General features: G+C 44.2%; 3 protein-coding genes across 7 annotated transcripts; all 3 read left to right on the top strand.

Moving 5' to 3' along the window:
• Nucleotides 1-3671: 3671 nt before the first annotated feature.
• LOC135514036 (RNA-binding protein EWS-like) lies at nt 3672-14722 on the top strand. Of its 2 annotated transcripts, none has more exons than XM_064937177.1 (16): nt 3672-3736; nt 4483-4519; nt 4675-4726; nt 4914-5046; nt 5670-5865; nt 6733-7001; nt 7113-7278; nt 9889-9926; nt 11311-11343; nt 11536-11651; nt 12645-12774; nt 12945-13064; nt 13182-13314; nt 13411-13496; nt 14004-14256; nt 14354-14722. In XM_064937177.1, the coding sequence occupies exons 1-16, from the start codon at nt 3721-3723 to the stop codon at nt 14388-14390; spliced, it is 1815 nt and encodes a 604-aa protein (XP_064793249.1). In that variant the 5' UTR covers nt 3672-3720; the 3' UTR covers nt 14391-14722. The 2 variants fall into 2 exon arrangements, with proteins under 2 accessions (XP_064793249.1, XP_064793250.1); XM_064937178.1 differs by having other exon boundaries at nt 6739-7001.
• A 4334-nt stretch (nt 14723-19056) lies between these two features.
• Nucleotides 19057-68346, top strand: LOC135514037 (GAS2-like protein 1). 2 transcript variants are annotated; one of them, XM_064937179.1, is made up of 6 exons: nt 19057-19372; nt 20343-21311; nt 49599-49706; nt 52889-52985; nt 60405-60711; nt 62561-68346. In XM_064937179.1, the coding sequence occupies exons 2-6, from the start codon at nt 20628-20630 to the stop codon at nt 64698-64700; spliced, it is 3336 nt and encodes a 1111-aa protein (XP_064793251.1). In that variant the 5' UTR covers nt 19057-19372; nt 20343-20627; the 3' UTR covers nt 64701-68346. The 2 variants fall into 2 exon arrangements, with proteins under 2 accessions (XP_064793251.1, XP_064793252.1); XM_064937180.1 differs by lacking the exon at nt 19057-19372 and having other exon boundaries at nt 20020-21311.
• A 3974-nt stretch (nt 68347-72320) lies between these two features.
• Nucleotides 72321-115927, top strand: LOC135514038 (AP-1 complex subunit beta-1-like). Of its 3 annotated transcripts, none has more exons than XM_064937182.1 (22): nt 72321-72389; nt 74697-74757; nt 78772-78877; nt 79048-79183; nt 79329-79574; nt 79813-80003; nt 80177-80398; nt 80688-80808; nt 80979-81074; nt 81354-81469; nt 87664-87829; nt 88564-88662; nt 89572-89831; nt 90683-90893; nt 92112-92141; nt 92252-92386; nt 92581-92726; nt 92859-92988; nt 99831-99915; nt 100506-100592; nt 109748-109902; nt 113954-115927. In XM_064937182.1, the coding sequence occupies exons 2-22, from the start codon at nt 74721-74723 to the stop codon at nt 114026-114028; spliced, it is 2850 nt and encodes a 949-aa protein (XP_064793254.1). In that variant the 5' UTR covers nt 72321-72389; nt 74697-74720; the 3' UTR covers nt 114029-115927. The 3 variants fall into 3 exon arrangements, with proteins under 3 accessions (XP_064793254.1, XP_064793256.1, XP_064793253.1); XM_064937184.1 differs by lacking the exon at nt 72321-72389 and adding an exon at nt 72418-72548; XM_064937181.1 differs by lacking the exon at nt 72321-72389 and adding an exon at nt 72566-72647.
• The last annotated feature ends 3929 nt before the right edge of the window (nt 115928-119856 follow it).

The raw sequence follows: 119856 nt of genomic DNA on the forward strand, positions 1-119856 counted from the left end.
ATTTTTTAATACATCAATTAAGTTTATCAGTTGTTTTGAGCGCAGCATTATGCAGAAAAGTGTAGTTTTATTGTCTTTTACTTTTTGTTTTGTACACCAGCTTCAAACAACTGAAAATACAATTTTTTTGAATATGGAAAATATATTTAACTTTGGTTTAGATTTATAGAGGCTGCTGAGGGGAGGATAGCTTTTAATAATGTCTGGAACAGAGTGAATGTAATGGCATCAAACCTTGTGTTTGATGTATTAGATACCATTCCGCCGATTCCGCTCCAGCCATTACCACTAGCCCGTCCTCCCAAAATAAGGTGCCACAAACTTCCTGTGATTTAGATGGTACAATGATTCTCTACACTACCCTTGCTTATTTTCACACATAAACTGACATTTGTATTGGTCACATGCGCCAAATACAACAGGTGTAGTAGACCTTACTGTGAAATGCTTACTGACAAGCCCTTAACCAACAATAAGTTTTTAAGAAAAACAAGAGTTAAGAAAATATTTACTAAATAAACTGAAGTAAACATTTTTTAAAGGTAAATATAAAATAACAATAACGAGGCTATATACAGGGGGCCCCGAATCAATGTGCGGGGGTACACATTAGTCAGGAGCCATAGATTACAGGCAACATCCTCACTGAGCTAAAGGGTAGAGCTGCCACTTTCAAGGAGCGGGACTCTAACCCTGAAGCTTATAAGAAATCCTGCTATGCTCTCCAATGAACCATCAAACAGGCAAAGCATCAAAATAGGACTAAGATTAAATTGTACTACACCAGCTCCGACGATCTTCGGATGTGGCAAGGCTTGCAAACTATTACAGACTACAAAGGGATGCACAGCTGCGAGCTGCCCAGTGACATGAGCCTACCAGACGAGCTAAATTACTTATATGCTCGCTTCGAGGCAAGTAACCCTGAAACATGCATGAGAGCATCAGCTGTTCCAGATGAGTGTGTGATCACGCTCTCCGTAGCCGATGTGAGTAAGACCTTTAAACAGGTCAACATTCACAAGGCCGCAAGGCCAGACGGATTACCAGGACGTGTACTCCGAGCATGCGCTGACCAACTGGGAAGTGTCTTCACTGACAATTTAAACCTCTCCCTGACTCAGTCTGTAATACCATGATGTTTCAAGCAGACCACCATAGTCCCTGTGCCCAAGAACACAAAGGTAACCTGCCTAAATGACTACCGACCCGTAGCCCTCACGTCTCTAGCCATGAAGTGCTTTGAAAGGCTGGTCATGGCTCACATCAACACCATTATCCCAGAAACCCTAGACTCATTCCAATGTGCATACCACCCCAACAGATCCACAGATGATGCAATCTTTATTGCACTCAAAACGGCCCTTTCCCACATGGACAAAAGAAAACTTATGTGAGAATGCTATTCATTGACTACAGCTCAACGTTCAACACCATAGTGCCCTCAAAGCTCATCACTCAGTTAAGGACCCTGGAACTAAACACATCCCTCTGCAACAGGATCCTGGACTTCCTGACGGGCCACCTTCAGGTGGTAAGGGTAGGTAACAACACATCCACCACGCTGATCCTCAACACGGGGGCCCCTCAGGGGTGCATGCTCAGTCCTCTCCTGTACTCTCTGTTCATTCATGACTGCACGGCCAGGCACCACCCCAACACCCTCATCAAGTTTGCCGATGATACAACAGTGGTAGGCCTGATCACCAACAACGATGAGACAGCCTATATGGAGGAGGTCAAAGACCTGGCCGTGTGGTGCAAGGACAACAACCCCTTGCTCAACGTGATCAAGACAAAAGAGATAATTGTGGACTACGGGAAAAGGAGGACCAAGCACGCCCCCATTCTCATCAACAGGGCTGAAATGGAGCAGGTTGAGAGCTTCAAGTTCCTTGGTGTCCACATCACCATCAAACTGTCATCGTCCAAACACCCTATGACAGTCGTGAAGAGGGCAGGACAAAGCCTATTCCCCCTCGGGAGACTGAAAATATTTGGCATGGGTCCTCAGATCCTGAAAAGGTTCTACAGCTGCACCATTGGGAGCATTGTGACTGGTTGCATCACTGCCTGGTATGGCAACTGCTCGGCCTCCGACCGGAAGGCACTACAGAGGGTAGTGCATACGGCCCAGTACATCACTGGGGCCAAGCTTCCTGCCATCAAAGACCTCGATACCAGGGGGTTTCAGAGGAAGGCCCTAAAAATTACCCAAGATTCCAGTCACCCTAGTCATGGACTGCTGCCTCTGCTACCGCACGGCAAGTGGTACCAGAGTTTAGGTCCAAAAGGCTTCTTACAGCTTCTACCCCGAGCCATAAGACTCCTGAACAGCTAATCAAAGGGCTACCCAGACCCCTCTTTTATGCTGCTGCTACTCTCTGTTTATTATCTGTGCATAGTCACTTTAACTTTACCTACATGTTACCTCAATTACCTTGACTAACCGGTGCCCCCGGACATTGACTCTGTACCTGTACCCCATTTATATAGCCTTGCTATTGTTATTTTACTGCTGCTGTTTAATTATTTGTTACTTTTATTTTCCATTTTTTTTTACTTAACTTAACTTTTACTTATTTAAAGTCGATCTTTTTAAGTTTTAATTTAAATTTGACCTTTATTTAAACTAGGCAAGTCAATTAAGAAAAGGTTCTACAGCTGCACCATTGGGAGCATTGTGACTGGTTGCATCACTGCCTGGTATGGCAACTGCTCGGCCTCCGACCGGAAGGCACTACAGAGGGTAGTGCATACGGCCCAGTACATCACTGGGGCCAAGCTTCCTGCCATCAAAGACCTCGATACCAGGGGGTTTCAGAGGAAGGCCCTAAAAATTACCCAAGATTCCAGTCACCCTAGTCATGGACTGCTGCCTCTGCTACCGCACGGCAAGTGGTACCAGAGTTTAGGTCCAAAAGGCTTCTTACAGCTTCTACCCCGAGCCATAAGACTCCTGAACAGCTAATCAAAGGGCTACCCAGACCCCTCTTTTATGCTGCTGCTACTCTCTGTTTATTATCTGTGCATAGTCACTTTAACTTTACCTACATGTTACCTCAATTACCTTGACTAACCGGTGCCCCCGGACATTGACTCTGTACCTGTACCCCATTTATATAGCCTTGCTATTGTTATTTTACTGCTGCTGTTTAATTATTTGTTACTTTTATTTTCCATTTTTTTTTACTTAACTTAACTTTTACTTATTTAAAGTCGATCTTTTTAAGTTTTAATTTAAATTTGACCTTTATTTAAACTAGGCAAGTCAATTAAGAACAAATTCTTATTTACAATGAAGGCCTACCCCGGCCATTGTGCATCGCCCTATACGACACCCAATCACGGCCATATGTGATGCAGCCTAAATTCGAACCAAGGACGACATTGACCCCTCTTGCACTGAGATGCAGTGCCTTAGACAGCTGTGCCACTCAGGAGCCCTTTTCATGTAGTCCACGATTATCTCCTTTGTCTTGATCACGTTGAGCGCGAACTAATAGAATTTTATCAACCAGGAAATGCCGGAGCGGTTACTACATAGTGCGTTTTTAATGTAACGGTTAAGGTTAGGGCTAGGTAACGGTTATTGTTAAGGTTAGGGTTTAGGGTATGGACATCCCTAGTATCCAGGATAGCGCTTACCGAACATCTTTGCCAGAGGCTCGTCTACTTTTACGCGCATGCGCCATTCTCTGACTAAACGAAGAAACGAAGATGGCGTCAGCTCCTGGTGGGTTTCGTTAACGATCTTTTATTATCTGATTTTGCACGAATACATTACTTATTGTTGCATATCAAAATAAAGTTATATGTAATTCTGCATAGTTACATACATTTTATTATCCAACATTCAAATCTAATGCGAACGTTTAAATCTGTACAGTAGTCGGTAGCTAGCTATTAAGCTAGCTAACGTTGGTAGTTAGCCAGCCGAATTGACCAGTTTGGTGAATTGACCAGTTTACTACTGTAGCTAGCTTAGCTAGAATCATGGGCAGTGGGTCCTAACTAGCCACGATGCCGGGCGAAGGGTACAAATTCACCACACACGTTTATCTGCTTTGTTAATTCGTGCCTTTGCGTATGCAATTCCGTTGGTCATGCGGCCTTGCTAATCTAGCCGCACGTCGTTTCTTTGTCTGCAAATTGAAACGTGTGGCTAGTTAAAAAAAAAAAAAAAAACGTTAGCTACGGTAGTTATGCAAGCAAAGGCGGGATGTCCTCCACTACACAACGCCGGAAAACGGCCTCTAGTCGGACCTTGCTTAGAGGGAATTGCAGTTGTGCTTTGTCTATTGTCAAGGTCTGTTGAACTTGAAATACTTTACATTGTGTGCCGTTGTTGGCAATGCAAAATGTTTACACGGTATTATTGTCGAGCAGTTCCATCTCACGAGTCCCAAACGGAATTTGATACTAGGACTGTTGCTGAAAGTTAAGCCTAGGCTAGTAAATGTATTTTCTTTTCTTTTAAAGATTACAGTTCCTACAACCAGGCCAGTGCCCAGCAGGGGTAAGTCTTTGTACATGGGTATTGTGCTACCAGACTATTCAAATCAATGCAGTGGGATGGGTGTTTTGTGTAATTAGGTAAATTCATTATGATTTACTAAGACGCCAACATCAGAGATGGGTACTGTATGCTTGAATGCTCTTGTGTCCCTGCAGGTATGGATCCTATGCTGCTCAGCCCTCACAGGCATATGGACAATCTGCCCAGGTGAGTTTTATTAGAAGTAATTTATAAATTATTCAAAATGGAATAATGGTCAGTGACCCACATTATGCCCAGATCTCATGACATGTTTGCATACAGCTTGAACTAAAGCACAGGAAAGCTTGTACCTTGGGAAAGCAGACTTATTCTTCTATAGACTAATAGCTTCTGGCTTTTTGTATTTCAACAGGGTTATAGCCAGCAAGCATATGGGTCCTATGCCCAACCAGCTGCAGCTGAGACCGGTTACCCTCAGGCAGCACCCTCTGCTGGTGGCTATACACAGCAGCAGTATGGTTCCTCCTATGGGCAACCAGCATCAGGTCAGTTCCAGAGAGACCCAAATGTTTGGTCAACTGTATTTTGGTGGGGGGGTGGGAGTGAGAATTGTCCATCAAATGACTAACTATTGACCTCATGTAATGTGAACATTTTCTCCTCTATTGCTATCACGTTCCAGCAGGGAGTAAAACAGGTTTGACACAGATTCCCTTTCATGCATCTCCATCCATTTCAATGCCTTGATGGAGTGATCCATATAATGTACTGTATTTAGAATCATATGTAGTAGACTATAGTATTGTTAGTAGACTAGATGAACCCTGGACATGCTAGAATTCTTTGACATTGTATATACTCATCCTGAATCACAATTGTAACAGACATGTTAGTGATACAAGACGATAGTCCCTTCATAATATTATTTATCTAACACTTATTCTAATACTCTTAATCACATAATGGTATTCTGTGCCATAATATTCTTCATCAGTTCTCCTCATGGGCACTTTTGTTTTTGAAATCCTGGGTATAGAGTGATCCAAATAAGCAACAGATTGCTTCATTCATTTGGGTAGTTCAGCCTCTGGTCTAAAATCCCAACAGTGTGTGCCTGGAATTATCCATCTAAAGCGTTTTAGTTAAACCATCTCCTCTTTGTCCACAGCTGGGTACCCTGCTGCCCAGCCCAGTGCCCATGCCTACTCCCAGCCTGCCGCGGGTTATGGAGCCAGTGGATATGAGAGCGCTGCTGCTGCTGCCCCCGCTGCCTCTCAGCCAACCTATGCATCCCAGCCAGGCTATGCAGCCCAGTCTGCCTACGCTGGCTACAGTCAGCAGCCTGCCTCCACTGCACCTCAGAGGTAGGCTAACTAGTGTTACATTAAGACCTAATGGTATATTACAAAGCAGGGTCAAGGAGTTGGCCGTCTAACTTGCCAAAATATTCATACCTTTTTTATTTTATATAAAGTTGTTTGCAATGGACATGTTCTAATTGATTGAACAATTGAATAAACTAATAGACATCTAAGTTTAGCTATTTTAATTAATCATAAAATCAGTAGTTATTTCTGGTTGCTGAACTAATTGATTCTGCTTTGTAGTAAATCCATCTGGGTGTAATGGAGGTCGTTGTGCAGTTAGTTACACAATATTTTGTTAATGATTGTTCACATTAGAAGACAAGTTGCAGCTGGCAACTTTTAAGAACCATCTACTGTATAGAGCGTTTTTTTTCTCCCCAATTTTGTGGTATCCAATTGGTAGTAGTTACAGTCTTGTCTCATCGCTGCAACTCCAGTACAGACTCGGGAGAGGCATAGGTCAAGAGCCATGCGTCCTCTGAAACACAACCCAACCTAGCCGCACTGCTTCTTGACACAACGGACATCCAACCCTGAAGCCAGCCGCACCAATGTGTCGGAGGAAACACCGTACACCTGGCGACCTGGTCAGCGTGCACTGCGTCCGTCCCGCCACAGGAGTCGCTAGTGCGCGATGAGACAAGGATATACGTGCCTAACCTCCCTAACCTAGACGACGCTAGGCCAATTGTGCGTCGCCCCATGGGCCTCCCGGTTGCGGCCGGCTGCGACAGAGCCTGAGCTCGAACCCAGAATCTTTTGTGGCACAGCTAGCACTGCCTTAGACCACTGCGCCACCCGGGAGAGATAGTTATGTAGCGCTCTTTGACCTGTTCAATCCCTGCCTGTCCCTAATCACTTTAGTTACAGTGCCAGCAGCCAGCCCGCTGGCTACAGCCAGAGCAGCTACTCTCAGCCAGGGGGATATGCCGCACCGCAGAGTGGCTACCAGGCCCAGCAGGGAGGCTATGGGCAGCAGCAGAGTGGATACCAGCAGCAGCCCCCACCGCAGCAACAGGCTCCTGCTGCGGGCTATCCCCCTCAGGCCTCGGGCTCCTATGGGCAGCCTGCAGCCAGCCAGTATGGACAACAGAGCGGACCTCAAAGTGGTTACAACCAGTCAAGCCATTATAGTAAGAGCATCAGTCTCCTGCTATTTCAACACCCATGCCTACCTGCTATTTGTCATAGTCATGTGATTTTCCCTCCTTTTCCCCTAACCTTGTTGTTATGCTATTCTGTAGATAACTATGGGCAGGAGGGCAGAGGCAGCTCTGGCTACTCTGGCTCTGAGCCTGCTGGGTTCCCAGGGTCAGGGGAGAGCCGTGGGCCTCCCAGGGATGGATATGACAGGGGCGGCATGATGCACGGTGGCCGGGGCCGTGGGGGCATGGGCCGTGGAGGCATGGGGTAAGTGAGACTCCTTATTGCTTAACTTAACCTCCATCCACTTACAAGTGCTTCGTCAAGGCAGAGCAGGGCTGAGTCTGAAGTTTCCCTAAAACGTAAGTGGGCCCCCAAGATATAACCCTATAAAAGGATGACAGACAACAAATTTATTAGTGGGGGAAGTCAAACTGTTCACTTTTGTGTAAAATTAAAGATCTAATGCCTACAGAACGTTAGATGAAGGGACCCTCCATAAATGAGTACTAACTCTCAGCCCTGCCATAGTGGCCAAAGGTAAGAAGGGAATTTGTTTTCATGAATCAAAGAGTTGGGACTGACGTGTGAACAGAGAGCTGGACTCGTAAACTATTCAATCGGATATCCTTTGTTGCTGTACCGCAGCATATCATCCATAGCATTGATTATTATGGTAAATCTATTCACAACGCTTCACAGGGTCACTGGTGTGGGCACACCTCACCTTCTAAAAGTATTGCTTTGATGTTAAATACATTTTAAGATGGTTTAAGAACGTATCATTTTCATGGGTATTTATTCCATCCTCTGGTTTTCCTTTTAAAAAGCTGATCCAGAAGGTACAGCATTTGAGAGTATGCACTATGGAAGTTTAGTTAAATTAACTGATAATTTTAGGTTTTGGCTTGTGTTGACTATTGTTTATATAAAGGTATTATTTCACATTAATATATGACTTGCTTCTTCAAACCACAAAGTTCTTATCTTTAAGCTAGCAAACCTTTGCAATAAAATGCAATATTTTTTCACATTGGTGTTGGGAGGTGTGCCCCTTTCTGTCCAATGAGGTAATTTCTGGACAACATTTCTGGCCATTTAAGGGACCATTTTTGGCTCATGACGCGTGAGGAAGGTCTTTTTAAAATAACTTTTTGTTTAATAAGCAAGATGCATTGATTACTCATTCTAATACATTTTTTTGCATATTAAGTTGAGGTCAATGCACATTTGAGGTTTTTTGTTTGTTGGGAAAACCGATAAAATACATTTCTTCAGGGCACATCCATGCAGAACCAAAGTTATCCCCATTATAGGTTGTTGGTACTGTACTTGCCACCTGTAGCCTTACATGTTTAGTTAAAGCTTTCTCGGCATTATGATAGGACCTCGAGAGTTTGAGTCGATGTTGATTCCATTGAGTATCAGGCGGCTCAAGGTAATATTCCTGTAATAAGAAAAAACGGATCACATGTTCACTCGGTCACACCAGACTCCTATCGTGTTCAATTGTGTTTTGCCCTAGGCTTATATTACAGTAATAGGTTATTCAGTACATGGCTGTGTGTGTGCCCTAAAAGGATCATCAAAGTGAATAATACTGCTCTGCCAACAGCACAATATTTGATTAATTACATGTCACATTTTTTTAACCTCAATTAGATAATGTTATTGAATTAGCCCTGTTATAAAGTTGAAAGTATATATCACAACCCTAGCTCTCAGCTGACATTGGTTAAAGTAGTCTAGAAATGTAGCTTCTCATCCATATGTTACTCATTCATTTACTTTCATACAGGATAGTTTTTTGTTCCAAATGTTTTGGGTCCGGTTTCCCAGACTCAGATTCAGCCTAGTCTCCTGAAAAGAATGCTGAGAATGTTTTTTAGCCTTTGGACTAGGCTTAATCTGTCTGGAAAACCACCCCCTTATGTGTGTTTTTGAAATGTGTTTTGGATTACAAATGTTTTGTTTAATCAAATGAACACCTTTTTTAACATGCTTTGTCACATTTACGCTACAGGTAACACAGTGAGAGCCATGTAAACCCAGCTTTATTCTATAAAGTGCCTGTACTCACTAAAGAGCCAGCATCTTAAACAACAAAGGGGTTAAACAACAGAGATTTGGGTTCTGCCTTAAATCCAAGAGATGAGGATGGTGCTGTCTAAAGCGTGCTGGGAAACTCAAATTATACTATACAAATGTAACTTATTACTTTTACAGCTTAACATTGTAACTTGGTCAAATTAAATTCTGTATTAGAATTGTGTAACTTCAAATCATCTTTGTAAAATGTACATGGATTTATTTTGTTTTTTTCCTCCCCAAGGTGGCTATCACCTGTTTGTAATATTTCAGATCCATTGCATTTGACCACTTAAATAAATGTTTTTTTAGCTGGTTGCTTCAACTGTAAAGTGGACATAATGAATAATCAAATTACATTTACAGTTGCATATGTGATCTTCTAAGCATTGTATTATCTCCAGGCTAGACATTTAGCCTTTACTTTTCTACATATGGAATGCATCTGAAATCGTTTTTCTTTGTAACAAATACCTGGGATTCTGTCCCATATTTCCCAAACGTAACAGATTTAGCACCCCTTGGCTACCTCCAAACTATCCAGTATCTGCTATTGAATGCTATCATTAAGGAGCCATTTAGTAAAGGAGTCATGCCACGTAGTTGCTGTTAATATCTTAATTCCCAATTAACTGGATTGCATAGACTGTATAGGCATGTTGGGGGGTTGTTAAATGAGATAGTCAGAACTGTGTCCGTCAACCTCCCCAAACGAGCCACGAGGCTCCAGACATGGAAGTGGCTGATAAAAGGGAAATCGCCTTCATATCTCCATTTATTCCCCCATAGCGTCGCCGGAGACAGAGGTGGCTTCAATAAGCCTGGTGGTAAGTTAACGAGTATTACACTGGCTAGTCCACTCCAGACCTTTACCTACTAGAGCATGTACGCTCTGAGCATTTACCTAAGCCCTTACATTACGTGTGTGTGTGTGTGTGTGCAGCGTTTTTTGGGTAGCCAAATATCTTTATAGGTGGCTTATTAGGATGGATGGAAATAGAGGGGGATCCAGTTTAAAATGTCTGAGACATCTGTTTGGAAAGGGGTACTTTTAACTCATTTTGGTTTATCACTCACTGCTTAAGGAAACCTTGAAAAGCAAGGTACTTATTTTACAATGACAAGTTAATGACAAATGCCTGCTGCTAAGAAACGTGTCGGGTTTAGAAAAATGGTTTTGCATTTACAATTTCATGGAGCAAACTCCTGGTATTTTTTTGGGACTGTGGTGGCATAAGAACTTTTCTTATGGCACACATTTTTATACGGAAGGGTCTGAGGTTTTATTTTACATCATTATTAATATACACTCAGTTGCCAGTTTATTAGGTACGCCCCTTTGCCTCCAGAAATGCCTGTGTTCTTCGGGCCAGGGAAACGTTGCTCAGTATCAAGGGACCTAATGTGTGCCAGGAAAACATTCACGACAACTGGCACAAGCATGTACTCTTGACGGCAGGCAGGCTGGGGCCATGGACTCATGTTGATTTACACAAAATCCTGACTGCCATTAGCATGATTCAACAGGAACTGGGTTTGGTCAGACCTGGCAATGTGTGGTCGTCTCCTGCTATAGCCCAGCCGTGACAAGGACTCACTAGTTGTGTGTTCCAAGATGCTGTTCTGCAAAGCACTGTTGTACTGGGTTATTTGCCTGTTTGTGGCATGCCTGTCAGCTTGCATGATTCTTGCCATTCTTCTTCGACGAGCTGTTTTTGCTCACGTGACTGCCGCCAATGTTTGTTTAGTTGTCATACCAATTTTGGTAAACCCTAGACACTCGTGCGTGAAAAGCCCAATATGCCGGCCGTTTCTGGGGTACCGGAGCCGGTGCACCTGACACCTATGATCATACCACACGGTCAGTCTCTTAAGTCACTCGTTTTGCACATTTCTAACCTTCAACCGAGCAGTAACTGAATTCCTCTTTGCTTTATATAGCAAGCTACGGCCACGTGACTCACTGTCTTGTAGGAGCAAACCATTTTTGTGAATGGGGTGGACTCCTAATATACTGGTTACTGAGTCTTCCACTTAAGAGGGGAACATGGTTTACCACAGTACCATTTTCAATTTTCCCCAATGTCTGACACCTGTGTTTTTGGAGGAGTGTGTCTGGGTTGTCACTTCAAATTCTCTTCAGCAGTGGGCTTGATTGGCACAAACTGACTTTTCTTTGCCCTTTTCTCTACCTTGCCTGGTGGACAACAGGACCCATGAACAACGGGGCAGAGCGTGACATGGGTAAGTAGACACCAACTGACCATCAAACTTTCAGTGTTTATCTTACTGATTTGGCAGTATTGCATCCACCGTCTTTGTTGTGTTCATCTCGAAGTGGCTTTGCCTAATGGCGTATGCTATGAATCTGACATGAAGGACAGTATAGTGGCAGTGTGTTCAGGCTTGTTTTAAACAGTAGTTCTGTCTGTTCAGGGCGCCCTGAGGAGCAGGATGACTCTGAGAACAGCACCATCTACATCACAGGACTCACGGAAAGTGCAACTCTGGAGGAGATGGCTGTTTTCTTCAAACACCCTGGACCTATAAGGGTGAGGATATGCTCTGAAACGAAATAATTTCAATTTAAACCTGTATTAGGTCTCATACATTCCATTTGTCCCCCTGTATTCATCTAGCATCGGTATACCTCAACTGCTAAATTGTTGCCACAAAAATGTCTCTTTAAAACTCAAAATTGTTCGCATAGTCAACTTACACACACACACTTACCCCACCAGACATGTCACCAGGGGTCTTTTCACAGTCCCCAGGTCCGGAACAAATTCAATGAAACGTATAGTATTATAGAGCCATGAGTGCATGCAACTCCCTACTATCATATAACACAAGTGAACAGGGAACCTGGTTTCAAAAAACAAATAGAGGAACACCTCACAGCACAATGCCTCTCTCCCATACTTGTTGTGTGTATGTACACACACACTACATGTTAATGTCTTTAAATGGATGTAAATTCTTCTAACGTCTTTTCGTTATGTGTTTAGACCCCAGTAAGACTAGATGTCGCAAATGGATCCTAATTAATTAAAACCACTTTTTTTGTTTTTTGGGGGGGGGGGGTGGAAAAACAGTGTAGATTACGATTACTGATGCAAGGTACATGCCCGGGGTCCCCGTTGGATGTTTAATAATATTTAAGTAAAATGCGTAGAATTGTAGAAAATTATCTTTCACACTACAGAATTCTCAGCTCCATGGAGAAATGTATAGAACTGCAGGAGATTGTCTAAGAAAATGCACATTTTGCTCTCGGCTGCCAATTCCGGACAGATTCAAGTTGTGCCCTCCCCCTTTCACAACCGTTGCTGCCACGGCATTAATAAATAGGGGAAACACAGCATTCCTTTAGTCTTTCCCAAAGAATGCTTTTATAAATGGCCACTGCTAATCTCTTGTATTGTTTTTATTTTAATTGGAGGATTGAACAGTTTTAGAAATGCTATAAAAAAAATACAACTGCAGATAGTTGTCAATGGTGTGGTAGTTTGACTTGAGTGATTTATTCCTCTGTTAATGTTCAGATGAACCGGAGGTTGGGCAAGCCTGCCATCAACATCTACACAGACAATGATTCAGGGAAGCCTAAGGGAGACGCCACTCTGTCCTACGAGGAGCCCCTCTGTGCCAAAGCAGCTGTGGAGTACTTCGATGGTTGGTCTCACTGGCCCTGTTAAACCTACATCAGCCTATTCTCTGATGTTACCCTTGAACTGTCCAGATTAATGCATAAATGTACTGTAGAACACAAGAAATGACCAGTAACCCAAGCCTCTCTCCATTTTCTATTTATTCCTGTTTCCTTCTGTTCATGATCTCCACAGGGAAAGAGTACCAGGGAAAGAGGCTGAAGGTGTCCATGGCTCGCCGTAAGCCCATGATGGGTGGGATGAGAGGGGGCATGCCCATGAGGGGTGACATGATGGGCCGTGGAGGACCTGGAGGTAAATGTCCAACTTTCTTTTGTGGGACTTAAATTTTCAGTTTTGAACAAGGTATTGTCCCACGTTGCCATGACCATTAAGTGAAATACTGAAACGACCTCTGGTGTGTGGTGTTAGGCATGATGGGCCGTGGAGGGGAGCGTGGAGGTTTTGTCCCACGAGGAGGACCACGTGGCATGGGCAGAGGTGGGCCAGGGGGCCCGGGTGGCAACATACAGCAGAGAGCTGGAGACTGGGAGTGTCCCAGCCAGTAAGTACCTCAAGAAAAATGTATTTTCCCTTTCCCCTTTTTTTTAATGTACAGTTTTTGTGTATAACGTGTACTGACTGAGTGGTTGTCTCTCAGGGGCTGTGGCAACCAGAACTTTTCCTGGAGGATGGAGTGTAACCAGTGCAAAGCTCCCAAACCAGAGGGCTTTGGGCCCCCTTCAGGTACGGCTTTCACCGGCACAGCAGCACTATTGTCAGGGCCTGATTCATAACTCTAGACAGGAATCATTAAGTGTTATTTGAGCAACATGGGAGGATTCCTATTTCATATATCTTAATGCTTGAAATGTAAACAGACAAATCAAACCGGTTTATCACCTTGACTTCGGGGTCCATGCTTAGCAGTTGTACTTGATTCGTGTCAACTCTGGGGAAACATGAAATCATCTATGTGCAGCAGTCAGCTCACTGTAATGAAACTCTTTGGCAATGGAGGGCTTGTTCTGTGTTCACTTGGAATGCCACTTATGTTTAGTAGTCATTTTTCCCCTCCCTGTGAAGTACTCCATGATATGAAGTTCAGTTGTCTTTGGACGTTTGAAATTTCCTGGTACTATCATTACCAGCAGCCCAAATTATATCAACAGCGATCTACACTGTGTAGCATACAATATGTCTACAATAGTCTGTGGTGGCAAGCTAAACTGGGCCTTGTGTGGTTTTGTTCAGGTGGTGAGCGAGGCAGGGGTGGCATGGGGATGCGTGGGGGCAGAGGGATGGACCGTGGCGGACCAGGAGGGCCCGGTGGTCCTGGCGGCTTCCGTGGAGGATGGGGAGGTGACCGTGGCGGTGGCTTCAGAGGGCGTGGTGGAATGGACCGAGGGGGATTCCGAGGGGGTAGCAGGGGAGGACCACCGATGGACAGAGGAAGGGGAATGGGGAGAGGAGGAATGGGGGGGCCCCCAGGCAAGATGGATATGAGGTAAAGGGATATGTTGGACTGCTTTCATCATACTCAAATATTATTTGCTTACTTAATGCATGTTTGTTAGACACTAAATAGTTTTTTCCTCTCATAGGGACCATCGCCAGGAACGCAGAGACCGACCCTACTAAAAGAAAGCAATTAAAATGTTCCATCTGACGCAGGATTAGATTTTTAAAATGAAAATTTTAATTTATGATTCCATATTATAAATGGTTATATAACTGCTTTTGAAATACTCTGAAGTTTCATTCAACTCCTAGTTAAATGTTTTTAGTTTTGTTTACCCTTGGTTCAGTTATTTTGACTTGTGCACGTTTATTTTTGCATTTCTTAGATGTACAGACTGATTTTTTTTGGACAGTGTATTGTAAAACATGACACGTTTCTTTTTTAATTGTAATTGCTTTTCCTTCCCACAGTTGTGTAATGAACAATTTTGAAAATAAAATTTCCACTCCTATTTGATGCTAAGAGAAGTTCAGATCCATTGCTGTTATGAGGCATCGTGATTGGTTGACTGTTTGCATTTACATTTTCAACTGTTCTAGAGTGGTAGGAATTATACAGTATTTGACAGCTCTGCTCCTTCAGCAGGTTTCTCTTAGTGCCTCCTTGTGGACAATTCATTATGTAGTCTGCAGCTTTGCAACAATACCAGCATGATAGATGCATCCATTTTCCCAAGAACTTTGATAAAGATATAGTGGCTGTCAGAGAACTTCTCTAAGCCACAAAGGATATATAACTGACACTTCATGTTGCATTTGTAATCTTATACAGTGCATTCAAAGTATTTGGACCCCTGTCCTTTCTCCATATTTTGATGACATTACAGCCTTATTCTAAAATGGATTAAATAAATAAAAATATCTACACAGAATACCAATACCCCATAATGACAAAGCGAAAAAAGATTTGTAGAAAATGTTAGTATTACAAATAAACAAAGCCTTATTTAGATAAGTACTCTGACCCGTTGGTATGGGACTTGAAATTGGGATCAGGTTTGTCCTGTTTCGATTGATTATCCTTGGTGTTTCTACACCTGTCTTAAGGTCCCACCTTTGACAGCTTGTCAGAGCAAAAACCAAGCCGTTAGGGCAAAGGAATTGTCCGTAGACCTCAGACAGGATTTTGTCGAGGCACAGGTCTGGAAGGGTACCAAAAAATGTCTGCAGCATTGAAGGTCCCCAAGAACACAGTGGCCTCCATCATTCTTAAATGGAAGAAATTTGGAACCACAAAAAGAGCTGGCAACCCGGCCAAACTGAGCAATCGGGGGAGATGGGCCTTGGTCAGGGATGTGACCAAGAACCTGATGGTCAATGACAGAGCACCAGAGTTCTTCTGTGGAGATGATTGTCCTTCTGGAAGGTTCTCCCATCTCTGCAGCACTCCACCAATCAGGCCTTTATGGTAGAGTGGCCAGATGCAAGCCACTCCTCAGTAAAAGGCACATGACAGCCCGCTTGGAGTTTGCCAAAAGCCACCTAAAGGAATCAGACCATGAGAAACATGATTCTCTGGTCTGATGAAACCAAGATTGAACTCTGGCCTGAATGCCAAGCGTTACATCTGGAGGAAACCTGGCACCATCCCTACGGTGAAGGCAGCATTCTGTGGGGATGTTTTTCAGAGGCAGGGACTGGGTGACTAGCCAGGATCGAGGGAAAGATGAACGGGGAAAAGTACAGAGACATCTTTGATTAAAACCTGCTCCAGAGTGCTCAGGACCTTAGACTGGACAACGCAGGAGTGGCTTCGGGACAAGTCTCAATGTCCTTGAGTGGGCCAGCCTGAGTCCGGACTTGAACCTGATCGAACATCTCTGGAGACCTGAAAATAGAAGTGCAGCGACGCTCCCCATCCAACCTGACTGCTTGAGGATTTACAGAGAAGAATGGGAGAAACTCCCCAAATACAGGGGACTCGAGGCTGTAATCACTGCCAAAGGTGTTTCAACAAAGTACTGAGTAAAGGGTCTGAATACTTATGACATTTCAAATAAAAAATTAAAAAATGTATACATTCCCAAACATTTCTAAATATTTTTGCTTTGTTTTTATGGGGTATTGTGTGTAGATTGAGGAAAAACTATTTACACATTGTTACATTAGCCTCATTTTTAACAATGTGGTAAAAGTCGAGGTCTGACTACTTCCCGAATTAACTGTATAATGGCTAGTGAATGAAGAGGTACTTTGTCAAAAATGACTGAACTAAATTGTACATTTGCTGGTGAGAATAGACATCGACTGCCTTCAGGCGTTTGCTTTTTTACAGAATTGCGATGACGTCTTTGCAAGTTATTTTCTTTGTTTGGGAAACCTCTCAATCATATCAAGAGGCAATGGATGTTATTAACCAGATGTCAGCCTCCCCTGGCTGTGACTTATACCACATTTCTTAATGCATCTGTTCAGCATATGTCCAGACATTCTCAGAGCAATTTTGATAATCACTCTTCACTTCCCAATGAGAATGAATTGAGCTTTGTTTAAATTTAACAGTTGGGTCTGCTTTTATAATCCAGTCTGTTTGTATACCTGTAATCACTTTTGACATCACAGACGGGGTGCAATCATTGTACTTTGTTGTACGGTGTCCTGGTTATCAAATGAAATATGAATGCTCTAAATGCTCCAGCCCTAACTTCTCAAATGTCTAATTTCCAGTTAAAGAGCAAAGCCCAGTGTTTTGTGTGCGGGTGAAGTCCGGTCACAGCTGATGACTGGGAGCCAGTTGCTCATGCTGGGGAACTGAGCATGGTGTGTGAGTTGTCTGTGTCACAGAAAAGCTGATTCATCCCGGCCCAGAAAATGATCTCATCCCACCAGTCTCTTTCTCCCTCCCTCCACCACCCTCTCTCTCTTAAAGAAACAACTGTATTTTTCAAATCAAAACAAGGCCCTCCTCTTTCCATACTGAAATTCAAATCATCACATAACAGCAGAGCAGCATGTGCAGAGACGAGAATGGTGCAGCTGTTGTTTCAGACGGTGCTTGTCTGGCTCTGGCTGTGAACTGGAATAGCAGTGGGAATCCAAAATGAAGTTTGAATATAAACAGGCTAGGTATCAAAGTGTAACTACTAGGCTTATTTCATATTGACACAGAGCGACCAATACTATAGGTCTTCTATATTGAGATGCAACTTGGGAAGGAACTTTTTTCCCCCTGCCCTGACACTTCGTCTGATGGATGTGTATGTGGATACCTGCTCGAAAAACATCTCATTCCAAAATTATGGGCATTATTATGGAGTTTACTTACTGCTATAACAGCCTCAGCTCTTCTGGGAAGGCTTGCCACTAGATGTTGGAACATTGCTGCAGGAACTTGCTTCCATTCAGCCACAAGCATTAATCGAGGTCGGGCACTGATGTTGGTTGATTAGGCCTGGTTCGCAGTCGGCGTTCCAATTCATCCCAAAAGTGCTCAATGGGGTTGAGGTCAAGGCTCTGTGCAGGCCAGTCAAGTTATTCCACACCAATCTCGATAAACCATTTATGTATGGATTTCGCTTTGTGCACAGGGGCATTGTCAAACTATTGCCACAAAGTTGGAAGCACATAATTATCTAGAATGTCATTGTATGCTGTAGTGTTGATTTCCCTTCACTGGAACTAAGGGGCCTAGACCAAACCATGAAAAACAGCCCCATACCATTATTCCTCCTCCACCAAACTTTACAGTTGGCACTATGCATTGGGGCAGGTAGTGGTGTTCTCGCATCTCCCAAACACAAATTACTCCGTCGGACTCCGAGATGGTGAAACGTGATTCATCACTCCAGAGAATGAGTTTCCACTGCTCCGGAGTCCAATGACGACGAGCTTTACACCACTTCAGCCAATGCTTGGCATTGCGCATGGTGATCGTAGGCTTGTGTGTGGCTGCTTGGCCATGGAAACCCATTTCATGAAGCTCCCGCTCCCGACGAACAGTTAATGTGCTGATGTTGCTTCCAGAGGCAGTTTTGAACTCTGTAGTGAGTGTTGTAACCGAGGACAGACGATTTTTACGCACTCGGCGGCCCAGTTCTGTGAACTTATGTGGCCTACCACTTCGAGGCTGAGCTGTTATTTCTCCTAGAGGTTTCAACTTCACAATAAAACCACTTACAGTTGACAGGGGGAGCTCTAGCATGGCAGAAATTTGAGGACCTGACTTGATGGAAAGGTGACATCTTATGACTGTGCCACGTTGAAAGTCACCGAGCTCTTCAGTAAGGCCATTCAACTGCCAATGTTTGTCTATAGAGATTTCATGGCTGTGTGCTCGATTTTGTACACTTGTCAGCAACGGGTGTGTTTAAAATAGCTGAATCCACTCATTTGAATGGGTGTCCGTGTGTGTATGTATGTATGTGTGTGTGTGTAATAGATATACATCTCACTGATTTCCCCAGAATGCTTAATACACATGCTCGTCTGAGGGACGGATTACATCACTGGTAGAGATGACTTCCCTTATACTGCTTTCTCCTCCTCACCCGGTTTTACATTCAGCTTTCAATTCTACATAATGAACCACAGCTAAAATAATTAGCCCAACACAATCTGCCTAAATATAATTACTTTCGCCGCCCACCAAAGATCTCTAAGGCACAGCAAAACTAAAGTGGAGTTGGTGTGTTGATAATCTTTGAAGGCTACACTGTAGACTTTTCTTGGTCGTTACATTGTAATATTAATTTCTGCTTCCTTTGGAGTAATCTGGATACTAATTTGGACCAATTTGTCCTGTAGTAAAATGGGCATGCCTGAATTTGATGCAGTCTTCGGACGTAGGCTGCCTGATGACCTGCTAATGTTTCCTTGGCAGGTTTTGTCTGCCTTTTCAAGCCGGAGGAAATAGACTCGCCTCCCTCTCTTTTTTTTCTTGCCCCGTGTCCTGGTGTTGAAAGTGATTTGGTGTTTTAGCAATGACATAAACAAGTGTAAGGACAGATGGTGTCTTTTTTAAAACGACTAGGGTGTCATTAATTCTACACTTTTGAACTCGTTCAAAGTGTGGGCAGTATTACAGCTCTTGTTCTGGGGGATGGTTTCGATTTGTTTCTTTCGACAAACGTCGTCTTTGACAGAAAATGTAGACAGGTCAAAAGGTATGTAAAGAATGAACATGTTTTTTATGAGAATGAAGTTGTATAATTTAGTAAATCTGGGTCATGTACATTAACCACACAGTGAGGTCATCGCGTCATTTGAAATATTGTCAAGATTGTATAATGATGGTATTTTCATTGACGGCTTATGATGTGCATTTAAAGACGGTGGTCGCTTACCCGTGGTCCGTTAATTCTCGATGTCATGTTTTTTTCTCACCATGTGAACACTTATGTTCTTTATCTTCTTACGATAGCTGGAGCCTAATGTAAACATGCGTTCCACCCTTTTATCAGTACACTGACTTCACGAGCTGATATTACATTATTATAGGCTACTGCAGGTAATAATGTAGGCCTTTGTAGCCTAACAACCTACTTGATCTTAAATGCCCACAGCTCATGTGCCATATCCAACGTATTAATGCGCATCTGCATGGTACAGTGTGACAGGTTGTCAATTGTCAACTCTGCAATCGAAGGCTATATCCTACGCAATAGGTGTGTTTCATTCAAAAATAATGGCTACCGTTTTTCAGTGGTATAAACCCTAGGCTATGCTATATTATTGTCAAGCGGTGGATACAGGGTTAAGTTTTTTTCCCCTTCTACCGGCGCTTATCCCTCATAATGGGATATGCCACTGAATCGCTCTGCCTGTCTCTTGTCTAAGCTAGAGCCGGTCAGCATGCTTATAGTAGGAGGCGGTGCAATATGGGCCGAGCAATTAATGAGCGGGGGACGATGTTACTCGGCAAGGGAACTGTGAAGCCTGCCACTGGTCAGTGTGGAGTCTTTATATTGAGGGAGACTGCGAAGAAGTGATTTGGACCATCCAGGCAAACCAGCAACATGACTATCGCAACGCATTGTATATTCACCGGGGTAGGATCTAGGGCACCGGGAAGCTTTATGCATTGGGTGTGTATCCATCTGTAGCTAACCATACCGGTTTCTCTCTCTCCCGCAGTTGGAGTTCGGTGAGAAATAGCGATGCTATCATTATAGGAAACTGATATCACGCAGACATCCGGAAACGCATCCACGCACCACGGTTTTCTAGCATGATGTCAATATGCTTTAACAATACAAAGGATTCATTCAAGGACCTCGATTGAGATGCCGTATATGTGCGTTTGTCATGGGTGCGTCGACGCGGTTAATTTGCTCTGCTCCATACGGTTTTGGACTGTGTTTATGGAATGATCCAATCTGGAATGATTAAATAGCCTGCATTGATACATATTCCGACAATATGGCTGATCAGAGTAACATCCAGTCTGCTGCTTCCAAAAGCATCCGGCCATTCAAGTCCAGCGAGGAATACCTGTATGCCATGAAAGAGGACTTGGCCGAGTGGTTTAACACGCTGTATGAACTGGATATAACGGCGGACACCTTTATGGAAGGGCTGGAGACTGGCTGTGCCCTCTGTCGGCATGCCAACAACGTGAATCGCGCAGCGCTGGACTTTCAACTGGAGTACCCAGAGGCTGCACAGTCATTGAGGATGCCAACCAAGGATGTGGTCTTTCAGTCAAGAAACGTGGTTCCTGGCTCGTTTTTGGCTCGGGACAACGTGTCCAATTTCATCGGCTGGTGTCGTCAGGAACTGTGGATCAAGGATGTTCTCATGTTCGAGACCAACGACATAGTGGAGAAATGCAACGAGAAGAACTTTGTGCTGTGCCTGCTGGAGGTGGCGAGGCGTGGCGCCAAGTTCGGCATGCTGGCCCCGATGCTGATCCAGCTGGAGGAGGAGATCGAGGAGGAGATCCGGGACCAGGAGAACCTGGGGGAGCCCAGCCCAAGCCTGCTTCCAATAAGCAGGGCTTTCGTTCGGAAAGAGAGTGTGGTGGATGAACCCGAGCCTGCCCCCTATGCACATTGGCAACAGAAACAGAGGGTGCTGTGTGACATGAGAAACTTAGATGAGTTGGTAAGTAACACCTCTCAGGTGTATTGTTTCACTGATATACCTACAATTGAGTTTGGGAAAAGGAAAGGAAAAATGACTGCACAGAATGCCCTCCTATTACATTTCCATACGCGTTTAGTATGCCTAGCTGTTAAGAACATTGGGCCAGTAACCGAAAGGTCGCTGGTTCAAATCCCTGAGCTGACTAGGGGAACAATCTGACGTGCACTTGAGCAAGGCACTTAACCCTAATTGATCCTTTAAGTCACTCTTGATAAGTGTCTGCTAAATGACAAAAATTTCAAATGTAGGATGCAGACCGTTCTTAAATACACTGCTCAAAAAAATAAAGGGAACTCTTAAAACAACACAATGTAACTCCAAGTCAATCAGACTTCTGTGAAATCAAACTGTCCACTTAGGAAGCAACACTGATTGACAATAAATGTCACATGCTGTTGTGCAAATGGAATAGACAACAGGTGGAAATTATAGGCAATTAGCAAGACACCCCCAAAAAAGGAGTGGCTCTGCAGGTGGTGACCACAGACCACTTCTCAGTTCCTATGCTTCCTGGCTGATGCTTTGGTCACTTTTGAATGCTGGCGGTGCTTTCACTCTAGTGGTAGCATGAGACGGAGTCTACAACCCACACAAGTGGCTCAGGTAGTGCAGCTCGTCCAGGATGGCACATCAATGCGAGCTGTGACAAGAAGGTTTTCTGTGTCTGTCAGTGTAGTCCAGAGCATGGAGGCGCTACCAGAAGACAGATACATCAGGAGACGTGGAGGAGGCCGTAGGAGGGCAACAACCCAGCAGCAGGACCGCTACCTCCGACTTTGTGCAAGGAGGAGCAGGAGGAGCACTGCCAGAGCCCTGCAAAATGACCTCCAGCAGGCCACAAATGTGCATGTGTGTGCTCAAACGGTCAGACAGACTCCATGAGGGTGGTGTGAGGGCCCGACATCCACAGGTGGGGGTTGTGCTTACAGCCCAACACCGTGCAGGACGTTTGGCATTTGCCAGAGAACACCAAGATTGGCAAATTCACCACTGGCGCCCTGTGCTCTTCACAGATGAAAGCAGGTTCACACTGAGCACATGTGACAGAGTCTGGAGATGCCGTGGAGAACGTTCTGCTGCCTGCAACATCCTCCAGCATGACCGGTTTGGCGGTGGGTCAGTCATGGTGTGGGGTAGCATTTCTTTGGTGGGCAGCACCACCCTCCATGTGCTCGCCAGAGGTAGCCTGACTGACATTAGGTACCAAGATGAGATCCTCAGACCCCTTGTGAGACCATATGCTGGTGCGGTTGGCCCTGGGTTTATCCTAATGCAAGACAATGCTAGACCTCATGTGGCTGGAGTGTGTCAGCAGTTCCTGCAAGAGGAAGGCATTGATGCTATGGACTGGCCCGCCCGTTCCCCAGACCTGAATCCAATTGAGCACATCTGTGACATCATGTCTCGAGGTCTGGGAGGAGATCCCTCAGGAGACCATCCGCCACCTCATCAGGAGCATGCCCAGGCATTGTAGGGAGGTCATGCAGGCACGTGGAGGCCACACACACTACTGAGCCTCATTTTGACTTGTTTTAAGGACATTACATCAAAGTTGGATCAGCCTGTAGTGTGGTTTTCCACTTTAATTTTGAGTGTGACTCCAAATCCAGACCTCCATGGGTTGATAAATTTGATTTCCATTGATCATTTTTGTGTGCTTTTGTTGTCAGCACATTCAACTATGTTAAGAAAAAAGTACTTAATAAGAATATTTCATTCATTCAGATCTAGGATGTGTTATTTTAGTGTTCCCTTTATTTTTTTGATTAGTGTACATTCTCCCATATTGAACAAAAATAACAATTTATCAAATTTCCTAAAACAACACATCCCCAGCCCTTGTCCAAGAGAAAAACACATTCAATGTTGTTTCATGGTGCAAAAGCAACCCATGGAACAGTTGAATGCAGTCCTGACCTATCGGAATGCTCTCCCAGAGTTAAAAACATTACTGTGCCAGAAGTGAGGTCCCTTTCGTAAAAACGAATCTCCCTGATATGTTGACTCCCTGCTCTCCTGTGTGTGTTTAGAGTGCATGCTGCCTTACTGTGTGTTTGCCTCCTAATCCACACATTCTCTCACACACAGGCTCTAAAAGGCTGTGTAGGTAGGGTAGATGGTGACATTTTAAGGATTCCTCTAGGGAAATGTCACTTCAGCCCTGCCCCTACGAGGTGGTTAGCAATCAGGGGAGCTACTGCTCCTTCTTATTTGTTCATGTGCTTCTTATTTGTTCATGTGGAACAGTGCAGCTGTATGGTAAGTGTTATGGTAGCTGAACACATTCTGACATCAGTGTTATACACAATCTATTATCCCTTTATAACTTGATGCTTCCATTTGCATGCAGATGGGGTGTAGTGTGTTCCCCCTGGGCTGTCTTAAAGCAGTCTTATACACCTCAACATCCAGTCCCACTGTGTGTGTGAGCATGAGAGAGGCATTGTTAGAGACAGAGAAACTAACAGGCAGACAGGGGTTAGCTGCTGGAACGCGTGTTTAGTTTACGAGTGGAAAAATTCATATTTTGGTGCAGATGAGCAGAGTGAGGACAATGCCATCCTTTCACACCACAGATAGGAGGGGGAGGTAGACAGAGAGAGGGAGAGCCAGTCAGCAGTCAATACTCATGCCCACTTGGCCCTCTGTAGTCCTTCTCACATGGCCAAGCACTAACTGCTTGATCACAACCATGAACACTTGCTTCTGAGGGCGTACAGAGAGAGGTACTATGCACCCAACCCCTGACCTCGTATTAGTGCCCACATACACTCACTACCATAACTGGATACGCTGATATTACTATTCCAAACTTTAATCTTGGTTGACTGCTGATGTTCCTATGAGAATGTGTGAGGGCAAGGGGGTGAGACATGGTGTCTTACCTCATCACCCACCCACACCACTAAGGGATAGTGAGGGGACACAGCAAGTCAAGTGCATGTCCTTTTTCTAAGGGGCAGTATGACTCACCGTGCACGCTGAGTGAACTTCCTACGATTCAGCTACCCTTAAAGCCTCTCTCTGTCTACCTGAATAAAGTGCCTGGATGCTGGAGGAAAACTGCCTGCATCAGCAACATGAGGCTCTCACAGTAAGAAACCAGGAGGGCACAGAAAGGGGAACACAACAAAGCAGCATTATTAGTTACAGTCCTGCATAGTACAATAATATAGCATTACTATACTGCACTGTGTTCCTGTAAATGTGCTAAAGCATCCTGTTCCAGTTAATGCAGCTCTTTGAAATCCCTTTGTCTATAGATCTGCTCATACAGTATTTGATTTATCATTTGGAACTGACCTTGTCTGGATCATAGTGGCATTGAGGCAGGACGAAATGGACCAGCAGTAAATTAACTTAAATCCTACTTTTGTACAACTGGAGGGGTTTTGATCCAATAACAGTCAACAAAGCCAGCCACTGAATATCCACTAACCCGCAAGGCATTATGGGTCATCCACAACCTTAGTCACCGGTATTCTCTGCATTGCAATTGCCTCGGCCTTCCCATACTCTTGTATTTCCAATATAGATGCTTCCCAGGAGATTGGTCTCTGTGTAATTACTGGAAACGTCATGAGAGCTAGATGGGGAGAGAGAGAAAGTAAGTTGAAGGGCTTAGTGATATTATCATTGGTCCACAGCTGTGTCACCAGCCGTGTTTCCAGTGAGCAGAGCAGTCAGTCATGCAGCCACGGCTGTTTTCTTGCATTGTGCTGGCCTTGTGGCGTGTCAGGTTGGCCCTCTCTCTCGCTCTCTCGTAAGTCTTTTATTTTGAATAAAGGGAATTTTCATTTAAAGCTCTAAGCCCCTGGATTTGAATAGTGTCTTTTGGCAAATCAGTGATAATCAAAACTCTATTTTTGAACGTTTGTCACTAGCTACCACAGCCACAAAATCAAATGTCTATTGTAAAAATTCATTAAAACAAAAATGATAATTTTAGAAAAACAAGGTTAGGGTTAGGCATAATGATAGGTGTGGTTAGGTTTAAAATCAGATTAAGATATTGTAGAAATAGGTGGGTTTAGCCATAATTATCGCTGTGGTAACTAATGACAACCGATAGCCTCCTTCACACTAACTTTATTGGCAAAATGTCTGTCTTGATGACAATGATTCAAAGGGTTATCATATGAGCAATTATCAATCAATGACACTACACTCAATTTGCTCTATTAATTAACCACCAGACGGCTAAGGACAGAAGTTCACTAACCTGGTGATCAGCTTTGCTCTATGGGTTAACTGACTTAGGCCTAAACTGTTGAAGTGCCAGCAGGAGTCTGGCTCAGGGATAGTTTTCTGATCTCTCCTATGATGCCATTCTGTCAAATTGTGGATAACAGAATGTTCTTACTGTCATCCATTACATTAAACTATTTATCAATCCAAGCAACCTCTCTTCTAAAATATATTACACTCTTGAATAACGCAACAATTCACCAGCATGTGCAGACAATTAAAGGGTTTATTGTCTTGTACGTACACATTAAATTAGCAGACAATTTTAAATGTTTTTATTTAACAAGGAAAAGCCCATTGAGACCTGGTCAAGAAGGCAGCAACAATCAATATATTACAGAATCAAAACATACAACATGATCCAGCCTAAAAAAAAGCATTTACACTCCTCTGTTAGTCTCCCATCAATATTTTAAATTCATTCAGTGGCACTAATATATCTAAATGAAGCGGAGATTGTAGACTATTCCATGCCTCTTGTGCACAAGACGAGAAGGCAGTCTTGTCTAATACTGTACATTTCCTAGCAATCACCTAGCAGACCGGGTATGGTAACTGCTGGTGGTGAAGGAGACCAGACTAGAGAGGTAAAAGAGGGAGTTTAACCAAAAGGGCTTTGTAGGTGAATCAAATCGTATTGGTCACATGCGCCAAATACAACAGGAAAATAAAAGTAATTAATAATTAAACCGCAGCATTAAAATACTAAGTAAGTCTATATACAAGGGGGTACCGGTACAGTCAATGTGCGGGGGCACCGGTTAATTAAGGTAATATATAGAGTTAGTGACTATGCATAGATTATAAACAGAGTAGCAGCAGTGTAAAAGAGGGTTCTGGGTAGCCCTTTGATTAGCTTTTCAGAAGTCTTATGGCTGGGGGTAGAAGCTGTTTAGAAGCTTTTTGGACCTAGACTTAGCGCTCCGGTACCGCTTGCTGTGCAGTAGCAGAGAGAACAGTCCATGATTAGGGTGACTGGAGTCTTGACAATTTTTAGGGCCTTCCTCTGACACTGCCTGGTATAGAGGTCCTGGATGGCAGGAAGCTTGGCCCCAGTGATGTTTTGGGCCATACGCACTACCCTCTGTAGTGCCTTGCGGTCGGAGGCCGAGCAGTTGCCATTACCAGGCAGTGATGCAGCCAGTCAGGATGCGCTCAATGGTGCAGCTGTTGAGGATCTTTTCAAATCAAACCCCTAAGGGAGAAGAGGCATTCTTGTGCCTTCTACACAACTGTCTTAGTGTGTTTGGACACATACAATGTAGCTTTCATGCGCATATAAAGTGAGGTACAATCTATCATTTGGTACAAGGTACAATGGTGGGTGAGTGACTTGACATTTGTAATAAAGTGCAAGGATGCATGATAAACATAGTCCGGAGGAGGCTGCATGCATATACAACAAGTCACCATAATCAATTACAGAGAGAAAAGTGTCCTGAACAGCCAGCTTCTTTCTGGCCATAAGAGGGAAGCAAGCCTTATTACAAAAATAAAACCCCAATTTCAATTCAGGCTTCCTCACAAGATTATCCATATGAACTTTAAATGACTTGTCATCCAACCATATACCTTGGTATTTGTAGGACAACACTTCAATGGATAAGCTGCTAGATATGACAATGCTAACCTTCCCTGACTGAGTGCTAGCTCTGGTAAAGGTCATGAATTTAGTTTTTTGTACAATACCAGTTTGAGACCACAAAGGGAGGCCAAAAGTGACTGAAAAGCAGTCTGGAGCTCTTCAACAGCCTGAACCAGAGAAGGTGCACATGAATATATGACTATCATCTGCATATAGATGCAGCTTTACTGGTTGCATCCCATTTCCCAAATCATTAATACACATTGAGAACAACACAGGAGCTAAAATGGAACCCTGGGGCACACCTCTATTAATCTTAAGAAAGCTAGACTTGTGATTGTCAGTATATACACATTGTGTTCTGTCAGAAAGATATTTACTGCCCCTTCACTGAGACCAATGTTACTGAATCCAGCTAGCAACAATTCATGGTCAACTGAATCAATTGCCTTTGATAAATCAACTAACAGAGCAGCACAATGTTGCTTTTCATCAAGTGCATTTATGTAATTTTCCACTGCCATAGCTGCAGTTGTGGTGCTGTGTCCCAATCTAAAGCCAGTATGTTATTTTCAGTTAAGATGTTTTCTAACTGTGAGTTCCCTATGGATTCATAGACTTTGGCCAGGATAGGGTTTGGACATGAGACGATAGTTATTAGCATCTGAGGGATCTCCAACCTTTAGCAGAGGGAGAACATAAGCTGATTTCCAAATACTGGGTATGGAATTGGTCAAGAGACTCAAGTTGAAAATGTGAACCACAGGCTCAGTAAGAATACCAGCTGCTATCTTTAGGAGGTAGGGATCCAAGTTGTCTGGACCTGCAGACTTTTTAGTGTCTATTACCTTTAGTGCTTTATAGACCTCAGCACAATACACAGCTAACTCATGCTAGCTAGCTAACAACATGCTTACGTTAGAATATCAATCATGAACGTTTACCACTCCCATACGAATATAAAAGTACAGTAACGTTATCATGCAGTATCATTCATATTATAATATAGCTAGCTAGTCGACACCAGAGATGTTAGAGAAAGGAGATGCTAGGAATCACATTGGGCAATGAATGTTGAAACGTATAAACGCCCACCCAGCACTGTCGACCAGTCGCGTTGTCACGCGGTTGCTAAGCTAATCATCACGCAATCTCTTCTCAAACTCCGGGAATATGAGTTGATAAACCTGTCTATTTTCCTTTAAAGAACATAATGTCACGATTCCAAAATTATACGATATTACTGAGAAGTTAATTATCTCACAACTCTGAAATGTTTTGTAATGTTGTACTTCTTAACTAAATTTATGCTGATGTTGGGTTTTTGAGCTAGCACCCAATTGACTTACATTCACTCGTTGAAGGAGCGCTCTCCTTGTCCAAGAATCACCCAGAACGCAACGCGCGGCCCATTGATGACGCATGGGAAACAAACATTGGACGTAAAAATAAATAAATAAAATCGAAAAGTATTTCTGGCTACATAGCTAGGTAACGTTAGCTAAACCAAATCATTTCTGCATCTTTCTCACATCAAATCAAGCTTTATTTTTACAGCACATTTCAGACATGGAATGCAACGCAATGTGCTTTACAGGAAAAAATATGAAAATAAAAGCTGAAATATTTACTACACAACACACTTAAGGCTTTAAAAAAGAATGACAACTGAATGACTAAAAAGCCCCCTAAGGAAATGCAAACTACAAATAGGTTTGAAGATCACTTTTTTAAGAGAACGTTTCGGCCCCCCTCAGGTTCTCTGGCAGGCTATTCCAGAGGTTTGGGGCATAATAACTAAATGGCTGCCTCTCCATGCCTCTTGGTCCTAGGCTTTGGGAGTGTTAAAATATCAGTACTGGGCCTCCCGAGTGGCGCATTCTGTTTGTACACTTGTTTACATGGATATGCTTCTTAATTAAACCTATTTGAAACGAGCCATTACACTTCCTTATTATCATGGCATTTAATTATCATTCAGGTTATTACCTAATCAACATATGAAGGCAAAATTGGAGAGGATCTGTCGCATTTTCGTATTGACACAACATTAATGGGTCAAAATAAAAATGCACTATACAGTACCAGTCAAAACTTTGGACACACCTACTCATTCCAAGGTTTTTCTTTATTTAGACATTTTTTTTTTTACATTGTAGAATAATAGTGAAGACTTCACAACTATTAAATAACACATGAAATCATGTAGTAACCAAAAAAAAGTGTTAAACAAATCAAAATATGTTTGAAATTCTTCAAAGTAGCCACCCTTTGCCTTGCTGACAGCTTTGCATAACCTTGGCATTCTCTCTCAACCAGCTTCATGAGGTAGTCACCTGGAATGCATTTCAATTAACAGGTGTGCCTTGTGGAATTTTTTTCCTTCTTAATGCGTTTGAGCCAGTCAGTTGTGTTGTGACAATATATGGGTAGAATACAGAAGATAGCCCTATTTGGTAAAAAAACAAGTCCATATAATGGCAAGAACAGCTTAAATAAGCAAAGAGAAACGACAGTCCATCATTACTTTAAAGACATGAAGGTCAGTCTATCCGGAAAATTGTAAGAACTTTTAAAGTTTCTCCAAGTGCAGTCGCAAAAACCATCAAGTGCTGTGATGAAACTGGCTCTCATAGGGCCGCCACTGGAAAGGAAGACCCAGAGTTACCTCTGCTGCAGAGGATAAGTTCATTGAGTGGCGCAGCGGTCTAAGGCACTGCATCTCCTTGCAAGAGGTGTCACTACAGTCCCTGGTTTGAATCCAGTCTGTCACATCTGGCCGTGATTGGGAGTCCCATAGGGCGGCGCACAATTGGCCCAGCGTGGCCCGGGTTTGGCTGGAGGTAGGCCGTCATTGTAAATAAGAATTTGTTCTTAACTGACTTGCCTAGTTAAATAAAATAAATAAATACAAATTAGAGTTACTAGCTTTAGAAATCGGCAATTAACTGCACCTCAGATTGCACCTCAGTGTTCAAGTAAATGACACATCTCAACATCAACTGTTCAGAAGAGACTGCGTGAATCAGGCCTTCATGGTCGAATTTCTGCAAAGAAACCACTACTAAAGGACACGGTTGGGATGGTGTTCTTGGTGTTCTTGGGGTTGTACTCATCCTTCTTCTTCCTCTCATCAGACCACATTCCTCCTCTGGATCATCCAGATGGTAATTGGCAAACTTCAGATGGCTTGAGCAGGGGGACCTTGCTTGCGCTGCAGGATTTTAATCCGTGACAGCGTAGTGTGTTACTATTGGTTTCCTTTGAGACTGTGGTCCCAGCTCTCTTCAGGTCAGTGACCAGGTCCTGCCGTGTATCTCTGGGCTGATCCCTCACCTTCCTAATGATGATTTATGCCCCCTTGAGGTGAGATCTTGCATGGAGCCCCAGACCAAGGGTGATTGACCGTCATCTTGATTTAACTAGGCAAGTCAGTTAAGAACAAATTCTTATTTTCAATGACGGCCTAGGAACAGTGGGTTAACTGCCTGTTCAGGGGCAGAATGACAGATTTATACCTTGTCAGCTCGGGGGTTTGAACTTGCAACCTTCCGGTTACGAGTCCAACACTCTAACCACTAGGCTACTCTGCCGCCCCTTTTCAGCCTTCTCAGGTGGAAGAGGCGTTGACGTGTGTGTGTGTGTGTGGACCATGATAATTCCTTAGTCATGTGGACCATAATAATTCCTTAGTGATGTGGACACCGAGGAACTTGAAGCTCTCGACCTGCCAAACAGACCACCATAGTCCCTGTGACCAAGAACGCCAACGTATCCTGTCTAAATGGACTATCGCTCCACTACAGCCCTGTCGATATGGATGGAGGCGTGCTCGGACCTCCGTTTCCTGTAGTCCTATCAGCTCCTTTGTCTTGCTGACATTGAGGGAGAGGTTGTTGTCCTGGCACCACACTGCCAGGTCTTTGACCTCAGTGTAGACTGTCTCATTGGTGATCAGACCTAACACTATCGTGTCGTCTGCAAACATAATGATGGTGTTGGAGTCATGCACATCCACGCAATCGTGGGTGGGAGTACAGGAGGGGACTAAGCAGGCACCCCTGAGGGGCCCCTGTGTTGAGAGTTAGCATGTTGGATTTGTTGTTGGCTAGCCCATAGTATCTGAGGACGGCCCATCAATGAGTCCAGGATCCAGTTGTATATGGAGGTTTTTAATCCCAGGTCCTTAGTTTAGTGATTAGCTTGGAGGGCACTATGGCGATGACCGCTGAGCAGTAGTCAATGAACAGCGTGAACAGGTTGAAAATGTCAGTGAAGACACTTGCCAGCTGGTCAGCGCATGCTCACAGTGCACGTCCTGTCCTGGTAATCCATCTGGCCCTGCGGCCTTGTGAATGTTAACCTGTTTAAAGGTCTTACTCACATCGGCTACTGAGAGCGTGATCATACAATCATCTGGACCAGCTGGTGCTCTCATGCATGGTTGAGTGTTGCTCGAAGTGGGTATTGGTGGTATTTAGCTCGTCTGGTAGGCTTGCGTCACTGGACTGCTCAGTGCTGGGTTTCCCGTTGCAATCCATGATAGTTTGCGAGCCCTGCCACATCCGACAAGCGTCAGAGCCAGTGTAGTAGGATTTGATCTTGGTCCTGTATTGATGCTTTGCCTGTTTGAGGGTTTGTCGGAGGGTATAGCAGGATTTCTCATAAGCATCCGGATTAGTTTCCCGCTCCTTGAAAGCTGCAGCTCTATCCTCAGTGCTCAGTGCGAATGTTGTCTGTATTCCATGGCTTCTGGTTGGGATATGTATATATGGTCAATGTCGTCAATGCACTTATTAATGAAGCTTGTTACTGATGTGGTAAACTCCTCAATGCCATGGGCTGAATCCCGGAACATGTTCCAGTCTGTTCTAGCGAAATAGTCCTGTAGCTTAGCAACCGCTTAATCGGACCACTTCCATATTGAGTGATTCACTGGTACTTCCTGTTTGAGTTTACTCTTATAAGCAAAAATCCGGAAGAGTTATTTGCCAAGTCGAGGGTGAGGGAGAGCTTTGTATTGATCTCTGTGTAAAGGTGATCTCGAGTTTTCACCTCTTGTTGCACAGGTGACATGCTGGTAGAAATGAGGTTAAACTGATTTCAGTTTTCCTGCATTAAGTCACTGGCCACTATGAGCGCTGCCTCTGGGTGAGCATTTTCTTGTTTGCTTATGGACCTATACAGCACGTTGAGTGCGGTTTTACTGCCAATATCGGTTTCTGGTGGTAAACAGACAGCTACGAAAAATATAGATGAACGCTCTTGGTAAATGAGTATAGAATCATGAGGTATTCTAACTCAGGCGAGCAGAACCTCAAGATTTGCTTAATATTAGTGATCACGCACCAACTGTTGTTAACAAAGAGACACACCCCCTCCCCTGAGCTTCCCTGACGCTGCGGTTTTGTCCTGCCTGCCGAATATATAGTAAAAACGGAGTTATATTTAAGTAACGACTGAGAAACAGGATGTTACAGTTTTTCAGATCACGTTGATTGGATAGTCTTGAACAGAGCTCATCCAGTTAATTCTCCAGTGATTGCACATTCGCCAATTGAACAGATGGTAGAGACTATTTATCCACTTTAATACATGCATTAACAGAAATTAATGTAACCAAATGGAAGGTATTCACGGTAAATAGCCTGTTATTCAAAAGGTAGGCTACCACATGGGCATTCATAAAATTGCATTGTGGGCTGACAGTATAGCCTAGGCTATTCATTCTACTTTGCAGGGATAGGAGGATGGCATTTTTTTGCTGTCTTGCCTAGGGTGGCATATCGACCAGGACAGGGCCTGATCAGTGTTGATTAGTCTATAAATTAAGAAAAGATTCTGTATCAAGTTATACCATGTTAGGTTGGAGAGGATTGGGGCATTGTCCATTTGACACAACATTAGCCTCAGAGCCATAACAACCCTGTCGACTGCTGTTGAATAATTAATGAATAGTCCAAACTTTTTAAAATACCTATTTATTTATTTACTAGCAAGCAATGAAAATGTAGATTTGTATAAATGAAAGTTCACCTCTTGAAACTAGGGGGCACTATTTTTATTTTTGGAAAAATAACGTTCCCAAAGTAAACCGCCTATTTCTCAGGACCAGATGCTAGAATATGCATATAATTGACAGCTTAGGATAGAAAACACTCTAAAGTTTCCAAAACTGTCAAAATATTGTCTGAGTATAACAGAACTGATATTGCAGGCGAAAGCCTAAGAAAATTCCAATCAGGAAGTGACTCATGTTTTGAAACTGTTGAGTTCCTATGCACCCCTATTGGCCAATGAAAGGGATATCAACCAGATTCCTTTTTCTACGTATTCCCTAAGGTGTCTACAGCATTTTTGACGTAGTTTCATGCCTTTATGTTGAAGAATGAGCGTAAACGACTACATTGTGTAAGTGGCCAGCTCAGGGCTCTCAGAGTGATTCTTGCTTAAAAGACAGAGGTAGTCATTTTTCCTCTCGCTCCTACTGAAAAGCCAATTGTTCCGGTTGATATATTATCAAATAGATATTTGAAAAACACCTTGAGGATTGATTATAAAAAAAAAACATTTGCCATGTTTCTGTCGATATTATGGATATAATTCTGAATTTTTTTCGCCGTTGTCGTGACAGCTATTTCCGGTGGATTTCTCAACATAAGGTGACCAACAAATGGAGGTATTTTGGGTATAAAAATAATCTTTATGGAACAAAAGGAACATTTGCTGTCTAGCTGGGAGTCTCGTGAGTGAAAACAACCGAAGCTCATCAAAGGTAAACAAATCATTTGATTGCTTTTCTGATTTTCGTGACCAAGCTTCCTGCTGCTAGCTGGACATAATGCTATGCTAGGCTGTTGATAAACTTACACAAACGCTTGTCTTGCTAAGGCTGTTGTCACGGTCTTCCTCCTCTTCATCTGAAGAGGAGTGGCGAGAAGGATCGGAGGACCAAAATGCGGCGTGGTATGTGTTCATGATGAATATTTAATTAAAGAAAGTACTGAACACTGAATACAAAAACAATAAACAAATAACGACCGTGACGCTATCATAAGGACTGTGCTGACAGAAGCAACTAACATAGACAATCACCCACAAACAAACAGTGAAACCCAGGCTACCTAAGTATGATTCTCAATCAGAGACAACTAATGACACCTGCCTCTGATTGAGAACCATACTAGGCCGAAACATAGAAATCCCCAAATTAGAGAAAAACAAACATAGACTGCCCACCCCAACTCACGCCCTGACCATACTAAATAATGACAAAAACAACAGAAATAAAGGTCAGAACGTGACAGCTGTAAAGCATAATTTCAAAATCTGAGATGACAGGGTGGTTAACAAAAGGCTAAGCTGTGTTTCACTATATTTCACTTGTGATTTCATGAATATGAATATTTTCTAGTAATATTTTTGGACCATTGCTCTATGCTAATTAGTGTAGTTGATGACAATTCTCCCAGATCCGGGATGGGTAGTTCATTCATTCATTCACTCATTCATTTTTTGCTGAAGTGCCATAGCCTATAGTGCTCTACACCCCTGTACATCTACAGTGCCTTGCGAAAGTATTCGGCCCCCTTGAACTTTGCGACCTTTTTGCCACATTTCAGGCTTCAAACATAAAGATATAAAACTGTATTTCTTTGTGAAGAATCAACAACAAGTGGGACACAATCATGAAGTGGAACGACATTTATTGGATATTTCAAACCTTTTTAACAAATCAAAAACTGAAAAATTGGGCGTGCAAAATTATTCAGCCCCCTTAAGTTAATACTTTGTAGCGCCACCTTTTGCTGCGATTACAGTTGTAAGTCGCTTGGGGTATGTCTCTATCAGTTTTGCACATCGAGAGACTGAACTTTTTCCCATTCCTCCTTGCAAAACAGCTCAAGCTCAGTGAGGTTGGATGGAGAGCATTTGTGAACAGCAGTTTTCAGTTCTTTCCACAGATTCTCGATTGGATTAAGGTCTGGACTTTGACTTGGCCATTCTAACACCTGGATATGTTTATTTTTGAACCATTCCATTGTAGATTTTGCTTTATGTTTTGGATCATTGTCTTGTTGGAAGACAAATCTCCGTCCCAGTCTCAGGTCTTTTGCAGACTCTTTCAGGTTTTCCTCCAGAATGGTCCTGTATTTGGCTCCATCCATCTTCCCATCAATTTTAACCATCTTCCCTGTCCCTGCTGAAGAAAAGCAGGCCCAAACCATGATGCTGCCACCACCATGTTTGACAGTGGGTATGGTGTGTTCAGGGTGATGAGCTGTGTTGCTTTTACGCCAAACATAACGTTTTGCATTGTTGCCAAAAAGTTCAGGTTTGGTTTCATCTGACCAGAGCACCTTCTTCCACATGTTTGGTGTGTCTCCCAGGTGGCTTTTGGCAAACTTTAAACTACACTTTTTATGGATATCTTTAAGAAATGGCTTTCTTCTTGCCACTCTTCCATAAAGGCCAGATTTGTGCAATATACGACTGATTGTTGTCCTATGGACAGAGTCTCCCACCTCAGCTGTAGATCTTTGCAGTTCATCCAGAGTGATCATGGGCCTCTTGGCTGCATCTCTGATCAGTCTTCTCCTTGTATGAGCTGAAAGTTTAGAGGGACGGCCAGGTCTTGGTAGATTTGCAGTGGTCTGATACTCCTTCCATTTCAATATTATCGCTTGCACAGTGCTCCTTGGGATGTTTAAAGCTTGGGAAATCTTTTTGTATCCAAATCCGGCTTTAAACTTCTTCACAACAGTATCTCGGACCTGCCTGGTGTGTTCCTTGTTCTTCATGATGCTCTCTGCGCTTTTAACGGACCTCTGAGACTATCACAGTGCAGGTGCATTTATACAGAGACTTGATAACACACAGGTGGATTGTATTTATCATCATTAGTCATTTAGGTCAACATTGGATAATTCAGAGATCCTCACTGAACTTCTGGAGAGAGTTTGCTGCACTGAAAGTAAAGGGGCTGAATAATTTTGCACGCCCAATTTTTCAGTTTTTGATTTGTTAAAAAAGTTTGAAATATCCAATAAATGTCGCTCCACTTCATGATTGTGTCCCACTTGTTGTTAATTCTTCACAAAAAAATACAGTTTTATATCTTTATGTTTGAAGCCTGAAATGTTTTTTGCATGGGCTGCATCTCAATCCACCACATGCGCTGATATCAGCCTTCCGCATCTGCGTTGGAAAGTGGCAGAGCTATATCGATGTTTGTCAGACCAGGAGACATCCTGAAAACGTTGGTAGGTTCCCAACGGTTTAGCTTACAAACTAATATGACCCCTCTATGGAAACATCACCAACATGATGGTGTTTTGCTCTTTGACCCCCATAAGCGTCACGAGACTGAAGTCAGTACAGCCGATCTGCCAACTAACACTAATATGAGCCACCATCGATAGTAGGCTACATGTCGTTTTTGGAAAACCACAAGGCTCATCTGAAGGTAGCCCGGTACCAGTAAAAAAACAATCTGAGAGTATATATGGAAGTAGTTTAGTGCCCTGACACCTTAGGGGAGCACATTCACTTACTACATTCAGGTTTTACACACACATACCGACACATACATTTTGCTGGCCAGCATGCACCCTCAAGGACAATAATGGCAGATGCTGGGAGCTCTGCCTGCTTCCGAAAAGGATGCCTTTTTGATTCTTTCTCCATCTCTCTCTCCCTCTCTCTCTCTCTCTCTCTCTCTCTCTCTCTTGTTGTTTCCGCAAAATTGTTTGTGTCTATTCCTCACCCTCAGGCTTAAATACTCGGCCTCTGGTTTATTTCATAAACGCACAACTACCCCCCACAGCCCCCATCCCCCAACTTCTTCCCTTGGAGACGATAAGGCAACAAAGAAAGTATGATTTGTTGGTGGCAGGAGAGAGGAGAAGGGAAGAGACTGCCAGTGATGCCAACGCTGTAATCTAAGGCGGTCATCTCACACTGAGATGGTCTGATGGGCCCTGATGGTCTGGGAGTAGACACAGGAAGAGGAGCAGGCACTGGGGGGGAGGGGGCTGCTGTATGACCACTTATGGTACAGTTCATGCATTCAGAAAACAAGGAGAAACACAACAACAGATAGTATGCCTGGAGTGTCTTTACTGTACACTCTGCTACACCCGACTAATGAATTTTACACGCAGGGAAAGATAGAGGGAGGGTGAGAAAGAGAGGAAAAGTAGGTCATCATGGCTTTCAGTGTGTCAGGCTCATGGGCTTTGCTGGGAGAGCATGTCTCTGTTTCTGTTTGCAGCGTCACACACACACACACTTCTTGGGATAGTATTCTACATGAGATCAGTGTGCAGACTGACTGGGCCCGAAGTGTTTTGTCATTTTATGGTGATTTATTAGTTCAGCTGACTCTAATACTGTCTCTTCTGCTCTCCATCATGTGACAGGACAAGGGACCAAAGGGCTGACTTCACAGATTGGTGTTGGTTATATGTCAATATTGTAGTGTCGAGCTACATTTACAGTTGAAACTGTGTACTTGTGCATGTGCTTAACATTCATGTGTGTTTTTGTTTGGGTGAGTAGTCTTGTTTTGATGCACCTCCCCCAGCTGAGCCTTGCCTGGAGTCTCAGGTGTAGACTGGCAGAATCACGAATCACTGTCTATTGCCAGTCACTCGTATAACATTGGCTGACAACAGACAACAGTCTAGTCTGATGATAAAATAGTGAAGCACTGTTCCATAGTGAGCTATGGACTGAGATTAGAGTGGTCTGGCTCCTCAATGGTGACCAGAACAACTAACCAGTTCAAGCATCCCTCCTTTATTTGATTTTGAACTGGAAATTACTCCAACCCTGTTTCTGAAATTGTTAGTTTCTCCTAAATTCAGATACACATTCCTATTTCTGCACAAGGAATAAACAAGGAATAAACATTTTTTCTGTTTGAATTGTAAAGAGTCCAGTTACATACAGTAATACTAGGCCTGTCACTGTGTCCTCTGCATGGCAATGTGATGTGTTAAGATGGAGGCAGTGCAGTGTTGTTGTCACGGCTGGTTTCAACCCCTCCCCCAGACACTTGTTTTTTATTTTGTCACACAGCGCTAAGCAGAAGGGCTGGCATGTAGTTATTTTCGGGAAACCTATCTTGAAATTGTAGGTAGGCCGTCCCCTTTAAGCAACGTTACTAATACAATTCACCTTACTAAAATACAAAGCTGTTTATTGTTGTGACTGATCGTTTTTATAAAGGTTGCAGCATCAACCAAGAACCAATTATAATTGTACACTTCATTTCTAAGTAACAGTATTGCCATTCTTTCCATAGTCCCAAACTAAATGTTCTTGGTTTTAGTTGACATTTTTAGTCCCTGTTCTCACCATCCTCAGCTGGTCTAGTCTGTTGGTGTAGCATACAGTAGGGAATAGTGTTCTTACAAGTACCCACATCAAATCAAACTTTATTTGTCACATGCACCGAGTACAACAAGTGTAGACTTTACCGTGAAATGCTTACTTAAAAGCCCTTAACCAACAGTGCAGTTCAAGAAGAATAAAATATTTACCAAGTAGACTAAATAAAAAGTAACACAATTAGAATAACAATATCGAGGCTATATGCATTGGGTATCGGTACCGAGTCAGTGTGCAGGGGTAAAGGCTAGTTGAGGTAATCTGCACATGTAGGTGGGGCGAAGTGAGTATGCATAGGTAACAAACAAACAGCGAGTAGCAGCACTTTACAAAAGGGAGGGGATCAATGTCAATTGTCCAGTGGGGATTTGATGAATTGTTCAGCAGGCTTATGGCTTGAGGGTAGAAGCTGTTGAGGAGCCTTTTGGTATACATGATCACTCCAACAATGCTGCTTTCCTCAGGGTATTGGTTCAACACCACACTTTCGTCACGGTAAACACAAACATTTGGTTATTCCTTTCTATTGAGATGAACACATTTTTTCTTAACCTGTCCAGCATAAATTAGGCTCAATTGGAGAAAAATGGCTGGCTGAGAAGGCCAATTAAATGTACCTTGATTGCACCCACAACTGTTTGTCTTTTGAGAAAAGGGGATTGCATAAGAAGATATGGTTTCTGTGTCCAGTGTTTTTAGTCCAGAGTTACGTGAGAGGCTAAAAGAGTAATCCTCCCTGAAATTCCAAATATGCTCCTCCCTGCCAAGAACCCCCTGTGGCCTAGATTCAACTCGAAGAAGATTCCATTACTCATCTGATTGTATGGTTTGGGTTGGGAAGCGTCCAGTCATTTCTAGAGACCCCCAGCAGGAAGCAGATTAACTCGATGTCCCTCCTGTTCTTCTTTTTTATGTCATTTATTAGAGAGCTGCTCATTATGGTAGATAATCTATTCACTCTCTCCCATTTCCACAAGGATTTGATCTTTCTGGGCCAGAAATCAAACCCTGAAAATGTCTGAAATGTAAAATCCCTTGGTGTAAGGTGTTACATCACTCAGTTGGATTGTTGTTGAGGCTGGGACACAGTCATCACAGTCATCCCTTTATTGAACATAAAAACAAGCAAAAGCAGATTAGCACGTCTGTGGTCAATCACAATGTACCAAACTACTGCAAAGCTTTGTGGCTAAAGGACCAATCAATTACTCTTATTTCAAAACTCAGCTAGACAGTCATTACCTGTCAAATTTCCTTTCACATGCCAATAACTGCTACATTCCAAACTGTTGAAAATATTACCTGAAGAGTGAACTTTGACATACACAAATCACTCTCTCACCCCCACTCCCATTTCCTCTGTTTCCCAATTACATATGTCTATGGTGTGTCTCCGGGGGTTGGACGAGCCTCACCCCTCACCTTATCTCCTCCATGGCCTACCTTGTGCTTTCCTCCGTCCCTATGTAGGACAGGAAGGAAGGCAATAAAGAGTCGATTACCTCGATCTCTGTTGGAGGTGGAGTATCAGAAACCACAGATATGGTGTGTGGACTCAATTATCAAAGGAGGGAAATATATCCTGCAAAAACTCCCTGTTCGAAGGCAAACCAGGGAACACTAATTCATTTCACAACACTTTCTCTAGTTGTTCATGACTGAACAAAGCAGATGGTGTTTACGTAACATTCCTCCATATGCATGAACATTCTCCAGCTTGAGATGATTACAGAATTCCTTCAAAGTATAGGGGTGTTCTGTGGGGCTGTCTGATTCTTGCTGCAGATGTAGGGCATTGGGTTTCTCCCTTTCTCTCTCTCTTTTTTTCTCTCTCTTTTTCTCTCTCTCTCTTTCCATAATTCATCTCCATAATTCATCCACTAGCTCTCACACATCACTCCAGTTCCATTTCCACATGCTTCCTGTGTGACCTTGTGGCCCCTAGCACGGTTCAATACCTTACACGTATGTGTGTGCACAGTGTGTGTGTTTTAGTGAATCTTTGAGCTTGTTGTGTTGTACAAGGTTTGTTTTTGATTTTGCTAAAACACAGCTATCACAGAAATGTATATAAAATTATGTTAACTAATATTTAACCAAAAAAGCTCAATGGTGTCATTGATTGGGTTACAAGTACAGTGAGGAATGTCTTAGACCATGTGTCTTTGAATGATCTTTTTCTAACAAGGTTGTTATGTTCTCTGTATATTTACAACTCTCAACTCACTAACCTCTTCTCCTTCTCTGGAGGCAAACAAGCCCAAAGGGGTTATGGGAGGTGTTGTCTGGGGCAGCAAGGAGAGACAGTTGAAAGGCTGTACTAAGGCTGTACAAAATAAAGAAAAAAGAAAACTAACTGTAAGGCTGTGTGTGTCTGTAACCAGGTTGATATTTTTATTAACTCACTGGATGGGGGTTTTCCAAAGAGGGCTTGTCTACCTAGTGAAAAACAACTTTGAGAAAGAAAGAGACTCGGGAAGAGACTGAGGACGAATGAGATGAAGAGGGACTGATAGACTGGCAAATGGAGAAGGAGAGTGGGAGAACGAAAACAGGAAAGAGACGACAGTAGAGAGAGCGGGAAGACTGTGGGAGACTAATGATAATGATTTAGCATGTATTCTTTTGGAGGCAGGTGAGATGTGTAGACTTAGCACTGATTCCACCATCACTTTAATTAGTATGTGGAATAAAGATAGCTTTTTTAGGAAGAAAAAAAATCTCCCTAATCTCCTGAATAAACAATAATCTGGAAAATGAGCCATTCAGCACTGAGCACAGCCCCACCGATGGCCAGTTATAACCTGCAACCAATGTTCCCTCTAATGGTTTTTGGCACAGAGCAAATTTCAGGTCTGCTGAACGCAAATTTGAACATTGTGAAAATTCTGTGTAACTTCCAGCATGCGTTTACTGTCAACAGTTACAGTTTTAACAGTGGCCAAGTAGGCTGCTGTGGCTATTTGATCATAATGTAGACCTACCAGAGTGGCCTACCATCAAAAGCAATGGAGAAAATGCATCCCATAACATTTTAACATGGAAATAGCTGTTCTATCATTCAGCCTACAGAAGCAACTAATGTGTGGTGTTCAATGTAGGCCTACATTCCATGAGACTTTTGAAAAAAACATGCAGGGCTTGACATAACTGTTTATCCACTTTATCCACAAGACTGAAAGTGACTGAAAATGTCCTTGTGTTGTTTGATGCAAGACACCACTTTACAAAATAAAATGCATTATTATTCCTATACCATTATTACAGAGAATCAGACAAATTATGCTACCCTCTGCCTATTGGCTAGTTAACTTATTCAAGCCTGTCTCAAAATACATCACTGCCCTTTTTAAGACAAAAAAAAGCTCTTTACCTGACTAGCTTTTCAAAGGTATTTAGAAATGTAAACATTTTGTGCTCTTGTAGGAATCAAAGGCCAACTACAAATTATCTATAACTAGGCTAATAACTCACTAACTAGCAAAATATATGAACAAAATGTTCAGACGTGGTTACATGCAGCTGTTGTGCGTCTGAAGTTCCGAATACCTGTGCTCCGCGCAGGTCGAGTAATAACAGCAACAAAGTCATGCCAGTGATGTGACAGAGTGTGAGAACGTGCCCCTGCGGTTCATATTAAATCGTACGTTAGACCACCCACTGTCTCTGAGAATCTTATCGCCCAGAAAACTCAGAGTGACAGGAAAGTACTGGCACCCATCCAGGTATTCGTAGAACCATAGTTACAGTCGTTACTTCCATTCTACTTCATACCTTTCAGACCGTCAGTACGGTTGAAAGTATGGATGACTCATACCAACAAGGTCACGAGGAATAGCACTACTAACCTCTGATTAATGCAACAGTGCCACTGGAAAAATGGCAGAGCCCATGGTGTGTCAGGATGCGACGTTGACCTTGTAAAATCTTGAGAACGTGCGGGGCCATGACCAGGTAGCAGCTGAGCATATCTTGTTCAGGGGGATGTCACTCAGCGTAGCCCAGGATGTGGCGACACTTCTGGTCGACTGACATATCACACCTTCTGGGACAGGGAGCCATACACCCTTGTAGGTCTGAGTGATGATATCTACAACCTAGTGTGAAAGCCTCTGCTTGGACAATGCAAGGCCTTTTGACTTCCCACCGAAGACCATCTGTTTCTGTGTCAACTTCCGAGGTTTGCATATAGCGTTTGAGGGCATGGACTGGACACAGGAGATTTTCTCGCTCCGTATTCTGGAAAAGAGGGGGACAGTAGGCCGCCAGTTCGATGGCTTGATTGATGTGAAGGTATGATGAAATCTTAGGCAAAAAGGCTGGATTGGGCCATAAAGTCTCGTCTAGGTTGTCTGCCTTCCTTTGTAGTCAGACAGGGCTCATAGAGAGCACGTGGATCTCACTCACACGTTTTGTAGCTAAGAGGAAAGCCGTTTTCAGAGAGAACCATTTTATGTCTGGCTCCTCCATATGCTCGAAAGGAGGTTTTGTCAAAGCCTCCAATACTAGTGGCAGGATGCCGTGCAGACGGCCCTAGGGGAATGCAGCCGGCGGACACCTTGTAAGAACTGGCAGATGAGGTAGTGGGCCGCTGACGATTTTCCAACGATACATAAATGGTTAGCCAATATGGCTGAGGCATACACCTTCAAGGTAGAGGCAGAGCGACCAGAGTCCAATAGTTTCTGAAGGATGCTCAGTATAACAGGTACAAAGTAGGACACCGGTTCCTCTGCCCTGGTAGAGCACCATTCGGGTAACAGCTTCCAGCGACCAGCATTCATTATCCTGGTTGATGGGGCTCTGGCTTGTGTAGGGCAGGGCCGAGTGAGAGCGGCGAGGTTCACGCGTGTTAGACCTCCCTCTTCCATGACTCTTTGATGCCTGTTTTCTGGGCTTTGGGTTCCACAGCGGTGTAGCCTGACTCAGCTGTTTTCTACGTTTGATGAGCCCGCTCAGCCAGGTGGGCGAAGAGCAGTCCAGGGACCACTGGGAGCTTTCTCAGCGTCCGTCTGGAGTCATCAGACATTAGGGTTTGGCGAGCCAGACCTTGCGACGAGTCATAACAAGGGTGGACATCAGTCTGCCTAGCTCTCTGGTAATGAGTCAGTCAGGTTGCAGATGTCCAGGTCTGAGTGGTCCGGCTGGAGCATCCTGTTCTGTGTTAGCATGAGCACCTGAGAGAGAGTTCCCTATGCCGGCTGCTGTGTCGTAGGCCCGTGACAGTAGCACATCTGAGGTCTGGGGCAGTGGGCATCATCCTTCAGGGCTTCATCTGGGGAGAGCATCGGCTCTGCTATGAATTCATCTACCTTAGGCATATTGTTCAGCCCGTATTGTTTTGCTTCGCGCATGGCAGATATCGTCCCATTGTCCTTGCCATGGTGGGCGAGAGCCTGCGGGTCGGCCCAGCATCTCTGAAGCTCTGTAAGAAAATCCGGTACGCTGAACAGTGTAGCTGCCGGGGCCTTCTTAAAGAAACGGGTTAGGTGCAGGGGGCTTCTTAAAGAACGGGTTAGCAGCAGGGGCCTTCTCAAAGTACGGGTAAGCTGCAGGGGCCACCTTAAAAACGGGCTAGCTGCCGAGGCCACCTTAAAGAACGGGTTAGCAGCAGGGGCCGCCTTAAGCAACGGCTTAGCTGCTGGGGCCGCCATAAAGAACGGGTTAGCTGCCGGAGACTTCTTAAAGAACGGGTTAGCTGCCGGAGACTTCTTAAAGAACGGGTTAGCTGCTGGGACCTTCTTAAAGAACGGGTTAGCTGCAGGGGCCGCCTTAAAGAACGGGTTAGCTGCCGGAGCCTTCTTAAAGAACGGGTTAGCTGCCGGAGCCTTCTTAAAGAACGGGTTAACTGCTGGGACCTTCTTAAAGAACGGGTTAGCTGCAGGGCCGCCTTAAAGAACGGGTTAGCTGCCGGAGCCTTCTTAAAGAACGGGTTAGCTGCAGGGGCCGCCTTAAAGAACGGGTTAGCTGCCGGAGCCTTCTTAAAGAACGGGTTAGCTGCAGGGACCTTCTTAAAGAATGGGTTAGCTGCTGGGACCTTCTTAAAGAACGGGTTAGCTGCCGGAGCCTTCTTAAAGAACGGGTTAGCTGCCGGAGACTTCTTAAAGAACGGGTTAGCTGCCGGAGACTTCTTAAAGAACGGGTTAGCTGCCGGAGACTTCTTAAAGAACGGGTTAGCTGCTGTGGCCTTCTTAAAGAACGGGTTAGCTGCCGGAGACTTCTTAAAGAACGGGTTAGCTGCTGTGGCCTTCTTAAAGAACGGGTTAGCTGCAGGGACCTTCTTAAAGAACGGGTTAGCTGCAGGGCCGCCTTAAAGAACGGGTTAGCTGCCGGAGCCTTCTTAACCTGTTGATGCTCTGGGGGCGCTATTTCATTTTTGGATGAAAAACGTTCCCGTTTTAAACAAGATATTTTGTCACAAAAAGATGCTCGACTATGCATATAATTGATAGCTTTCGAAAGAAAACACTCTGACGTGTCCAGAACTACCAAGATATTTCTGTGCGTGCCCTAGAACGTGAGCTTCAGGCAAAACCAAGATGAGACGGCATCCAGGAAATGAGCAGGATTTTTGAGGCTCTGTTTTCCATTGTCTCCTTATATGGCTGTGAATGCGAGAGGAATGAGCCTGCCCTTTCTGTCGTTTCCCCAAGGTGTCTGCAGCATTGTGACGTATTTGTAGGCAGATCATTGGAAGATTGACCATAAGAGACCACATTTACCAGGTGTTTGCCCGGTGTCCTGCGCCGAAATTGGTGCGCAAAAGACAGCTGCCAGTATTTTTCCATGGGATACAGAGAGGAAAGCAAGCTTCCACGAACTGCATATCAATGAAGAGATATGTGAAAAAACACCTTGAGGATTGATTCCAAACAACGTTTGCCATGTTTCAGTCGATATTATGTAGTTAATCCGGAAAAAGTTTTACGTTGTAGGTGACTGAATTTTAAAGAACGTTTCGTTTTAAAGAACGGGTTAGCCAGACGCAATGTAGAAAACGGAACAATTTCTCCTACACACAGACGCTTTCAGGAAAAACTGCGCATTTGGTATGTAACTGAGAGTCTCCTCATTGAAAACATCAGAAGCTCTTCAAAGGTAAATGATTTTATTTATTTGGTTATCTGGTTTTTGTGAAAATGTTGCGTGCTAAATGCTACTCAAAATGCTATGCTAGCTTTGCATACTCTTACACAAATTAGTCAATTTCTATGGTTCAAAAGCATATTTTGAAAATCTGAGATGACAGTGTTGTTAAGAAAAGGCTAAGCTTGAGAGCAGACACGTTATTTTCATTTTATTTGCGATTTTCAGAAATCGTTAACGTTGCGTTATGCTAATGAGCCTGAGGCTTTAGTCACGATCCCGGATCCGGGATGGGGAGTTCCAAGAGGTTAAAGAACGGGTTAGCTGCAGGGGCCGCCTTAAAGAACGGGTTAGCTGCCGGAGCCTTCTTAAAGAACGGGTTAGCTGCCGGAGCCTTCTTAAAGAATGGGTTAGCTGCCGGAGCCTTCTTAAAGAACGGGTTAGCTGCTGTGGCCTTCTTAAAGAACGGGTTAGCTGCAGGGGCCGCCTTAAAGAACGGGTTAGCTGCCGGAGCCTTCTTAAAGAACGGGTTAGCTGCCGGAGCCTTCTTAAAGAACAGGTTAGCTGCAGGGGCCACCTTAAAGAACGGGTTAGCTGCCGGAGCCTTCTTAAAGAACGGGTTAGCTGCCGGGACCTTCTTAAAGAACGGGTTAGCTGCAGGGGCCGCCTTAAAGAACGGGTTAGCTGCCGGGACCTTCTTAAAGAACGCGTTAGCTGCCGGAGCCTTCTTAAAGAACGGGTTAGTTGCAGGGGCCGCCTTAAAGAACGGGTTAGCTGCCGGAGCCTTCTTAAAGAACGGGTTAGCTGCCGGAGCCTTCTTAAAGAACGGGTTAGCTGCAGGGGCCGCCTTAAAGAACGGGTTAGCTGCCGGAGCCTTCTTAAAGAACGGGTTAGCTGCCGGAGCCTTCTTAAAGAACGGGTTAGCTGCCGGAGCCTTCTTAAAGAACGGGTTAGCTGCTGTGGCCTTCTTAAAGAACGGGTTAGCTGCTGTGGCCTTCTTAAAGAACGGGTTAGCTGCTGTGGCCTTCTTAAAGAATGGGTTAGCTGCCGGAGACTTCTTAAAGAACGGGTTAGCTGCTGTGGCCTTCTTAAAGAACGGGTTAGCTGCAGGGGCCGCCTTAAAGAACGGGTTAGCTGCCGGGACCTTCTTAAAGAACGGGTTAGCTGCCGGAGCCTTCTTAAAGAACGGGTTAGCTGCCGGGACCTTCTTAAAGAACGGGTTAGCTGCCGGAGCCTTCTTAAAGAACGGGTTAGCTGCCGGAGCCTTCTTAAAGAACGGGTTAGGTGCCGGAGCCTTCTTAAAGAACGGGTTAGCTGCCGGAGCCTTCTTAAAGAACGGGTTAGCTGCCGGAGCCTTCTTAAAGAACGGGTTAGCTGCCGGAGCCTTCTTAAAGAACGGGTTAGCTGCCGGGACCTTCTTAAAGAACGGGTTAGCTGCCGGAGCCTTCTTAAAGAACGGGTTAGCTGCCGGAGCCTTCTTAAAGAACGGGTTAGCTGCCGGAGCCTTCTTAAAGAACGGGTTAGGTGCCGGAGCCTTCTTAAAGAACGGGTTAGGTGCCGGAGCCTTCTTAAAGAACGGGTTAGCTGCCGGAGACTTCTTAAAGAACGGGTTAGCTGCAGGGGCCGCCTTAAAGAACGGGTTAGGTGCCGGAGCCTTCTTAAAGAACGGGTTAGCTGCAGGGGCTGTGGCTTGAGGGTCATCAAGCTCTAGCCTAGCAAAGGCCGCATGTAGGAAAGCACGTAGTGAGGCAGAGCTTTCTTCTGACTCTTTGTGATCAGAGCCTCGGAATTACTCCTCTGACCCATCTTCAGTGTTCAGACCTCCTTCATGTTGGGTGTGTCATCATCCTGGTCACTAAAGTGCCGGTTGGCTGCCTGAGTGGGTAGCCGGTTGGCTGCCTGAGTGAGTAGCAGGTCATCATCACAGCTATCTGAGTCCTCTGTTGCGTCCCCCATGTATGAAGGAAGTGCTAGAGGGCCTCGATTCAGGGCATGAAGGAACACAAAAGCGTTATTAGCTGCTCTATCTCAGAGGATAAGGAATTGAGTGAAGCTCTTATGTTTTTACCAGTGGGGCGCCATCGGCTTTGTGGGTTTTCACTCTTTCAGTGGACCTGGGTGGGTCCTGGCAACAACGTCTGACGCTGGTAAATTATATTTGAAAACCAGGTCCTCAACTCTGGCTAGTCGCGCTTCCCTCACCTTCACAGGCAGGATGGCGCAGTTAATGCAGGGGTCAGAAAGGGCCTCACGCAGGTGGCCAACACCTAGGCAGTGGGGGCACAGGTCATGACCATGACTTGTAGTTCAGCTTCACAAGAGGAGAAGCCATGCATGCCCAGCATCATGGTGATGCGATGTTGTCTCAGCTCAGAATGTGAAGAAAATGTATAAAACAAATAAATATAGGATATTTCTTATGCTAATTATGGATTCATCAAATGAACTAATATAATAGTAACCGGAGACTGTATAGAACAGCTACCACAATACACAGAAAAGGTAGAGAGCTCCAACAGTCTGGTGGGAGCTGTACAGCACCCACAAAATGATTTTGGGTGAGCCTAGCTATGACCACAGTTCAATCTCTTGCTTCTTTCCATGGGCTGATATTTCTTCTGTGCTCTGTGTGGCAATCCTGGGGAGCTGCGCAGCAGTCTCTGGGCTACTGCACACCCACGCATGCACACAGTCTAGAGGGAACATTGCCTGCAACATTGATACAACCTCCAGCTAAATATATACTGTACATGGATGGTAAATGTCTTCAATCGATACCTGACAGTCTCACATTTAATCTATTTTATTATCTAATTCAATCTCTCTTCATCTGATTTATGTTCTTAATGTGATTCATTCCTTGGGAGACGACTGAGAGCCTTTCCGTTGTTTCACTGTGTTTGTGTTTGTACTGTACATGTGCTTTCTCTGCATTGTTGGGCCCTTAAGTAGTCTACACCTGTTGTTTATGAAGCATGTGATGAATAACATTTGATTTAATTGATTTGCTGCTGAATATACAGTACATATGTAGTACAGGAGTCCCTGTTTCTTTGTCCTTGCTCAGCTCGCCTATTTTTGTTTTCTGTGATGTTGTTTCTCTCTTTCTCTTGGTCGACAAGTGTGCACACGCCTTTGTCTGAGAGAGCTGCCAAGAATATCATCAAAGTTGACCAATCCCAGGCGAGAGAGAGAGAGAGCCCACACAACACAGGCCTCTCTCGCCCCACCCTAGAGTTCTGTCTGACTCCAATGTGCTAGCACCCCCAACCGCACAGTACAGGACCGGAGAGTGTCTCTCTCTCAACCCAAAACGCATCTGAAACCACAGACTCAAATGAATGTCATCTCTCTGGCTTTAGTTAGGGCCTCACCTTATTGCTGCAGTCCGGAGGTCTTCACAGCAGTGTGTGTGTTTGTGCGTGTGCGTGCTGTGATGTTTATTTGTGTGCCTTTTATGACTTTTTTGCACTGCAGCAATGAGCTGGACTAAGCGTTCCAGGCAGATGAGGCAATATTTGGTGAGGCAGGGAGAGATGGGCCCTCCATTACACAGGTACTCAGAGGGACCTCTGCTCTGCTTGAAGCTAAGACACACACAGACAGCCAGGGCTAGCCATGTCTCACCCTAATGTAATATAATCACTGTGCTGTTGACACACACACACACACACACACACACACACACACACACACACACACACACACACACACACACACAAACACAGAGAACTCAGGACCAGAGGGGATTTTGTCATGGATATGAGTAAGCATGATGTCATAGGAAGAGTTGAAATGAAATGAAGAAGACGGTAGGTTGAACAGAGAATGAACAGTTTATGCCTGTTGTTCCTTTCTGTAGATTTGTGAATGTCGATTGTCATGTTTCGTAGGCTGTGGGTGGTAACCAGGGTTCTGTTATGTCTCTGTAGGTGCGGGAGATCCTGGGCCGCTGCTCCTGCCCTGCCCAGTTCCCCATGACCAAGGTGTCTGAAGGGAAATACAAAGTGGGAGACTCCAGCGCTCTGATCTTCATACGGGTATGAACCGACCATCAACATCAACCCCATCCACTAAACCACACCATAAGAATAGTCAACAATCAGCCTTGAGTGTAGTGTGTGTGTCTGTGTGCGTGTGTGAGTATGTCTTAAACCTGTGGATGCATTAGTAACCAGGTTAACCAAACAGGTTAACCATTGCACCATTACACAGTCCAAGAGTCCATAGATAGGTTCTTTTGTCTTTTTCACAGCTCATGGACGTGACTTTGGATTACTCTAATATCACTTAGATTGCATTGCAGTTTAATAGTAGGCTACAGTTAATATTTTGGATAAATGCAAATATTATGCCCAGGAGAAATTAGATTGTCAAATGTTCATATGCTGCTGTTGTGATGACTGCTTACACAGTATTACAATGGAGGCATGCAGTGTGTATATTTAGCTACATTTGTTGCTGCAAGGAAAACCAGAACAGGGTCAAACAAACCAACTATTCTGTAGATATAATAAATGTCCCCTGAACTACAGTATGTACAGTGATCTCACTCTCCCCAGTCCAGGCTGCATATTGTTTATAATTTGAACTGATCTGACCTATTCCAAGTCCACTGCTCTGCCTCTTGGTACCTCCCTACTGGCTGGCCCAAACCTCCCAACTCCCATACACGCTGACCCAGCGTGACACAAATAGAGTTTTGGGTCATTTCCTGTATGGGCCCTTATCTGTCCTGCTCTGCTGCTTGCTTCTGCTAGGCTGTGTGCCTCAGTCTGGGCTCTGCCTGGTGTCGCCACTGAAACTTTATCTTGCCCTCCGGGCCTCTGCCTGCAGGAAGGCTCCGTGCCAGATAGATCGATTCTGTTTCTTACTTCCCATGTACCTCCGCCCAATTAATGGACTCAACGGATGCCAGTCCGAATCGTATCCATTTCCAGGATGTCTGCCTCAATATTTCCACTCTCCTTTTGAGCAGCTCAAACTTTCCCCGAGTTTAAAATGGCTAGTCATGTAGGTCCGTTAAAAGCACAGTGTGTATGTTCGGATCTGTGGTATGCTTTTACACCTCAGTGAGATGTTTCTGTTAAAAGTTTCTTAAAGATTGGATGACTGACTGAGTGTTTGACTGTATGGTATGTAGTGGAGTGCCAGTTTTAGTAGGGTCTTACTTATGTAGTATGTTATAGTGTAGTGGCTGTTTTGGAAGCAGATAATGTAGAATTGTTAACTTTAGTGCTGTGGCTTTGTTGGAAGCAAATAAAGTGTTAAAACTAAAGTGTAGTGGCTTTTGAAGCAGGTAAAGTGTTAAACTCAAGTGTAGTAGTTGCAGTGTGTTCGAAGCGTGTCACACATCTTAGTGTAAAGCCTGTCTGGAGATTGTATGTAGGAGCCATTTCTCTGGCAGATTACCCCCCCCCCTCCCCCGCACTGTCTCCGCATTCTCCTCCACTCACTGAGGAGGACAGTGATTATACATATCCCCCAGCAGCCACTAGTGCAGCCCAGCCAACACGCTTCCATATTTATCTCCAGGGAGGAAGCTAGCCTGCTGGCTGCCACCATCAAAGCCAACAGGCCTCATTCAGCTGCCAAAGCCTGACTAAGAGTGCAGGCTAGAGGATGAGGTGCAGGAGAGAAGGAGGAAGTGAGGGGAAAAAGGGGGATAAATAAATGGAGGAGAGTGACTGGGGCGGACTCTGGGAGGTCGCCCATGTTCAAGGGAAGGGTACTTGGGGTTGTAGTACAGTGTCAGCTGGCCATGAGCTTAAAACTTCAAGCCTGATTTGGGAGGGAATTGGTTTACTCCACCCCCATCGTGATTACAAGGAGTCTCTGTTCGTCGTTGACATAGAAACAGGGGTAGGCACTATGGAGTTGTGGAATGTGGGATACCCCATCACTGATGGAGTGGCTGCTGAGGCAGAGGGCTGGAGCATCACTGGTTCCAGGGAATCAACTAATCCTTATCATGGTACTCACAGCACAGAGGCTGGGTCAGGCATAGTGGGACTCCACTAGTGGACCAGACAATAGACAATAGGCCAACAATTTACCATCACATAGCCTCTCTGCTGGGAACAAGACCAAAAGTTTCAGGCGTAGAGTGGCAGCAGTAAAGGACTAGAGCTAGAAAAGAAGAAGGAAGGCAGAGGACAGCTGTTTTTCAGACAGGCAGTGTGTTGTGTTGGCGGTGTGGTGGGCATGTTGAAGAGCAGCAAAGGACAGGTGGTAGATGTCCTGAGTCAGTGTGGGAGGCCTTGCATGGCCACGTGATTTAGTGCAGTATGGCTCCCCGCAATATCCAGCTAACCCAGAGCACCCTCATGGTCCTGCCTGGCCTGGCCACAGAGACACGGGCCCAGCCCCTGAATGAAACATGTGGCTGGCAGCAGTGACTACACAACCCAGAGAGGAGGCAGACTGGTGAGGCTGCCTGCATCCACAGGACTTTCACATCAAGCTAAATATACAGCCTCTCTCTCCCTGCTGTGAGGAATGCATCTGCCTGCAGGGGAAAGAGATCGACAGAGAGAGAAAGACTCTGTCTGGGGTTCATACTCTGTTTGCCTCAATGAACAACCCCCTCTCCTCTCTTCTCCTTTCCCCCTCTCTTCTCGCTCAACCCCCTCTCCTCTCTTCTAGCTGAAATTGTAGGAGAGGAGGGGCAGGATGAGTTGTTACCATGCTAATTCACCCCCCCCCCTCTAAAAGCATGGTTACGCCAGCTGAGAGGGAGAGAAAAGGAGTGTCTTTCATAGCAGTGTGCGTGTTTATTCTTCTCCCCTCTCTTTTAATTGTGTGTTGGCATGGCGATGAAAAGTGCTCATAATGGCAGCAGCTGGGGGGTCATGTGGGAGGAGGCGGAGGCAATGGCAGGGGTGCATCTGATGGAAGTGTTACGTCATTTTGGGGGAAGGGGGAGGGACTCCAGGCCAAGCACTCAGCATTCTGCTCCACTTGTCAGATTTATATATCTATTGACTTGATCTGTAGTTTGTGTGGTATCGCACCGTGTCACTGGGTTTAAACATCACTTTAGTTTTTTTAAACAGTGTGTGTGCGTGAGCGGTTGTGTGTGTACGCAGGGTTTGGTTTTGTACGTGTGTGCTAAGCTTCACAGTATATAGTCTCCCACTAGTCTTCATTTTGAGAGTGAATTTGTGAATTGATGCCATTTTTGTCAGGGTTGTAACCTTGTCTCCTTTCTCTCTCTCCTCAGGTCCTACGTACTCATGTGATGGTGCGTGTGGGTGGGGGATGGGACACATTAGAACACTATCTGGACAAGCATGACCCCTGCCGCTGTGCCGCCTTCGGTGAGGTCACCTCTCCCAAAACAACCAGCCCTTTACCCTTTATAGTCACTGAGTTGTATTGTATTATATTGTACTGTATTGTATCTAATTCTGGTCAGTCTGCACGGTTCACAATTGTTTTACAATTGTATCCATTTGAACCGCTTATCTGATACAACTCAGGTCAGGAGTTGTACAGCTCACACTGTGGTACCATAGTGTTACCACAAAGTTAGCACAGTCTTACCACAGTGCTACCATCATCTTACCACGGTGTTACCACAGTGTTACCACAGTACTACCACAGTCTTACCACAGTCTTACCATAGTGTTACATCGTGTTACAACAGTGCCACCATAGTGTTACAACAGTGCCACCATAGTGTTACAACAGTGCCACCATAGTGTTACAACAGTGCCACCATAGTGTTACAACAGTGCCACCATAGTGTTACAACAGTGCCACCATAGTGTTACAACAGTGCCACCATAGTGTTACCACTTTGCTACCATAGTGTTACAACAGTGCCACCATAGTGTTACCACTTTGCTACCATAGTGCTATTGGTATTTTATTAGGATCCCCATTAGCTGTTTTTGAAACCAGGTTTGCTGTTCATTTGAGCAATATGAGATGGAAGGGAGTTCCATACAATAATGGCTTTATATAATACTGTACTGATTCTTGAATTTGTTCTGGATTTGGTGACTGAGAAAAGACCCCTGGTGGCTTGTTTGGTGGGGTAAGTGTGTGTGTGTCAGTGCTGTAAGTTGAATGTACAAACAATTTTGAATTTTTAACACATTAATGTTTCTTCTAAAAATAAGTGATGCAGTCCGTCTCTCCTTTACCCTTAGCCAAGAGAGATTTATATTAGCTCTCTGATTACAATGAAGAGCAAGATGTGCCGCTCTGGTCTGGGCCAGCTGCAGCTTAACTATGTCTTTCTTTGCAGCACTTGGAGCACAGCTTCAGGATAGTCCTCGTTGAAGAAGATGTATGTTCCTCTCAAGTTCTTGGATCTTTCCAGAACAGCTACCTTGTCATTGAACCTCAGGAACTTGACCACTATCGGCCTGGGCCTGTCAACTGGGCCAGTGATGTTTTTTCCAGTCCTGTGGGCGTGCTCCACATCAATCTTCCTGTGGTCCATCTTCAGTTGCCTCAAAATAATTTCCCTCCCCTTGTCCTCAGATTCTGTCCAGGTCTCATGCGGAGATTCTGCAATTCCGTCCATAACAATTTTGTTCTGCCTTGTTTGTGCCTTGAGATAATCTGATTTCTCCGTCATTGTTATCATGAATTCATATACAGAACTGATGTTCTCTCTCAATGACTTACAGATTCAAATCAAATCAAATCAAATGTATTTATATAGCCCTTCGTACATCAGCTGATATCTCAAAGTGCTATAGAGAAACCCAGCCTAAAACCCCAAACAGCAAGCAATGCAAGTGTAGAAGCACGGTGGCTAGGAAAAACTCCCTAGAAAGGCCAAAACCTAGGAAGAAACCTAGAGAGGAACCAGGCTATGAGGGGTGGCCAGTCCTCTTCTGGCTGTGCCGGGTGGAGATTGTAACAGAACATGGCCAAGATGTTCAAATGTTCATAAATGACCAGCATGGTCAAATAATAATAATCACAGGCAGAACAGTTGACACTGGAGCAGCAGCACGGCCAGGTGGACTGGGGACAGCAAGAAGTCATGTCAGGTAGTCCTGAGGCATGGTCCTAGGGCTCAGGTCCTCCGAGAGAGAGAAAGAAAGAGAAAAAGAGAGAATTAGAGAGAGCATACTTAAATTCACACAGGACACCGGATAGGACAGGAGAAGTACTCCAGATATAACAAACTGAACCTAGCCCCCCGACACATAAACTACTGCAGCATAAATACTGGAGGCTGAGACAGGAGGGGTCAGGAGACACTGTGGCTCCATCCGAGGACACCCCCGGACAGGGCCAAACAGGAAGGATATAACCCCACCGACTTTGCCAAAGCACAGCCCCCACACCACTAGAGGGTTATCTTCAACCACCAACTTACCATCCTGAGACAAGGCCGAGTATAGCCCACAAAGTTCTCCGCCACGGCACAACCCAAGGGGGGGGGGGCGCCAACCCAGACAGGAAGATCACATCCGTGACTCAACCCACTCAAGTGACGCACCCCTCCTAGGGACGGTATGAAAGAGCCCTAGTAAGCCAGTGACTCAGCCCCTGTAATTGGGATAGAGGCAGAGAATCCCAGTGGAAAGAGGGGAACCGGCCAGGCATAGACAGCAAGGGCGGTTCGTTGCTCCAGAGCCTTTCCGTTCACCTTCACACTCCTGGGCCAGACTACACTCAATCATATGACCCACTGAAGAGATGAGTCTTCAGTAAAGACTTAAAGGTTGAGACCGAGTTTGCGTCTCTCACATGGGTAGGCAGACCATTCCATAAAAATGGAGCTCTATAGGAGAAAGCCCTGCCTCCAGCTGTTTGCTTAGAAATTCTAGGGACAATTAGGAGGCCTGCGTCTTGTGACCGTAGCGTACATGTAGGTATGTACGGCAGGACCAAATCAGAGAGATAGGTAGGAGCAAGCCCATGTAATGCTTTGTAGGTTAGCAGTAAAACCTTAATCAGCCCTTGCCTTGACAGGAAGCCAGTGTAGGGAGGCTAGCACTGGAGTAATATGATCAAATTTTTGGGTTCTAGTCAGGATTCTAGCAGCCGTATTTAGCACTAACTGAAGTTTATTTAGTGCTTTATCCGGGTAGCCGGAAAGTAGAGCAATGCAGTAGTCTAATCTAGAAGTAACAAAAGCATGGATGAATTTTTCTGCATCATTTTTGGACAGAAAGTTTCTGATTTTTGCAATGTTACGTAGATGGAAAAAAGCTGTCCTTGAAACAGTCTTGATATGTTCGTCAAAAGAGAGATCAGGGTCCAGAGTAACGCCGAGGGCCTTCACAGTTTTATTGGAGACGACTGTACAACCATTAAGATTAATTGTCAGATTCAACAGAAGATCTCTTTGTTTCTTGGGACCTAGAACAAGCATCTCTGTTTTGTCCGAGTTTAAAAGTAGAAAGTTTGCAGCCATCCACTTCCTTATGTCTGAAACACATGCTTCTAGCGAGGGCAATTTTGGGGCTTCACCATGTTTCATTGAAATGTACAGCTGTGTGTCATCCGCATAGCAGTGAAAGTTAACATTATGTTTGCTGTCAACTTGCCGTTTTCCTGTTTAAACTTATCGAGCTGACCCTGGGAGAACTGAAAACTGTTCTTCAGGTCCTGGACCTCTCTGGTCAGGTTGTCTTTTTTTTATTAGTTGATTCCACCAGTATTTGGACAATTTTATTGTTGTAATAGCTGCTTGTAGAACTATTTTTGTTTTTTTAAATGATCCTTCACCTGTGTTAGAGAGACACCATTGTCCTCAACGGTACTCCCACCAGCCTTGGTCTTTGTCATGGTAGCAATGTAGGCTACGCTGTTACTCCTTGCAGTTCCAGACAGGGCAGGTCGCAGGGAAGATGGAAACAGAAACAAACAGCAGGGATCTAGACAGACACAACCCAGGGACAATCTGCGGTCCCAGCCACAAGGGCTAACTGTGTCACGGGCTGCGTTCAAGCACTCAAGGAAACCCTGCTAGCTTGATAGGCAGCTAACAGTGGCAGCTAGGCTAGCTGCTACGCTAAGCAGCTCACCAGACCCTTGGTCGGCAGAAACCAAGTAGCAGCGGTTCCAGCAACTGATGCCAACCGCATCACGGGATCCAAACTCAAAAGGTAGCTAGCGAGTAACTAAAGCTTGTAACCAAACTAGTGCAACCACAGGTACAACCCCAAATCCGTAAACACAGGCACAGAAATTGTTGCAACCCCTATTACTAGCCTGTTCAACCTCTCTTTCGTGTCGTTTGAGATCCCCAAAGATTGGAAAGCTGCTGCGGTCACCCCCCACTCTAGACCCAAACTGCTACAGACCTATATCTATCCTACCCTGCCTTTCGAAGGTCTTCGAAAGCCAAGTTAACAAACAGATCACCGACCATTTCGAATCCCACCGTACCTTCTCCACTATGCAATCTGGTTTCCGAGCTGGACATGGGTGCACCTCAGCTACGCTCAAGGTCCTAAACGATATCATAACCGCCATCAACAAGAGACAATACTGTGCAGCTTTATTCATCGACCTGGCCAAGGCTTTCGACTCTGTCAATCACCACATTCTTATCGTCTGACTCAACAGCCTTGCGTTCTCAAATGACTGCCTCGCCTGGTTCACCAACTACTTCTCTGACAGAGTTCAGTGTGTCAAATCGGAGGGCCTGTTGTCCGGACCTCTGGCAGTCTCTATGGGGGTGCCACAGGGTTCAATTCTCGGGCCGACTCTTTACACTGCATACATCAATGATGTCACTCTTACTGCTGGTGATTCTCTGATCCACCTCTACGCAGACGATACCATTCTGTATACTTCTGGCCCTTCTTTGGACACTGTGTTAACTAACCTCCAGACAAGCTTCAATGCCATACAACTCTCCTTCCGTGACCTCCAACTGCTCTTAAATGCAAGTAAAACTAAATGCATGATCTTCAACCGATTGCTGCCAGCACCTACCCACCCGTTCAGCATCACTACTCTGGACAGTTCTGAATTAGAATATGTGGACATCTACAAATACCTGGGTGTCTGGTTAGACTGTAAACTCTCCTTCCAGACTCACAACAAACATATCCAATCCAAAATTAAGTCTAGAATCAGCTTCTTATTTCGCAACAAAGCATCCTTCACTCATGCTGCCAAACATACCCTCGTAAAACTGACTATCCTATCGATCCTTGACTTCAGCGATGTCATTTACAAAATAGCCTCCAACACTCTACTCAGCAAATTGGATGCAGTCTATCACAGTGCCATCCATTTTGTCACCAAAGCCCTATATACTACCCACCACTGCAACCTGTATGCTCTTGTTGGCTGGCCCTTGCTTCATATTTGTCGCCAAACCCACTGGCTCCATGTCATCTATAAGTCTTTGCTAGGTAAAGCCCCGCTTTATCTCAGCTCTCTGGTCACCATATCAGCACCCACCCATAGCATGTGCTCCAGCAGGTATATTTCACTGGTCACCCCCGAAGCCAATTCCTACTTTGGCCGCGTTTCCTTCCAGTTCTTTGCTGCCAATGACTGGAACGAATTGCAAAAATCACTGAGGCTGGAGACTCATATCTCCTTTACTAACATTAAGCACCAGCTGTCAGAGCAGCTCACAGATCACTTCACCTGTACATAGCCCATCTGTAAATAGCCCATCCAACTACCTTATCCCCATACTGTTATTGTATATATTTATTTTTTACTCCTTTGCACCCCAGTATCTCTACTTGCACATGAATCTTCTGCACATCTATCACCCCAGTGTTTAATTGCTAAATTGTAATTATTTCGCCACTATGGTCTATTCATTGCCTTACCTCCCTTATCTTACCTAATTTGCACACACTGTGTATATAGACTTTTTTTCTATTGTGTTTTTGACTTTATGTTTTGTTTATTCCATGTGTAACTCTGTGTTGTAGTTTGTGTCACACTGCTTTACTTTATCTTGACCAGGTCGCAGTTGTAAATGAGAACTTGTTCTCAACTACCTGGTTAAATAAAGGAGAAATTTAAAAAAAAAGTGCTTCCACAATGCTATCACAGTGCTACCACAGTGTACTCGTATTGCTACCATAATGCTATCATAGTGTTACCATAGTGCTACTACAGTGCAACCATAGTGCTACCTCATTCAATATCATGTCAATGGCCTTTCAGACAACACTACACTTCACTCATAAAGCCCTCATCACGCTGCCATAAAGATGTCATGACGGCTGCCATAACCATTCATATCAGTTAATGCTTAACCTTGTGTGTGATAGCCAGGCCTGGGGCTGGTGTTACTCTGTGCTGTGGGTAGAATAGCTCTTCACTCTCCATGAGTCCACACTGCTGCCAGACCAATGATGTCAGTGGCCTTGTGTCTGGACAACTGACATGGGCATAATTAATGCTTGGTGTTGCATTTCTAACCCATGAACTCATATGAAAGGGTTTTTACAGGTCTCCAGGTTTTTATGAGCTGTAGGCCATATCAGCCCTACACTAATATCAGCCCTACACTAATATCAGCCCTACACTAATATCAGCCCTACACTAATGTCAGCCCTACACTAATGTCAGCCCTACACTAATATCAGCCCTACACTAATATCAGCCCTACACTAATATCAGCCCTACACTAATGTCAGCCCTACACTAATGTCAGCCCTACACTAATGTCAGCCCTACACTAATGTCAGCCCTACACTAATGTCAGCCCTACACTAATGTCAGCCCTACACTAATATCAGCCCTACACTAATGTCAGCCCTACACTAATGTCAGCCCTACACTAATGTCAGCCCTACACTAATGTCAGCCCTACACTAATGTCAGCCCTACACTAATATCAGCCCTACACTAATGTCAGCCCTACACTAATGTCAGCCCTACACTAATGTCAGCCCTACACTAATGTCAGCCCTACACTAATGTCAGCCCTACACTAATGTCAGCCCTACACTAATGTCAGCCCTACACTAATGTCAGCCCTACACTAATGTCAGCCCTACACTAATGTCAGCCCTACACTAATGTCAGCCCTACACTAATATCAGCCCTACACTAATATCAGCCCTACACTAATGTCAGCCCTACACTAATGTCAGCCCTACACTAATGTCAGCCCTACACTAATATCAGCCCTACACTAATATCAGCCCTACACTAATGTCAGCCCTACACTAATGTCAGCCCTACACTAATATCAGCCCTACACTAATATCAGCCCTACACTAATGTCAGCCCTACACTAATGTCAGCCCTACACTAATGTCAGCCCTACACTAATGTCAGCCCTACACTAATATCAGCCCTACACTAATGTCAGCCCTACACTAATATCAGCCCTACACTAATATCAGCCCTACACTAATGTCAGCCCTACACTAATGTCAGCCCTACATTAATGTCAAGCTCATGCTTTAAATCATTCAATTCAATTCAATTCAAGGGCTTTATTGGCATGAGAAACATGTGTTAACATTGCCAAAGCAAGTAAGATAGATGATATATAAAGTGAAATAAACAATAAACATTCATCTGATTGCATCAGTTGCTTCATCTCTTGCACTCATAAGACATGCATATGCGCTGTGACTGCCACCAGTTGTGAAGGGCTGTTGCAATGTGTGCTCTGCTATGTTGATCCTTCGATCAACCCTGGATCTATTCTATTTCTACACTGACTGTTGTCTGTCTGATGCCAGAGTCAACTGCACAGTTGTTCTGGTTCTCCATGGTATATAACCCATGCCTCTACTAATATTGTGGTTTCCTGTGCTTATTCCCTGCAGCTCACCGGTACCACCAGGCCAAAGCCAGCGGGCAGGGTGCCCACAGCAAGTCCTCCAGTGCCCACTCCTCCCGCTCCACCAGCCCAGGCCCACACTGGCGTAACGAGGGCATTGCCCCATATAAGCCCCCTGACAGACGCACCCAGGGCCTGGAGCCTCCATCATGTACCCCCTCCTCCTCCACACGGCCTGGCCGCTCCCACCACCCCTCCCTCCCTACAGAGCTCGACTCAAACGCAGGACGCACCCCCCTGTTACCACGACCACCGCGGGAACGCTCAGAACCCCGCCACTTCAACCCTCTCAGGTGAGTGAGTGTGTGTTGTGCTAATGACACTTCGTCTTTGTCTGCATCACCAGCATGCATCCACTTTTCACCACAAACACACACACAAAAACACAAACACAAAAACACACACGCACAGCACAGCGCACAAAACTGGGAAGCGACAGATTATACAAGGCAGAGTGAGATTTTCCTAATCTCAGGTGACATTCCAATGAGACCTTGCGCTGACACTGTCCTGCTGTCCCGGCCGTTCCACTCTGCCTCCTGGTGGCTAGACTGGACACACACCTTGAATGCTGCTGTCGCCTCACTCCCTCTCTTCCCCTGTCCTCCTTCCCTCCCCCTCACTCCCCCTCCCCCCTCTCCCCCTCTCCTCCGGTTCTGTTAATTACACTTATGACTGTCTGAATTCAGATGGGATTCAACATCCAAGTGTTGCTGTTGGTGATGTTTCTGTTCTCTCTCCAAGGCCCGGAGCTGATGGATTGAATTAGGCTACATGTTGACTATACTAGAGGAAAAACATGTCTCTCCTTTTTTCTGCTGTCTCTCACTGAAGTGGCATGACAGTCAGAGTACTGGTTTTCATTGGCTATAAAACTATTTTCTGGATAGTAAAGAGAATGCATTCCCTCAGCTCTCCACATAAGGTCCCGTTGAGTTGGTCTCACATACCTCCCTCATACGTCAGAGTCGCCATTGTTCAACACAATTAAGGGCTGTGGGCTCGTTTACTTTGGCTCCCGGCCAATGAGTGGCTCAGTATCCGGAGTGAGTGATGGCACAGGCCCGGCGTCACGGCAACAGGCCTCGGGACAGGTTAACCCCTTCAAGGTCGGCACCTCCAAATGCACCAGACTAGATAAGGGTTAATCTGACTGACAACTGTTGCACCCCTAGGCCCTGCTGCTCCCCCTAGGAAGTAGGTCACAGTTGGGCTAACCTGTGAAGGAAAACACCATGTGCTTCGTTATGCCAAGCCGTCAGAATGCAGTCAACCTAAGTCAATATTGGTTTGCCTACGTCATTATTTTAAGAGGCAATATTTGATTAACATTTCAATCTTGTCACTAATTTATTTTGCCCTGTTCATATAGTGTACAATAATCTTTTCTTGGTTGTTTGTTCTGGTTACTCAGAGCATTATAGAAGTGGTTACATAAAGAATGTCAGCAAAGAAAGCGGATATAGCTAATTCTTCTTACAGGATATTGCCAGAGAGCACATGATTCTGAAAGACATGTCTATCAGGTTGTTGTTTTGGCCACTGATACAGAGCTCTACTGATTATGCTCTATCTTGCTGTAAGTCATTAGTTGTATCCTGTCTTGGATGGTACGTTGTCCCGAGGGGCCCCACCGGTGCGTGTCAGTGAAGTGGTGTGGTGAGCTCTGGGAAAGAAGGGCAGGCAGCGCTCTCTGCGGCTGTATGTAGGGTCAGTAAATCCACAGGGCCTATAATCCTGCCCCCACTTGCTCTCATCTTCCCTGTAATCCCTGATCCAGCCCAATGTTCTGAGAAGCACCCGGCCCTACGTGTGTCGTTCAGGGTAGGCAGCAGCAGAAGCCTGCAGGGAGGTTCCTCATGATCACTGGAGGTCACAGATCCCATCATGAACTGGAGGTGGATGGTGTTTACTATAAACCTTTGTGGGCCAGAGGAGTGGGGTGAGGCATAGGCACTATGGTGTGCTGGGTTGGAGAATGGGCTCTGAGCAAGTTGTTTTTCTCAAACTAGTATGAATGTAAAAAAAATATATATAATGCTATATTTATTTTATTCCAATGATACAATTTCAGGCCAGAAATAAATAAAAGATACTGCAACTATAATTAGCTCCTTGTCTGTCTTCCTCTGTGTTCTGCAGGTCTAAGGACTCGTCATTGTTGCCAGTGACCCGCCGTCTATCAGGGGACAGCGACTCCTCTACAGCCTCCTCTAAGGGAGGAGGAGGAGGGGGAGGGGGAGGCCGCTTCTCTCTGGGGGGCGTTCGTCGCTCCGGAGAGGAGGTGGTGCTGCTGGTTAATAGGAAGGAGGGGAAGCATATAATTGAGAGGCCTGGAGAAGGCGGACAGGGCCCATCCCTATGCCCCCCAATGCCCCGCACACGCAGCCACTCCCGGGATCGCCTTGCCCCCACCTCCATCCTCAAACCCAGCCCCCCACAGGGCCCCTCTGACGGGCTCAGGACCAGCCATGGGGAGAGGGGCCGCTCTCTCGGGCCCGAAAGTCCCCGCAGGCTCCAGGCCCTGCGCTCCCACAGCCAGGGGAAGATGCCCAGCCGGAGTCGGACCAGCGATGCCAGCCCTGGACCCTCTCCCCGTCACGGGGCCTCGCAGCCCCCATCCTCTGACAGACGAGAGGAGCTCAGGACCAAACAACTGCCCCCCGCCTCCCCCAGAATCAATGGGGGTTTCTCCAGGAGACAATCGTCCTCCTGCTCTAATTCACCAATCAAAGGGCTTCAGAGCAGCAGCCTCAGTAAGAAGACTATAGTAGCTCCCCGGCCCCCCGCTCCACGCTCCCCCTCGGTGGGGAGGAGTAGGCTGCTGCCCACAGTCACCCAGGCAGGCCGGCGCTCTCCTCACTCCTCCTCCCCCCGCTCTCCTCACCACCATGGGCATGGACCCCGCTCCCCTCGAACCTCCCACGGCCCTCGCTCCAATGGGCATGGCCACAGGGGGTGGGCCAGCTCTGAGCGACAGGAACCTGAGGAGGAGGGGCTAGGCTATAACTTCCAGATCCTGCCCAACCTGGACCCCCAGAAAGAGCAGGACCTGTACCGCAGCTTCGAGGCTGAGTTCCTAGCTAACACAGGGCAGCGCAGAGGGGGGCCTAGTAGACCCACAGGGGGAGGGGCCCTTCAGCTTCCTGCTTCTTCACACCCACAGCAGGGGGTTGGGCCCCAAACCCTGCCCACGCCTGCCTCTGCTGACCCTAACGTCACTGACTCGGCCTACTCCTCCTCCAACTCCTCCAACTCCTCACTCAACGTGGGGGGTAAGGTAGGAGTTCTGCCTGACCTCCGGGAGTCTAAAAGAACTAACCCACGTTCCTCTGGAGGCCTGGAGGATACCCTGGCCCCAATGCATGGCCATAGCCCTGGCGGACTATCCAACGGTGGGCACGCAGAACCAGAGCGCTGGGGCGGGCGAGGTGGAGGTCTCAGGAAGCTCCCTGCCATCTCCAGTTCCATTGACAAAGGGGAGCTCCTGTCCTCTTTGCCCGGCCGGAGAGACTCGGAGCTGGGCATATCTCTCAGCCATGCCCCCTCACAACTTCCTTTCCACCGCAGGAGCATGAATGGGGGGGGCCATGTCAGTGGTGCTCTAGTAGAGGTGCTGATGGAGAGCCAGCAGGGTCAGCTGGGCTGGGGCTCAGGGCCTGAGGGAGACGTCCCTCTGGAGGATCACCAACCAAGCTTCCCCTACGACCTGGAGGGTGGAGACCCCAACGATGACCTCCCTCCCCCAGAGTCTTGTCCCTCGCCCATCCCCCTGCCGCCCTCGGAGGACTGCTCCTTCCAGGAAGACTCCTCCAGTGAGAGCTCCTCCATGTGCTTCAGCCTGAGTGAATCACGCTCAGAGTACTCTCCCCCACCTCCTCCCCTGGCCAATGGGGATGCAGTTGATGGGGGTGTAGTCTTCCGGCCCAAGAGGGCAGGGAAAAAGGCTGACAGGGTGCCCTCCATCTACAAGCTCAAGCTGAGGCCCAGGATCAGACCCCGTACAGACAACCGGCCAGGGAACAGCCCGTCACGTATCCCCACCCCAGTCAGCTACAGAGACCTACAGGCCAGGGGCAACCATACTCCGCTCCAGACCCCTACCCCGCCACAGTCCCCTCAAAGCTCCCATTCCAACGACCATTCACCCTCACGAAAGGCCATGCACCAGGCCTTTGCCGACCTGATCCACCCCCAGTCACGCTCCCCTGCCATGGGCAACAGGGACCGCTCCTACTCTGTGGAGTCAGAGAGCGGCTTGGACACTGAGGCCTGGATGTAACACACAACTAACTAATCCTGATGATGCTGATATAGAAGAGTCTGTTGTCAAATGAAACTGACTACTGTCTAAAATAGACTGGAGACTGGGCTACAGACTATTTTTTATAGAGCATGTCGCACACTCCCTCATTTTGTCATGCAGTCATGCCCTTTCCTACCTATAACGGTCAGGGTTTCAGTATCCAATTATATTCTTTGCACTCTAAGCCTAATTATTTATTACCAAAGGATCGATCCCGAATCGAATACTATTGTTTATGTTGAATGAATTTATTGGCATTATATGGGGATGCTTTGTTCAATCATAAAGTGTCTAATACAAAGCAGGCACTGTCTTGAAAGCCCCATGCTGTACGCATCGCTGAAGAAGTGTCAGGGCTGATGGGGAGGAAAGAACCCCAGGCAGGAGCAGTGAATCACAAGCATCATCATCAAGTCAACTGGACTGGCTCCCTCTAGTGGACAGTGTATACCACAGCATCTCTGTCTGCTTTGATTGTCAAAATACTGGTGTGGAGAGCGTGCTGTACAAATACTTTCTCTCATTCTCCATACTGCCACTCAGCCTCTGCTCATTACCTTCTGTGGATCTTTACACATCTAATCTGTATTGGACTTATATATCAATACATTACTCTACAATAATTTACTGTACAATGTTCACATCTAACAGTCCTTTGGACTTCGTATTCCATATGTGCACTTCTACTCACCTTCCCCCACCAACCCTCTGCATCCTGACTTGTTCATTGTCATACATGTATGATGTCACTTTCTCACTGCCAATCCACATGGCCATGATTGAGTGATGTCTTCTGATTCGTTTTTGAGCTTTTATTGTGGAAATATACAAAGTAGTATTTTTCACATTATGTTCTATGTGTTAACTGCAGTCTGGGGCAAGAGTAAGATAATATGTCATTGTCACTGAAACATACTTCCAATGATCAAGAGTTATCTCAACTTGAAAATCAACACTAAAATATGTGTACAAAAGAGTAAGTTAAGTGGATGAATGTGTTTATATATGTACATGTGTATATACAGTGCCAGTTAAAAGTTTGGACACACCTACTCATGCCAGGGTTTCTCTTAATTTTTTACTATTTTCTACATTGTAGAATAATGTTGAAGACATCAAAACTATGAAATAACACATATGGAATCATGTAGTAACCAAAAATGTGTTGAACAAATCAAAATATATTTTATATTTAAAATTCTTTGAAGTAGTCACCCTTTGCCTTGATAACAGCTTTGCACACTCTTCTCTCAACCAGCTTCATGAGGTAGTCACTTGGAATTAATTTCAATTAAGAGGTGTGCCTTGTTAAAATTTAATTTGTGGAATTTCTTTCCTTAATTCGATTGAGCCAATCAGTTGTGTTGTGACAAGGTAGGGGTGGTATACAGAAGATAGCCCTATTTGGTAAAAGACCAAGTCCATATTATGGCAAGAACAGCTCAAATAAGCAAAGAGAAATGACAGTCCATCCTTTCTTTTAAGACATGAAGGTCAGTCCATACAGAAATTTCAAGAACTTTCAACGTTTCTTCAAATGCAGTCGCAAAAACCATCAAGCGCTATGATGAAACTGGCTCTCATGAGGACCGCCACAGGAAAGGAAGACCCGGAGTTATCTCTGCTGCACAGGATAAGTTCATTAGGAGTTACCAGCCTCAGAAATTGCAACCCAAATGAATGCTTCAGAGTTCAAGTAACAGACACATCTCAACATCAACTGTTCAGAGGAGACTGTGTGAATCAGGCCTTCATGGTTGAATTGCTGCAAAGAAACTACTACTAAAGGACACCAATAATAAGAAGAGAGTTGCTTGGGCCAAGAAACACGAGCAATGGACATTAGACCGGTGGAAATCTGTCCTTTGGTCTGATGAGTCCAAATTTGAGTTTTTTGGCCGCCGTGTCTTTGTGAAACGCAGAGTAGGTGAACGGATGATCTCCGCATGTGTGGTTCCCACCGTGAAGCACGGAGGAGGAGGTGTGATGGTGTGGGGGTGCTTTAATGGTGACACTGTCGGTTATCTATTTTCAAATTCAAGGCACACTTAACCAGCATGGTTACCACAGCATTCTACAGCCATATGCCATCCGCATCTGGTTTGCGTTTAGTGGGACTATCATTTGTCTTTCAACAGGACAATGACCCAAAACACACCTCCAGGCTGTGTAAGGGCTATTTGACCATGGAGAGTGATGGAGTGTTGCATCAGATGACCTGGCCTCCATATTCACCCAACCTCAATCCAATTGAGATGGTTTGGGATGAGTTGGGCTGCAGAGTGAAGGAAAAGCAGCCAACAAGTGCTCAGCATATGTGGGAAGTCCTTCAAGACGGTTGGAAAAGCATTCATCATGAAGCTGGTTGAGAGAATGCCAAGAGTGTGCAAAGCTCTCATCAAGGCAAAGGGTGGCTACTAAGAGGAATCTCAAATATAAAATATATGTTTCCAACTTTTTTGGTTACTACATGATTCCATATGTGTTATTTCATAGTTTTGATGTCAGCACTATTATTCTACAATGTAGAAAATAGTAAACATAAAGAAAAACCTTGGAATGAGTAGCTGTGTCCAAACGTTTGACTGGTACTGTACATGTATATGTATACTTGCATAAAGATGTGGTTATAGTGTATATAACAAGACATAATTATGAAATGTGTAAATATTTGCTGTATGGGGTTATATGCTGCCTTAGCTATGCAATATTGCTGTTGGAAATGCCTTGACAATTCCCTTTGCCTTAAAATGTGTGTTTGTGTGTGGTTTGAGAATGTTAGTGCCCAACAACAACACCCATCCAACGTGAGTGTCATTGCCATCACCATCAGTTTGTTTCTCAGTGTAGAATTGTTCAACAACACTAAATTAAAAGAACCACTTTTTTTTAGATGGATTATAATCTATTTGTATAACATAGACAAACCAATCTCTCGTGAAAGTGTCTTCAGTGACATCTAGTGGTTGTAAAAAGTGTCATATTTGGATGAAATTCCTTCACATATTGAGTTTTGAATCATGTGCATGCTTTGCTGGATTGGTTTGGAGTAGATGATTGTTCATCGTGATGTACTCTGTGGTTTATTGAAATGGCTTAAGAATATGTGTAGGCTTTTCTTGAGTGCTTTTATGTGGAGAATGGACATGAATAACTGATAGTGTAATGGTTATGTCTGTCCCCTGTTATGGACTCTGCCTTATTGGCAATATCAATAACAGAGCAGGCCAGGGATCTGACTGTGGGGTTGACACTTTAACAAGGCTTTAGAGCCTGTAAAACTACTATGAATGGTTTTACAGTGGAATGACAGGGACCTTTGCTGCAGTAGGTTTTCAGTAATCGGATTGCACAAGCAGAGGTGGTGTGTGCACATCTGTCAGCAATCTGAATCTGAGTACGTACTGTATAGGAATATGTACCAGGTGTTCTGGTGTCAATGGGAACGTAGGTACCATTGCTGATGAAAAGAAGGGAGGGATGTAGATGGTCTTATTTATTTATTTATGATTTGGTCTCGAGTTACAGGTATGGCTCGAAGTGAAAAACAATGATGTATGTAGAGTCTGAAGGTGAGGGCCCAGAAAAAGTCATAAAAGGAAAATAAAAAATGTTGTTAGAACTGTGGCTCTCCATTATCCTCATGGCTTTAGCCAGAGCCCATAGTTCAGTAATGCACAGGGTTCCAGGGACCTTATCAATTCTCTGCAGACACTTTTTAATTTTTATTTCACCTTTATTTACCCAGGTAAGCAAGTTGAGAACAAGTTCTCATTTACAACTGCGACCTGGCCAAGATAAAGCAAAGCAGTTTGACACATGCAACAACACAGAGTTACACATGGAGTAAAACAATCATACAGTCAATAATACAGTAGAAAAATAAGTATATATACAATGTGAGCAAGTGAGGGAGGTAAAGGCAAAAGAAAAGGCCATGGCGGTGAATTAAATACAATATAGCAAGTTAAACACTGGAATGGTTGATTTGCAGTGAAATAATGTGCAAAGTAGAGATATAAATAATGGGGTGCAAAGAAGCAAAATAAATAAATACAGTAGGGAAAGAAGTAGTTGTTTGGGCTAAATTATAGATGGGCTATGTACAGGTGCAGTAATCTGTGAGCTGCTCTGACAGCTGGTGCTTAAAGCTAGTGAGGGAGATAAGTGTTTCCAGTTTCAGAGATTTTTATAGTTTGTTCCAGTCATTGGCAGCAGAGAACTGGAAAGAGAGGCGGCCAAAGGAATAATTGGTTTTGGGGGTGACCAGAGCGATATACCTGCTGGAGCGTGTGCTACAGGTGGGTGCTGCTATGGTGACCAGCGAGCTGAGATAAGGGGGGACTTTACCTAACAGGGTCTTGTAGATGACCTGGAGCCAGTGGGTATGGCGACGAGTATGAAGCGAGGGCCAGTCAACGAGAGCGTACAGGTTGCAGTGGTGGGTAGTATATGGGGCTTTGGTGGCATAACGGAATGCACTGTGATAGACTGCATCCAATTTATTGAGTAGGGTATTGGAGGCTATTTTGTAAATGACATCGCCGAAGTCGAGGATAGGTAGGATGGTCAGTTTTACGAGGGTATGTTTGGCAGCATGAGTGAAGGATGCTTTGTTGTGAAATAGGAAGCCAATTCTAGATTTAACTTTGGATTGGATATGTTTGATGTGAGTCTGGAAGAAGTGTTTACAGTCTAACCAGACACCTAGGTATTGTAGATGTCCATATATTCTAAGTCAGAGCCATCCAGAGTAGTGATGTTGGACAGGCGGGCAGGTGCAGGCAGCGATCGGTTGAAGAGCATGCATTTAGTTTTATTTGTATTTAAGAGAAATTGGAGGCCACGAAGGAGAGTTGTATGGCATTGAAGCTCGCCTGGAGGGTTGTTAACACAGTGTCCAAAGAAGGGCCAGAAGTATACAGAATGTTATTGTCTGCGTAGAGGTGGATCAGAGACTCACCAGCAGCAAGAGCGACATCGTTGATTTATACAGAGAAGAGAGTCGGTCCAAGAATTGAACCCTGAGGCACCCCATAGAGACTGACAGAGGCCCGGACAACAGACCCTCCGATTTGACACACTGAACTCTATCAGAGAAGTAGTTGGTGAACCAGATGAGGCAATCATTTGAGAAACCAAGGCTATTGAGTCTGCCTATGAGGATGTGGTGATTGACAGAGTCGAAGGCCTTGGCCAGATCAATGAATACGGCTGCACAGTATTATTTCTTATCGATGTCGGTTATGATATCGTTTAGGACCTTGAGCGTGGCTGAGGTGCACCCATGACCAGCTCTGAAACCAGATTGCATAGCGGAGAAGGTATGGTGGGATTCGAAATGGTTGGTAATCTGTTTGTTGACTTGGCTTTCGAAGACCTTAGAAAGGCAGGGTAGGATAGATATAGGTCTGTAGCAGTTTGGGTCAAGAGTGTCCCCCCCTTTGAAGAGGGGGATGACCGCAGCTGCTTTCCAATCTTTGGGAATCTCAGACGACACGAAAGAGAGGTTGAACAGGCTAGTAATAGGGGTTGCAACAATTTATGCAGATCATTTTTGATAGAGAGGGTCCAGATTGTCTAGCCCGGCTGATTTGTAGGGGTCCAGATTTTGCAGCTCTTTCAGAACATCAGCTGACTGGATTTGGGAGAAGAAGAAATGGGGAAGGCTTGGGCGAGTTGCTGTGGGGGGTGCAGTGCTTTGGACCGGGGTAGGGGTAGCCAGGTGGAAAGCATGGCCAGCCGTAGAAAAATGCTTATTGAAATGATCAATTATAGTGGATTTATCGGTGGTGACAGTGTTTCCTATCTTCACTGCAGTGGGCAGCTGGGAGGAGGTGTTCTTATTGTCCATGAACTTTACAGTGTCCCAGAACTTTTTTGAGTTTGTGTTGCAGGAAGCAAATTTCTGCTTGAAAAAGCTAGCCTTGGCTTTTCTAACTGCCTGTGTATATTGGTTTCTAGCCTCTACTTGAGGCCATAGGTGGTGTTCTACTATTTCTGAGAATGTTTTCATGTATTTTTGTGTCTTTGACTTGAGGATTTTGGTTGTTAAAATATTTGCTTTTAACATGTTTTATCATGCCAATTAATGTCCACACATCAACCAAATAGTCACAGTACAGCAGATGCTGTTATGCTTTTGCTGTATTAAGGGAACACTCCAGCAATGAATATAGCCGATCCAAGAGGGTCACTGGTTTTGTTGATAACTACATAGGGAGGAGCCAACCTACACACTGCCTATGAACTGCTCAAAGATACAGTTGCATTTTTATTTGACCCCCCACTGGCATAAGTCGGCTCTGTTTGCATTATGAGCCAATATACATTTTCTTTCTTCACTGACCCAATGAAAAGTTGGGTCAGTGAAGAATAACATTTCATTGTATTGCTTTTACATGTGGCTGTCTTTAAAAAAGTACAATTTATATATTTGTTTTTGATACATTTTCAATTAAAATGTTCAATTATCAAATGGGTTTGAAATATTAAAACATGCATGATGGGTAAGCAAGTGACAGAGGTTTTACCAGTAAACATGTTGAAAACCATGGTCTAATGATTGAGTTTGGCAATTCAACTGTAATTGCAAAATTATTTTCTAGTTTAACTTTCTCCTTAGGGTGCAACATTGCTTTTGATTGTCAAACACTGCTTTTAAAATAACTAATTATCTCTCTCTCTCGCTCGTTCTCCCTTTTATCTCTGATATCTCTGTCTAAATGGTATAATAAAAAGTAATGAAATGAAACGGATTGTCACATCAATTTTGAATGTCCATTTGAATTTATTTTTGTGTTTGTGTCATTTGCTGATGTTATTTTCTATCAAATAATGACAATTAAATGTACTGAAGATGAGTACTTAACATTTGTGGAATTTGTCTGTATTAAATAGCAATACTGCAATACCAAGACCTCACTCTTCCTTGAAAAATCAATTGCTGTCAAGCTGTTCTTGTAATAAAATATGTTCCTCTGATATTTCTCTTATCAACTGTGTTTTTATTGTTGAAACTTTTAGTGAGATGATGATGAGAGGACCTCTAATCATGCCAATGGTGACTGAGGTTAGTCTATGTACTAGGTTTTGAAGCAACTTTTTAAATGACACTAGAAAGTCCATAGGCCCTATAATCAAAAGTCATTAAAAACCATTTTCACAGTGCTAACCACCATAAAATCCAGGGAAGATGAAGAGGATGAAACGGAAGCATTCTCATATCTCACATTTCTGACCTTATTGACATGGCACATTATGTTTCTATTTAGCATACACATTTCTTTAGTTTTATACAGGTGCCTACGTGTTTGTGTGTGACACAGAGAGAGAGAGAGACATTTTGGTATTCAGATAAATGTTTTCATCTTTTTAAATAAGACTGTGATCAAGTTCCATCTCAGTTTTGGCATAATATAGCTAGTTGACATTTTTGTCTGAATATTCAAGAAAAAGGCTTGATTGGTCTATTTACGATGTGAAAAAAATGAGATCTGATACCCACTTAATGATAATCTTCTCACCAAATTAGTCATTTTCATAATTATTACCCACCTAAAATTACCTTATTGCGGAAGTCGGAAGTAAAAAAAACACCATGATCGATGATAGCTATTCAAGTGGGAGGGAACGAAGGCCAAGTAAAACATACACTTCGCAACGGTAAGCTGCTTTCGATTTTCTCTGCTGTTTTATTCTGTGTCGTGTCTAATTTTAACTTCAGTAGGCACGTTCATTGTGTGGGGTTGGATTTGAAAATAGGTCGATAGATTAAGAGCTTTACTATCCCGGCAAAGGCTCCCTAAGCCTCTACTTTAGAAGGTAATTTCTTTAAGACAGCAGCATAGCATCAGCTACAGTACCTAGCTGAGCAGCAGGTTCATTCATCAAGCAAATATGGAGTGGGCTAATCAATTATGCGTGAGTAATCAGTCGAAGTTAGAAAGAGCAGTTTTAAATCTGATTTGTGTCATTCGATTTGGCTTGATAGAATTTTAGCTTTAAAAATGAACGAGAGCAAAGCCGATGAGGTGCTAACCATTCTGGCGAACTAACGTTAGCTAGCAGTTGTTGGCTATTACTGTTTGCTAGCGATGCTCGGAATGACAAGGAGGAAGTGTGAACATGTGTAGCTAGTTAGTTATGATAACAATAGTTTGCCAGGGTTTTTAACACTACCTTAACCACATAGGTCATAGCTAAGCAGCTAGCTAAGTTACAGGGTATTCAAATAGTTTCGTGGGGCCCCGCGTTAAACTAGCTTTGGATATTGATTAGTACTAGGTTAGCTACTGTACATTGTTGGGTTTAACTAGAACTGACAAGAAAGGCATTTCACTGTACTTGCACGTGACATTGAAACTGGAAACTGTTTTAACTAAGTTTCCAGCCAAGTAGCTAACACTATTAGTAACTTTGTTATTAGTTAGCAAACAGCTATCTGCAAATAGCTTTTGACTGCTGTCAGAGATACCACTCAGTTTGTCAATTTCAGCTCATTTACTAGACCTTGACAAATTTGCTAACTAGGTAGCTGTTGAAAATATTGATTAATTTACAGAAAATTGTCTTTGGGGAAGTAACGTTATTTACTTCATGCTAGATGCAGTCAGTGTTTTAGGCTACATTTGCGTTATGACAGCTGGCCGTTGCCTGCCAGTTATTGCCATAATACAGAAATTAATATAGGCTTACTGTTAGTTGATATTTCTTCACAAAGGGCCACAGATCTGATTGCCATGATACAGTTAGTTTATACCTACACTTTGGATGTAGGCAACACCTTTTATTCATGCGACTCAAGTCAATAAAATGTTAATTAGCATAACTATTTAGGCTTAACCTAAATATATTTCTCCAGCTTCTGAATCAGATTTACTGACCACTGCTCTTGCCTGCGTTGTAGCCTAGCTAGTGACTAGGTAGTCAGCAATGACAGCTTCCCATTAGCAAGGAGTCTAACATTGTGCATTTTTTTGTTCTGGTGAGAGCATGAGATTGGGAAGAGAGTAGTGGGGGGGAAAGAAGAGATTATTGAGTTTAGTCCCAGGGAATTTGATGAGGGTCCTGTCTATTGAACCACCACAGCACTGTAATTTACAAACTTCTCCAGCCAGTGTGGTGGGCAGCAACATTGTTATCAATGCCCGACCAGACAGCCTCTCAACAGGCATTGTGCTTTCTGCACTATCACTTTGGGAGCAGGGTGTGATAACATGGTAGTCATTTGTGCCATTTTTCTAGTCATCTGGTTGTTTTGTATGTCTAAATTATTTTTCATACTGTCAATACTTTTGATATCTATAAGACTACCTCATGCAGAAAAAAGTAAGTACTAGAATTGGGTTAATGTTGATGGATGAAATACTGACTATTCACAGCATAATTTATATTGCATTATATCAACATGTGAGGCCCAATCTCATCCTGAAGTGCTAAAGTTGAGTGTGGAAGGGGGGGTGTTAATCCAGTGAAATAAGAGACAAATGTTTTTAATTTTGCAGGAGCTTTGTTACTTTCAAGGCCTGCTACTTTGCAGTGTTGTTTTCTTTTAGTGCAGAGAACAGTCAGTTTTTCTCTTAGTGGGAAGATCCATCACATGAAGGCGGTGGATCGAGTGTGGTATTCAACAACAGGAAAGGGATAATGCTGTGTGCTACAGACTGAGATTCCGTGGACCCCAAACGACAGGTCCAGTCAGAGGCCGGCTGATTAAGTAGGCCTATGTGCTGACTAGGAGGGTTTTAACTTTTTTAGGGGTTGTCGACCAATGTGTTTTAACACAATGGACAATGTGTAATCGCGTAAAAAAACATCAAAGCTAAGTGTCCATGTGATGAAGACTTCCTCCTATTTTGCCTGCACTTGCACTTCTACAATTTCCTGTCTTCTTTGCAGATCCCTCTCCTTCCAGGAAAAATATACCTTGGTGCCTGTTTTTCATTAATTATTTTGCGCTCTCTCTTGCAGGAGAACCGACAATTTGGATCCAAGATGACGGACTCTAAGTATTTCACCACTACCAAGAAAGGTCTGGCCCACTTTGACTTTCAAAAGTGAATTTTAAATATATAAATAAACAAATTAGTATCAAAATTAATTCAGAGCTGCTGTTTTTAGGCTACTCTTATCATATTAGTCATGACTTGATTTTAGGCCCTAATCTAAATGGTGTGTAGGCTTAATCAAAATATGGAAACGGGCTTCATGACCCCGCTGATGGAAAGAGCCACCATGTGTAACAATGGTTGACTTCGAGAATGTTATATCGAGAATGTTCTAGAAATGAATTGCTCCCAACCACATACTGTCACAAAAAATACATGTCAGGTTCAGGGTATTTACAGCCAAGAGAAAGCAACATCAACAATAGGAGTAGAAAACCGGGCAGCAGCCTGGCTATGTTGTTTTGCGTGTTTGGCTGATGAAAGCAGGAATAGAACAGCTGAGGTTGTCCTCTAAATAAGATTAGGGCCTCAGGCTTTAGCACTCCTTAAGTTAGCCCTCCTGCTGTCCCTCTGGCTTTCCCCGGCTCTCTTTCTTGCTCTGCATCCTCTCTCACCTCTTCAAAAACAGCCCCCAAACAGCCAGTCAATCACTACCATTCAAACTGATATAGTGCTTATGAAGGAGACTTGTCTCTTCATGTCTGTTTGCCTTTCTGAGGCATTGGAGTCAGAAGTGCTGCATAAGCAACCCTTTGATTTATTGTCCTTCAGGCAGATCATCACTACTCTGTGTGTAGGTGTGAGGGAGGCTCATTAATGGGTTTTCTACCCTTGGAACCAGGGGGAAGTTGTGCTCAAGGTTAAGCCCACAGACAGTGGTGTTTGAGAGTAAACACTCCTATCCAAGCCCAGAGAGAAGCTGAACTGATCTGTAGTGTTACCTGAGGACAGGCTGCACTGCGGAGAGGTTGAAGTCCAGCCTCTGCTCTGTCTGTTTGTCTTTGCACCTATTGCACATGCAGTGGTAGAAAAAGTACCCAATTGTCATACTTGAGTAAAAGTATAGATACCTTAATGAAAGTTACTCAAGTAAAAGTCACCCAGTAAAATACTACTTGAGTAAATGTCTAAAAGTATTTGTGTGCAAATATACTTAAGTATGTAAAGTATAAATCATTTCAAATTCCTTATATTAAGCAAAGCAGACGGCACCATTTTTTTATTTTATTTTAATTTACGGACAGCCAGGGGCACACTCCAACACTCAGGCATAATTTACAGACAGCCAGTGGCACACTCCAACACTCAGGCATAATTTACAGACAGCCAGGGGCACACTCCAACACTCAGGCATAATTTACAGACAGCCAGGGGCACACTCCAACACTCAGGCATAATTTACAGACAGCCAGGGGCACACTCCAACACTCAGGCATAATTTACAGACAGCCAGGGGCACACTCCAACACTCAGGCATAATTTACAGACAGCCAGGGGCACACTCCAACACTCAGGCATAATTTACAGACAGCCAGGGGCACACTCCAACACTCAGGCATAATTTACAGACAGCCAGGGGCACACTCCAACACTCAGGCATAATTTACAGACAGCCAGGGGCACACTCCAACACTCAGGCATAATTTACGGACAGCCAGGGGCACACTCCAACACTCAGGCATAATTTACGGACAGCCAGGGGCACACTCCAACACTCAGGCATAATTTACGGATAGCCAGGGGCACACTCCAACACTCAGGCATAATTTACAGACAGCCAGGGGCACACTCCAACACTCAGGCATAATTTACAGACAGCCAGGGGCACACTCCAACACTCAGGCATAATTTACAGACAGCCAGGGGCACACTCCAACACTCAGGCATAATTTACAGACAGCCAGGGGCACACTCCAACACTCAGGCATAATTTACGGACAGCCAGGGGCACACTCCAACACTCAGGCATAATTTACGGACAGCCAGGGGCACACTCCAACACTCAGGCATAATTTACAGACAGCCAGGGGCACACTCCAACACTCAGGCATAATTTACGGACAGCCAGGGGCACACTCCAACACTCAGGCATAATTTACAGACAGCCAGGGGCACACTCCAACACTCAGGCATAATTTACAGACAGCCAGGGGCACACTCCAACACTCAGGCATAATTTACGGACAGCCAGGGGCACACTCCAACACTCAGGCATAATTTACAGATAGCCAGGGGCACACTCCAACACTCAGGCATAATTTACAGACAGCCAGGGGCACACTCCAACACTCAGGCATAATTTACAGACAGCCAGGGGCACACTCCAACACTCAGGCATAATTTACAGATAGCCAGGGGCACACTCCAACACTCAGGCATAATTTACGGACAGCCAGGGGCACACTCCAACACTCAGGCATAATTTACGGACAGCCAGGGGCACACTCCAACACTCAGGCATAATTTACGGACAGCCAGGGGCACACTCCAACACTCAGGCATAATTTACGGATAGCCAGGGGCACACTCCAACACTCAGGCATAATTTACGGATAGCCAGTGGCACACTCCAACACTCAGGCATAATTTACGGACAGCCAGGGGCACACTCCAACACTCAGGCATAATTTACGGACAGCCAGGGCACACTCCAACACTCAGGCATAATTTACGGACAGCCAGGGGCACACTCCAACACTCAGGCATAATTTACGGACAGCCAGGGGCACACTCCAACACTCAGGCATAATTTACAGATAGCCAGGGGCACACTCCAACACTCAGGCATAATTTACGGACAGCCAGGGGCACACTCCAACACTCAGGCATAATTTACAGACAGCCAGGGGCACACTCCAACACTCAGGCATAATTTACGGACAGCCAGGGGCACACTCCAACACTCAGGCATAATTTACGGACAGCCAGGGGCACACTCCAACACTCAGGCATAATTTACAGATAGCCAGGGGCACACTCCAACACTCAGGCATAATTTACAGACAGCCAGGGGCACACTCCAACACTCAGGCATAATTTACAGACAGCCAGGGGCACACTCCAACACTCAGGCATAATTTACAGATAGCCAGGGGCACACTCCAACACAGACATAATTTACAGATAGCCAGTGGCACACTCCAACACTCAGGCATAATTTACAGATAGCCAGGGGCACACTCCAACACAGACATAATTTACAGATAGCCAGTGGCACACTCCAACACTCAGGCATAATTTACAGATAGCCAGGGGCACACTCCAACACTCAGGCATAATTTACAGAAGATGTATTTGTGTTTAGTGAGTCTGCTAGGCCAGAGGCAGTAAGGATGACCACGTGGTCTCTTGATAAGTACATGAATTGGACCATTTTCCTGTCCTGATAAGCATTCAACATTTAATGAGTACTTTTGGGTGTCAGGAAAAATCGAGTAAAAAGTACATAATTTTCTTTAGTAATGTAGTAAAGTAAAAGTTGTCAAGTACAGATACCCCCCAAAAAACGACTTAAGTAAAATTATTTTAAAGTACTACTTAAGTACTTTACACCACTGCCTACATGTACAGTAGGCCCTTCAAATAGAACAAATCTGCAGATGTATCTTGGAGATGTGCATGGTTTAACTTTTTTTTTAAATATATTTTTTTATTAATCCATCCACCACCACCCCCCCCTCTTTGGAGGACAAATCTTTTTTTTTTTTCAGCTTTTCTGCTACATATACATACATTTGACATACATGGTACTTTTATATGCAATAATACATTACTGAACATGAGCTCTTTAATCCCACCCCTCAACCACTCTGTCCATCCCACCTATCAATATAGACCAGCCTCTATGGAGTGTTGTTTAACCAAGCTTCGTCCAGTGTTTAAGCAATTCTAGGTCAACCGTATCTCTCTATAACAATACATGTGTTCCTGTCATGAAATTAATTGTAATCAAGTAACAGTAGTGTGTGCAGTGCACCCTTCACTGACTGGTTATAATACACGCTCCGGTCTTGATCTAAAGAATTAAGCATGACTACTCCACATACACACACTTTTGCTATCTGTTTTAATGGTATGTTCTGTTTCCATCTGTGCAGGAGAGATCTTTGAGCTGAAAGCTGAGCTGAACAGCGATAAGAAGGAGAAGAAGAAGGAGGCTGTGAAGAAGGTCATTGCCTCCATGACCGTTGGGAAGGATGTCAGGTGAGTCGTGTTAGACCCGCGCTCTGGTGTCACCTCTGAACATGTGACAATGCGGTGGATAGTCATGGTCCTTCCTATTCTGCTCCCTCCATAGGGAACCTATATTTCACTAGTGGCTGCTGTCATACCTTCATGATTCTATATGTAATTATCTGGCACCCCTCCCCCAGTGCCCTGTTTCCAGACGTGGTGAACTGCATGCAGACTGACAACCTGGAGCTGAAGAAGCTGGTCTACCTGTACCTGATGAACTATGCCAAGAGCCAGCCTGACATGGCCATCATGGCTGTCAACACCTTCGTCAAGGTAAAGCACAACACCAGGGCAGGTCAGACAGACGGCACTGACCTATACAAAATATTGTCTCACTGACAAGTGAGAGAACTGGGGTAGCTACATCTCAATACTCTTCAGTGTGTAAAACTAACATAGAGAGACTCTCCACTTTCAGGACTGTGAGGACGCTAACCCCTTGATCCGGGCCCTGGCTGTGCGTACTATGGGCTGCATCCGCGTGGACAAGATCACTGAGTATCTGTGTGAGCCTCTGAGGAAGTGTTTGAAGGACGAGGACCCCTACGTGAGGAAGACTGCAGCCGTGTGCGTGGCCAAGCTCCATGACATAAACGCCCAGCTGGTGGAGGACCAGGGCTTCCTGGATACCCTCAAGGACCTCATCTCTGACTCCAACCCCATGGTGAGGCTCCCACGGCAGGCTGACCAGACTGCTAGACTACCTCCCCCTGGGCTAGACTACTGGCTCTAGGGCTGTAGTACTACTTTTCATGAATGGGAGGTTTATCCCGGTATAGAAAAAAGGGCACTTGCGGTATCAGATTTGTATCTCTGTTTGGAAATGAATTCCTTCCGTCATCTCATTGCCGCCTACTAGGTTATGTGTTCTTGCAGTCTAACTTACCCTCTCCTTCTGTCAGGTGGTAGCGAATGCCGTGGCAGCCCTGTCTGAGATTGCAGAGTCCCACCCCAACAGCAACCTGCTGGACCTGAACCCCCAGTCCATCAACAAACTGCTGACGGCCCTCAACGAGTGCACAGAGTGGGGTCAGATCTTTATCCTGGACTGCCTGGCCAACTACACCCCCCGTGACGACCGCGAGTCCCAGAGGTCAGAAAGCACAGGATGCCACCTCATTCATCACATTCATTCATTGTCTATGACGCACTGATTCTGCCTGTCAGTTTCCACATCATCTGCTGTATATGAAGTGTAATGTATATCAATTTCCCCATAATCTGTACTCGTCCCTTGTATCACTTCTGCCCTCCCTCCCACTGTAGTATCTGTGAGCGGGTGACTCCCCGTCTGTCCCATGCCAACTCTGCGGTGGTGCTGTCGGCGGTCAAGGTGCTGATGAAGTTCATGGAGATGCTTCCTAAGGACCTGGACTACTATAGCACCCTGCTGAAGAAGCTGGCCCCGCCCCTGGTCACCCTGCTGTCTGCAGAGCCTGAGCTGCAGTACGTGGCCCTGAGGAACATCAACCTCATCGTACAGAAACGGTAGGAAGGCCTGGAGATAAATAGAGGGCCTACCAACAGAAATTAGTCACAGATAATTACAGCTGTTCAGTGTGTGCAGTCCAAATGGCACTCTATTTCCTATATAGTGTGCTACCTGGGCCTTGGTCAAAGGTAGTGCACTCTATAGGGATTAGAGTGCCATTTGGGACTCTACCTGTGCTTCCTCAGCACATTCAAAGTATTTAATGTGTTGGCTGTATTCTACTAATTTATTGAAATTGCTAGTTACTTTTCTTTTGATATCGACTGTACCGGTTTCTCTGTGCAGCCCAGAGATCCTGAAGCATGAGATGAAGGTGTTCTTTGTGAAGTACAACGACCCCATCTATGTCAAGCTGGAGAAACTGGACATCATGATCCGCCTGGCATCTCAAGCCAACATCGCCCAGGTGACCCACACACACCACAATCTCATTACAGTTAGAACATTTACTTCTAATGGAAGCCATGATGTTTGATTGTAAGTAACATTTGGTAGGTAACATGGACAAGCAGTAATGTGTGATTCCTAGACAACATAAAAGCCCGTATCAATGACCTCATGCTGGGGGTTTCATAGGTGCTGGCAGAGCTGAAGGAGTATGCCACTGAGGTGGATGTGGACTTTGTGCGGAAGGCAGTCCGAGCCATCGGCCGCTGTGCCATCAAAGTGGAGGTGAGAGCGAGGAGATGCTGGAACGCTGTCATGATATACTGTACACGGGTCATACACTGTAGTATAATGTTTCAAGTCAAGTACAACAAACTGTCAAGCTAACTGTAGTGTTTTTACTCCTAGCCTTATGACTGTGTCATGTGTTTACTGCAGCATGTGTAGTATAAATGTCTATGAAAGGTTGGAGCTTTTTCATGCATCTAATAACAAAAGCCTGAATAATGTCTCCCTTTACTGCTCTGTGTTTGGCTGACAGTCTCTTCTGTCTCTGTCTGTCAGCAATCAGCGGAGCGCTGTGTGAGCACCCTGCTGGACCTAATCCAGACCAAGGTCAACTATGTGGTGCAGGAGGCCATCGTGGTCATCAAGGACATTTTCCGCAAGTACCCCAACAAGTAGGTCACCTGTTGATGGCCCCATGTCAGGTCTAGGCCTGGTTATAACAGTGGCATAGGACTCTTGTCAAAAGTAGTGCACTACAGTGCATTTGGTAAGTATTCAGACTTTTCCCACATTTTGTTACGTTACAGCATTATTCTAAAGTACCACATAATGACAAAGCAAAAACGGGTAGTAGAATGTTTTGCAAATGTGTTTAAAAAAATAAACTGTCAAATTTACATAAGTATTCATACCCTTTACTCAATACTTTGTTGAAGCACCTTTGGCAGTGATTACAGCCTTGAGTCTTCTTGGGTATGACACTACAAGCTTGGCACACCCGCAAAGGGGAGAAACTCCCCAAATACAGATCTTCTCAAGTTCTGTCAGGTTGGATGGGGAGCGTCGCTGCACAACTATTTTCAGGTCTCTCCAGAGATGTTAGATAAGGTTCAAGTCCGGGCCCTGACTGGGCCACTCAAGGACATACCGAGGCATGGCTTGGCTGTCGCTTAGGGTCGTTGTCCTGTTGGAAGGTGAAACTGCGCCCCAGTCTCATCAAGGATCTCTCTGTACTTTGCTCTATTCATCTTTCCCTCGATCCTGACTAGTCTCCCAGTCTCTGTCGCTGAAAAACATCCCCACAGCATGATGCTGCCACCACCATGCTTCACTGTAGGGATGGGGCCAGGTTTCTTCCAGATGGCATTCAGGCCATATAGTTCAATCTTGATTTCATCAGGACTCTAGGTAGAGTCATGGTGGTTCCAGACGTCTTTAATTTAAGAATGATGGAAGCACTGTGGGACCTGCAATGCTGCAGAAGTTTCTTGGTACCCTTCCCCAGATCTGTGTTTCAACACAATCCTGTCTCCGAGCTCTACAGACAATTATTTCGACCTCGTGGCTTTGATTTTGCTCTGACATGTACAGTACTGTCAACTGTGGGACCTTATAGACAGGTGCGTGCCTTTCCAAATGATTTCCAATCAATTGAATTTACCACATGTGGACTCAAGTGGAGGACATATTAACTTCGTCACTACTTGTATGTGTGAGAGGTATTGACATGTTGAATGCACCAAGCTGTTTGATTGAACTACTGGCACACAGCTCAAACACCCATAAACACCCCACAAGACATGCCACCAGAGGTCTCTTCATAGTCCCCAAGTCCAGAACAGACTACATACTGTAGAGCCATGACTACATGGAACTCTATTCCACATCAAGTAACATCAAGTTAAAAAGATGATAATACACCTTATGGAACAGCGGCGACTGAAAAGCAACACAAACATGCAGTGAAAAGAAAGTATGTAAACCCTTTGGAATTACCTGGATTTCTGCATAAATTGGGCATCAAATTTGATCTGATCATCTAAGTCACAACAGACAGTGTGCTTAAACTAACACACAAATTATTGTATTTTTCTTGTCTATATTGAATACATTTAAACATTAACAGTGTAGGTTGGAAAACGTATGTGAACCCCTAGGCTAATGATTTGGGAACCATGCCTTGAACAAAATACATCTCAGAAGACCCAAGATTAAGAATTGTTGACTTGTATAGAGCTGGAAATGGTTACACAATTATCTCTAAAAGCCTTTTATCTCTAAAATCGGTCCACGGTAAGACATTGTTCAGCACTGTTGCTACTTTCCCTAGAAGTGGCCGTCCTGCAAAGATGATTGCAAGAGCACAGCGCAGAATGCTCAATGAGGTGAATACGAATCCTAAGGTGTCAGCTAAAGACTTACAGAAATCTCTGGAACATGATAACATCTCAGTTGACGAGTCTACGATATGTAAAACACTAAACAAGAATGGTGTTCATGGGAGGACACCACGGAAGAAGCCACTGCTGTCCAAAAAAAACATTGCTGCGTGTCTGAAGTTTGCAAAAGTGCACCTGGATGTTCCACAGCGCTATTGGACAAATATTCTGTGGACAGATGAAACTGAAGTTGAGTTGTTTGAAAGGAACACACAACACTATGTGTGGAGGAAAAAAAGGCACAGTACACCAACATCAAAACCTCATCCCAACTGTAAAGTATGGTGGAGGGAGCATCATGGCTTGGGGATGCCTCAGGGCCTGGACAGCTTGCTATCATCAACGGAAAAATGAATTCCTAAGTTTATAAAGACATTTTTCAGGAGAATGGTAGGCTATCTGTCCGCCAATTGAAGCTCAACAGAAGTTGGGTGACGCAACAGGACAACGACCCAAAACACAAAAGTAAATCAACAACAGAAGAAAATACGCCTTCTGGAGTGGCCCAGTCAGAGTCCTGACCTCATCTCGATTGAGATGCTGTGGCATGGCCTCGCAGTTCACACCAGACATCCCAAGAATATTGCTGAACTGAAACCGGTTTGAAGAGGAATGGTCCAAAAATCCTCCTGACCGTGGTGAAGGTCTGATCCGCAACTACAGAAAACGTTAGGTTGAGGTTATTGTTGCCAAAGGAGGGTCAACCAGTAAATAAATCCAAGGGTTCACATACTTTTCCCACCCTGCACTGTGATTGTTTACACGGTGTTCATTAAAGACATGAAAATGTATAATTGTTCGTGTTATTAGTTTTAAGCAGACTGTCTATTGTTGTGATCTAGATGAAGATCAGATCAAAATTGGTGACCAATTTATGCAGAAATCCAGGTAATTCAAAGGGTTCACATACTTTTTCTTGCCACTGTAGGGACAGACGCGCACACACACACACACATACGGTGGGGCAAAAAAGTATTTAGTCAGCCACCAATTGTGCAAGTTCTCCCACTTAAAGATGAGGCCTGTAATTTTCATCATAGGTACACTTCAACTATGACGGACAAAATTAGGGGAAAAAATCCAGAAAATCACATTGTAGGATTTTTAATGAATTTATTTGCAAATTATGGTGGAAAATAAGTATTTGGTCACCTACAAACAAGCAAGACTTCTGGCTCTCACAGACCTGTAACTTCTTCTTTAAGAGGCTCCTCTGTCCTCCACTCATTATCTGTATTAATGGCACATGTTTGAACTTGTTATCAGTATATAAGACACCTGTCCACAACCTCAAACAGTCACACTCCAAACTCCACTATGGCCAAGACCAAAGAGCTGTAAAATGACACCAGAAACAAAATTGTAGACCTGCACCAGGCTGGGAAGACTGAATCTGCAATAGGAAAGCAGCTTGGTTTGAAGAAATCAACTGTGGGAGCAATTATTAGGAAATGGAAGACATACAAGATCACTGATAATCTCCCTCGATCTGGGGCTCCACGCAAGATCTCACCCCGTTGGGTGAAAATGATCACAAGAACGGTGAGCAAAAATCCCAGAACCACACGGGGGGACCTAGTGAATGACCTGCAGAGAGCTGGGATCAAAGTAACAAAGCCTACCATCAGTAACACACTACCCGCCAGGGACTCAAATCCTGCAGTGCCAGACGTGTCCCCCTGCTTAAGCCAGTACATGTCCAGGCCCGTCTGAAGTCTGCTAGAGTGCATTTGGATGATCCAGAAGACGATTGGGAGAATGTTATATGGTCAGATGAAACCAAAATAGAACTTCTTGGTAAAAACTCAACTCGTTGTGTTTGGAGGACAAAGAATGCTGAATTGCATCCAAAGAACACAATACCTACTGTGAAGCATGGGGGTGGAAACCTCATGCTTTGGGGCTGTTTTTCTGCAAGGGGACCAGGACAACTGATCCGTGTAAAGGAAATAATGAATGGGGCCATGTATCGTGAGATTTTGAGTGAAAACCTCCTTCCATCAGCAAGGGCATTGAAGATGAAACGTGGCTGGGTCTTTCAGCATGACAATGATCCCAAACACACCGCCCGGGTAACGAAGGAGTGGCTTCGTAAGAAGCATTTCAAGGTCCTGGAGGGGCCTAGCCAGTCTCCAGATCTCAACCCCATAGAAAATCTTTGGAGGTAGTTGAAAGTCCGTGTTGCCCAGCAACAACCCCAAAACATCACTGCTCTAGAGGAGATCTGCATGGAGGAATGGGCCAAAATACCAGCAACAGTGTGTGAACCTTGTGAAGACTTACAGAAAACATTTGACCTCTGCCATTGCCAACAAAGGGTATATAACAAAGTATTGAGAAAGTTTTGTTATTGACCAAATACTTATTTTCCACCATAATTTGCAAATAAGTTCATAAAAAATCCTACAATGTGATTTTTCTGGATTTTTTTTCTTCTCATTTTGTCTGTCATAGTTGAAGTGTACTTATGATAAATTACAGGCCTCATATTTTTAAGTGGGAGAACTTGCACAATTGGTGGCTGACTAAATACTTCTTTGCCCCACTGTACACATTTTGTGTTGTAGAGTAGGGGCCTGAGGGCACAAACTTAATGTGTTGTGAATGTATTCTAATGTTTTTAGCTACCTTAATTTTTCTGGACCCCAGGAAGAGTATCTGCTGTCTTGGCAGCAGCTAATGGGGATCCTTAATAAATACAAATAAAGTTGTAGAAACATCTCAAGGATGATCAATGGAAACGGGATGCACCTGAGCTCAATGTCACGTCTCATATCAAAGGGTCTGAATAGTTATGTAAATAAGGTATTTGTTTTTTAAATTTTTTGATATATTTGCAAACATTTCTAAACCTATTTTTGTTGTTATGGTGTATTGTGTGTAGACTGAGGATTTTTATTTAATCCATTTTAGAATGAGGCTGTAACGTAACAAAATGTGGGATGAACATGTGGCGCAATCCTAGTAATCCAGTTTAGTGTTTTGTTTTCCTATAAATGGATTTTCAAATGGTTTAGAAGTGAATGACTTTGATGGAAGAGGCACTGCATATATCACAATTTTAATGAATCGGTGAATGAGTCTACTCAGGAAGCCAGTATAGTTCTAAATAGGCTTGTTATTTTTCTGTGGGTGAGGTGTTTACTGGTAAACCATTCCATCCATCCATCCATCAATGGATTGTCTGTCACATTTTCACAGCCGTATCCGTAGTGATCAATGCAACCAGGGATATAGTGCTGTAGTAAACCAACCATGGATGAATGTGATGGAGATTGATGTGCAATACAGCCTCTATGACAAATTGAATATCAGTAGAGCTTGCTATGCTTGTTAAAATGGCCTATGCTCTCCCGTTGTCACTTAGTATGCTCTGTTTGTGTTAATGCAAGCAAATGCATTCGAACTTGCACAAATTCGCACCCACACCCTGGAGCCCTGTCTGTTCCAGCTCACTGCCCCCAGATCACATTTTATTGTCTGGAAGAGGCAGGGAGAAAGCTCATTACCATGACACAGAGGGTTTTCTGCTTGTCTTTCATCGTGAAAGGTATGAAGATAAGCTTTTGAGGCGAGTGAACGCTCCTCTAACCTCTCCCCCACACATGCAGGGTGTCGGTCCTTGAGAATGGCGTAGCACTGAAACCCTTCCCCAGATAACTCTCAAGCAGTCCCAGTCAGAAAAGAGGACCGGTTGAGACAGCCACAGCTTGACTCCGGCTCTATCTAGGCCCAGTAGACTGGATCCATATGCTGCACAGACCGACAAACGTATACCCTCAGGCAGCCCAGTCCACGTTGCCCTGTGCTTAAGTTACTGTACTGCTGTTTCCTGACCATGGTCTCACAGCCATGAGTCACTCAGTGAACCTTTGTCTCAATTAGCTGGTGAAATGGATGATTGCATTCTATTTGGTCTTCCTTTGCTTTGCCGTCTTTTTAATTGTTAAATAGTGAATCATTTAAATTTCTGAAGACGTTGCGTTCCCCCTCTTTTAGTTTTTGTCAGCAAAATGTAATTCAGAAAATAACCCAGTTCATCCAGCATAAAGTATGGTAATTGTGCTGTCGAGGGCCCACAAAATATTTGTGATGTGCGGTCATGTAAATATTCAGAGGCACACAATACAAATGTGCTAGAATTTAGTGAAGTGAAAGTTCAGAAGCTGTGAAATTTCTGTTAGTCTTTGCAACAGTACGAACAGATTGTTGCCTTTTTTTCTTTTACTGGCCCAATGCTCTTAAGCGCTAGGCTACCTGCCACCTCCTTGCCCTCGCATTACTGCTCCAGCACATCCGGTTTTAAATGCTATGTTGGCATTTAACCAATTTCCCATTTGGGACTAATGAAGTACTTCAACTATTTGTAGTCCCCTTTGAAAATGTTTTTCTGTCTGTTAGTTCCTGACCGTGGTATCTGTTCCCAGGTATGAGAGTGTGATCGCCACGCTGTGTGAGAACCTGGACTCTCTGGATGAGCCGGAGGCGCGGGCGGCCATGATCTGGATCGTAGGAGAGTACGCGGAGAGGATTGACAACGCTGATGAGCTGCTGGAGAGCTTCCTGGAGGGCTTCCATGACGAGAGCACCCAGGTCTGACTCTCTCACATGGCTTTTGTCCCAAATGGAACCCTATTCCCTGTATGGGCCCTAGTCAAACGTAGAGCACTACATGGGGAATAGGGTGAAATTTGGGACACAGCCAAGATTTCATTTACCTCTCACTGTCTAAACTAGGATTCAATGTAACCATTCTGTGTACACTGGAAGAGATTGGTGGGGGGGGGGCTGCATTTAGTAGCCTATACGCAGAGAGAGTAGTCCTATACTTGACTGGCCACACTGTTCTTTCATATGATAACTGTTTTGGCTCTCGAGAGACAGCAGCAGGTCTGTGCAAATGCTGACTGGCTGTTTATGGAACGCTGAAAGGCACTGCTTGTGAAAGAGCATTGATTTGATTTACTTTAGGAATTCAACCTGTTTGTGATGAAGATAAAAAAATAAAACGGAATAATTCTGGAGAGACACTTAAATGGCTAGTTTTTGTTTCCTTAAAACGTCTGAGTCCAGATGATGATGTAAAAAACACTTTAATTGGAGCACTTCAGTAACAATTGAAGTATGGAGTGGTTGGTATTCATTTACATATTTTCCTCAGTGGCTTTGTGAATACAGAGTAGTCTTCAGTCCAGGGTAGTCTTTGTTAGGTGTGCAAATGTTTTGTCTGTAAGGCTTTTCTGTACTGTAAGGATGTAGCTGTGAGCTGAGTTGATGTGAATAGTACGAGTGAGTTTAACCTGGTGTCTTCTACTCTTGGTTCCCAGGTGCAGCTGCAGCTGCTGACAGCCATAGTGAAGCTGTTCCTCAAGAAACCCACTGAGACCCAGGAGCTGGTGCAGCAGGTGCTCAGCCTGGCCACACAGGTGAGTGCCCTGGGACACATACATACACAGTGAACAACCTGGATCTAATTAACAAGTCTCACAACAGCACTCCTTATGCCAGGGCCTTCAGGCCATGTCAGATGTCACTCCAACCGCCCAATAGAAGAACAGAAACCAGCATGTTATGATTGTCTTGTCTTAGAATTGCTCAAATTAAGTTTGAGAGGTGGGATGTGTATTGTCCAATCTTTCAACAACTAGGGTACCCCATTCCCAGAAAGCGTGGAACACCTCCAAGTGTTATCCTAAATCGACCAATAAGCCAAGCAACACAACAGGAAGAAGGGAAGGTCAAAAATAAGAGATTAAGAGTTTGATTGTATTCTACTCAAAGGCATTGGGAACAACCCAGTTTAAAAGTGGACTGTGATCTAAATACTTGTAGCCTTTCATTGGTCTAGTTACTGTGGGATGTGCTTGACTAAACATGACGAGGGCACATGAGTTATTATGTTTGGGTGTTATTAGTTTCTCTGTTTTGCAGAGTGTTTTATGAGTAGTTAATCTCCCTCCACAGACTCCTCAGACTGTCTAACTTTGGAGTTTAGTTTCAACACTGCCAGGAAGCTACCAGGACCAAAATATTTAATATTTTAATTTAATTTTTAATATCTAGTGTTATGCCCTTGTTCCTCATGTCTTACTTCTAAGACTTTCTTATGCTGTTCCCTAGGATTGTCTTATTGTTATTGACTGACTTACAGACTGGGTAAATTATTCTAGCTCTACCCCTCAGGGAACCGAACCTAAACTGACCCTTAGATTATTTTCTTAGTATCTGACTTGACATGAGTGAGAACAGACTGAGTAGCAGAGAGAAGAGTCTGAAGCAGCAGTTAGTATTTATTATGCACCACATCAGTCATCCTGTCCATCTGTTGTCTGCAGGACTCTGACAACCCGGACCTGCGAGACCGTGGCTACATCTACTGGCGCCTGCTCTCCACTGACCCCGTGGCTGCCAAGGAGGTGGTACTGGCTGAGAAGCCTCTGATCTCAGAGGAGACTGACCTGATTGAGCCCACCCTGCTGGAGGAGCTCATCTGCCACATCGGCACGCTGGCTTCCGTCTACCATAAACCCCCCAGCGCCTTCGTGGAGGGCAGCCGCGGTGTTATGCACAAGAGGCTCCCCGCCCGCACTGGGTCGTGAGTCTCATACACAAGGATCACTTAGGGCCCACTTGATGTGACCCAGAGCAGTCAGAAAGATCTCATATGAGGCTGTGTTCCAAGCAGACATCAAGTGCAGCCCACTGCACAGAGCAGATTAAGTTTATTGCCATTTAATTGCTATTTTCATTAGATTTAAGATGTGCCAGTGGTGTTCCCTAAAATTACTTTAGGATCCATTTTAAGCAGGTTTGGTTTATTGAATAGAGTTCCAGATAATTTAGCTTGACTTGGCCTATATGTATTTTGATACACTGCATTTATGAATTAAACAAGTTAAAAAACTTAGACCTCCCGGGTGGCGCAGTGGTTAAGGGCGCTGTACTGCAGCGCCAGCTGTGCCATCAGAGTCCCTGGGTTCGCGCCCAGGCTCTGTCGTAACCGGCCGCGACCGGGAGGTCCGTGCGGCGACGCACTCTTGGCCTAGCGTCGTCCGGGTTAGGGAGGGCTTGGTCGGTAGGGATGTCCTTGTCTCATCGCGCACCAGCGACTCCTGTGGCGGGCCGGGCGCAGTGCACGCTAGCCAAGGTTGCCAGGTGCACGGTGTATCCTCCGACACATTGGTGCGGCTGGCTTCCGGGTTGGTTGCGTGCTGTGTTAAGAAGCAGTACGGCTGGTTGGGTTGTGTATCGGAGGACGCATGACTTTCAACCTTCGTCTCTCCCGAGCCCGTACGGGAGTTGTGGCGATGAGACAAGATAGTAGCTACTACAACAATTGGATACCATGAAATTGAGGAGAAAAAGGGGTAAAAAAACTTCTTAAATGCCCCTTTTTATTGTGTGAATCTTAGATAGAACTAACTCCCTCTGTCCTTGTCTCCCCAGAGGAGAGAGTACGGAGAGCCCAGACGTGGGCACTGCTGCTGGGGGCTCTGCCCCTGAGTCTGCTCCCTCTATCATCCCCTCCCAGGGAGACCTTTTGGGGGACCTTCTCAACCTGGACATGGCACCCCCCACCACCAGTGGCCCCCCACCCCCCACCACTGGCATGCAGATGGGGGGCATGGACCTCCTGGGTGGAGGTCTGGACAGCCTGGTAGGTATTTCACAGTGTAGACCCCTATGCTGCTACTCCTGGTCAACCAGTGAACCCTTTCTGGGTCAAATGATCTCTGCAAACAGTCATTGTAGCCAGAGGTTACGGTTATTATACCCCCCGATCTCTTTTTTCCCCCAAATTCTTCTTTCTTTTTTTGACTGAGTGTTTTCCTCTGTTTATTTGATGCCACACCTGCAGATGGGGGATGAGTCTGAACCGGTAACTACATGGAGGGAGAGGGCATAGCTCTATAGTCACACATCACATTGTATCATCATTAGTTAGATGTAGTAGCTCACTTTTATTTCTGTGTCTACAAGTATATACTATACGTATCATACTGTGTGCTGTTTTCACCTCTTCAATATTCTTTCTCTATGCTTCATGCATCCTGATTGTTACATGTCAATGAATACATCTGACAACCCTACATTATCCTGCCATCAGCCCCACGTTCCCCCGCGGACGGACACTCCTCGCTCTCCGTCACCTCAGCCCCCGTCGCCAGTGTACACCCACACTGACTACACCTACACTGACTACAGTCACACTGACAGCCCTCCTGATCACAGCCCTACTGAGCACAGCCCCCCTGCAGAGGTTGGTTGAGGGGCATCAGTAGAGGCTGCTAAACAGTCTAGACTAGAGTCCCCCTCTGGTACCCTGTGCTTCACTGTGACCTGTGACCTCTCACCGTCTTTAGCAGCAGTGTCGCGGTCTATTTCCTCTTGTCTCAACATGTTTCTTTCAGGGCTCTTAAACTCTTGTAGGTCCTGTTCTTCTTGTTTGTTGTTCCAAAAGCCCTTACTTACTCTAGCTAGCTATATTTTTTTATAATTTGATTTTTACATGCTACTCTAGACTTTTGCTCTGCTCTCTTCATGAAATGTTTAGGAGTAATATGTATTTCAATACTGAATTCTCTGTGAAACCACCTAACGGACCACTGTGCTGGCAAACAGTTGGCGTTTAGTTTCAGAGGGATGTCAGAATGAACCTGAATACATGATGCTCGTTCTACGCTCTTCAATCTCCCTCCTTTCATCCACAGTTATAGAACACTGTTATATTGTCTCTGCTCTCAACCCCTCATCACCCCCCCCCCCCCCCTCCTTCAGTCTTCCTCTAGCATCTCCCTCTCAACCTGCTGGGAATAAGGTGTAACATTCTAGGTGTAAAGGTGTAAAATCTGAACCTCTCTCTCTCTCCCCTCAGCTTGGAGGAGATATTGGTGGGAGTCCTGCGGTAAGTCTACTTGCCTGGTTGTTTAAACGTATACATTTTGAAGGTTGATATTTCAGTGCAGTTTTTGGATGCTCATGTCTTACATGTTAAACATGATCTCTCATCCATAGATGGGGGCAGGTTTTGGGGCGGCTCCTGCTGTGATGCCAGCCTCGCTCAACGCCCCAGTGGGGGGTGGCCTAGGAGACCTGTTTGACCTGGGTGGGGTTGGCATGCCGACGGGAGCATATATTCCTCCCAAAATAGTAAGTCTCTCTCTGTACAGTATTAGTATGATAGTATGTTATTGCAGTGTCAGATTAGTATGCAGAATAGAATAAGTGTTTTTGTATTTATATGATGGCCTTGTCCTCTGCAACAAGCAGTTAGAAGGATATAGCTGCTATATGATACTGCTGCAGTGCTGTAGAGGCGTTCTGATGGCGTCCTGTGTCTTTAGGTGTGGCTCCCGGCCATGAAGGCTAAAGGTCTGGAGATTTCTGGGACCTTCGCTCGGCGTGCTGGAGTCATCCAGATGGAGCTGATCCTCACCAACAAGGCCATGAGCGTCATGACCGACTTTGCCATCCAGTTCAACAGGAACAGGTGAGAGGACCACACTGTGACTGATGTGAGCTCACATTCTGAATGACTGTCATTGAACCCATCCATCTCTTGTCTGAATGTGATTTCCTCTTGGGTGGTTTCTGGTTCTGACTTGGACTCATCTTTCTCTAGTTTTGGACTGGCCCCTGCCGGCCCTCTCCAGGTCCTCACCCCTCTTGGCCCAAACCAGACAATTGAAGTCAGCCTCCCCCTCAGCACTGTCGGGCCAGTCATGAAGATGGATCCTCTCAACAACCTGCAGGTAACCTTCCCACAACATTAGTTGTACAGGATGTTTCAGAAAACTAGACTGCGTGAAGAGTTAATTGTTTTAAATGTCAGCTTGACATATTGTTACCACATGTGATGTCAGCTTTGGCCTTGACATGCAGTTCCTTCAGAAAGTATTCACACCCCTTGACTTTTTCCACATTTTGTTGTTACAGCCTGAATTTAAATGGATTACATTGAGATTTTGTCACTGGCCTACATGCAATACCCCATAATGTCAAAGTGGAGTTATGTTTACAAATTAATTAAATGAAATGCTCATGTCTTGAGTCAATACAAATTCAATCATTTTGTTATGGCAAGCCACATTAGTTACATGGACTCACTCTGTGTGCAAAGTAGTGTTTAACATGATTTTTGAATGACTACCTCATCTCTGTACCCCACACATACATTTATCTGTAAGGTCCCTCAGTCGAGCAGTGAAATTCAACCACAAAGACCAGGGATGTTTTCGAATGTCTCCCAAAGAAGGCCATCTATTGATTAAATCTAAATCCTTTTGAGCATTGAAGTTATTAATAACACTTTAAATGGTGTATTAATACACTCAGTCCCTACAAGATACAGGTGTCCTTCCTAATTTAGTTGCTGTAGAGCAGGGGTGTCAAAGTCAAATGGACGGAGGGCCAAATAAAAAATTTAGCTACAAGCCGAGGGCCGGACTGTTCGAATGTTCATTGAAAAATTTTTAAATGACGCATATAGTCTAGTGAACCTAATTGAACCTACTGAAAACCTAACAAATATATTCCAATATGATCAGATAAATAAAGCAATATTTTCTTATGGCTCTGTCAGTAATCTTTAATTTTCAACAGACACAAAAGACAAATTTCCTTTATATAAAAATCCCCATAACATGAACATTAAATGAAAGAAACCGGTATTCAAGGCACCATCAGTAGCCTATATTTTCTATTTTAGCAAAAGTGGGCTAAATTTACTTCAAAGAAAAAAACAATAATAGCAATTTTCTATCATCCACTCAACTGAAATATTTTTAAAATATAATTGGATTGAAATACAATAAAATAAAGTGCAAAAATCTATTAATCAAAAACAACACTTTGTTTAAGGAGAAGTAACATGCAGTGAAAACAAATATTAAACTTTAACTTTTAAACTTGAACTGAGTAAAAACTCTAAATATGTGATTGCACAGTAATGTTCACTTGTTTGAGGTTGAGGGTGATACTTGGTGGTGTCCCATCTTTTCCACAAGTTCATCAATGTTCGGGGTAAGGCTCTGAGCTGAGGAAATCCTCAGAATTGAGTGGAGGTGTTCAGCAGTAAGTCGACTTCTGTGTGATGTTTTGTTCAGGTTCATCAAAGAAAAAAGTTGTTCACACAGGTATGTGCTGCCAAACATAGACAACGTTTGAGCAGCCTGGATGCGCAGCTGGGGCATTGTGTCGGGGAGGAAACGGGCAAACTCCGCAGCACCCACTGCCGCATATTTTGCCCTCAGTGCATCATTGCATTGGAGGTCAATCAACTCCATTTGGAGGTTTGGTGGTGAGCTTTCCACGTCAACAGCAAATGGGTTACCGAGCAGTTCCAACCTGCTTTTTTTTATCAGAGATGACATGATCCCGACCCTGCAGCTGCAAGTTCATTGCATTCAGATGACTCGTAATGTCACACAGAAAAGCCATTTCACACAGAAACATTTCATCTCGGAGTTGTGTTGTGTCTTTCCCTTTGCTGTCCAAGAACAGACAAATCTCCTCACGAAGCTCGAAACATCTTTGAAGCACCTTTCCCTGGCTTAGCCATCGCACCTCTGTGTGATAAGGCAAATCACCATGCTCCGTTTCTAACTCCGTCAGAAATGCCTTGAACTGGCGGTGATTCAAACCTTTGGCTCTGATAAAGTTAACTGTGCGCGTGATGATGCTCATTACATGCTCCATTTTCAAGGCTTTACCGCACAACGCTTCCTGGTGTATGATACAATGATAAGCTGTCAGCTCACCTGTCGCGTTTTCCTCTTGCATCTTTTCCCGTATCTTCGCCACCAGTCCGCTCCTGTGTCCACACATCGCAGGTGCTCCGTCGGTTGTCAAACCCACGAGTTTTTCCCAAGGCAGCTCCATCTCATTTACACATCTTGACACCTCTTCATACAAATCATGCCCCGTAGTTGTGCCATGCATAGGACGTAAAGCCAAAAACTCCTCTGTCACGCTTAGGCTGGAGTCCACTCCGCGGATGAAAATTGACAACTGGGCAATGTCAGAAATGTCGGTGCTCTCATCCACAGCCAAGGAATATGCAATGAAATCTTTTCCCTTTTTCACAAGCTGCTCTTTTAGATTGATGGACAACTGGTCTACTCTCTCGGCAATGGTGTTTCTGCTCAGACTCACATTTAAAAAGAGTTGCCTTTTTCTGGGCAAACTTCGTCACAAACTTTAATCATGCAGTTTTTGATGAAATCCCCCTCCGTAAATGGCCGGGCTGATTTAGCGATCTCTTCTGCCAAAATAAAACTGGCCTTGACAGCAGCCTGGCCTTGTGATTTGGCTTTTTTGAACAGAGCCTGTCGAGATTTGAGGCCTCGTTTTAATTCCTCTGCCTTTTGTAGCCTTTGTTCCATGTCCATATTCTTGTTTTTGTCCGCGTGTTTCGTTTCATAATGTCGTCTCAGATTATACTCTTTCAGTACCGCCACACTTTCTCCACACAGAAGACACACAGGTTTTCCAGCTACCTCCGTGAACATATACTCCGACTCCCACCTTGTTTGAAACCCCGGTTCTCAGTGTCCACCTTCCGTTTTGCCATTTTTGATGGGTATCTGAAAGTTAATTTTACTGTGATGCTGACGACTGCTGTGCCAATAAATATTGAAATGAAGCAGCCTACTGCTCGGTGCGTCACCGTTGCATTGTGGGAAATGTAGTATTGGTGCGTGTAAAAGATCTGCGGGCTGCCGGCTTGCTGCGGTCTGCGGGCCGGTTCTAATAATAAATCAAGATCATCCCAGGGGCCGTAAAAAACCTTCTCGCGGGCCGGATGTGGCCCGCGGGCCTTGACTCTGACATATGTGCTGTAGAGGAAGGAAACCGCTCAGGGATTTCACTGAGGCCAATGGTGACTTTTTAAAACAGTTATAGAGTTTAATGGCTGTGATAGGAGAACTTAGGGTGGATCAACAAAATTGTAGTTACTCCACAATACTAACCTAAATGACAGAGTGAAAAGAGAGCCTGTACATAATAAAAAATATTCTCAAAACATGCATCCGGTTTGCAATAATGCACTAAAGTAAAACAGCAAAAATGTGGCAAAGAAATTAACTTGGAGTACCACTCTTAATATCTTTAAGCATGGTGGTGGCTGCATCATGTTATGTGACTGCTTGTCATCGGCAACGACAGGAAGTATTTTTAGGATAAAACTAAATGTAATCGCGTTAAGCACAGGCAAAATCCTAGAAAACCTGGTTGTCTGCTTTCTAACAGACATTGGGAGATCAATTCACCTTTTAGCAGTACAATAACCAAAAACACAAGGCCAAATATACACTGGAGTTGCTTACCAAGACTACATTGAATGTTCTGGAGTAGCCTAGTTACTGTTTGAACTTAAATTGTCTTGAAAATCAATGGCAAGACTTGAAAATGGCTGTCTAGCAATGATCAACAACCAACTTGACAGAGCTTGAAGAATTTGAAAAAGTGTGCAAATATTATACAATCCAGGTGTGTACCGCTCTTAGAGACTTACCCAGAAACACTTACAGCTGCCAAAGCTCATTCGACTTATGTAAATTACATTTCTGTATTTAATTTTCAATAAATTAGCAAACATTTCTAAAAAAAGTTTTTTGCTGGTCATTATGGGGTGTTGTATAGATGGGTGAGAAATCTATTGAATCCATTTTGAATTCATGCTGCAACAAAAAAAGTTGAATAAGTCAAGGTGTATGAATACATTGAAGGATCTGTATGCCTTGTTAAACTATACAGTACAGCCCCCAGTTGATGTTATTCGCTTCACATTGTCTTAGCTAGGGCTGGGCAGTATACCGTATTGATGCAGGACCGGTTTGGGTTTTTACTTTACCTTCTATACCGGTATTTGAATGTTTAGGTTAAATGTGATACGCCATGTGTAATGTCAATTTGTATAGTTTGTTACTTGAGTCATCTCTCTCAGCTCTTTCTCCCGGTGCCACTTTCCACACAGACCTAGCCACGCCCCCTGTCACTCAAGGCGCGCATTTGATGTTACTCAACCACGAGACACTTGTGTTCAGTCTGCATGGTCAATGCAACAATACTGTTTTCACTTTGCTTCTTAATATAAATCCACTAGCGTTCAATAATGACACTATTAGTTTGTTTCTTACATCAGCAAACAGCTAATTTATTTTCTTGGCAAGTTGCCCTCAATCTCGTGACGCTAATTGTTAGCCGCTAATAAATGTACAGCCTGATAATACCAGTGACGGTGTAGACCTGAATCGGCATGTTGTTTCTGCAACAGTATCTTTTAAATCAAAGAGGAATATGCAAAGCAAGAATATGTTAGCTACATGAAGTAGCTAATAGAGAACATGCAATGTAGCCAAAGCGTATAGGGTCCCCTAGGAAACACGTAGCAACACTTTAGTTCCTACCCTGTCACAATAAATCCTCCCTGGCATTTTAATTCGTTGTCATCTCAAACAACGCTGTATTCAAAGTGCCCACTATTCTAACTATATATTAGAATAGTCATTCCATTTCCACGATTCCAACAGTTTTGCTCTAATTCGCCAGTCAAATCGCAATTGCAACGTTTGGTTAAATATAAGTCCTAGATTATTACATTCCTAAATAAAATACTGTACTTTTTACTCCATACATTTTCCCTAACACCCAAAAGTACTCATTACATTTTGAATGCTTAGCAGGAGAGGAAAATTGTGCAATTCACGCACTTGTCAAGAGAACATCCCTGGTCATCTACTGCCTCTGATCTGGAGGATTCTGATCTGGATGATTCACATGTTTTGTTTGTACATTATGTCTGACTGTTGGAGTGTGCCCCTGGCTATCTGTAAAAAAAATAAAATGCCGACATTTACTTAAGTATATTTAAAACCAAATACTTTAGACTTTAACTCTAGTAGTATTTTACTGGGTGACTTTTACTTGAGTAATTTTCTATTAATGTATCTTTTACTCAAGTATGACAATTGGGTACTTTTTCCACCACTGCAGTTGAGTGCAGGAAATGCAGAAATTATAAAAGCGCTGAAATGTATTTTGGTTGAGTTGAACAGTATAAAACAATCAGAATGGAGAAAGACATTCTAAGTGATTTCAAAGAGTGTGTTGCCACCCTAGGATCACTCACTACTCATAAAGCAAATGTAGAACTTTTTAGTCAACAACTAAAAATACTGTCAAACAGTCTCCTTTTAAAAAATATGGACATATCGCCCAGCCCTAGTCTTAGCTGTGTCATAGCTTCGCCTCAAACCATGTTCAAATAATGTCAAGTTATTTAAATTCCTGTGCTACAGAAACTAAGGATGAAATATGACCTAAGAAAGTCTCTGGAACTAGTTTTTAGTTCAGAACCATAACTGAGACGGGGCCTCTTTTGGATCAGAGCAGTCCTCCGACGACTTAGAAGGACGAGAGGCTGGAACGAGGGTGGAAGGATGCAACGTTGTGCACCTGGTGAGAGGAGATGAGAGTCCAGGAGAAATTAGCGAGAGGTGGGGGATAGTCATTAGAGATCACCCCACTGTGGTATTTGTCTACACCACGGCTCTGCTCTGTTTCCCTTGGCGTCAACACTGCTCCTCCCAGCCGACTGTATTCCTACAGGAGGAGGAAAAGCTGCGGCCTCTGTACTGTACCTGCTGACAGTTATTTAGCCAACAGTCACGTTCTCGTATCAGCTGATGGAAATGCTTTACTCATCACTGCTAAACGATTTGATCCATACAGGCCCAGGACTTGTATGATGTTACTGTAGGCTATAAAAACAAATAGTTTAGCAGCAGTGATAATAAAACAGTTTCCATTATTATCCAGTCAGTTGTGTGAAGGTCCGAGAGAGACGTAGGGCGACCGAGGTGATACAGAATAGCCCAACTGCAGTATAGACAGCCTGGCAGGCAGAGAGGCACTTTGTCCACACAGCACCAATACTCCCTTATGGATTATGCAAGAGTTTCTCCTGTCATGCCCTTCCTGCCACAGGCTCAACTCAACCTCATGGTCCTCATCACTCTTCTATAGAGCAGGCTGATCAATACGGTGACTGCTCCAGGCTCCACAAAGTTCTTAGAGAGTAGACTGTGGTTTAATCCCAACTGTTCCCTATATTGTGTGGGCCCTGGTCAAAAGTAGTGTACTATAAAGGGAATAGGGTGCCATTTGGGATGCAATCTATGTCAAGCTTCAATGAAGATGTAGTCAAATGGCCTTTTATGCATCATCTGGTCTATGGACAAATATTTTTTATTTTTTTATAGCATGCTTTCTTTATTCTCAAGTTGTCAGAGGAAGAACATAATGGATAAACGTTGAGGGAGGAATAAAATATGTTGCCTTAGCAAATGGGCCTCACATACAGAGAAAGGGATCGAGATCACATTGTGTAGTAGAATACAGAGTGCAGTGGATGCTATCGTGTGTGTTGTCTCCACAGGACAGTAACCTCTTGTTCAATAACCCCACACATGCCCTGCAGTGTCTGTCCTTTCAGACCACTTGAAAACAATGAGTCATGGATTGCCCTCTTCATCTCTCCGTCCTTTCCCTCCTCTCTCTCCCCCTCCCCTCTGTATGATCACTCTCACAGGTGGCTGTGAAGAACAACATTGACGTCTTCTACTTCAGCTGCCAATACCCCATCAGCATGCTGTTTGTGGAAGATGGAAAGATGGGTGAGTGTCTGAATAAACTACTTAGTGAATCTGTGCGTCACTGTTGATTGTAGAGTTTTGATATATTAGGATCCCCATTTGCTGACGCCAATGGCAACAGCTAGTCTTACTGGGGACCGACACAAATAAAAAAAATACATTACAGACAAAAGACTTTACAATTGACATGCATTTAAAAACATGAACATATTGTGTCACCTGTCTATAGCCTCAAACCAGGATAAGGTTGTCCTAGAAGTGTGCACACAAACACAGCAAGTATCTTGTCATGCATTTTGCTCTCAGATCACACAATCCTGACGTTGGGTCCAATTTTCCCTATTCTTTTCCCGCTCTGGTTGATTGGTTCTGGGGGAATGTGGGGGTGTCTGTCCCCCTGTGGAGACTGCAGATGGGGGAGCAGTAGGAACGCTGCTGGGAGCTAATGTTCCGGATCCTAAAAGCGCAGCAGGGACCGCACTGTTCAGCCCCGCAACAAATTGTTTACCTTTCATTTGTTTTCTCGTCCTCGGTCTCCCTCGTATTTTTCTTTCTTTCACCCTTTCTCTATTTTTCCCACCACCTGAACTCTTCTTTGTATCTCTCCCCAGAGCGTCAGGTGTTCCTGGCCACATGGAAAGACATTCCTAATGACAACGAGTCTCAGTTCCAGATCAAAGACTGTCATCTCAACTCAGGTGAGACAGACAAACACGGAGGGATAAAAGGAGAGAGGAGAGGAGGAGAATGTGTACCTCTACATGCTATATGTGTTAAGACAGCTTGACATGTAACCTGGGATGTGGGCTGTGGAAACAGAACCATGTCCGGTCAGAGCTCCAGTCTATCTATCTATTTAGTGCATTTCGAAAATATTAAGGCCCCTTGAATTTTTCCACATTTTGTTACAGCGTTTGTCTAAAATGTATTCAATTGTTTTTTTTCCCCCTCATCAATCTACACTCAATACCTCATAATGACAAGGTAAAAACGTGTTTTTAGAAATGTTGGCAAATTTGTTCAAAATGAAAAACAGAAATAACTTATCTACATGAGTATTCAGACCCTTTTGCTATGAGACTCAAAATTGAGCTCCGGTGCATCCTGTTTCCATTGATCATCCTTGATGTTTCTACAACTTGATTGGAGTCCACCTGTGGTAAATTCAATTGATTATACTTGATTTGAGAAGGCACACGCCTGTCTTTTTAAGATCTCACAGTTGACAGTGCATGTCAGTGCAAAAACCAAGCCATGAGATCAAAGGAATTGTCCGTAGAGCTCCGAGACAGGATTGTGTCGTGGCACAGATCTGGAGAAGAGTACCAAAAAATGTCTGCAGTATTGAAGGTCCCCAAGAACACCCTGGCATCCATCATTCTTAAATGGAAGCAGTTTGAAACCATCAAGACTCTTTCTAGAGCTGGCCTTCCGGTCAACCGGAGCAAGGGTCTTGGTCAGGGAGGTGACAAAGAACCTGATGGTCACTCCGACAGAGCTCCGGAGTTCCTCTGTGGAGATGGGAGAACCTTCCAGAAGGACAACCATCTCTGCAGTATTCATCCTGCAAAAAGGCACCTAAGGACACTTGGGTCATGAGAAACAAGATTATTTGGTCTGAAGAAACCAAGATTGAACTCTTTGGCCTGAATGCCAAGCGTCACATCTGAAAGAAACCTGGCACCATCCCTACGGTGAAGCATGGTGGTGGCAGCAGCATCATGCTTTGGGTATATTTTTCAGCAGCAGGAACATGGGAGACTTTTCAGGATCAACGGAAATATGAAGGGAGCGAAGTACAGAGAGAGCCTTGATGAAAATCTGCTCCAGAGTGCTCAGGTCCTCAGACTGGGCGAAGATTCACCTTCCAACAGGACAACGACCCTAAGCACACAGCCAAGCCATGTCTCTGAATGTCCTTGAGTGACCCAGCCAGAGCCCGCACTTGAACCTGATCGAACATCTTTGGAGAGACCTGAAAATAGCTGTGCAGCAACGCTCCCCATCCAACCTGACAAAACTTAAGATCCGCAGAGAAGAATGGGACAAACTCCCCAAATACAGGTGTGTCAAGCTTGTAGCGTCATACCCAAGAAGACCTTAGGTTAATCGCTGCCAAAGGTGCTTCAACAAAGTATTGAGTAAAGAGTCTGAATACTTATGTAAATGTAATATTTCAGTTTTTTTATTTGTAATAAATTTGCTACAATTTCTACACACCTGTTTTTTGCTTTGTCATTATGTGTGTGTGTGTGTAGATTGAGGGGGGGGAAAACAATTCAATCCATTTTAGAATAAGGCTGTAACGTAACAAAAAGTAGAAAAGGTCTAGAGTTCTGAATACTTCCTCAATGCACTTTGTTTGTTAGGTAACCTGCTGACCTTATTTACATGTGATAATTTGATTTTAAACAAGCATGAAAACAGTTGGGTCTGAGCAAAATGACTAATGCCAGCTTATAGTATATTTTCCTGAATAGATTTAATTTCCTGTAGAGTGAAAATTGATGGTTTAGACCTTCCTGTAGTGTGACAGAGAAGGGCAAGTTAATTAAGGAGTATATCTTTGCTATGCAAGGTAGTTTAAACAGAGTGACTGTAATTGAAAATTAAGAGTTTAGCTTTTGAATGAAAAGCAAGAGCTTAGTTAGACTATGGCATAGCTTTATCAGTGCTCAGCAGAGGAATAAAGCTACAGACATGAAAAGAGACTTGTGTTTCAGAGCTCAATTTCTCTGAATTCTTTCTATGCCTGTTATACACTATATATACAAAAGTATGTGGACACCCCTTGAAATGAGTGGATTTGGCCGTTTCAGCCACACCCGTTGCTGACAGGTGTATAAAATCGAGCACACAGCCATGCAATCTCCATAGACAAACATTGGCAGTAGAATGGCCTTACTGAAGAGCTCCGGGATGCCACCTTTCCATCAAGTCAGTTTTTCGTGGTTCGGGCTAAGCCCCTTAGTTCCAGTGAGGGGAGATCTTAACGCTACAGCATAAAATGACATACTAGACTATTCTGTGCTTCGACTGCGAGCCAGACCTAATTACTCAACATCAGTGCCCGACCTCACTAATGCTCTTGTTGGCTGAATTTTCCAACATCTAGTGATGAAACAATGGCATATTGTACATGATGCTAATATGATGTACAATATTCCATTGTTTCTATATGGTAACAATAGCATAATTAATATGCTATACACTATTTTTTTTTTTTTTTGCACCAATTAATTTTAATTGAATCATTATGACACACCCCTCACTACTGCCATTGGTTACACTAATTGCACTGTGTGCATACATAACCTGGTTCAAGTATTCATGACATTACCCTGAGGAAGGCACAGTGATGCCAAAACGTTGGTAAATACACATTAAATTGCTGGGAGACTGCACATGGAGTGTGCAACTTTCTTTATTTTGATAGGCTTGTGTTACAGGTTGTCTACTATAAACTAACAACACCCAGGGGCTACTAATCAATGTTTTATTTAGTGAACATGTGGCAATGAACCAGTGTTTTGACTGGGAGAAAATTATTTAAAAAAATGTTTCTTTTTTTCAATCATTTTCTCCCAGGCACACACTGGTTCATATATACACTACCGGTCAAAAGTTTTAGAACACCTACATGTTAAAAGGTTTTTCTTTATTTTTACTATTTTCTACATTATAGAATAATAATGATGCCATCTAAACTATGAAATAACTCGCATGGAATCATGTAGTAACCAGAAAGGTGTTACTATTGTATTTCAGTTTCTTCAAGTAGCCACCCTTTGCCTTGATTACAACTTTGCACACTCTTTCATTCTCTCAACCAGCTTCGAGGTAGTCACCTGGGATGCATTTCAATTAACATGTGTGCCTTGTTAAAAGTTAATTTGTGGTATTTCTTCATGTGTTTGAGCCAATCAGTTGTGTTGTGACAAGGTAGGGGGGTATACAGGGGAGAGCCCTATTTAGTAAAAGACCAAGTCCATATTATGCCAAGAAAAGCTCAAATAAGCAAAGAGAAATGACAGTCCATCATTACTTTAAGACATGAAGATCAGTCAATCCGGAAAATGTAAAGGACTTTGAAAGTTTCTTCGAATGCAGTCGCAAAAACCATCAAGCGCTATGATGAAACTGGCTCTCATGAGGACCGCCACAGGAAAGGAAGACCCAGAGTTACCTCTGCTGCAGAGGATAAGTTCATTAGAGTTACCAGCCTCAGAAATTGCAGCCCAAATAAATGCTTCAGAGTTCAAGTAACAGACACATCTCAACATCAACTGTTCTGAGGAGACTGTGTGCGTCAGGCCTTCATGGTTGAATTGCTGCAAAGAAACCACTACTAAAAAGGACACCAATAATAAGAAGACTTGCTTGGGCCAAGAAACACGAGAAATGGACATTAGACCGGTGGAAATTTGAATTTTGGTCGAGTCCAAATTTGAGATTTTTGGTTCCAACTGCCGTGTCTTTGTGAGATGCGGTGTGGGTGAACGGATTATCTCTGCATGTGTGTTTCTCACAGTAAAGCATGGAGGTGTGATGGTGTCGGTGTTTTGCTGGTGACGCTGTCTGGGATTTATTTAGAATTCTAGACACGCTTAACCAGCATGGTTACCACAGCAATCTGCAGCAATACGGCATCCCATCTGGTTTGTGTTTTGTCCCACTATCATTTGTTTTTCAACAGGACAATGACCCAAAACACACCTCCAGGCTGTGTAAGGGCTATTTGACAAAGGAGCGTGATGGAGTGCTGCGTCAGATGACCTGGCGCCACAATCCCTGACCTCAAACCAATTGAGATGGTTTGGGATGAGTTGGACCACAGAGTGAATGAAAAGCAGCCAACAAGGGCTCTTGGAAAAGCAAGAGCTGTTGGAAAGACTGTTGGAAAAGCATTCCAGGTGTAGCTGGTTGAGAGAATGCCAAGAGAATGCAAGGCTGTCAAGGCAAAGTGGCTTTTTTAAAGATTCTCAAATATAAATAAGTGTTTAACACTTTTGGTTACTACATGTGATATGTCCATAGTTTTGATGTCTTCATTATTATTCTACACCATAGAAAATAGTGAAAATAAAGAAACCCTCACAATGTTGATAATTGCAAACCGCTCTTCCACACTGTTGGAAGTACTGCCAAATTCTCTAAAATGATTTTACAGGTGGCTCATGGTAGAGAAATTATCTGGCCACCGCTCTGGTGGACATTCCTGCAGTCAGCATGAGAATTGCACACTCCCTCAACTTGAGACATCTGTGGCATTGTGCTGTGTGACAACTGCCCCCAGAAGAAGGTTCACCTGTTTAATGATCATGCTGTTTAATCAGCTTCTTGATGTGCCAGATCTGTCAGGTGGATGGATTATCTTGGCAAAGGAGAAATGCTCACTAACAGAGATGTAATTTGTGCACAACATTTGAGAGAAATAAGCATTTTCCTCATCAATCTACACCCAATACCCCTTAATGACAAAGCAAAAACAGGTTTTTATAAATTGTACAAATGTTTTAAAAATGTTGCAATTAAATTTGACAAGTATTCAGACCCTTTACTCATTACTTTGAAGCACCTTTTGCAGCGATTTTAGCATAGTCTTCATGGGTAGGACTCTACAAGCTTGGCACACCTGTATTTGGGGGGTTTCTCACATTCTTCTCTGCAGATCCTCTGAAGCTCTTTCAGTTTGGATGGGGAGCGTTGCTGCACAGCTATTTTCAGGTCTCTCCAGAGACGTTCGATCAGGTTCAAGTCCGGGCACTGGCTCGGCCACTCAAGGACATTCAGACTTGTCCCGAAGCCACTCCTGCGTTGTCTTGGCTGTGTGCTTAGGGTCATTGTCCTGTTGGAAGGTGAACATTCACCCCAGTCTGTGGTCCTGAGCACTCTGGAGCAGGTTTCATCAAGGATCTCTCTGTACTTTGCTCCATTAATCTTTTCCTCGATCCTGACTCGTCTTCCAGTCACTGTAAAACATCCCCAAAGCATGATGCTGACACCACTGTGCTTCACCGTAGGGATGGTGCCAGGTTTCCTCCAGGCGTGACGGTTGGCATTCAGGCCAAAGAGTTCAATCTTGGTTTCATCAGACCAGAGAATCTTGTTTCTCATGGTCTGAGTCTTTAGGTGCCTTTTGGCAAACTCCAAACAGGCTGTCGTACCTTTTACTGAGGCGTGGCTTGGTTTTTGCTCTGACATGCACAGTCAACTGTTGGACCTTTTTTGATGATTAGGTGTGTGCCTTTACAAACTATTGCTTCTCTTTTGACCAAATGATTACTCGGCTACACAGCTGATGCCAACTGGACTTTTCAATAACACGGTACCTCATTTTGTTTACCTATCGGCCCATGCCTTAAACTACGGTCCTCTAACTGACCCGCTCTGCCCATTCATCCACATTTACTCGTTGTTGTCTTAGCTCTCCTGATCAACACCTCTGATTGCTTTATGCCTCTCTCTGTCAATATGCCTTGTCTACTGCTGTCTTGGCTAGTTCTTAATGTTGTATTTCACTGTAGAGCCCTCAGTCTAGCTCAAAATGCCTTAGATGCCTTGTCCCACCCCACACACATGCGGAAACCTCACCTGGCTTACGTGTCTCATCGTCACTCAACGCCTAGGTTTACCTCCAATGTACTGACAGTTCCACTCCTATTCCCCAGGCGCTATCATTTGTTGACTTCTGTAACCGTAAAAGCCTTGGTTTCATGCATGTTACCATCAAAAGCCTCCTCCCTATGTTTGTTTTATTCACTGCTTTAGCACACCGCCAACCCTGATGTCCTAGCCGTGTCTGAATCCTGGCTTAGGAAGGCCACCAAAAATTCTGAAGTTTCCATCCCTAACTACAACATTTTCCTCCAAGTTAAAACTGCCAAAGGGGGTGGTTAGCCTGTAGAGTTCTGTCATGCTATCCAGGTCTGTGCCCAAAAAGTTTGAGCTTCTACTTTTAAAAATACACTTTTCCAGAAACAAGTCTCACGGCTGCCACTTGTTATAGACCCCCTCTCGCCGTGCCCTGGACACCATATGTTGAGAGTTTGTACTGTTAGGTGACATAAACTGGAACATGCTTAACACCCCGGCGGTCCATCCTACAATCTAAACGAGATGCCCTCAATCTCACACAAATTATCACGGAACCTACCAACCCTAAATATGTAACCGTGGGCACCCTCTTAGATATCATCCTGACCAACCTGCCCTATAAATACACCTCTGCTGTCTTCAACCAGGATCTCAGCAATCACTGCCTCATTGCCTCATTGTAATGGGTCCGCGGTCAAACAACCAACCCTCATCACTGTCAATCGCTCCCTAAAACACTTCAGTGAGCAGGCCTTTCTAATCGACCTGGCCCGGGTATCCTGAAAGGATATTGACCTTATTCCATCAGTAGAGGATGCCTGGTTATTCTTTAAAAGTGCTTTCCTCACCATCTTAAATAAGCATGCCCCGTTCAAAAAAATGTAGAACTATCAACAGATATAGCCCTTGGTTCACTCCAGACCGGACAGCCCTTGACCAGCACAAAAACATCCTGTGGCGTACTACATTAGAATAGAATAGCCCTCGCGATATGCAACTTTTCAGGGAAGTTAGGAACCAATATACACAGGCAGTTAGGAAAGCAAAGACTAGCTTTTTCAAACAGCAATTTCCATCCTGTAGCACAAACTCCAAAATGTTCTGGGACACTGTAAAGTCCATGGAGAATAAGAGCACCTCCTCCCAGCTGCCCACTGCACTGAGGCTAGGAAACACTGTCACCACTGATAAATCTACGATAATCAAGAATTTCAATAAGCATTTTTCTACGGCTGGCCATGCTTTCCACCTGGCTACCCCTACCCCGGTCAACAGCTCTGCACCCCCCACAGCAACTTACCCAAGCCTCCCCAATTTCTCCTTCACCCAAATCCAGATAGCTGATGTTCTGAAAGAGCTGCAAAATCTGGACCCCTACAAATCAGCAGGGCTAAACAATCTGGACCCTCTCTTTCTAAAATGATCCGCCGCAATTGTTGCAACCCCTATTACTAGCCTGTTCAACCTCTCTCTCGTATTGTCTGATATCCCTAAAGATGGGAAAGCTTCCGCGGTCATCAGAGACACTCTAGACCCAAACTGTTACAGACCTATATCTATCCTACCCTGCCTTTTTGTAAGGTCTTCGAAAGCCAAGTTAAACAGATCACCGACCATTTCAAATCTCACAGTACCTTCTCCGCTATGCAAGCTGGTTTCCGAGCTGGTGCACCTCAATCACACTCAAGGTCCTAAACGATATCATAACCGCCATCGATAAAAGACTGTGCAGCTGTCTTCATCGACCTGGCCAAGGTTTTTGACTGTCAATCACCACATTCTTATCGACAGACTCAACAGCCTTGGTTTCTCAAATGACTGCCTTGCCTGGTACACCAACTACTTCTCGGACAGAGTTCAGTGTGTCAAATCGGAGGGCCTTTGGTCCGGTCCTCTGGCAGTCTCTCTATGGGAGTGCCATAGGGTTAAATTCTCGGGCCAACTCTTTTCTCTGTACACATAAATGATGCCGCTTTTGCTGCTGGTGATTCTCTGATCCACCTCTACACAGACGAAACCGTTCTGTATACATCTGGCCCTTCTTTGGACGCTGTGTTAACTAACCTCCAGACGAGCTTCAATGCCATGCAACACTCCTTCCGTGGCCTCCAATTGCTCTTAAATGCAAGTAAAACTAAATACAACTCATCCTTTGGCCGCCTTTCCTTCCAGTTCTTTGCTGCCAATGACAAGAACGAATTGCAGAAATCACTGAAGCTGGAGACGCATCTCCCTCACTAATTTTATGCATCAGCTGTCAGAGCAGCATACCGATCATTGCACCTGTATATAGCCCATCTGTAAATAGCCCACCCAACTACCTCATCCCCATGTTATTTTTTTGTTTGTTGCTCCTTTGCACCCCAGTATCTCTACTTGCACATTCATATTCTGCACATCTATTACTCCAGTGTTTAATTGCTAAATTGTAATTATTTCGCCACTATGGAATATTTATTGCCTTACCTCCCTAATCTTACTACATTTGCACACACTGTATATAGATTGTTCTATTGTGTTATTGACTGTACGTTTGTTTATCCCATGTGTAACTCTGTTTGTCGCACTGCTTTGCTGTATCTTGACCAGGTCGCAGTTGTAAATGAGAACTTGTTATCAACTGGCCTACTTGGTTAATTAAAGGTGAAATAAATAAAAATGTCCAGTCAATTGAATTTACCACAGGTGAACTCCCAGGTTGTAGATACATCTCAAGGATGATCAATGGAAACAGATGCGCCTAAGCTCAATTTCGAGTCTCATAGCAAAGGGTTTGAGCAAATATATATATTATATGAGAACTTGTTATCAACTGGCCTACTTGGTTAATTAAAGGTGAAATAAATAAAAATGTCCAGTCAATTGAATTTACCACAGGTGAACTCCCAGGTTGTAGATACATCTCAAGGATGATCAATGGAAACAGATGCGCCTAAGCTCAATTTCGAGTCTCATAGCAAAGGGTTTGAGCACTTATGTAAATAAGGTATTTCTGTTTTTATTTTTAATAAATGTGCACATATTTCTAAACCTGTGTTTTTCTTTGTCATTATAGATATTTTGTGTAGATTGCAAAAAAATATATATTTAATACATTTTAGAATAAGGCTGTATAGTAACAAAATGTGGAAAAGGTCTAGGGGTTTGAACTTTATGAAGTCACTGACAATATGTTTTAAAATGTGAACTGTGTATTTCAAGTTTAAGAAGTGACACAGATTGTGTTTGAGGGTTATTCTCTTATCCCCCAAAACAGATGCAGCCAGCAGCAAGCTGCAGGGCAGTAACATCTTCACCATAGCCAAGCGCACGGTGGAGGGCCAGGACATGCTTTACATGTCCATCAAACTGTCCAATGGCATCTGGGTGCTGGCTGAACTGAGGGTGCAGGCTGGAAACCCCAACTACACGGTGAGCACAGGGACAGGGGAGGGACTGAGAACAACTTTTTATTAAAGGAGAGAAATCTAGGAAAGACAGGTGGATAAGAATAACTTCAGTGACAGCAGAGCGGAGTGTCGGGGATGACTAGAGATGGGCATGATCTGGAGTGTGGGGATGACTAGAGATGGGCATGATCTGGAGTGTAGGGATGACTAGAGATGGGCTTGATCTGGCGTGTAGGGATGGAGTGGGGATGACTAGAGATGGGCATGATCTGGCGTGTAGGGATGGAGTGGGGATGACTAGAGATGGGCATGATCTGGCGTGTAGGGATGAATAGAGATGGGCATGATCTGGCGTGTAGGGATGAATAGAGATGGGCATGATCTGGCGTGTAGGGATGAATAGAGATGGGCATGATCTGGTGTGTAGGGATGAATAGAGATGGGCATGATCTGGAGTGTAGGGATGAATAGAGATGGGCATGATCTGGAGTGTAGGGATGACTAGAGATGGGCATGATCTGGTGTGTAGGGATGAATAGAGATGGGCATGATCTGAAGTGTGGGGATGACTAGAGATGGGCATGATCTGGAGTGTAGGGATGGAGTGGGGATGAATAGAGATGGGCATGATCTGGAGTGTAGGGATGGAGTGGGGATGAATAGAGATGGGCATGATCTGGCGTGTAGGGATGAATAGAGATGGGCATGATCTGGCGTGTAGGGATGAATAGAGATGGGCATGATCTGGAGTGTAGGGATGAATAGAGATGGGCATGATCTGGAGTGTAGGGATGAAGAGAGATGGGCATGATCTGGAGTGTAGGGATGACTAGAGATGGGCATGATCTGGCGTGTAGGGATGAATAGAGATGGGCATGATCTGGAGTGTAGGGATGAAGAGAGATGGGCATGATCTGGAGTGTAGGGATGAATAGAGATGGGCATGATCTGAAGTGTGTATGGGTGAGTGAGTCATCATCACCACCAACCCTGCTGGCTAAGAGTATTTCACCTGAGGGGGGGTGTCTGTGTGTGTATTGTTTCATTTGTGATGCATTGTGTGTCAGTACTGTTGTCTGCTTACTTGATTATTAGCAGTAGCCCAGGACATTGTGCATGAGTATTTCAGAACAGTGACCTTGACGTGACTCCTCAGCCCATCTCGTTTGTCAATGTGCTTTAGGATCATGTTTTTATTCATTATACAGGCATTTACTGTTTTCTTTCCCCAGCCCAGATGAGTCCATTTCAGTCAGTCAATCTGTTTTATCCATCTCGCTCAAATGTAGCATTTTAAATTGAATTCCTCCACAGTTTCACATGTGCAGCATGCACTCTCACATCTCTGTGCTGCTGCTGCTGCTGCATGGTTCTGATGCTCTCAGTACAACACGTGAAAGTCAACCTGACACATGCTTGTGTTGAGCAGTTATTTTTAGCATGAGAAAAGAACACTGTGGATCGTACTCAGCCTGTGGGAAGATTCCACAGCTCCCTGTAGAAAGGCAGTAAAGCTGACATCAGTTAAGAAATGATGCCCTCCTAACTCTATATATTGGCTAGCTGACAACGTCACCAGCGATGCGTGTGATTCAGTGGGGCAAAAGTCTGTTGTGATTCTGGAAGGCCAGATAGCTAACAATAATGCCAAGAAGCTGCCATGTGGGGAGTCGTAAGTGTCTCGTTTCAGCTAGTTGTGTCTTGTTCTTGATACCATTTTGTGGTGTCTTGACTGATGTCATGTCTATGCTAATATGGCAAAAATTCGCTAGGTAACCAACAACTGTAATAATGTATTTGAGAGAAGTGCTCATTGTGCAAATGTATTTGTTTTCAATAAACGTTGGAGACTAACTAATGTAGTTTACATGTCAACAATCTAAGCCAACCTTGTCTGTTTTGCCTCATAGTTGAGCACACGTCGGTTTGGTTGCTAAACAACCAAACCTTCTATACTAACTGGGTCTACTCTAACGTAACGTTGCTAACCCCAATGCTCCTCCATCACCCCACCTATTTGGTCCCTGTTATCCCATGATGCTCTGCTTCTTAGCTCAGTCTTTTAAAGTGGAGCACTGGGCCCTCACCTCTCATCCCCATGGCAACAGCATGACCAATGGCAAGGGCTGGTTCACTCCACCCTCCCCAAGAGTGGCTAATTGCAGGGGTTTGTGGGAGAATGGTGCTCTGGTACAGCCAGCGCCATGACCGTGCCATCATACACAACTTCTATTTACTCAACTTTCAGCCCTCCTTCTTCCCCCACTCATCGTTCAATCTCGGGTATCCTTATATGGTGCAGAAATCACAGCATCTTTACATCTTCCTACATCTTCTTCCATTCTCCTAAAACACTACCACCACCCACCTGCACTTTCTACCAGTCACTGTTCTCTACAGCTAGTTATTTTTCTCCTCTGTCCTTTATTCTCTCACTCTCTCCTTCACACGCCACCCTCATATTGACTCACAGGCAGATTATTCAGCAGCATTTTACAAAGCCTTAAGCAAAATGCTCACACACCATGTAAACCTAGTTGATCAGAGCTTTTCTACAACCTGGTATAATAAGCTGATCCTTATGACAGCCAGCTAGGCCCTGTTTTCTCCAACTTGGCCTAGGTTGTGTGTTTCTGACTAATCATGCCAGCACCATTATGCATTAGTAAAGAGCCAGCAGTACACAGAGCAGCGGCAGCCCTGGAGGGAGGAGTTGTGTAGTGTTCCCACTCGTCTAGCGCAGCACTGTGGAATGTACCAATGCAGTGCTGGGGGACACTCTGTCACCATGGTACAGCAGTGTGATCTCCTGTCCCATGGGTCAGAGAGGGACCTGGTGTGAACCTCTGTCTAATGGGACTTCAAATGCTTCTGGCCAGTTAATGACAATTGCTATTAGAACTGCTAAGCACGAGCCAGCCGGAACTGTCAATCACCACACAATCACCCTGGCACCTCAAACACACGGCTGCAGTAGTACTGCTGCAGTAGTACTGCTGCAGTAGTACTGCTGCAGTAGTACTGCTGCAGTAGTACTGCTGCAGTAGTACTGCTGGAAACACACGGCTGCAGTAGTACTGCTGGAAACACACGGCTGCAGTAGTACTGCTGCAAACGCACGGCAGCACAGAATTTTGAGCTTTTCCTGCATGAGCTCTAATGACATGGAAACCGCCTCTAAGAGCTCTATTAGTTCCTGCAGCTAGCTAAGAGCTCTATTAGTTCCTGCAGCAACAGACTCAACTTCACAAGGAGAGAAGGAATGAGGCATTTTTATTATTTTTCTGCTCCAAGCTGATAAGATTGAATAAAAGGCAGCATTTCTAATGCTAATAAATTCTCCCCCGCAAATAAAATGAAACAAAATGTCTCTGCTGAAATGGTGGGAATCGAGGAGGTTGGGAGCTATTCACTCTTCTCTTCAGTCATGAGTCAGTGAAGCTGCTGAAATAATTACCATGCTTATTTAACAGACGGTGCTTAAAGTCCTGCCATTACCGTTGCATTGCACTAACTGACTTGACTAGCATATCGAAAGGAGCTTTTCTTGAAGGTATGAAAAAGTGGCCCGGCGAATTTGCCTTCATCCCGTCCATACAGCTTCCTCTTCCCTGAAAAGGCTCTCTCTCTCTCAAGGATGTTCGATCAAATGATGACCAGGAAAAGTGTGATCAGTTTTAGATCACTGAACTATAGTTCATCTCTCATAGCACTTGACTCCTGAGAGAAAGACGAGGGCAGCATCTGCTCCACATGAGAGATTATATTTGTTGTTTATGAAGAAATGACACTTAGCTGTTTTGTTGATTTTAGTTATTACATAGAAATGTACTGTATATTGTTGACTGCTTCGCTAGCTTGTCCATGTCTTTCTAAAACAATAGCTTCTACCTGACGTTTGTTCTCCAGCATGTCACGCTGGCTTTTGAAACGGTTTTGCTTTGGCTGAACATCTGAACTAGTGTTGTTATTGACCAGGTGCTCTCAACACCTAACACCTGCTAACAGAAGGACTATTATCTCCTTGCCCAGCCAGACCATGTAGTAACTAACTCTCTCTTCTCTCTCCTCAGATCTCTCTGAAGTGCAGAGCACCAGAGGTGTCCCAGTGTGTGTTCCAGTGCTACGAGGCAGTGCTGAAGAACTGAACCCCTGACAGGGCTGAAGTAGGTGGCGCAACCTGAGGCATGGAGACTGGAGACTGGCCCTGACTGGAGGGACCTCCTGGACCCCCTCTCCTCCCCCTTCTCCTCCTGACATACAGGCTTCTGAAAGACCCTTTCCTTGTAGAATCTCCAACTTTGCTGTCTGTCTGTGTGCCTCCCTGGGGACTCTGGTTTCTATCTGTTCTTTCTGTCAAGCACTAACCCTCCACTCTACAAGTCCTTATCTGATTTATGTCTGAAGTCTCTAGCCCTCATGGTCCCAAAGCTTTCTATAGACCAATCCTGTCACTCACGTCAATAGTTGGAATGGCCTTTGTCTTCTTCACCTTGAACATGGTTGGGGTTGTGTTTCCCATAACCCACCAAGTCTAGTTGGTCTTCAATGAGAGCTCACTACCCTGTCAGATCTCCCTTGCATGATGGCCTAACTCCAGTCCAGCCCGTGCTGATCTGATTCAGTTCACCCTTCTCCCATGAGCCTCTAATCTGGGACACACCTGGTAGGGATTTTCAGCTAGTGCTGCTGGAGGAGACTGTGATGCGACGGACTCTTGTTCCTTGTGACTGTTTCTCCATATCCCCCCCCCCCCCCCGATGTCTTCTCTTTTCACGATTATTTCACCTCGCGTCTCTGCAAATTAGTACCTATATTTAGTGTGTGTAATCAGCAGTTAAATCTCTACTGTCAGCATACCTTTTGGTGCTTCACATTAAAATTTGGCAGTACAGACACATTGTTTCCCCATATCTTGGGGCTGTGAAGCACCTGCTGTGTTCCTGTTCTCACTTCACTCACCCCTCTCAATGTCTTCACTTCTTCTCTCTCACAAACACTTTCCTCCTTTTTATTTTAAAGGGATGTGATGTCCCAGCTAGTAAGAGACACTAAATGTTTTGGAACACACCATGTCACATATGTGTTTAGTTTGTTGTTTGCTCTTGATGTGCCCATTGGGCTTGTTTATTGTTGTTGTACTCGATCTCTGCTGTCTCTTGGAGCAGGTCTCTCTCTCTCCCATGTGTGTGTGCATGTATTTGTGTGTTGGGGTGCCTGTGTGCTATTTGTTATTAGAGGGTTGGAGCAACATCTAAGGCTACATTTACACAGGCAGGCCAATTCTGATATTTTGCCCAATTATTGGCGAAAGATCTGATCTGATTCGTCAAAAGACCAATGATTGCCAAATAGATCAGAATTGGGTTGCCTGTGTAAACTCAGCAATATACGCCTCACTACTACATACAATACATTTTATTTCCCTAATTCTTGCCCCTTTTCTTCTTTAAAGTAATTCCATTATGTATTCCCAGGTTTGTATTTGCAGTGTAATTGAAGTTTTAACTCTGGGCATGCTGGCGGGCGAGGGCCACAGATGTTTGGATGTTGTTTCTGCTGTGTGCGCTCTGTTAATCAGGGCTGCTTGGGCTCCCTGCCAGGTTGTTGCATTCTCCTCCCCTCTTAGTTGGTCAAGTACCTCTGCCACCTGTCATAGAGGCTTCAAACCACCTGTATGTTCTATACTTTATCTGTATAGGAAACTAACTGTAGAGGTAGCACACATCATGAAGTCTTTTGTATGAAGAAAATCTGACCAACTCAACTTCACCATTCTGTTTTACCTAGTCTTTGTAAAATGAATTGGATATTTAAACTTTTGAGTCATTGAATCAGAACCCTCTGGAAAGCTCCACAGTGAGCACTTTCACTACTTGGAGATGAGTGGATTTACTTGGTCTGTGTGTGGCGAAAACTGACTAGTGTGTATGTGATGAGAAGCTGTAAAATAGCTGGTGAAGGAGAAATCTAATGTTTTTTTTGACTGACCGTTTGTGTGTACATCATTTGAAACCGAACTATTAAAAATCAGATATATTCACAAATGCCACAAGTGCATTTTCTGAATTTACTTGAATCATCAATTAGGAATGGTATACCACTTTTAGTTCCATCCAATAAGGATTCCATAAGATATACACTGAGTGTACAAAACATTAGGAACACCTACTCTTGCCATGAGACTGATCAAGGGAATCCAGGTGAAAGCTATGATTCATTATTGATGTCCCCTGTTAAATCCACTTCAATCAGTGTAGATTGAGGGGTTAAAGAAGGATTTTTAAGCCTTGAGACATGGATTGTGTATGTGTGCAACTAAGAGGGTGAATGGGCAAGACAAAAGGTTTAAATGCCTTTGAACGGAGTATAGTAGTAGGTGGCAGGTGCACTGGTTTGAGTTTGTCAAGAACTGCAACGCTGTTGGGTTTTTCACGCTCAACAGTTTCCCATGTTTATCAAGAATGGTCCACCACCCAAAGGACATCCAGCCAACTTGTGGGAAGCGTTCGAGTCAACATGGGCCAGCATCCCTGTAGAACGCTTTCGACACCTTGTAGAGTCCATGCCCCAACGCATTGAGGCTGTTCTGAGGGCAAAGGAGGGTGCAACTCAATATTAGGAAGGTGTTGCTAATGTTTTGTACACTGAGATCTTATATATATATATATATATATACACACACACACACACACACACACACACACACACACACACACACACACACACACACATATACACACACATACACACAAAGTAATATAAAGGACTAAGCCAATCGCAACACTGGTTAGTATTGTACTAGTAGAATTTACAATCTGATGAGTAACTCTTCTTCCACACTTGGCCACATATGCAGACACTGCTTGATTGACAGGGAGAACATGTCTGCTTTATAAGTCTCTGAAGTAGGGAAGATGATCAGAAGTTGTTTTAAATCATTTTTTGTCCTTTTGTGTAATATGTACATACAGATTCCATATTAACAAATGGGTTCATGTTGTATATTATAGGCATATCTACAGTTATCTTTACAATGACCTTCGGAAGGTATAGGGCTGTCCACACTGAGTGAGCTGTCATTATTTTTACAGTATTGTTGGGCAGCCTTAAAAAAACAGCTTTGCATACTAATTTGATGTTCCCTTCCCCCTCTCCCCTCATCCCTGTTCTCCTCTACCCTAATCCCTTCACACATCTGCTCTCCTCTCCCTTCATCCCTGCTCCTCTCTCTCTGTCCTCACCCCTTCTTTCTCCATGAGTCCAGAGTGAAACCCAAGGTTTATCTGGAGCTCAGTGCTTTATTTATCCCTATGACAGACTGGGAGCAAGAAGATTGAGGTTTTGAAGTGATAGTAGATAGAAGCTTTACATTCTCTGAGCTGTACCCACTCAATCTAGCAGCTGCCAAGAGTGACTGAGGTGGGTGGATAAGCTAAACTGCTCAATTTGGTGGTTGGTTTGTTGACTGGAACCCAAATCTTGTTACCAGCAGTAGGTTGAAGAACTTAAATTAATATTCCTCAGCACCATACACAGTATATGCTACTACAGTATATGGAACAGCCTGTGGATCAAGGTGTGAATTACGGGGGTGGGGTGGGGCTTGGCTCCCCTGAATGAGAAGTTAGCTTTTTGTTGCATTTAGGAGAGCTAACTTTAGGAGGGTTTCTAAATAATGCTAATTGACCCATTCTCTATTTGTTTGAAATGTAGTGGTAAATATGAAAATTAAAGCATCCAAATTAAATAAACGCTCCCCCACCTCTCTGTCATGGTTTAAAATAGGGGTGTCAAACTCATTCCATGGACGGCCTACTGTCTGCTGGTTTTTGGTTTGTCCTTTCAATTAAGACCTAGACAACTAGGTGAGGAGATTTCCTTACTAGTTAGTGACCTTAATTAATCAATCAAGTACAAGGTAGGAATGACAACCTGCAGACACTCAGCCCTCCTTGGAATGAGTTATGAGTTTGACATCTTGGTTTAAACCATTTATTTCTATGTGGCGGTGCTGTCCACTCAGCAGTGCTGAATTTCGGCCTCAGCTGAGCTCCTGTACGTATAGACTTTCCTTTGTACGTGCTCATTTTTGCCATTTGTTTGCAATTTGTCCTTGATTTTAAAAAAATAGCCTTCATTCCAAATTCATTTGATTTATTCGTTGATTTTATCATTGTTTGCATTAGTCAATCATTTGTTTAGAGCGCTCATTGCGTTGTTTTTCAGGTGCGCACAGGCACTGGTGTTCTCCGTGCCATCCTAGGCCAGAAGAAGTAGACCATTTATTTAGCTTTAACTTTTGTTTGCTTTCATGGATCAGATGATGATAGTCGACAATATCAGTAGACCACTACCCTTCAGCAAGACACCCATACGCATCCAATCTATCCAACAAGTAGGCTGGCTCTACATGAATGAGAGTAGGACTACTATAAGGTGATTCTTTCGGTAAGAAGAGGTTTTAACGTTCGGTTAAAAGCATTCGATTTTGCAATGCCATAGGCCTACATTATTGTGGATTTGTCTCCCCGTGATAACTGTTTAAGGCAAAATGTTATGTAGGCATAGTTACACTTACAGTGCATTTTCCCAGACCTTCAAGATCCATGATTTGTGCAGGGTTTAAGTTCAATGTTAAATGCTTCATAATGACAAATAACCCTGTCATAACAGTCATTAATAACCCTTTCCTGCCTGGTGGGAATTGTACATTGTTTTACTGAATCATGACCTCTGTGTGCATAAATTAGAATAATTTGCTGGTGTTAAACCTTATATGAAAACATGATACATATTTTAAAAGCTGAAAAACAGCTCTTTCAATTGATATGACATACAATAGCAACACATCAATCAAATTGTAATCGGTCAAGAAAAACATGTGAAAATGTGTCTTATATGAAAATCAATGCTTTTCTCCCAAACCAAACTTTCTAAAGAATGATAGATAAAAGCTTGGAGGATATTGACTCTTCCTTGTTTTGTAAGGATTGATCATCTAAACTCAGAATATAAGTACCTTTTTACTGTGAATTGGTTAGAGCTTTTAGTGACCGATGGAATTTTCTCATTCTATGGGATGTTCGGTGATCACACACATCTGCACCTAAACAAATTACACATAGCATTCAGTATTACATATAAGGAAAGACAAAAAAAGTGATATAATAATAAAACTAACTTTATTGAAAGAATAATCATAGGGGAAAACATTTCCTCATTCAAACCTGAAGATGAAGACCCGTTTCAATCTCTATCATAACCATAACATTATACAATATTAATTTCAAGGCTACTTTCATCAAAATTCAACTGGAATTACAAAATGTGAAACAAGTAAGGCATATTACAATTATTAGCTTTTACAACTACAATTTCTACATTCAACTAGCATATTGTCTATAACAGAGTCAGAATGGGAACAATTCCAAAAGCACAACATTATCTTACAATCCTTACAATTAACAAGTCCTTTACATCCCCAAGGCCATTCAAGTCATGAATGAAACATAAAGGGAGGCTGGCATGCAGGAGAATGGGTACCTGCAGGAAATGGAAACATGCAACAGAGGTCAAATTGAACACCTGAGCGACATCAGTTTCTTTCCTGGTGCCTTTTTTCCGCAATGAGTCACACTCTCACTTGAGTGCCCCAACCTAAAACAATTTTGGTCCTCCACGATGCAAAAACAATTTGCTCTTGCATTCAGATGCTACACAAACAAACCGGGTGCTGTTCTCCTTTCCAGTGGCGATTTGAGCATGTAAATCTTGGTGGGGCAAACTTCCCCAATTTTTGTTTTAGATGCTTGCTGGCAAAGCCACTACACAAAACAACACTAAGCCATACATTAATTGGACTATAACAGTGCCCACAAACTATTAGGGCCTACATAAAGCTGTCCCAACACCTTACCACTGTTACACCTGACTATTAGCGGAGCCTTGTCTGGCAGCAAAACATTTAATTCTG

This window comes from Oncorhynchus masou, chromosome 25, assembly GCF_036934945.1.
Source record: "Oncorhynchus masou masou isolate Uvic2021 chromosome 25, UVic_Omas_1.1, whole genome shotgun sequence".
In the NCBI taxonomy this organism is placed as follows: domain Eukaryota; kingdom Metazoa; phylum Chordata; class Actinopteri; order Salmoniformes; family Salmonidae; genus Oncorhynchus; species Oncorhynchus masou.

Bases quoted from the DNA above. Each gene is read 5' to 3' on its own strand.
- LOC135514037 (XM_064937179.1), top strand. From the start codon at position 20,628: ATGGCTGATCAGAGTAACATCCAGTCTGCTGCTTCCAAAAGCATCCGG. The intron at 21,312-49,598 runs GTAAGTAACACC...ATGTCTCTGTAG, and splicing joins TGAGAAACTTAGATGAGTTG to GTGCGGGAGATCCTGGGCCG. The intron at 49,707-52,888 runs GTATGAACCGAC...CTCTCTCCTCAG, and splicing joins GCGCTCTGATCTTCATACGG to GTCCTACGTACTCATGTGAT.
- LOC135514038 (XM_064937181.1), top strand. From the start codon at position 72,624: ATGGAGTGGGCTAATCAATTATGC. The intron at 80,399-80,687 runs GTAGGAAGGCCT...TTCTCTGTGCAG, and splicing joins AACCTCATCGTACAGAAACG to CCCAGAGATCCTGAAGCATG. The intron at 92,387-92,580 runs GTAAGTCTCTCT...CTGTGTCTTTAG, and splicing joins CATATATTCCTCCCAAAATA to GTGTGGCTCCCGGCCATGAA.
- LOC135514036 (XM_064937177.1), top strand. The intron at 5,047-5,669 runs GTCAGTTCCAGA...CTTTGTCCACAG, and splicing joins CTATGGGCAACCAGCATCAG to CTGGGTACCCTGCTGCCCAG. The intron at 7,279-9,888 runs GTAAGTGAGACT...ATTCCCCCATAG, and splicing joins ATGGGCCGTGGAGGCATGGG to CGTCGCCGGAGACAGAGGTG.